Source organism: Astatotilapia calliptera, chromosome 8 (assembly GCF_900246225.1).
Source record: "Astatotilapia calliptera chromosome 8, fAstCal1.2, whole genome shotgun sequence".
Lineage (NCBI taxonomy): Eukaryota > Metazoa > Chordata > Actinopteri > Cichliformes > Cichlidae > Astatotilapia > Astatotilapia calliptera.
The window spans coordinates 15,918,186-16,062,364 of NC_039309.1; the positions used below are offsets into that span (position 1 = coordinate 15,918,186).

Genomic DNA, 144,179 nt, shown 5'->3' on the forward strand with positions numbered 1-144,179 from the left:
ACGTTACATAATGGAAAGTTACATTCAAATTTACATTCAAGCACATGTTGTAAGGTTTTAATTTTTTTTTTCACTCTTTGTCATCACAACACAGAAGCTGTGTGTATGTTTTCAAAATGATTCACCATTTCCTGTGATGGAAAAAGCCAGGAAGAGAGAACAGTGATGAGCAGCAGCACTGGTGACAGATATGCATCCCACTTTTGTTTTTCACCACGTAAGCTATAAAATGAAATCAGCAGCATGTCTTACACAGATTTATTTCAATCGCTGATGTGCTTCATCCATCAGTGCCACATGAAATATGGTCTTTGGGTTTTTCTGTTTTGTTTTTTTTTAGTATTATCCCTTTAAAAGAGCCAAACATGTGAGGATCAGATTGCTGTTGGCTCAGTGCTATTGCTTGGTTAAAGAGGTGGCATAACATTAGCCACCCTTTTAATCTTTCCTCCTACACAGCACGCAACACTCGCTCACATGTTAATGGCAACGTCGGTCTGAACCCTAATGTGTTTGTCATACTACAAGTGTGCTGCACTAGAGTGGATTTTCTTTACTTCAGAGCTTCAGAGTGAGTGTGTGTGTGTGTGTGTGTGGGGGGGGGGTCATTTTACGTCTTAGCACCAATACCTACGGCCTTATGTTACTACGGCTGTTGAAGCCAAGTATCCTAATCGTGATGAAGAAACTGCTGTCACTAAGGAGCGCTCTAATTGCCACTGGAAACCGCAAGCAGAGGTGATTGTGATCAGCCTGGGCAAAACAATACACACTTAGATGTGTGGCCCTGAACGCTGGATCACACCAAACGGTCAAAATGTCACAGCTGTAATCTCAGGGGGTCTTTTTCAGAATTGGTTCAGTAATCTCAAAGCTGTAAATGTAAACCAGACTACGAAAAGCATCCAACTATAAAAAAATAAAATGAACAAGCTGCCTCACAGTATGAACAGACTACTTAAAATAAAAAAAGTTGAATGGATGGAAACATTAACAAATCAAATGACAGGCTGAGAGGTTTTTTTAAGCGTTGGGCAACCTCTCCTGGCATATCTCCAAGGGCCGCTTGAACGCTCCCCTCCCGAAAACTTCGACGTTGCTCGCCAGCCAGGAGACGACATTCCCAGGGACGTACGAAGTGCAGTTGGCCATAGACTGGATCTCGACGGGCTTCAGAACGCGATCCCAAATGTTCACCTGACTCAGCTCGCCCACGAAAGCCTGTCCGGCATCAAAGCGCCCGCCCACCACGTCCTGGAAGAGCCATAAACAGCAGGATGTGAATTTAAACCGCATCGACAACAACAACATCAAACGTAATTACCTGTTCCAGTGCGGAGGAAGAGCCAGTCAGTGGGAATGAACTGCTCATTAAACTTTTGTACTGTCTTTTAAAGTACTCTTGGACACGAGGTCAAGTCCTTTATCTGTTTTCTAAGAAATGTGTCATTTTTTAAAGACTTTATGTTTCATAATTTAGTAACACTAAGCGATCACGTGAGAGCATCATGGGTATTCATGTTGATTTGAACTTTAGATTCACGGTTAATATATTTGGTTTTTGTTTGGCTTTTATTGTTCTTCTAGCATTTGTAATCTTGATTATGTGTTCACTGAATGGTTGAATTCCTGATTTGATTAATTTATTATTTTAACAGAGGTTGAGTTTTTTTTCTTGTGATATTATTGACTTTTTTCTTCTCTTTTAATTTTCAGTTTTACAGTTGTTTGTTTTTTGGTTCATGCCTTCATTTTTATTCTTTTAGTTCCCGCTGTGCCCTCTGTGTTTATATAGTCCTGTTTTTCTTTTGTCACTTTGGCAAAGCATCTATCATGCTTCCCTGTGTGCCACCTGCTGTGATCTCCTGTGGCTCGCCTTCAGTTATTTAAGCCTCTGCCTCACATTCAGATTCTCACTCAATCTCTCTCCCTTGACGGATAAACTGCTTGAGAAACAAAACTTAGGAAACGGATTTTAAAACTGTTGATTTCAAAATGAAAATATGAAAAATACTTAATATTTATTAGTCATATCTGGTAGAAAATTTGTGGTAGACAGATAAGAGTGCAAAGTCCTTAGACAAACAATTCTCCTGACCTTGGTCAAGCTGGTCCTTGTTACAGCTGAAGCACCTTTTCACACCATCTTCACACAATTTTGAGAAGCTTGACCTGAAGACCTGAAGCAATCATCTGACACAGTCATCTGTCTGCACTGCAGTTGCAATCCTTGTTAGGTGTAGTCTATAAAGTCCAGTGGTTTTATGTGTTTGCAATCAAGAGTATGATAAAACTACCAAGCTAAATTTCATGAATCCTATCGATCGATCCCCAGCTCTGTCTGTCTTGGTTGTTGTGTTCTTGGGCAAGACACTTCACCTACCGCCTACTGGTGATGGCCAGAGGGGCCGATGGTGCAATATGGCAGCCTTGCTTCTGTCAGTCTGCCCCAGGGCAGCTGTGGCTACAACTGTAGCTTGCCTCCACCAGTGTGTGAGAGTGAATGAATAGTGGAATTGTAAAGCGCGTTAAGGGTCTCGAAAAGCACTATATAAATGCAATCCATTATTATTATTAAGATAGAGAACTGACATCGGCTTTGGTGATGTATGTACTCTTCTAGTCTTGAATCTGTATGATGTCAAAGACAGTGGATATACTAAATATGGTCATTTCAGACACACAACTCTGGCTGTGAGAATAGCAGTCCCAACCGATCTACTGTACAGAGTGCAAGGGGCAGCCATTCAGAAGAAAGCTGGCTTAAAAGGAGTCTGGTTATAAAGGGAGAGGAGTAAAAAGGCTCGTCTCAGGTAGAGGAGGAACTGAGGAGTTATTTTGTACTGTGAATCATGCAAAGCTACTCTAACAGAAACCAAGAATATAAATATGGAAGTGGAAATTAGGTTCCCTTCAATCACATAAATATTCTGCATGCTGCTATGTAAACTTTGATTAGCAGTGATTTGGATACCAAATGTTCCCTGCAGAACTGAACAGTAATATGATTTTTTTTTTAAACGATAACAGCACTCAAAGACCACAAGCCTCAGCAAACGGCCATTCATGCCTTTTAAAGAGGGATCTGGATGCACACCAAATATTTAATGGCTTCTTCCCTCAACACGAAGTGTCACGAAAATAGACTGGGCAGGTTTTGTGTAAAGCCATTAAAAGGGACACAAACAAACGTCAATAAAAACATGCGTTATTACCTGCTTGGCAGAGGTAATAATACATTGATTCATTTAGCGACCTCAGCAGCTGTGGGCAGTGATAGATTCACTGTTGTTTCTGTTAATTGTTTTGTTCTGATAATCAGCCTGGATCTCATTTGTGCCGCTTTAAATCTGGGTAATTTTCTTCTTTCCATCTGCAATTTGCAGAGACACCTCATAAATAGTGCGTCTTATTAGTCGAAGCGCTTGGTACAGCATTTTCAAGTTATTTTCTTCTTGCAGTAATGTGAGCGTGTTGAGTTGAGTGCACATAGCTGCAACACATTCTTTTTTTGACGATGAATCTAAAAATAGACATTCATCAAAGATTTTACTGTATCATTTCACCTGCTCCTGCCCCAGGATGATCACTCCTCCAGGTTTGATGGGGTGCCAGGCTGCCAGGTTGTCACCAGCTCCCAGCTTCTCCCCGTCTTGGTAAGCCTCCCACTGACCATCTCGCGTGGTCCAAGAGATGCAGATGTGGTGCCACCTGCCGTCGCGAACCTCCAGGGGAAGCTGAGCAACCTAGGGTCAAAAAGACATTATAATTTTGAAACGTGTGTTTTGGTACAAATATGATTTTTACTAAATCACTATTTCAATCCGATTTAATTACTTGCCTTGTCATTAATGAGAAGCTCAATTGGGTTGTTGCCCCATTCAATCAGCACAATCTCATTTGCTTGCCCTGGTACACCGTAAGAAAAAGGCGTGCCTATGCCAGGGCTGGCGCTGGACTTGATCCACATGCAGAGAGTGAAAGCATACATCTCTGGCAAGCTCTTGGTGATACGGCCATACAGGTAATTGGTACGCTGGGGCAGGGACAGCTTAAACTGTTCTGGGGATATGAAGTCTCCTCCGCCTGTAATAAGATCGGCAGAAAAGACCCGTGGTGTAAGGAGGGAGAGGTGACCCATGAGGCTAATCTTCTCACCCGTTATTTCACCTTTGGTGATTCATAAGATCATCTTGACTATTCTGAGTGCAGAGGGCAGCAGCCTTTCTCCACTCTTGTAATTTTCCTTTCGTGTGGGACTATTCTGTGTAGTCATCCAATCTGTTAAATGGGCTGTATGTCATTGAAACCTATTTATATCTCAAAATAACATTTCCTCTTGATTTGTTCTCTACAGCTATTGTAATGTAAATATGTGAGTTTGTGCTTGGCTGTACCTTTCTCCAACTCATTGATCCTCTCTACCAATGCGTTTAGAGTGCTCTCTGTTTTCAGCCTGTAGGCAGCTGTGGCATTGGACAGCATGCTCTTTTCCGCCTCCAAGGTGCTGACTTTTTTCAGGAGCTGTTTCTCCAGTTCTCCAAGACGTTGCTGCAGCAGGTCACGGAGCTCACTGGGGAACGAGGCTCCAGATATGTTGGCCCTCATTTGCTGTTGCTAAGGAAGGATCAACATCACCAGTTATCATAAGCAGGATGTGCACTAAGCCCCCCTGAGAGCTGTGAGCTTCTGTGTGACTGATTGGCAGGTTTACAGATTGAGTTTAAATAAAAGTCTTTCAGTCAGTTTTCCTCTCCTGTCAGGAGAATCCACTCATTTATTTTAATGTGGGAGGCACATACTGGGCTTGAAACTGAGTATTTTCATACTGTGTGGTAGTCATGGTAAGACTAGGAACAAAAGACTATTCAATTTATTGAAAGCGCAAGCAAAGTGAAGGCAGGTCACACGAGAAATTAACCAGTTAGCTGTATAATCTCTTCCCACATACTGTTTTGATTCTCCACGATAAACTCAGTAACAATTCTTAGAAGTCACGCTCTGCTTTTGTGCGAATCGACAGTTTGTTTTAATCCCCTTAAATCCGTAATCCGTAAGCAAACCAGGTTTTTAGGTTCGGGCTTTGGCACAATGCTTTGCGCAATGACTCTTACCTCAAGGTTTTCCAGTCGGTCCTTGAGCCCCTGCATGGTTTTTCCAAGATTGTCGATAGTTTCATTTGGATCCCCGGGAACGTCCCCCATCGTGTTTTGTTTGTCTTTGCCCCATGTTCCCCCTTTGTCGTACTTTCTATCGGTGGTTGCTGACGCGCACAGAGACAGCTTGGTGGTAAGCTCGTTGATGGTGCCAATCTGTTTGGAAATCGTTTCTTTCTGTTGTAAAATCGTCTCCCTTAGCTGCATGACCGTGTTTCTGAGCTCTTCTTCCTGACCCCCGGCATTTAACTCGGGTAGCAAAGTCACAGGGCAACTGGCATCGCCCGTGAGGGGTATTGCCCGGCAAATGTAGCGCTTTCCATCGTCCGCCTGCCTGTTTGTTAGCTGACCACATCCCAGAGCACAAAAACATAACATCCCGGACAAGAGTGAAAACATACCGGCGGCTTGTGTCGCTCAGAGAGGTCAAGAAAGAGGTGAAAACCTCACAGTTAAATTCTCAGCACTCCAACGCGAGCCCGATGTTGAGTCCAGTGCGTAAAAGTGTACTCCAAACGGGTCTGCGCAAAAAGCATCATGTATAACTATCTTTACAAAGTAGCGACATGATGTCCGACCGGCAAAATCAGGAGTGGAAAATGCGATCAGGGGAGTGTAAGCCCATTAATGTGGCTTGTGATAACGGAACTATTCCTGGCACGAACGGAGCTCACAGTGTGGTGTTGATCAGACAGCTCCTCTCGATAAAGAGGATTACCAAAAAAAAGGAGTCTGTGAAAAGTCCTGTATGTGTTGTAGTAGGCTGACGTCACCGAGTCTAGGCTTAAATGGTGATTTGTTGAGCTGATTAAGACTCTAAGACTCGAAGTCGTTGTCGGAAATTGATAGGATTGAAAGGTGTGGTCGATTAGAAGGCGTGGTTATTTTCATACGGATGCCTTCCAACACGTTATCATGCTTTATTTTTTACCCGGTTCCCATCCCCAGACATATGTGTGAGCGTGCGCTGTATGTGGTAGAATTTGAGGTATATGGATAATAAACAATAGAATAACTTCAGAACACATTTATGGAAGTCCTGCAATAAAATCAATAAAAAAAAATTTAAAAAGAAGAAGAATCGATTTGAGTTTGGATGCATAAATTTTTCAAACATTGCACCAACACACGTGGCCTCAAGGCAATTTAGAGACTGAATTGCAGCTGCGAAAAAACATAACAAATGATTCCCAATGCAGGTGAGTCTCTTCAATAAAGCCAACGGTGGAGAAACAGGATGTGGTGGTAAACAATTAGCAACAGTTGCCTGCCTAGTTGCAAAAGGTCAATAAAGCCTGTTGTGCTGACTGGAAGGCCTACCACTGTGCTTTGAAGATGGCATCCAACCATGATCCAAACCACAAAGTCAATCAAAGCTGTTTTACACTAGGGGATGATAAAAATGGAAGCAGTGCTGAGCAAAAACTGTTCAATTCTGGGATTTAAAACAGCAGAAATGAAGCTCGTGGAGATTTTGATTTTCTCCAAAGATATGATCAAAGACTTAGATAATTACATGAAGAGTTGGTAAAAGACTAAACATTTTACAATTATTTTCATGTTAAATAAAATGAAGGCATCGCAAGCTGTCACGTCTGACTCATCACGCTCTCATTAGGAAGCACATGAATCAGAGAACTCATGGCTGTCTTCCAGCCAGATTTGTGAAAAATTCTCATTAAGAGCAACAATTATTGTCACTCTTGGAACTTTAGTTGGAACAATTTTTAATTGCCATGCAAGCTTTAGTATAGTTAGGGGTAACATTACAACATACAGTATATAAGTACGGTTAGATATAGTCAGGTTTCCAACCAAGAGGCAACTTAACGTTCAAAAAATCAACATGGAAGTGAAAACTGTGGAGAAAAAAATAAGTGTGGTACCCGGATTGTTCTGTTTTTTGTCTAGAACATTTTTTAAATCACTGGGCTTGATCCTCTTCTTTCTTTTCAATAAAACATCTAACACCTCGGACATTTGAACTGTGTCACGGAGGTTTCAACCAGTCCAGACACAGCTTCTTTTTATAAGGGTTCATAGGCCATAAAAGTTAGAACTCACTGGTTTAATATTATTAAAGCAATTAAAGTTTGATACTTGGCACCTTTCGTAGTTTTAGTTCATGTCAGTGCAAAGCTCAGCAGGACGATGGCCCCAAAACCTTCAGAGAATATTACTGCAAATCTGTTTGATGATTTAAGCAGTAATGGACAGCAGGGACTGACCATCAACGCTGTTAGTTTGCCCATGGGGTTCAGTTGCTTGTGCTCGTGCACACGTCTTGATTAAACACAAACGCTTTAACGCTGACTCTCACTATCTACTTTGTGTTTACTATAGGATAAAGACATAACTCACCTACCGGCAATGGCCAACAAACTTGGGACGTCAGTGCTGTTACAAAATTATGATTTTCATTAACAAGCATATTCACCGTGGAGGAGATTCTGCTGTGAGTGTTTGCCTGTGTCACAGAGAACATGTGTCTTATTCATACAGACCTCAGGAGTGATTTAAAAAAAAAAAAAAAGAGTGAATGTCCACGGGCGCTTCAGATGCATGAATAGATTTTTGGGTATTGTTGATGATTCAGAACCAGTCTCAAGGAAAGTGCACTTCTTTCTATGGAAGAAATAATGCAGGGGCGATGCGGCTTCATCATAAGGGCATCACCAGTCGCTGCAGAGCACTGAGAAAAACACATATCTAATGGACAGATGAGTGGTTTTGGAAACCAGTGTGTCATCCACTCTTCCCTCTCAGGATAAAGCCCCCATCAGGGAGAGAAAGAAAAAAAAAAACACTGATGAAACAAACAGGACAGCGCAATAAGCCAGAGACAAACATCTTTTAGCAGATCATTATTACTTAGGGAACATAGAGTGCAAAGGAGAATGAGAAAGTCATATTATATGTCAGATTAACTCTTACATCATATGTGGCATTCAGTGAGAGGGATATCTCATTCTGCAGTCTTTGTGCCAGTGGCTCCAGTCTATGGAAGGAGGAGGAGGAGGAGGGCTGTGAAGGAGGGAATTAAAACCCATTAGCAAAGCTTGTGGGTAGGACACATGCTTGATAGATTATGCAAGATAAATAATGATCATCTTTCAACCAGACTTCATTATTTCCAGAGCTATTAAAACAAGCATTATGAAAAAAAGAAAGAAATCTCAAGTCTTATCCCTACACTGTCATTTGTGAACCACAAAAGCGTGCATGACAGCAACTTAATGTGGTCAAAATGAAAGTCGGGGGCTGTTTTAAAAATGATCATGAAAAGGTTACATGCTCTGATCTCATAGAATAACTGTTTAGCTTGTGACTCGCTTCACAGAGTCAAGAGGATCAATGAACACTGTTAACATTCATTGCAAAATGTATAACTTTTTAAGGTGGCAAAGTATGGGGGCATCTTTAGTTTTTTAAATATATTTTGCTGGGAAGATGGGAAATAGGTGAAGGGAATACAGGCAAAAACAGAGTTTGTATTATTCAAATGAGCTTGACTGTCTTCCATTGAGAGCATTTCTATTGAGGCTTCAGTGAACAGGTGAGAGTTCAACTGAAGGGCCAGATTGATTTTTCATGTCAGTGTCAGGTCATTGCTGGATTCCCCCCCAGCAATGACCTGGATGGCATCACATTCACTTTACTTTGAGCACTGGTAATTTCAGAACATGGATAGACTCCAGAAACAGCTTCAGTAGGCTGCCATCTTGTGGTTAAAACAGCTCACGATAACTAACAAAAGCAACGCAAAGACATGGAACAAATTAGTCAATAAACTTAATTCAGATTAAATATCACTCCATCCCATGGCCAATTAAATACAATTCCGCATATACTAGTGATTAGTTATTAATATTATCTATTGATCTTTTGCTATGTAGAGCAATATCCCCCTGGACAATGTTTACTGTCCTCCAGCACTGCTACTGATGCAAAATCTGTTCAACTCCGTGTAAACACATCCCTTAAAACATTATTTTACTAACATTTGAAAGGCATCTACATGTGTGTTGGCTTTCCAAAATGCAAACTCACGACCTGTTATTAATTACAGTAGTTATTTATTGTATTGTATTGTCCCATCAGTATTGTGGAATAGCATGGCAAGCAGGTATCCATATAACTAAAAAAAAGCTTCAAATTGCCTATTTTTTAAAACGAAGTCATCAGTACAAACTTCTATTTTAAGTCCTCTATTAATGATTGCTTATATTTGAATATATATTGTTTGCACAAAGACCACTTATATTATATTTATTCAAGGTGAAACGTCTGCCCCACTGGGAAGCCTATTACCTCCAGGAACCATGTTACTTAGCCTACTACTTCCTCTACTGTAGAAGCCTAGGAGCCAGAAGACCATCGAAAATGATGGTCTTATAGCTACTGTTTTACACTGTATATTCTTCCGCGGGTACTAGGATAACAGCTTTTCATTTAAAAAATGTATTATTATAGAGCTTAATAACGAATTTGTCACTATTATGCACATATAAATGCTAAACAGATATCATAATACCATATTTCATTGTTAAAAAAGAAGCTATAATATGCATTGCGCGGAGAGATATCACACATCGTTGGGCGCAAACGGGAGCGCGAGCACGGCGCATACAGGCGAGGGACAGTTTCCTGTCTGTGGCGTTTGGTAAGTGAAAGATTCGCTCTCTCTTACAAACTTTGGATAAATATAAGCAGTTTTGGGGAGTCTTAGATACTGGTGTTTTGGGGTAGGTTTTAGTTGAAGCAAATGTGCTTTATTTTTTTGTGGCTCTTGTTTATAGTCTCCTTAAAGGAGTTTAATGTTCTGGGATGCGCGAGCGCTTTCTTTCTTTAACGAAACTAGCTTAGCATTGCCGTTCGACAGCTGGTTCTCTAAAATAAATGTGTATAAATTTGTGTTTCATTGAGTAAATCATTAAGATTGCAATGCGTCTTAACAAAACATTGGTTCCAGTTTTATGCCGAAACCCCAAGTTTGTTCATTTAAATTTTCAAACGCTATTAGAGTGCACAGAAATTGTGCTAGCTGATGCATAATGATGTCATCACTCTGCGCCCATTTATTGGCATGTTATTTATTATGGACGTTACCGGTTTGTTGGTGGGACGCAGCAGGTTTCCTGTTACAAACTAATTTTACCTGAATGCTCATCAGATACATCTTCTGTTGTTTTTTTTTTTTGCATGCAAAGATAAGTAATTTATCTCCTCTTGCAGGTAGTGTACATGAGCTCAAAGTGATCGCGTAGACCTGTGCAGACTGCATCCCAGTCTGTCCGTGCTGCCACCATGGCCTTTGTACCCGCGCCCAGTCCCACTGTGGTGGACCAGACCACACTTATGAAGAAGTACCTGCAATTTGTGGCAGCTCTAACAGATGCGAACACACGTAAGTTCATAAACCTTGCTGTGTATTTTTTGGTGTCAGATGTTTGAAAAATCTGGAAAAATTACTTAGTTTTAGAAAATATCTATTTGTTTTTGTGAGGATTACTGTTTCAAAATGCAGATTTATTGTTTGAATAGCTGCATGTATTTTTAAGCCTCTAAACACTTAAATGCCCTTATGGGTTTAAAAGGTTTTATCCAACAGTAATCCAGCAGTTACAGATAAATTGTTGGGATTTAGAGGCATTATCCAATTTAAGTATGGATACTTGGCATACATATTTAACGGTTATTAGGAGGAAGATGTGTGTGCATTAGTTTTTTTTTTTATAAAAGTGTTGTGGACATGTCAGTTGATTTTGGCCTTGTTCACTGATATTTGCCATTAATCAAAAAGGGAGTGACATTTGCCAATGACAATAGTTAATGGTAATCAATTTTGCACAAGCTAAATGTTCATAGGTAATGTGATGAGGAGCTGAGCAACTTTAAAAGATTCAGTTATCTTATACGGTGCAGATTTCCTTGATTCCTTGTTTATAAAGAGCGAGATAGATGACATTAACAACAAAACCCTGAAATATCAGTAGCAGTGGCTGTTGGCGAAATTGTTACTTTAAACTTCAGGGTCCACCCAGAATTTTGCAATTAGTATATGAAATAATAAATGTACATATTTTTTGATGGGCAAGGGAATGGTTAATGTGAGAAAGGCACATTTCTTATGCACATTAGTTATTAGATGCAGCTCGTTACTCCTGTTTGGTGTGTCCAAAATTGCTCAGATGAGGTCCCTGTGCTTAGCATGAGCGATGTGATGAGAGCGATATGCTTTAGTCCAGTCAAAGGTACGTATGTGTGGGAGAGTGCTTGTGAGTGTGTGCATGTGTGTCTGTGTGATTCTTGATGTACCTTTTGATTAGCCTGGACGCTGAAAGTAAAACTGATAAGATCTGAGAGCCCCTGCTGAGCACATGGAGATAACAATGACACCTGGAACTGTATCATTAGCAAGTTTGATTAATGGTGACACTCTTGTCCTTCAACTTCCAGCTGATGAAACTAAACTGAAGATGATGCAGGAGGTCAGCGAGAACTTTGAGGTGAGTTTGATGAATGTTTCCAATCTGTGATGGAGTAGATTCATTTTCTTTGTCTCTAAAGATAGATTATGGTGGATTTTTGGTAGTTTTTATGGATCTTACTAAAATGTAATTGTGTGAGATTTTGAGTGGTAACTGGAATCCTAACCTTAAAAATGTTGGTATTATAAATGTTGAGAATATTTGCAGAGATGAAAATGCTTTGATACAGGAAACTTTTGGATTTATACTTGTAATCTATTTGTGGCACCATTAGTAATGAGAAGTTATATCTGAGTTGGTTTTGGATGCATGTAGGTAAACAAACTTTGAAAAAGGAAATCTCCAAATAACTGTCTATAACACAGTTTTGTTATTTAAAATTGACTTGCCTTCATATTTGTACTGTAAACAAAGACCCACAGATGGAATATAAAGTAAAGTATTGGTATAGGTAATATTGTCTATTAGCTTGGTAATGCAGGCTACACCAGAAGCCCTATTGGTCATTACCATGGGATGTTAGGTTATCAGATGAGAACTTCTAATGTATTAATGTAAGCCTGCAGAAACACGAAAACGCTTGTAACAAAGTTGTTGTTTTTTTTTTGTACTTGACTATTTCAGAATGTGACCTCTTCACCTCAGTACTCCACCTTCTTAGAACATATCATCCCTCGCTTCCTTACATTTCTTCAGGATGGAGAGGTGCAGTTTCTTCAAGAAAAACCAACACAGGTAACTTTAAAAAGATGTGTTATCTATCTAGATTGGTGTGAGTCTTTAACATACCTGTTGTAAAGGTGTCTGGTTTCTCTTTGTTATAATAGAACTAATATCACATCTTTTTGCTACATAAAGCACCACTTGATTAAATCAACAGGACACGGTTACTGAAATGTTAATCAATGGATAACTGAACTAGACCCATCAATTGGATAGCGGTCTCTGAGCTGTACTGTTAGCTAGCTGCATCTTTTGGTTGTTCTATGTAAACATTAGAAAAAGTCGCTCCTTCAGTGACCCTGAAGATGATGACTTGTGCCTACTTTTCAGTAATTGAGTCATGAGGTTTTGCTTAGAGCACCACAAGGCAAGTGTTTTTCAAATGCAGACATCTCTACAACTGATAACACCAAAGCTAATCAATTCACACCAAAACAATCTACATGGATGAACAGCAAAATGCACAAATTGAGTGACTGAGTTACTTTAACTTATTTCCGTTATATTCAGTAGTGTGCAGAAAAATCTACAGCTAATATCAATAAAGCTTATCACCTGACAGCACAACAGTGTAGAAGGATGAACAGAACCAGAGAAAGCTGCATGAATTGATTGAGTTACCCAAACTTACTGTTTAGCATGGATTTCCCCCCCTTACAGAGAGCTGTTAAATGTTTGTGGTACATTAGTCAATGAAATTCATTATAACACATCTAATGAATTTAGTGACTGTTGGATTTAATCAAAGTTGTATTATTGTAGGATATTTACCTTACAATATAAAGCACCTTGAGGCAACTGTTGTGATTTGACGCTATATAAATAAAATTGAACTGAATTGAATTGAAATGATATGAGTGTAATGAAGTTTGAATTCTTAATTTAAACGTGATTACCTGTTATTTATTTCATTTTATTTTAATTTTTTAAGCAATTGCGAAAGCTAGTGCTGGAAATCATCCATCGCATTCCAACAAATGAGCACCTTCGTCCCCACACCAAGAACATCCTCTCTGTGATGTTCCGCTTCCTGGAGGTATGAACCCCTGTTTTCTTACAACATCGTGATTTTTTTTTTATGGTTTTATACCTGTCAGGTGCTTTAAAATTATATTGTCAATATTCTTACTGTAAATATTTTGCATCTTGATGTTTGATTTTTACCACTCACTGTGAATAGTAGGAATTAGTAATTTATCATATATGTAATTATGCATTGCACACATGAAGTCAGGTGGCTGCTTTTTATGTTTATATTTCCCCCTTTGTTTGTTTTTTTGTTTTTCTAGATTGAAAGTGAGGAAAATGTGCTGATATGCCTTCGCATCATTATTGAGCTACACAAACAGTTCCGGCCTCCAATCTCTCAGGAGGTGAGCATCTTTGTGTTCTGTGTTTAAAGTTTGTTGGGCATTGTAATGACAGTTGAGAAAGTGATGATGCTGATATTATGTGTGTCTTCAGTCTGAATTCTTAGTTAACTAATAATCAGTTAAAAAAAACCCTGATCATTGGTCATAATGATCGTGGCTCAAGAGTTGGCAGTTCGTCTTGTAATCGGAAGGTTGCCGGTTCGAGCCCCGGCTCCAACAGTCTCGGTCGTTGTGTCCTTGGGCAAGACACTTCACCCGGTGGTGGTCAGAGGTAGGGCTGCTCAATTAATCGAATTTTAATCTAAATTACGATCTGGGCTTTCAACGATCATTAAAAATGACTGAGCCGATTATTAGCACCTCCCTCGTGCTTTACTCTCATGCTGCTCCGTGTAACAAAGTTCACTAAACATAGATGTTTACATTTTTCATGTCTGTGAAGGTTCTCAGTCATCCAGGTCATCGTAGTCAAAGGAGCTTGCAAAGAAAAGCGTCTGGACTTCTTTAAGTTGCATTTTTCATTTATTTTTTATATTGCAAACATTTGCACTGTTATCAGTATTTGCACACTATTTTATATTATTTTTTGACAATCTTTAAAGCCATTATTCAATACATTGTTATTGTTAAATAAATATCGTCAAATAATCGAGATCTCAATTTCAGTGAAAATAATCGTGATTATCATTTTTGCCATAACCGAGCAGCCCTAGTCAGAGGGCCCGGTGGCGCCAGTGTCTGGCAGCCTTGCCTCTGTCAGTGCGCCCCAGGGCAGCTGTGGCTACAATAAAGCTTGCCATCACCTGTGTGTGAATGTGTGTATGAATGGGTGAATGACTGAATGTAGTGTAAAACGCTTTGGGGTCCTTAGGGACTAAGTAAAGCAGGCCATTTACCATAAATGCTGTCCTTAATGAAGAAATATTATGATCTCTTGAAGGACACTTTTTTTTATAAATGGCCATTAGATGTGATGAGTCATAATTAACAAATACAGTAAATACTTTATCTCTTAAAACACACAGTGATCAATAAAAATATGACTAGCAAACTAAACATGTTTAGAAGAACAAGACTTGAATGAGAGACAGCAGCGGCAGAAGTACTTGTGTAACTTTTCATGAAAAATAGAACATTTAAGTAGTTTGTGTGTATTAGATCAACATGTTTACTGTATTCTTCTCTTCCCAGATTCACCACTTTTTGGACTTTGTGAAGCAGATTTACAAAGACCTTCCTAAAGTTGTTGTAAGTAAAGGCTTTTCAGCAGGTGGTTTTGGGTATAGTGATAGTAAAGGTGTTGTTTCTGATGTGACTCTGTTTTTAGTGAAAGCACTTTTAAGTTGCCATTGTTTTCTCTCACTGCTCGCCTTCCTTGCCACCTGTATCTTTATCAAGTCGTAATTTCCTTCTATTTCTACTTTCTTCTAGGCGAGGTATTTTGAGAATCCACAGGTGATAGCAGAGAACACAGTTCCCTCACCAGAAATGGTGGGGATGATCACATCAGTGCTGGTTAAGACTGCACCTGAGAGGGAAGATAGTGAAACACGAACAGTGAGCTAACCGCCCCTTTCTAGCTGTTGTTTCTACTTAATACTGTCTACTTTTTACAGTACTGCCTGCAGCCAGTGGAGGGTAGTAGTGCACTGTTTTGATACAATAAGAGCAACTGCAACAATACCATGATATAAAATGTATTAAATAATACATTGTGCTCTTATTTTTAAAGCAGCGACCTGTTTTACATTTTCAGCATTATTAGAGTAATGAATTCTCTGCTCCGGGTAAACTGAACATTTATAAGCCATACAGTTTTGTCAGTTTAATCTGATGCTGCATATAATTTTTTCTCGCTAGGAAACTTTGTCCATTATTAAATGTAAATTTCATAAACTCTTTTCCTTAAAATGAGTTCTGGTCTTCATTGGACAAAAATGACAGTGGAAGCATAACTCCAAAAATCCAGAAAATGTGAACGCAAACAGTAGTTGTTATTACTCCACTGAGCTATTTACCTCCTCTTTATGCAGCAGTATTGCATTTCCTGGAAACAGTTTTTATGTCCAGCTTTTGTGTCACTCAGGACTCACATTTGTCCTTTTCTTTCTGCCTCCAGCACACCATCATCCCGCGGGGTTCTTTGTCTCTCAAGGTGCTAGCAGAGCTGCCTATCATAGTGGTGCTGATGTATCAAGTGAGTGTAATACTCTTGAACTTTTGTAATATACGCATCTGTTCACACAGGAAAATAAGGCAATGTTGTTCCAGAATGAGAAAAAAAGAATGAAGGTTGCTTCAAAATGGGACGTTTTCTTGCTTATAAAACATTTTATAATATATTATGTTTAAAACTTGTAATCTAAATGCAAAGGAAACACTAAATAACAGCAATGTATTTTTGGTATATACATTACAATGTGTATATCAAAATGTTGGAGGGTTTTTTTTGTGTAGTAACTCAGGTTGTATGTTTGCTCTGTCTCCTCAGCTGTACAAACTAAACATTCACAATGTGGTGTCAGAATTTGTGCCTCTCATCATGAACACCATCATGCTTCAAGTGTCTCCCCAGGCCAGGTAAAGTATATCCGGCTAAAAGCATCTATGTGAGCCGTGGGAGTGTATCTCAGATACGAGTTTGAGTAATAACTTTTATTTCCAATTTACAGCCTTTGAAATGGGTTTGAGGAACTGATTTCATTTTCCTCCTTTTTTTTTTTTTTCTTTCTTTTTTTTTTTTTTTTGCTAATGCCAAGTTAGCTGACAGTGTTGCTTGGCTCTTTGCTTGCTTGCTAAAACCTACTTGGGGAAGGTAAAATTGTTTTAAAAAAATTGTTGTTTTAGTAAGATACGAGACCTTTCTGGGTGGGGAGAGGGTTTTGTTAAGCATTCTGAACAGAAGGGAAATGGAGCAGAATTAATTTAACACAAAATACCTGAGCAGTCTCTAGCAGATACAGAGAAACAGTTTCTGCTATGACGCAAGCAAATAAGTCACCCTTGTAGAATTGACTCCCACGATTTTAACCTCTGTAATTACTGCAGGCATACATCATCATTAACACTGTCATCAGTGTTTTGATGGGACTAAATTACTTTTTTGTTTCTTTTTTTTTAGACAACACAAGCTTTATAACAAGGAGCTGTATGCAGACTTCATTGCTGCCCAGATCAAGACACTGTCATTCCTGGCCTACATCATTCGAATCTACCAGGTACTTCTTATTGATGGTTAATGACACTGCAAAACAGTGTCATTTGATCCTGCTGAGTGAAGTAACATAAATGTAATTTCAGATGCATCTTTGTATGTGTCATGATGTTGTGAATCATTTGCACGTGTTTGAATTTTGTTTCTGCACATAGCTGTTGTGATTGGCAGGAAAAGGTGTACTATTTTCTGTTTAGTAATTGGAAGACAATGGAAAAACGAAGCTAAAACTGAGTTACACTTGCTTTAGTTTCTTGAACCAAAATAATAATAATAATAAATAATAATAGCACAAATAGCTTCTCTGAATTTACCACCTGCTTTATTCACTGTGTGTAAACATTCTGAGACAACTTGTACTGATTTCAAAAACACTGACAGAAATTAGAACCCACTTACAGGAATTATGTGTGTGTGTGTGTGTGTGTGTGTGTGTGTGTGTGTGTGTGTGTGTGTGTGTGTGTGTGTGTGTGTGTGTGTGTGTGATTTTCTTTGTATTATTACTGCCTTCTTTTTTTGTTTTGTTTTTGTTTGTTTTTTGGTGTGTGACTGCCCTCAGAATAATCCATTTTAAAATAATCCTAATCATTAATCATACTGTATGTGTTTGTCTACCATATTAGGACTTGGTAGCAAAGTACTCTCAACAGATGGTAAAGGGTATGCTGCAGTTGCTGACCAATTGCCCCTCTGAGACCGCTCATCTCCGCAAAGAACTGCTGATTGCAGCCAAGCACATCCTCACAACTGACCTGCGTAGCCGTACGTATATGGACACAAACACATTCTGTGTAATCCATCCTAACAAAGAATGATTTGATGTCTCGAAAATATTTTTTACAGTCTTAAAGTCTTTTTTCTTTTTTTTTTCTTTTTTTTGGCACTAGACATGTTTTGCCTTTTTCTAAAACGTTAATGCTAAGTGTTACTTAATGTGTTTGTTCTAGTCAAAAACACCAGCAGCCTGGATCCTTTCCAAAGCATACTTGAGTTTACACATTTCACTCTTTCCAAAATAAAATTTTTATTAGCTGTCAAAATGTAGCTATAGAACCTCATTTTGAATTGGTGACTGAGAGGTTAAAAGTGAGACTGTAGATGAAATGGAATGAAAGCACAACCATCCATCAGTGAAGCCTTGACATAGCACGACACATTTTGGATGATTTTTCTGCATTTTACTGCAAGTTACTTCTTCTGCTGCAGGTCAAACCACTTTTACTGATTTTGGCTTATTTTCTGTGACAGATTTACCAACGCTGTTAGGTGTTTGCTGTTAACCTCCTGCTGACAAAGCAGTGTCAGGCACAGTGCTAAATTTATAATATTAAATAAACCAAATGGCATGTAGTTTTTTTTTCGTGTATTAATCACAAATAAAAGCATTTCCAGTAACACCCTCTTAATATATTCTTTTACTGCTTTTATTTAATTCTGTCACCCATCAGCTGCTGTTTCAGGTGCAACTATCAGCTCTGAATTCACAATATCTACTTCATTGTGTTTCAGAGTTTATCCCATGTATGGACAAACTTTTTGATGAGTCCATCCTCATCGGTTCTGGCTACACTGCTCGGGAGACGCTTAGGTAAGTTCTTTGTATGTGTAGTCACGATCATTCGAACTCCTCTGTGTCAGAACAGCCTCTTTCTCATGGATGATTTCTCAGCCAGGTGCATGTTAAGTGTCCTAGCATATTAATCAGGTAGTTCTCAGTACTGCAAAATTCTCAAGGAAGCTGACTGAAAACACTGCAGCACAGAAGGCACTGTCAAGTTGTCATGTACAACCTCGTCTCCAGAGTGCAGGCTGCTTGCACATCCTCCTTTAGTTGGATTGCAAAACCTCCTTGACCCGCCTCAGTTGCCAAACTAGCTCACCTCATCAACAAAATGCCTGTCATTTCACATTAGTAATACATAGGAAGCACGGCAGCTGGATGAGATCTGGCAGGATTATCATTGTCACTCATTAGCTTGTCTTCTCTCTCCCTTTCTCTCTTCATCCCAAAGCTACTTTCCATATCCTTTTGTTCTTTCAGCCTCTTTGATTGCTTTTCTCTGCCTTTTAGAAAATACGGCTTCCTCACTAAGCCAGTCTGTTCAGTTTGTACCACTATTTAGTAATGAAATATGATTATGATTCACCTCCAAATGTCACAGTTACATATCTGTCTTATTTTCTAGACCCTTGGCCTACAGCACACTAGCAGACCTGGTGCATCATGTGCGCCAGAACTTGACCCTGACAGATTTATCTCTAGCTGTGCAGCTCTTTGCTAAAAACATTGATGACGAGTCACTTCCCAGTAACATTCAGACCATGTCCTGCAAGCTGCTGCTCAACCTGGTGGATTGTATCCGCTCGAAATCAGAGCAGGAGAACGGAAATGGGCGAGACATCCTGATGAGGATGCTGGAGGTGGGTTGCACAAGGCTCAATTGAAAAGTCTTATTTATTTCAATAGACATATGGCTAGATAAATATTGAAAATTTTCCCTCTTTCCTTATCTTTATCAACAGGTGTTTGTACTTAAATTTCACACCATTGCACGGTACCAGCTTGTGTCCATCTTCAAGAAATGCAAACCTCAGTCAGAGATGGGTGTTGTTGATCCAGGGGCGATACCTGCGGTGCCAGCCACACCCACTCCATCCACCACCCCTGCCATTCCACCACCTGCTCCTCCAACTCCTGTTACTGTGACACCGCAACCACCTGCAACGCCCTTTGACCGAGGTGGTGAAAAGGAAGACAAGCAGACCTTTCAGGTGTCGGATTGCCGCAGTTTGGTCAAGACCTTAGTGTGTGGAGTGAAGACAATTACTTGGGGTATCACCTCTTGCAAGGCACCTGGAGGTGAGTGGGGACACACAAGTGGCACTTATTGCAAACCTATTGATATCTAATAAAATCCCACATGCTCGACTATTCTTGCCTGATTAAAAAGCATCTAGAAAAATGTATAAATGCACACGTAACAATAATTTCATAAGGAAATTCAAGATTTTATCATCTCAAAATGTGATTTCCCCCCCCCCCCTCCCTTAACAGAGGCTCAATTCATTCCTAACAAGCAGCTCCAGCCTAAGGAGACTCAGATCTACATTAAGCTGGTCAAATATGCCATGCAGGCTTTGGACATCTACCAGGTACAACCTAATAAAAACTGACTGTACTGCAGGGGTGATGGTGTCTCATAACAGACAATCATGGAGTAGTGGTATAATTCATGTGTATCATGACCAGGTGCAGGTGGCAAATAATCAGCAGACATACATCAGGGTGGCTAACTGCCAGACTGTACGCATGAAGGAGGAGAAGGAAGTTTTGGAGCACTTTGCTGGGGTCTTCACCATGATGAACCCTCTTACATTTAAAGAGATTTTTCAGACCACCGTTCCCTACATGGTGGAGAGGATCTCGAAGAACTACGCACTGCAGGTATGTCTTGTCTCCCCTATCAAGAGAAAATAACATGGGATAAGGTCTTTGGTCTTGATTAATCACTTGCTCAAATTCCAATTCTTGTTCTCTTTTGTTTTCTAGATCGTGGCAAATTCGTTCCTGGCCAACATCTCAACGTCTGCTCTGTTTGCCACGATCCTAGTAGAGTATCTTCTTGAAAGACTGCCAGAGATGGGCTCTAATGTTGAGCTGTCAAACCTCTACCTCAAGCTCTTTAAACTTGTTTTTGGCTCAGTATCACTGTTTGCTGCTGAGAATGAGCAGATGCTCAAGGTAAATGGATATTTCTTTTAGTTTTTTTGGGGGGCGTAGTGGCAGACTATTTCACTTATTTCACTGTACCATTGCCATGTTTTACTGATAAGACTTTACCTTTTCATCAGCCGCACCTCCACAAGATAGTAAACAGCTCCATGGAACTGGCTCAATCAGCTAAGGAGCCCTACAACTACTTCCTGCTTCTCCGTGCTCTCTTCCGTTCCATTGGTGGAGGCAGCCACGACCTTCTGTACCAAGAGTTTCTACCCCTTCTGCCTAACCTGCTACAAGGTAAAAACCGCACACAGCATTACTCTGAATTACAGACAACTCATGTATGAAATATTGTAAGCACCTATTTCCATTTCTATTAGGATTGAACATGCTTCAGAGTGGCCTTCACAAGCAGCACATGAAGGACCTGTTTGTGGAGCTCTGTCTGACAGTGCCAGTGCGTCTGAGCTCCTTGTTGCCATATTTACCCATGCTAATGGATCCACTGGTATCTGCACTCAACGGCTCTCAGACTTTGGTCAGCCAAGGCCTTCGTACCCTGGAGCTGTGTGTGGACAACCTACAACCTGACTTCCTTTACGATCACATCCAACCTGTCAGGGCTGAACTCATGCAGGTAGGGCGTTGTTTTTGTGATAATGATTACAGTTTTTTCTCTTCTCATAGAAGAGAATGAAAATGTTTTATTGATTATATACAAGGATAACTCAAAAGCTTCCATATAGCCACGTTCCCCCTCAATGTACCTGGTGTGTTTTTTCTTAAACTTATAGTTTATTCCCTTCCTACTCTTTGCTCTAGGCTTTGTGGCGTACTCTCCGTAATCCAGCAGAAAGCATCTCCCATGTAGCGTATCGGGTGTTGGGAAAGTTTGGAGGCAGCAACAGGAAGATGCTCAAGGAGTCTCAGAGACTACATTATGTAGTGACTGAGGTCCAGGGGCCCAGCATCAAGGCTGAATTCACTGACTGCAAAGCATCCATACAGCTACCCATGGAGAAGGTAAAATATGATCAGGTCTTTTTGTGCCCTTTTCTTTTCTTTGTAGATATTTCTAAAGAGCAGAAAACATTAACCCCAATAACTGTAATGTGAAGAAAATGCATAGATTTTGCGTTAAAATATGTCATATTTTTATGTGCGTAATTACCCCGGCACAGGTCGATTTTGAGCCAGGAAAAGGCCTTATGCTATCCTCAGTGTTGTTTAGCTTTTTGCCAGAGAGAAAAGATTTGGGAGTATTTCACTTTATAGCACTTTCTTATACCAGTTGGACTCTTTCTTCCCCTTTTTTCCTTTTTTGATTTACTTTTAGAAGGAAAGAATTAAACGTAAAAGAGTTTGATATTCCTCATTATTGTTCTCCACTGGGAGCAATATGTCTTTGTCACAGTTTTGTGTGTGTGAAAGAGAAAGTGAGTGAGGAGATGTGTGTGTCCTCCAGGTAATTAAATTCATCTCTTGTTTCTCCTCCTCATCCCCAGTCAGTAATCATCAATCTAGTGTGGGCCACCATGACGGCATTATTTACTCTCACTAATGGCTGCTCCTTCTTTTTGGCTATCAGTCTGCGTGTTTGCCATCATCATCATGGGCGCAGGCAGCCGACAGAAACCCACACAGACTGTCACATGCTGCACAGCCACATGTTATGGCTAAAGGCATAAATCTCTGGCAGGCTTGAGATGCAGCCATGCGGTTTGCTGCCACATTAGGGAAGGGCAACTGAAGGTGCTGTTATATGGACTGAGATAAAAAAAAAAAAATACAAGTATGCATAACTTGCTGTGGTACAACAGGTAGAAATGGCACATTGTAACTGAATTTAATATATTTGTATTTTCTAGCTTTTATTTGTCTTCTTTAGCTCTTGTCCAACTGTCTTTTACCATATCAGCTGAGAAATCTTCTCTAACACATCTTACTTTTAAATGTTATATCTAATTACTAAAGGATTTGTTAGAGGCCCAGTCCTGACTAACACATCTGGTTATAGTAATCCACTGACAGGTCGACAGTTCAGTTTTGCTTGTGCCTTCATTTCCTCTCATGCTCTCTCAGTTGTTGTATTCCTCCTCATGTTCTCTTCCCTGTTCTGAGTGGCATTAATTAGTTCATTTTCTCCCTTTAAGTGCCTGGCTGCCGTGGCTTGACAGCCCATAATGTAGAAATGATAATGACCTTTGCTCAACCAGATGGTGCTCTGTGTTACTTCTCCCAATTAATCACATATGTAGCATATGCAATTTAATTCCCATTTTAATAATTTTAAGGATATTGGAATTGTGAGTCGGAGAAATCTGCAGTTTCTGAATGAAAATGTTGAAGATTTTGAAGTAACATTTGCTGCATTTCCTCTAAGGCGATTGAGACAGCCCTAGATTGCCTGAAGAGTGCCAACACTGAGCCATACTACAGACGACAGGCCTGGGAGGTCATTAAGTGTTTCCTGGTGGCCATGACAAGTCTGGATGACAACAAGCACTCGCTCTACCAGCTTCTGTCTCATCCCAAGTGAGTAAACATTCTTGCTTTGATTTGACTGGAGCATACACTTTAATATTGTTGCCACATGGCACCTGGGTACCATTCCTGATGTAATAAATTATTTGCTCTATTATAGATGTGTTGGAGTTTATACCAAAGAAAAATCATTGACACTACCTAAGGAAGTGTTTACATTCACTTAGTTTTATCTAGAATAAATGAGTTGACAAACGGTGCTGTATCTGCTACACTGGTTTTCCACTTAAGTGATAAAATTACACTTTCGAGTACATACACAGCCAGACTCTGATTAATCACCTACCTTTTTCTACCTTCACTTGGCACAAGTTGACCTTGCCATCTACTTCACCTTTCCTGTCTGCCCTCTCCCACTCACACGAGGTTTTTATGTACATTACCTCCACCGCCTCCAACTGTCTTGCTACCTGCTGACATGTCCCACTTTCTCTTTCCTCCTTGATGTCTTCACCCCACACTGCTTCATCAATTCCCTCTCAAGGGCAGGCATTGCTAATTACACATTTGCAGACACACCCTCTGGCAGGCTCTGCTGCAAGGCGGAAACCCATATATGAACAGACAAACAGGAAAGAAGGTTGTTGTCAGGTGGGTTAGTCACATTACCATCATTGATCCCCGGGCAGGGGCTAATTGACTTTCCCCTGTCTGTTTATTCTACACCAGGCCCCTTACACTCTCCTGTCATTATGCACTAACACACATATGCCCACAAATACGTCTTTGTGCACATGGGGGTAATGAAGTGTGTCAGTTACGATCACGGGGGCTGTGCCATCGCCTCTTCAGTCGTCTCGATTTGCATTGTCTTTTCTCTCACTTGAAAGATTTTCTCTCTTTTTCTCCCCCTCCCTTCATCATCATTCAAACATCTCTCTTTGCCTCAGTGTTTGTTCAATCTAAGTATAGGGCTTTGGAGTTGACGTCACGCCGCAATGCATTGTGGGAGCGCAGCTCCATTTTCGGGGTCTACGAATCAAAACAAACACACTGTGTTGGAACAACGACGACAAGAAACATGCTTAAAAGCAGCTCAAAAGAAAACGGACGGTATAGAGACCGATTGCGTCCAGAGGTGAAGCAGCGGTACTTGGAAAAAAAATAGAGTGCATCGCAAATCTGGACCCATATGAAATACGGCAGTGGAGTAAAGACCCAGACGACTTACCGCCACTGTCCTACCCCGATATCTTCACGTATCTTGTTTGTGGAGTAAGCGCTTACACAGCGAACCAGTTTCGTAATTACAAGTCACTGGAGGCGCACATCCAATTTACAAATGGCTGGGCGCAAGATTTGGCTATTTTCAAGCCGCCAAACTCTGAGTACGTCGTCAAAGTAAGTCAGCTGGAGTGCATCGAGTGAAATAGCCATTTTCCACCCCCCACCATAATTAATGTTACACATTTATCATTGAACTGCTAAAATATCGTTATCATATTATATGCCCATAATTGTAAAGTACATGCAAATTAACACATTAATAATCGGGTAAATTATTAACGCCAATTTGTGTCCTTCCTGTCTCATTTCATTTATTGTCTTTACATCAACCAATCAAGTCACTCCATTCTATGTTTGATCGCAATTTCTATAACTTCCGAGACCACCAACGATGATATTATTCAGCTATAAAGTGTGATGTGAACATATTTAGAACTTACCGGAATGAAAATGTCTTGAGCACACCAGCTGATATATCTGGAGACGTAACAGAACTTGATATCAGCTCGTCTCACGGCTTCTATCCAGGCTAGACGCCTTCGTTTGGTAATATCCGATACATGAGCTCCTTCATGTTGCTTCCAGGTTGGGAAAGCATAAAAAGACAATCGAAACTTATTCCCGTGCCGGTCGTAAGATCGAACATTGCAGCCGACCACACAGCAAGTACGAACCATGGCTATGCTTTCGCTCCTTACTTAGACCCCCAAAATGGCGGATTGGGCCAAAATCCTTTCCACGCCCACCCCCGTGACATCACGCTCCAAAGCCCTATAGAAGAATGGGAGACCCCCCTCCCCCACTGCAATTCATGAAATGCCAAATTGGAAGAACGAAGCAGTGATACTGTGGCATGCCCCAGAATGAGTGAAGGGCAATTGATCTGACATTCTGTAGACCATGCCCGCTGCCATTTTCTCACCCCTCTTCCCTCCCACAGCATCATCCGCTCCTTCTCCCTCGTTCTCCAAAGAGCAGTTTTTTTTAAATGGCAATAATAAAATGAGACGATCCATCAGGTCTGCCCCTGGCATGTGGCATTATAAAACACAAGCTCAAGCATGGAGAAAGCAGCCGCTCAATCACATCATGGCTCAGTTGCCTTCAGCTGCATTAAATAACAAAAATACCAACAGGGACAAAAAGAATTCAGAAGGAACAGAAAGGAGACAGAAAATTTAAGAACAGGCAATAGATATTGATATATACATTTAAATGTTGTGTGAATGCATATTACATTGCTTTTGGGCTTTTTGAAAAAATTTGCATGCCACTGCCACAATATGTCATCCTTTTTAATCTGTAGACATCCCATTCATTGTTTGGTTTTCTCCTTCATTAGCTTTACTGAGAAGTGGATCCCCAGTGTCATCATTTCTCACCGCTATAAGGCACAAGACACACCTGCCCGCCGAACTTTTGAACAGGCCCTGACTGGAGCATTCATGTCTGCTGTGATAAAAGACCTGAGGCCCAGTGCGCTGCCCTTCGTAGCCAGCCTGATTCGCCATTATACTATGGTTGCTGTGGCTCAGCAGTGTGGTAAGGGACTGGTAATCTTTGTACTATAGATTTAATAGTAGATAATATAGATCTAATATTTAACAGTGTTGCCCTGTGATCAACATTTTATTCTCGGCTGTTCAAATAAATTAGTTCATTTCCGGTTTCCTGTGATACATATGCTTGTAATTGACGTTTAAAATCTACACATACTTTATCGTAAAGTTGTAGCATTCTTATGTTTGACATGAAACATGATCCTTTCCTCTTGTCCTACTCTTTCAACCCAGGCCCTTTCCTGCTGCCGTGCTACCAGCTGGGCAGCCAGCCAAGCACAGCTATGTTCCACAGCGAGGAGAATGGCTCACAGGGCATGGATCCACTTGTTCTGATTGACGCCATAGCTATCTGCATGGCCTACGAGGAGAAGGAGCTGTGTAAGATCGGGGAAGTCGCCCTGGCCGTAATCTTTGACGTGGCCAGCATCATCCTTGGGTCTAAGGAGAGGGTACGTTACTAAGAGGAGGGCATTATATGGTTCACTTATTTAGCAGTCTAACAAAAGCATGAATTGTTTTTCTGCAAATTTGTGGTAAACTAACCCAGCTAAGACTTCATTCTGTCATCCTCGTAAAAATGAATACTCTGCCAAATTGATTACTCTCATTTTCATATTGAAATTTGAACTCTATATCCAACTAGCCTCTGATCAAATTCAATTCATTTTTTAGCATCTTGCAATAATGACTCTGTGTTACGTGTATAGTTTTTAAATGGGAATCGCCCTTAATTACCCTGGCTTCTACATCCCCAGGCATGCCAGCTGCCCCTCTTCTCCTACATAGTGGAGCGTCTGTGTGCCTGCTGCTATGAACAAGCTTGGTATGCCAAGCTTGGTGGTGTTGTGTCAATCAAGTTCCTTATGGAGAGACTGCCTCTGATTTGGGTGCTACAAAACCAGCTCACCTTTCTCAAAGCACTGCTGTTTGTCATGATGGACCTTACAGGAGAGGTGAGAGCAATTGATTACAACTTGTTATGCATTTATTTTATTTATTAAATAACTGTGGTTGCAAAGATTTACCTGGTTGTGCTTTTTTGTAAGCCCTGTATACTGTATAACTTGTCATGTCTTTTTTCTTCCTGTTCAGGCATTTGTATTTATTAAGTTACTGATTTTTCTTTTTTCCCCTGTTTTTTTTTAAAAATATTTTTATTTTTTTATTTTTATTTTTTTATCCACAGGTGTCAAATGGAGCAGTAGCCATGGCGAAGACCACCCTGGAGCAGTTGCTGGTGCGCTGTGCCACTCCACTGAAAGATGAAGAAAAGACAGAGGAGTTGCTAGCTGCACAGGACAAGTCTTTTCACATGGTCACCCATGACTTGGTCCGAGAGGTCACCTCCCCCAACTCGACTGTTAGAAAGCAGGCAATGCACTCCCTGCAGGTGCTAGCCCAGGTCACTGGCAAGAGTGTTACTGTGATCATGGAACCACACAAAGAGGTAAAAGTCTTAACAGTTTTCTCTAAACCTTAAATTCGGATTAATACTTTGCTGCTGTTGCTTCTTAAATGCAATGCATTCATGAATAGAAGGACCTCCAATAAAAAGCTGCAGTATTACTTTCTGTCAGCAGCAGGTGTACACATGGCCAATTTTTTATCTCTATCTAAAGATGAGTGTTGAAATATAAATGTAATGACAACACAAGGGCCTTTTTCATGGGTTTGTCTTTTCTTTAGGTTTTGCAAGATATGGTTCCTCCCAAGAAACACCTGCTGCGTCACCAGCCTGCCAATGCCCAAATCGGCCTGATGGAGGGTAACACTTTCTGCACTACTCTGCAGCCCCGCCTCTTTACAATGGACCTTAATGTCATGGAACACAAGGTCTTCTACACAGAGGTGAGTCATTAGCATAGAGCATTTTGACTTTCTTAATTGTGAACTGCACAGTAATGCAACTGTTAGGACTTTAACCTTGAAAGAAACAATATTGTGGGTTCAAACTTGCTGCTTGGCTTTGGCTCATCTGTTTTAAGTATTTATCCTTTTACACGGTGCATATAAGCTTGATCTAATTTAATGGATCACTGACCTGTTCACCTCTGCTCTTTATGTCATATTTATGCTTTTTCCACTATCCAGCTGTTGAACCTATGTGAGGCAGAGGATGCTGCTTTGATGAAGCTGCCCTGTTACAAGAGCCTTCCCTCTTTGGTTCCCCTCCGTATAGCAGCCCTCAGTAAGTAGGCCCCATTCTGCATTGTTTGTTAGTGTACCAGGGATGGTTACTCTTCTTTTGTGTTCGTGTGCATGTGTGAGTGTGCGTGTCAGATTTAAACCTTCTTAAAATCCCTGTCTAAATCAGTACTGTAGACCACATCTTAAGACTATTATTATAGTCTATTCATGCAAGTGTAGAGTGTCATTAATATTCTTTATCCTCATTAGATGCCCTGGCAGCCTGTAACTACTTGCCACAGTCCAGAGAGAAGATCATTGCTGCCTTGTTCAAAGCCCTCAACTCCACCAACAATGAGCTACAGGAGGCGGGTGAGGGATGCATGAGGAAGGTCAGTGTTACATCATTTCATGTTAATTTTTTCACCTCAATTAAATTTCCTTTTTTGTAGTAGTTTTAGATATATAAAAAAATGCTTTTCTAAGAGATGAATAACTTTTTATGTTCTCAATATTGCTGTTAGAAATCATGATGCCAGGTTCATGTTGTTAATTTACAGTATCACAACGTGGTGCAAATTTTCAGCAAGGCTAAATGTCTCCTACTTTTAGTTGTGTTTTTCTGCTTGTGAGACCGTCTTTATTTAACTTCTTCTATTTAGAGCTCTTTATCCTGGCAACTGCTTTGTTTTTGAATTGTTTGGAATTAATTTCAAGACTTTATCGATTACTGAGAAAGCTTGTATCTGTGTTACAGCACCTAATTTAACTGCAGTTACCTTGGAGCCACAACAGAGCTTAGACTTGACGCCGTAACCTTTTAAAATATGCATTAATCTGTTTGGTTAAACTATGAGGTGATCTACCCACGAACTGATAATTAAATGTAGTCACAATCGTTTATTTGATTTCAGAGTCAGGTTTTCTGCACCTTTGAAATGGCCTTCTACCGTGTCACTTTTTCCTCTTTCACCTCTTTATTTTTCTGTTTGTATATTATCTTGTTTTCCATTCTTCTCATTTCTTGCTTTACACATAGTTTTTTATTTGTAAGGTCTTTGTTAATTCTCTCCTCATATCATTTCCGCACCCACTTCCATCTTTATGTGGACCTCCGTCAGCTTTATCACACTGTCCCTGAACCAGCTCTGGATACTTCATTAAAGTATCCATGCCATCTTAGCCTCTATCTATTTACTCCAAGCTCTTTGTCCCCTCTCCTATCAATTTATGTGTCCTTATTATTTTATTTATTTATTTTTTCTGCCACCATCACTCCTTTTCACTATCCTGTGATATTTTTTTTTCCTTGCCATTTTCTGTTCTCTCCCTTCTTTCATCTCTGCCCTGCTAGCACTAATGAGCGTTGCCATGGCCAGATCGATACAGGATGGAGTGTTTGTTCTCAACGCTGAGAGGAAAATGAATGTGGCTGCCATGCATCATTCCCTCCCGTGTGTGTGAGGGTGTGTGGGTGTGCGTCATCAGTGTTTGGTTGGCATGTGTGCTCGTTTACAGCTCAACATGCTGTCATTTGAGTGGCCTTATTACTTTAATGGAGACACAAGGGGTAGTGACCAGTTCACGGGGCTAGAAAACCTGAAAAGTCTCATGATTAGGGGGAAAAATATAGAGGTGAAATTAAAATCACTGTGTCCAAAACTTTAGTAAACATCACCACACAAATCTGAATAATATTTGAGTGTTGTATACGTGTTATATTATTAATCAAGGCAAACAAACCACTCGTCACTTTGTCTTGTTGCTGAACATTTCTACTTTGTCCATTCTCCTCTTGTAGTTTTTGGAAGGTGCCACGATTGAGGTTGATCAGATCCACACTCACATGCGCCCATTACTGATGATGCTGGGTGATTACCGCAGCCTGACTCTCAATGTGGTGAACCGCCTGACCTCTGTCACACGACTTTTCCCCAACTCCTTCAATGACAAATTCTGTGACCAGATGATGGTGAGAAACTTAAGTCGAATTCTGTGTTAAAACTGGCAGGTTAATACTAAGGCATCAGCTTTTATTTATTCAAAGACTAGTTTTTGATTTTATTTTAGTTAACTAAAAATTTTTGGCACTTAGTTTTTAGTTTAGTTTTAGTCAGCTATCAAAACCTTACTTAAACACAGGCATCTTATTTCTTTTTCTTTCTCAGCAACACCTGCGGAAGTGGATGGAGGTAGTTGTAATAACACACAAAGGAGGCCAGCGGAGCGATGGCAGCGTAAGTAAACTCATTTCAGATCTGCCCACGTGTAAAACTGCAAAAATACCACAGATGGGAATCTTTGTACAGTCTTGACATGTATTTGTCTTCTTTTCTTTTGTATGTCTTATTTTAAAATCCTGCTTCAGTGTAGTACAAAAGCATTCACGGCCACTAGGACCATGTTGATACGGTCGTCTGCTGGCGCCATATTTGTTCAGGTCATCTGTTATGTCCAAAGCAAATACCATTACCAATAGGGAATGAGAAATTGCCCCTTGTTTTCAGAAAGCCTTAGTCACATGCAGTGCCCCTTCTCTGTGTGGCCTCCTCCCAGATGAGTTGTGAGTGTCCATATTACAATCAATGATTAATTAGGCACCAGGCAGGCTGTGGTTGGCCTCGTACTCTGTCTCCTCATTATCTCCCCGCAGATAACCTTGTAAAAGGCAGCGAGAAGAGGTGACAGAAAGATTGGCCAAAACACCTGCCTTTTTTTCTTTGCTCCCTACTCTGTGTGACTTCATCCTAACCCATCTGAAAGTGTTCTGTTTTAATTAGATGCAAATTGGCCTTTTGTCTTTCATGCCCTCCAAATTTTGGTCTTTGTGCCCGTTGACAGCAGACCTGGAAGTGAAAGCAGAACCAGGGTCAGGGAGTCAATTATGATAAAGGAAAAAGAAAAGTGTGGGAGGAGGAATAGAGCAGGGACGAAGAGGATGGTGTGAAGATGTGTGGGTTTTGACGGGGTGTAGTAACGAGGAAGAGTTTTTGTGACAGATAAAAAACAAAACTTACCACAGTGCATGCATGAAATATGATTATTTCTTTTCGCCCTCACTCTCTAGACTTTGTTTCAGTTACTTAAGTATTTATTCCATTGATTCTGTGTTACCCAACTAAAATAAAAAAAAATAGATATATATACACAGTATATTAAAGTTATCTTGGAATTTAAAAATGATGGGCTTGTCCATGTGTATCAGGCAACATATATAAGTATGTCGTCGATAAGCCAAAAAAATCATTCGATCAGTATGTTAGCTGACCTCTATTTCCAATGTGGCCCTTGCCTTTTTATTCACCGGAGGCTAAGAAAAGTTTTTCCTGCGGTCACTTGTAAAGGTTGCGATAATCTGCCCCTCCATTATCATCCCATCTTATCAGCTCACCTTCCATATTGAACAAAGACAGACAACAGATAGCCTCACAAAAAAAGCACACATGCTGTTCTGCTGACTCTGATCATTGTCTCCCATTCTGGCACAGCCTGCGTTGGAAGGTGTTGAGGTGAGATGCGACCCGGTGTTGCGCCCTCTGTTGGTAACTCTTTGTCAGTGATTGAAATTTGGTCTGATCCAGTGTCGTGCTGGTGAATTGAGCCAATGTCATGGTAGTGGTGGAGTTGCCCTGTATTTATGTGTCCATGTGTCTGTTGTCATCTCGAGAATTGTTACCATCATCTCAGCTTCACTCTAACTCTAATTTTGAGTGTCTAGAAATGTTGAATTCTGCTCTTTTATTCCCTTCTGGCATCTTGGAAGCGCAAAAGTCATAGGATTTATAAAATAACCATGTTGCTCCTTTTATTTGTTTTTACTCTGTCTAATCCAAAAGCTGGTGTGTGTGGTACTCTGCACCTTTCCTGTGGGAAGTTAACACCCTATTAATTACGAATTGCACTTTCAGTCATTTGACTGAGGTTCATCCTCGTCTTTCCACAGTGGCTGTTGATCAAGACTGTCTGTCAGGAATGATGTTTGTGTGCAGCTCATCTGTCCAAGAATTTCATCCACTCCTTTGTTCCCTTTGTTGTATGTCTTTGAATCTTCCTGTAGGAGATGAAGATCTGTTCAGCCATCATTAACCTTTTCCACCTGATCCCAGCGGCACCGCAGACTCTAGTCAAACCTCTACTAGAGGTGGTCATGAAGACTGAGAGGGCCATGCTCATAGAGGTAGGAAACCAATTGCATTATGTAGATGGAGTTGTAGGTAATATCTAACAGTGGTGTAAAACTGCATCGGGCAGGCAGTGAAAGCAGTTGGATGATTAGCAAATAGATCGCTCCCAAACAGTTCAAAAAGAGGGCGGTTTTAGTTGTTTCTTCCATTAACAAAGTATCTATCATTAAGGATTTAGACATAATAATAATGGATTAGATTTATACAGCGCTTTTCAAGGCACCCAAAGCACTTTACAATGACACTATTCATTCACTCTCACATTCACACACTGGTGGAGGCAGCTACGGTTGTAGCCACAGCTGCCCTGGGGCAGACTGACAGAAGCGCGGCTGCCATATCACGCCATCGGCCCCTCTGGCCAACACCAGTAGGCGGTAGGGTAAAGTGTCTTGCCCAAGGACACAACGACCAGGACAGAGAGCCCAGGGATCGAAACGGCAACCTTCCGGTTACAGATGCGCTTCCCAACCCCCTGAGCCACATGTCAGAAATTAGACATGCTTTTCTGGTTATTCCGGTTATGTTTAAGAGGGTAAATGGGGCCAGAAAGTAAATGTTGGGTCTTATTTAATAAATACAATAAAAGAGGGAAAGAAATGCTTTATATGTGATTTAGAGGATGCAGGATTAAATGTTATAATCAAAATCTTCACAAGGAAGTGATGGAGTCCATATTTACTGTGAAGTAATTCTCATCCCTTCTTCTTCAGGCTGTTTCCTTTGCTTATGTTCCTTCAGTTTCCTCATTATTTTGTCTCGCACTAGGCTGGCAGCCCGTTCAGGGAGCCTTTGATCAAGTTCCTGACGCGTCACCCATCTCAGACAGTGGAGCTTTTCATGATGGAGGCTACACTCAACGACCCCCAGTGGAGCCGCATGTTCATGGTCAGACAATAGGAGCTCTAAGTAGCCGTCCCCTCAGTCTTTTCATTGACACATTTGCCATTAAAAATGTATTTTGCTTCTTTGTTGCATTTGCAATGGGCTGTATTCGGAAATGTATTGAGTGTTTCGAGCCTCAGTGGTCCTATTAACACAGAATTGAGATGGATTGCTCCAGTAAAATTTCCTAATTTTCTTCATCGTTCAGTATCACAAGTCTGTATATCTGCTATGCACTGTTGGTGATTGAATGGGGTGGACCTTGTAGTCTATTGTTATAGTATACATTTTCTTTTGTGTTATAGTTACAGTAGGTGTTTTTGTTCACATGCAGAGTTTTTTGAAACACAAGGATGCCAAGCCATTACGAGACGTGTTGGCCTCTAATCCCAACCGCTTCGTCCCCCTACTTGTTTCTGCTGGCACTGCAGCAACTGTTCGACCTGGATCTCCCTCTACTGCCACAGCCAGACTAGACCTGCAGTTTCAAGCTATTAAGGTATGCAGAATTCAGTCTGTTCTTTAAGGTGGACTCACATTCACACAGTTGTTATACTCAGGGATGTCTCGGCAGTTTTTGATCCAAATCTATATACAGCTTAACTCATATTTCTGTTATTTATCCTTAACTAATTTAACCTCGTTCATCTTCACATCTGTTCAGATTATTAGCATCATAGTGAAGAATGATGAGGGCTGGCTTGCAGGGCAGCACTCCCTGGTCAGCCAGCTGAGGCGAGTCTGGGTCAGCGAGGCCTTCCAGGAAAGACATCGCAAAGACAACATGGCAGCCACTAACTGGAAGGAGCCAAAGCTGCTGGCCTATTGCTTGCTAAGCTACTGCAAGTAAGTAGATTTGCTGAAATTGTAATGAAAATGAAATGTTGCAGTTTTCATAGATGTTGCACACTGAATTTGCCTGTTGATATGAAATGTTGTCAGTGGACTGATGTGAAACCCCAAAAACAGCAACCAGGCAGTGCTAATGAGCTTTGTTGAAGACTTAGTGACCATTAGAGTGTTAGTTGATAGTTTCAGTAGTGTGAGCACTACAGGTTAATAATGCACATTTTTAAAGTTACTGCATTTTCCAACTTTACTCAAGTGACATTCCAATCACAAATGACCTTCTGACCCTTTCCTTTCTGTGTGAGCACTGAGAAAGTGCTAGCACACTTGGTGCACTAGGCATTTAGCAGATGTTTATTTCAGACCTTGCAATTAACCCCCAAACACTTCAGCCAGTAATTTTAGCTTAGTGTAATGAGTTCAGTCAACCTTCCTTTGACAAACAAAGTTCTGCTTAGAAAAAAAAATATATAAAAGTGGCTAATTAACAGTGCGTTGGTTTCTAAGGTTATTTGAAAGTTGTGTTTTATAGTGTCCCCGTTGTTAACGTTAGCCACATCTCTTTGTGTCTGTGCACTGAACTTATCCACTCTCTCTCTTAATAGGCGTAACTACTCTGAGATTGAGCTGCTGTTCCAGCTGCTGAGGGCCTTTACGGGTCGCTTCCTGTGCAACATGACCTTCCTGAAGGAGTATATGGAGGAGGAAATTCCCAAGAATTACTCCATTCCTCAGAAACGTGCCCTGTTCTTCCGTTTCGTTGAGTTTAATGATCCCCACTTCAACGATGAGCTTAAAGCAAAGGTATGTATACATCCAATCAGACGAAAAACGTTAGTTTATAAGTACAGGCTGCAGATATTTACCCTCTTTTGAAATTGACATTGAAGTGATGCCTGGAGGTAGAATACAGTTTTGCGTATGACATGCTGAAAAAGCAGTGTAGCCTAAACTGATCCAATAGCGCGATCAGTAAATGTATAACATGACAACAAGCACTATACTGTTGGTATACTGTTTGTAGTTAAAGTATCTGACTGGTTGTCTACTCTTTTATGATGACACGAGCAGCATCCACAAGGCCAGATGTAGTAACTCACATTAGCGATGATGGTGCACTTAAATATGCTTTCAGGTCAGCACTTCTGTCTCTATAATCAGCACGACGCACAGTATCCCAACCTCTGCCTACGCTTCCTTACAACATATTGTGCGTCAGGGGGATAAATGCCTATAACCCATTTAACAAAAAAAAAAAAAAAAGGAAAAAGAAAAAGTGAAATATTTTGCAAATAAGTCCATTCCTCTATTTAACTGAAAATCATGCAAAGACAGCATATCTGATTTTAAAATTGGTACTATGTTATTATTAAATATAAGCTTATTTTGGAATTTTATGTATTCATCGTTACACACATGTAAGACAATAAATGATTAATCAACTGAAATTCATTGGATATTTGTTTGAATGGTGTAGTTTAATTCAATTAAGACTATTTAAAACAGTCATCCCTCCACCTCTGACCAGAGATCTCATACTATTTGCACATTTTAAATACATTTGTTGACCAAACATCATATTAATCCTGTGAAAGACTGACCCATCCAGATGTATCCACCCCATGCTGAAGTAAAACAGGCTGCAGCTCCCCTTTGGCCTGGTGTAGAATAGGCACTCGAATGATGGATGGAAGGTGCTTTGGCAGTGTGTGTTGAGGGATTATTATGATGGTAGATATGTAATACCATTCCTGTCAGATACTTTAACATCTGTGACCCATACTGACCACGGCTGAATAGCACACACTGATTATGTGTGGGCACGCATCCAGAATGAACGATATCGAGCCATAATGCAAATATTTTGCTGCATGTTATGTGTCATGTTTTGGTTTTATTGCTTCATGATGCAGTGTCTGCACAAGCAATCATGGACTTTATTTTGTTTTATGTAGTGGAGTTCTTCAGGTTTGCATGTCCACAAAAGCTGGATTTTGCAAAACAAGATGTTTCAATTTAAAACGGGACTCTAAGGACATCTTGTTGTCATTGATGCAGCAATTTTAATACTATAAAGCAGCCTTATTAAAAATAAAACAAAACACATTTGATAAATATGATCCTTTTAAAAAACTCATTGAAAATAACACTAAATTTATGTTCTGGGCTTTTTTTCATTGTAGAGAGAGAGATTTAATAATATCATATTCATCATAAGCTCCCCATCTCCACGGCTCGATTACTTTCCTTCTCAACTATTGGACATGCAGCATTTAGGGACCTGATCTGTGTGACTTTTATAGTTAGTGTTTTGTACCAGAAGTTCTTTGATAGAGTGGGGAAGGTCATTTTGTCTGGTTCTAGGACCTCAGAGGCTCACAGATGAATGCTTCTGTAGTCTCTACCTGACCTGCTGCTGCTGCTGCAAGCATTACAGTCATTCAGGCTGCATTTTAATTAAGCTCCCTCTCCCGCATGCAGGCATCGGCACAAACACACACCCACACCCACAAACACATATTTCGAACAGCTGTAATGGCACATAACCTGGCACAGAGAAGCAACAGCACTGCTGTTAAGTACAAACGGGTCAGTGGGGAAGGCCTGTCCTGGCACACAATAGCACATACCCAAATGGTTGTGTGGTAGGCACACAAAACTGTAGACTCACAGGCACACCATGCCATGTGCACACACACCACTAAAATCCAAGGACAAACAGTGTTTCTGGTGCTGCTCACTGCACCTGTCCCTTTTGCTTGTATTCAGTTTGCATTCCTTGAGCTGCATACGGGCTCTGAAAATGAGAGGCAGAATAAAGGCAGAGGAGAGAGAGTTCAGCCAGCTCATTTCTCTGTATTTTTCTTTTTGGGTGGAAATGCTGCATTAGAATTTTCAGCAAGGTTTACTCTCTTAGCTAGCAGAGTTGCAGCACCCCACCATGCTCAGCCCCCCCCCCCCCAGCAAAATTTTGCTCCTATTGTTGTTTTTCCGCCTTAATTGTCCTCCGCTGGTGTGCAGCAGATGCTGGCTGTGCAGATGAGGCAGAGACCCAGACTGACAGGCGTGATGTGTTTCTGTGCGAATATGTTTGTGTTGATTGGTGTACGAGTAGTGAGCATGAGAATGAGCGTGGGTGTTGCCTCCATTGACATTTAAATAATTGCCTGTAGCATTTATCATAGGAAAGTGTGTGAGTCTGTGCGCTTGCAGTTTCTTGGGAAATCTGGGAGTTAGAAATTCAGGTTCGTATAGAACATCAGAAAGGTCCAGGAGAGTATTTCAAACAGAGGAGTGTCTAGAGAGAGAGAAGGAGAGAGACAGCAGAATGGGACAGCAGCAATGAATCATCTACGGTAGTGCAGGCTGACCCCGAGCTGCTGGTACTGCTGCTGTGTTCCTTCTTTTTGTTTTATCCAAACACTTCTTATAGAAAACCATTTTTGTGCTGCTCTTCTATTCAAAGGCGTTTCATTATTTGCAGAATCCATCTCCAGTCGACGAGCAAACAAACAAATATATGAAATTTATGATGTGCCGTGCATCTGTTTTGCTTTCTGCTGCTTCTTTGTTCCAACATGAGAAAGAGTGTAGTAGAACATTTTTTTACAATATGTACGATTAATCCCTTCCCCGAGTAGAGACATTAAACAGTAAGCACGTGTGCAAGTTTTTAATACCTGTACCCTGTCTGGCACAATAATCTAAACAGCGATGAGGAAGATTAAGGATTCTTGACAGTTACATCATTTAGATGAAGGAAGACGATTGTTAAAAATTAATTTGATTTTTCACATTCAAAATATTGTTCTTGAGCAACTCTATTACTAACATACATTGTCTTTTAGTTAACATAATTATTATTCAAACAAATAATCAAACCATTTTAAGTGAATCACGTTATTGAAGCCGAGTTCTTAACTTCATCTACTCTCCTTGGTTTTGTGCACTCAAAGGGAGACTGCATCTCTTTATCTAGTCATGTGTAAAATGAATGTACTGTTTACATCTAGTAGTGATTGTCGTCATCACACATTCATTGTGGCTTCGAGCCATTCATTTTTTTCTGGTTTATATAAAGACATTAAAAGACCCCCCTTCAACCACCCACCACTCACCACCCCAGTTATCACAGCTCCCCTTAATTGAGCTCAGAGAGGAAATCTATGGGCACTGCAACTAGGGCTGCTCGATTATGGCAAAAATGATAATCACGATTATTTTCACTGAAATTGAGATCACGATTATTTGACGATATTTATTTAACCCTTTAAGACCTACTATAGAACCAAGTCCACCAGAGCTTATATTATTTTTTTTACATGCTGTAGTGCCATTTGTGGGAGCATTTCAAGTTGCTATACATCAATACAACTGTTATAGCCCATATTTTAATAATATGTATGCATTAAGTCCATAGTAATTACATAAATTGCAAAAAAGTGCAATAAACTACAAAAAAAATTGAAAATCGCTTTTGTTTTGTTTACATATATTTCTACTTGGAGAAATTTAAGAGGTTTATCCCTCAAAACTTTAAATACAATAAAGTTGCAAAAAATAGTTTACAACAACAGGAAATTTATTTTGAGTGTCTTCGTAGTTTTATTTTGGAGATACAGCAATTTTTATATACTGCAGGAAAAACAAAAAACAATCCTATGATGCAAATTTGCAAAGAAAACAGCAGGTGCATCATTTCACTGTGGGAAGTGTTACGAACAGCTGATAGGAATGGCGAAGCGTGTTTCTGGAATATTATGTTTTTGTTCCTGCAAGCGCTTTTTATGCAATTTTTGCAAAGCTATATGTGGAACGAAACCGTGACCGAGGACAAGCTGATGGCATCAGATGTAAGTACAACTCCTCCGGTTTCATATGCAAAACGATTAGTTATGTCTATAACTTCTGTTCCCTGAAGGAGAGGAACGAGGTACAACACATAAGTATGGGATATCACGCCCTCGCGTGTCCTGGCTGAAGAAACCTTTATTCACGCCTTTACGGCAGATGACGTGTGATGACACGCGCCAGGCCCCGCCCGCACATATAGCCGCTGCCATCACCGTCATCCCTCAGTTCGATAGCCGCTCTTCACCGAGCCAACTGCTCAGTGGGGCCACCCTGTGTTGTACCTCGTTCCTCTCCTTCAGGGAACAGAAGTTATAGACATAACTAATCGTTCCCTTTCAGTCGATTCACTCGGTACAACACATAAGTATGGGACCTATATACACGCCCCGCAGAGCAGCCACCGAACCGGAACGGGACCACCACATCCTTAGTGAGTGGTAGACCCAGCAGAAAGGACAGCATGAGCCACCGAAGGGGCTGTAACGTCCAACCGATAAAACCGCACAAAAGTGTGCGGCGACGCCCAATTAGCCGCTGCACAAATATCAGCCACAGGCACCCCTCTAAAAAGAGCCCATGAGGTCGCCATCCCCCTGGTGGAATGAGCTCCCACCCCGTGGGGCAACGCAAAACCTCCGGTGCTGTATGCCAGCGAGATAGCTTCCACAATCCAGTGGGACAGCCTCTGTCTGGACAGAGCTCTACCTCTATTCGGATTAGCGAAGCAGACAAACAACTGGTCACACAAACGCACATCCCGAGTGCGCTCAATGTAGGTGCGTAGCGCACGCACCGGACAAAGAGAATGCACCCTCCTCTGCTCCTCAGATTCAAAAGGAGGGGAGCAAAAGCTCAGCAACCCAAACTCCATTGAACTATAAGATGCAGGCATGACCTTGGGAAGATAGGCGGCATTCGGACGCAATACGACCTTGCGGCCATCAGGAGAAAACTGTGTGCAGGCAGGATGCACAGACAGCGCATGAAGGTCCCCCACTCGCTTCGCCGAGGCCAAAGCGAGAAGTAATGCGGTCTTATACGAAAGAAGTTTCATATCTACCGACTCAACGGGTTCAAACGGAGGGCCACAAAGGGCCTCCAGCACCAAAGACAAGTCCCAAGCCGGGACACTGGACTTAAGCACGGGCCTCAGCCGGCGAACCCCTTTCAGAAAACGCACGGCGAGGGGATGCGCACCTGGTGTCACCCCGTCAAAACCGATATGACAAGCAGATATAGCCGCTAAATAAACCTTGATCGTTGAAAACGAAAGGCCTTTATCCAACAGCTCCTGCAGGAATGTCAAAACATCCACAATAGAGCACTGAAATGGGAGAGTGTGGCGGTCCTGGCACCATCGCTCGAAGGCTCGCCATTTGTAAGCGTACAAGCCTCTAGTAGACGAGGCCCTGGCGCTCTGAATCGTCGCTACCACACTAGGTGGCAGACCCTTAGCAACCAAGTTTAACCTCTCAGCAGGTAAGCATGAAGGTGCCACAGATCCGGGCGCGGATGAAACACTTCCCCCCCCGCCTGAGAGAGGAGATCCCTGCGGAGAGGAAGCTGCCAAGGACTTGCTGCAAGCAGGCTGATTATTTCTGCATACCACGACTTCGCGGGCCACCAAGGGGCCACCAGGATCAGAGAGAGGGAATGCCGACGCACCCTCTCCAGAATTGGAGATATCATTTCCACTGGGGGAAATGCATACAGGAGCACGTCTGGCCATTGGTGCGCTAGCGCGTCCAAGCCCAAGGGTGCATCGTGGTCGATTATGGAGAAGTACAGGGGCAGTGAGCATTCACCCTGGAAGCAAAAAGATCTATTTGCGCCTCGCCAAATAGATCCCAAATCTGAGCCACTATTGAAGGGTGTAACCTCCATTCTCTCACCAGAGGACCCCCCCTGGAGAGAAGGTCCGGCCCCAGGTTCAGGTGGCCCGGGACATGGGTGGCTCTTAGAGTCAGAAAATGAACACTGCACCATAACAGCAGAGAGCGAGACAGCTGCAACAGGGGAAGAGAGCGTGTTCCTCCCTGCCTGTTTATATAAGACACCACTGTTGAATTGTCCGTCCTGACTAAGACATGCTGGCCCTGCAGGACTGGACGGAAACGCTTTAGAGCTAAGAACACTGCCAACAGCTCTAAGTGGTTGATGTGCAGCTGGCGCTGAGCCGCGGACCAGATCCCTCTCACTGACGCACCCTCGCACAGCGCTCCCCACCCACTTAGGGAAGCATCTGTGGACACCACCTTGCGAAACAACACCCTCCCAATCCGAGAGCCCTGGTGCAGTAGCCCGGGCTCCCTCCAAGGACGGAGAGCTAGCATGCAAGACGCAGTTACCGGCAGCCTCCTCCGGAGGTGACGCGAAGCACACAAACGGTGAGAGAGAGTCCAGCGTTGAAACGCTCTCATTTTCAACAGCCCAAGCGGCACTACGGCGATCATAGATGCCATCATGCCCAACAAGCGCAATATCGTCTGGAAACGCAGTCTGCGTCCCAGCTGAAATTGAGCGAGGCAGCGATGAAACGCGGCCACTCTGTGCTCTGACAACCGTGCGCGGCTGGAAAGAGAGCATATTTCCAGACCGAGAAAAGCGATCTGTTGACCTGGGATTAGCGAGCTCTTCTGGAAGTTCACAGAGAACCCCAGTGTCTGAATGTGTGACAGAACCCGCGACAGCTGCGTCTCCGCCTGTTCTCTGGAGCAAGCCACGATAGCCCAGTCGTCCAGGTAGGCCAAGATTCGGATGCCCCTCTTCCTGAGGGGCGCTAGCGCTGCCTCGGCACATTTCGTAAAGGTGCGGGGAGCGAGCGACAGCCCGAACGGCAGCACTAGGTATTCGTAGGCTACGCCCTCGAACGCAAACCTCAGAAACTGCCTGTGTTTCGGGTGTATAGCGACATGAAAATAAGCATCTGTTAGATCGATTGTCGCAAACCAATCTCCCGGGCCGACTGCACTCAGGAGCTGTCTGAGTGTTAGCATCCTGAACCTGTACGTTCGCAGGTACGTGTTCAAGACTCGCAGGTCGAGGATGGGACGAAGCCCTCCCCCTTTCTTCGGAATGACAAAATAACGGCTGTACCAACCTTTGTCCGTCTCCGAAGCGGGGACCACCCGTATTGCTCTCTTCTGTAATAGCGCCTGTATTTCCTCTCTGAGTACCAAGGCTGCCTCGGGGTTGACAATCGTGTTCACGACTCTTTGGAAACGAGGCGGCTTGACCCGGAACTGCAACCGGTAACCCATGGCAACGGTTTGCAGCACCCACGGAGAGGGGGCGCAAGCGCGCCACTGAGGGAAGTGAGCAGCCAGCCGGCTGGCCTGCAGCACTGACGGCGGGGCGCCGTCGCCCCCCAGTGTGTCTGCAGGGGACTGCATCCCCTGCCTGACCTGGCTCATTTCGCCTGCAGGTTGAGCATTTGAGATTGTTTGAGAGTAAACAACACTCTTTATTGATTGCAACATGGGAACATGTACATTTATACATTTCGTTGGGTGCACCTTTTCCGGGGCATAACAATGAAAAACAGCGGGAACACTCGATGTGGTCGCTTGAACATTCAACACATCTGAACCGTGCGCAGGGGTTATGTGCTTGGGAGACCGCGATAGGGAAGTGCAGCGCCTTCTGGGGCTGACAACCTGAACAGAACTTAAGCGGCACCTCTTGTGCGGCAACAGAGGGGTAAGAGCAGCGTCTCCCTGCGTCTCCCGGCCTTTGCCCCAGGCCGACTGGCGTGGAGCTCGGGCCGGAGTACGTGCTCTCGCCGGCGGCCCTCCCACTCCAGCAGTGGGCGCCGGTCTCTTGCCAGCTGTCAGAGGAGCGGCGGGCCTGTGAGAGCTAGCAGTGGGCTTGGGCTGGCGTCTGGGGATGATGTCGCGCAGAGCTTCCGTCTGCTTCTTCCTCAGATCGAATCTAGCCTGAATGGCTTCAAGTGAATGTCCGAATAACCCAGCCGCAGACGCTGGTGCGTCCAGATACACAGCTCTGTCTCTATCAGGGACGTCGGAGAGGGTCAGCCACAGGTGCCTCTGCGCCACCACTGTCGAAGCCATCCCTCTGCCCAGGGAGAGCGCTGCACAGCGAGACGCACGGAGGATGTAATCCGTGGTGACTCTAACCTCGTTAAGAAGAGGTGACAGCGGGCTGTCCTCCGGAACCAGCGATCCAAGCTCCGCCAGGCACATTGCTTGGTACGTCTGGAGCATGGTGACGGAGCTCATGGCTCGAGCGGTGCCGGCCTGAGCCCGATAAATCTTCTCCAGCTGCGAGGCCGAGAATCTGCAGTGCTTGGACGGCAGAGTTGCGGGGCCACCGACACCATGGTTATGGGACGGGGCCAGATAAGCAGCCAGAGACGGCTCCATAGGAGGTGGGTTAGCTAAACCAGCTCCCTCGGCGCCGTCCAATTCCATGTACTGTCCATAGCCGGGCACAGTGACGCGGGTAGACAGAGGTTTGTCCCATGACGCTGTTAGCTCGCAGAGAAAGTCTGGGAACATGGGGAGGCAGTTTTTGGCCGTTGCGGGCTCCGGTGGAAGGAAAAAACCCGCAAACCGCGACGGCTTCCGAGCTGGTGGAGGAGAGGGCCAGTCCACCTGCAGCTTCTCAGCGGCACGGCGAAACAGGGAGAAAAGAGAGGTGTCATCGTGCCGACCGGCGCAGCAGCGGCGGCATATTGGGTCGACAATGAGCTCTCCTGCTCATCCTCCGACAAACCATGGATGTCCAGGCCGATGTCCAGCACGTCATCGTCTTCCTGGGGAGCGCTGGCGGGCTTCAACCCAGGCTGAAGCCCGTCAGCGCTCCTGCATGGTTCCGGTCCGTCATCGGCTAACCCGTCAACGTATTCCATGTGGTCAGCCCAGCTAATCGCGGGGACATCGACCTGAAAATTTTCGTCTTCGGACTCGGACGAAGCCGGGGCTCCAGACTCGGAAAGAAGAGGGTCATGCCGTGCGACAGCCGAGCGTCCCAGCACTCTTTCCACAAACGTCACCCGTCTTTCCAGGGTCGAGCGTCGGAGCTGGCGACAAAACGCACAAGCTTCGGGCTCCGTCAACGCTCTCCTAGCGTGGACGATCCCCAGGCAGACAGGGCAGGCATCGTGCTGGTCGCTGTCGTGCAAAGAGAAACCACATCCCTGAGGACAGGGGCGAACAGAAGATTTCTGCTTTGCTCGCTTCGGTTTGGAGTCCATTCCCAAAACGCAAAGCGAAACGCTGCACAAGAAAAACTTGAAAATAGCGCTCCGCGGGCAGCCTACGCACCAGCTGGGCGGTGGAGGCTAACACCAACAGGGGCAGTTAAGCTAGGTTCAAGTTGGCAGACAACGGAGCTAACTAGCAGTAGCTAGCTAGCCCAACTCAGCAGAGGTGTTCTCAGCGAGGTGAAGAGCGTAAGAACTGAGGGATGACGGTGATGGCAGCGGCTATATGTGCGGGCGGGGCCTGGCGCGTGTCATCACACGTCATCTGCCGTAAAGGCGTGAATAAAGGTTTCTTCAGCCAGGACACGCGAGGGCGTGATATCCCATACTTATGTGTTGTACCGAGTGAATCGACTGAAAGGGAACAAATTATTGCGCTAGCTTACACGGTTCAGATTCTACAGGGATTTAAAAATAGTTAAGCAAAATGGAGCGTGCTGCTCTGACCGGCTTTAAAGGGTTAACAATGACTTTAAAAAATAATATAAAATAGTGTGCAACACCACTGAAGTTTTTTTTTTTTTTAAACTCTCTTTTCAACCAACGGCAGTCACTCTCCAAATAACTTCTGCTTAGCTTTCCGAGCTTCCCTCGGGTCCTCTTAATCAGCGGTCTCCAACCTTTTTTGCGCCACGGATGGTTTATGCCCGACAATATTTTCACGAACCGGCCTTTAAGGTGTCGCGGATAAATTAGGGAGGGGCTAATAATCGGCTCAGTCATTTTTAATGATCGTTGAAAGCCCAGATCGTAATCGTGATTAAAATTAGATTAATTGAGCAGCCCTAACTGCAACACACACACACGCGAACACACACACACACACTTGTTATATGTGAATTGAAAATGAAATTTAAGATAATTAAGACACCTGCAGAATGTGATCTAGGCCACTCGCCCAGAACTCCTGCAGGAGCACATCATCAGTGGCATTACAAAATGATGCTGTTATCGTACAATGATTGATATCAGAGAAGCTTAGAATTAATAGGAATAGATGACACTGAAAAACAGAGTAATGCTCAGTGTGTGTTCAGCGTGTGAGAAAGAGAGCGAATATTGTGCTAATGGAGGAGATGGAACATATGCTACCACAGCTCATTCTCCACTGAGCGATGCCCTGTCCTCCCAGTGATGGATTGAATAGGGGTGTTCATTAATAGATAGCAGCTTCTTTAATAAATGCAGTCGTTAGCTGTATAGTGGTTGGGTTAGTCGGATTTTACAAACTAATCAAGCCCTCATTCACATTCCCTGTTAAGATACTCTAAATCTTATTGACTTTTGTTTTTGCTTTAAATGCTTGTAGATTAATTAAGGAAATACATTGTTTCTTTAGTTTTGCCTCAGAGAGGAAATTGTTTTCTTTTTGCTCTTTAAATTATTTATTGCAATCATTTGGTGCCACATTTGACATTGCTGTGGTCAAATGTGTCTTTTTTCTCTCTCTCTCTGTACAATCCAGTTGTTTTTATTATTTATTTTTTGCTGTTATTATCAGTCCGGAAAGTATTCTCTTCTTGTTCCTACCCCTTTCTGTGTAATCACTTATGTATTTGCCACTGAGGGCTGATTGTGTGCAGGGTTTTCTTTAATGTAGGTTTGAAAAGGGTACACTAGGTGATTTCACTGATTAGTTTCTCCTTTCTTGAAAGTGTGCTATCGGTGGAATCATCCATTGTAATCTCTCTTGAAAGGGTCAAAGCTGTAAACTCCACTTTTCTTCTTTAATAGGTGCTGCAGCACATCTTGAATCCAGCCTTCCTGTATAGCTTTGAGAAGGGAGAAGGTGAGCAGCTGCTCGGACCGCCCAACCCTGAAGGAGACAACCCTGAAAGCATTACCAGTGTCTTCATCACCAAGGTACACATGCTATCTCTATCTGTCTAAATCCATAAAATACATGGATTTATTATCTTGTTATTCATATTTTTCCTCTTCTTACCGTTCTTACCATTTTCTTCTCACAGTCAGCAGACAACCCTTGCTGTCTGTTTATTCCATGACTCTTTGTGTTCCTGTTTCTGATTTCATTACCTGCTGCATTTCCTCTCATAATGTCCTATCAGCCCAACATCTCTCCTTTCTGAGTCATCATCAGCTACATCCTATTTAGTCATCTTCTTCTCTCATGGCCTTACACTTTAATTACTGTCATTTCATCTCTTTCTTCTTCCTTTTTTTCCCTACATGTCTTTGATTTTTCTTTCTTCCTCCCAGAAGCTCCTCTCTGTTTGTTATCACGTTTGATTCATCAGACTATAATTTCTGGTGTAAATGTCACATTGTGACCATGCTAAAGGTCGGCATGTTTGTTTGTACTGTGGCAGATCTCATCACTGACTAACACCAATCCTAATGGCTGCTAATAGCTCCTCTACAGTCTGGATAAAACTGATTTCCTACCTCACCTCCCTGTCTCCCTATGTACTGTGCTGTCTTCTGTACATTCTCTTTGGGGAATTGGTATTTGGGTGGTTTGAGTGATGCAAGGTTTTCAGTATATGTAAAATTAGATTGTGTTGTTGTAAAGTGTCATTCAGAATCAATGAACTGTGTTACACTCTAGAAATTTAAGTACAGATTATTCAATAGAGTGAGTTTCGGCTTATTGTTTATCTACATATGAGGAGACTTATTGATCTCCAACTGGAGTTGTTAAGAATTAGCATAACAGGGCTAAAGTATTTTTTGTGAGAAGTTTTAGTAGTTAATACAACATCCCACCAAGTCAAGCTCCTGAAAATGTTCTGTGCCAATTCTGCTATAGATTGCAAAAACGGTATAATTTTCCTGTATTGCCCAGCAATTTTTAATGGCACTTCTTTCCTATCCCTCTCCAAGGTTCTGGACCCGGAGAAGCAGGCTGACCTGCTGGACTCTCTGCGAATCTGCCTACTGCAGTTCTCCACCCTGCTAGTGGAGCACGCTCCCCACCATATTCATGACAACAACAAGTCACGCAACAGCAAGCTGCGTCGTCTTATGACTTTTGCCTGGCCGTGCCTTCTGCCTAAAGCCTGCGTTGATCCTGCCTGTAAATACAGTGGTCACTTACTGCTGGCCCACATCATCGCAAAGTTTGCCATTCACAAGAAGATTGTCCTGCAGGTGAGAGCTAATAAATGTTTCAATGCCGAAAAGGGACACAACAGAAAAATGACAAAAGATGGATTTGAAAATGGAACATAGCAGATGAATTCACAGTAGAAAACGGCGTACACTTAGAAAGGTACCTTTGCTTTCTGAGTCACACTTATGAAGAAAATGCTGTGTAGTTGTGAAGTCAGAGGAACTATTTTGGGTGCCCCTGGTTCACTAAAGCCCCTTTCAGCCATGCACTTCCATTAATCTGTCGGCCTCTGAATGTGTCAGCTTCATGGCCAAATGAGCACCTCAATGGTTTTTCTGTAAAAGTTTCAGACGACGGTCCTACTATGTCAGATTTAGTAATATTTACATATCACTTTCAGTGCTGCAGGAGCTTGAACTGCATGCAGTCACATTAAAGAGCAAGCCTGCAGAAGATTATGATGTACTGATGTAAGAAAGAACTAAGAAAGAAATCCGTTCATCGGCAGACTTCTGAGATCCTGTGCAGGCTTGTGGCTGACATGGACAGAGATTTTAATCAAAGGCTGTCTTCGTCTAGAGGTAGAGGGAATATAAAGGACTGGGTTAGCAAAGAGGCAAGGGAGTAAGAAGTGCAGGAACAGGCCATGCAGATGGCAGTCTTGAGTGCTGTGAGTGCCATCTGCATGGCCTGATCTTCTTTTGTTTTTCGAGTTAGATATCCAGCATTATGTTACTTAATGTATTGCCTGCTTTCATGCATCTAACAGATGAGCGTGAAAAGGCAATATTATTATTCATAAGTTGTGCGTCTTGTTTTATGTTGAGTTTTTGAAATATCACTTCTTAGTAGAGCTGGGCGATATGAGATTTTTTCATATCACGATATGTTTTTTTCATTTCAGGCGATAACGATATCTATCACGATATAAGCCAAATAACTATATTTGTAAGATTTAAATGTGCCGTTGCTCACAAGTAAAATGTGAAATAATCAGCAGCTTGTTTTTATTTAAATATTTTTTTCCCATAATAAGTTCAACAGGGTAGATGTACTTAAGGAACATGAGACTTTTTCAGATAAATAAAGGCAAATATTTCAAACTACACAAAAGGCAGCCGCTAAAGCGTTTAAGTTTCAAAATAGAACAAACGAAACAGACTAAATTGTCAATTCCACTTAGAAACAAAATATTAATTCTAAAAATAAATCTTAGTTTGTTTTACAGAAGAACAGACAAAACTGACTAACTTTTGTCAATATCAAATAAACTGAGAACTAAAAGGAAATTCTCAGTCTCTCCTTGTTGTATAGCTGAGCTTTTCAAACAGTTTTAACAGTTACTTTAGTCTGACAAAAGCCGAATGACGAATTAGCGCTTCCAGTCAGAGACTGAGGCTACGTCCACACGTACACGGGTATTTTTGAAAACGGAGATTTTCCGTTTTCGTTTTAAAAAAATAATCCCGTCCACACATAAAGGCAGAAATGAAGGAAAACGCTGCTATGAACATGCCAAAGCAGCAGGTGGCGCTAGATTCCTAACCGTGCAGAAATGTTGGCCAATCAGAAGTCTAGAAGCCTCGGTGGGAAAAAGTAAACAAAGCTGGGGCATAGAAGCAGAACAGAGTCGTATGTGTGGAGGGACAGTAACTGTGTGTATATGTAAGCATTTAAACACTGCAGAGAGTAGAATTAACAGTAACAGTATTGTAGAAATTCATTTCACCGAAACAATAACGTGGCGCACAGTGTGACGCATGCACCAGTTTATTGTATTTCCAGACTTGCTTTCGGCACAATTTACAGTGCACGCTACTCTGTTTTTTGTCAGACTTGAAATAGCCGAAATACCTTCACACTACGGAACTTCTATGGCTCTTCCGTTCAACAATCTCTCCGGCATTGGAACCATCATCTGTTTTCTCTTCGGTCACGCTCGGTTGATTTTTCTAGTCGGCACACTCATTTCCTCCATTACGCGCTGGCTGCTTCCCAAACAAACACACGTGCGGCTTGGCACTTGTGCTGTAGGTAACAAGTCACGCGACGTGACGCTGCGGCTGTGATTGGTTCGGCTCTGCGCTACTTAATTTGGATTGGCTGACCTTTTTTTTTTTTTTTTTTTTTTTAAGAGGACAAGAGCGGCGAGGTCTATCGCGATAGCTTAATTTCTCTATCGAGTAAAAGTTATATCGCGATACATATCGTTATCGTTCTATCGCCCAGCTCTACTTCTTAGATTACCCCACTTTTAAATTTTGTATCTTGTGTTGATGGGTTTAGCAGTTGTGGAGCCAGCTTAACAACTCAAGTGATGAAGCATTTGCATTTATGCCTGTCATCAGCTTCTTTCATTTTTTTCCCAACTCTGTAAGGAAGGTGTGTGTGTGCGCGTGTGTGCGCGTGTGTGTGCGTGTGTGTGCGTGTGTGTGCGTGCGTGTGTGTGCGTGTGTGTGTGTGCGTGTGTGTGTGGTTTGTGTGCTTTTTCTATCTTCTCTAAATGTGTAGGCAGGAAAACAGCACTTTTAAGGGACAGTAAATTTTAGCCAAGTATATGGTATGTTGGTAAATTAGACATGCGATCTCTGCTCTGTACAGGTCTTCCACAGCCTGTTGAAAGCCCACACAATGGAGGCCCGGGCCATAGTCCGCCAGGCTATGGCCATCTTGACTCCGGCAGTGCCTGCACGCATGGAGGACGGCCACCAGATGTTGACGCACTGGACTCGCAAAATCATTGTGGAGGAGGGGCATACTGTACCACAGCTGGTTCACATACTGCATCTCATTGTGCAACACTTCAGGGTGAGTAGATTTAAAAAAGAAAAAAAAAAGCACACACATTAATGCAACTTAGGCAGCAGCAGACTTCCATATGTCAGACCACTACTACCAAAAGTATTGAGTCCCCATGATATCCTCCTGGGATGGATGGAGCTCTTCCTTCTGTCATTTAAATTATTTATGACAGATTTGTTATACCACTTAATAATAGCAAAAGTAATATGCTTCTGAGGATGACAGTAAAATATCAGCGTTTTCTGTTTTACGATTTCTTGTGTTTCGAGGTGAGCTGCCACCACACATACTTAGATGTTAAGTGCCACTCAAGTGCACACATAGACATCCATTTAGTGTCTCTGCCGGCTCTCCTCTCAGCATGCTCACTGCAGGGAACCACGTGGGGGGAGACTGTTGAGACGCTAATTTTACTGATTATCTAAGTGCTCTGAATTACATGACACATCTTTCCTAATGGGAAAGGAGCATACTCATTAAAATGTAGATGATCTTATGCAGACCAATTAAAAATGTTTATGATTTTTTGTTAATTTCAGTTTTATATTGGTTGTAGCCAGATCATTTGTACTTTGCTCTGTTATCAAGTCAAAAGCTGGACTCTCATGTCTAATTATGTCAACCGCCTGGTGTCCACAGTTGACTTAATGCAGATACAGCATTAAACACACCCTTCACAGCAGTGATCAGTAGAGTCAAAGAGCAGCTCATGTGGACTCGTCATCAACAAAAGCAAATGATCATCGAGCTTGCTTTTCGCTTTCCTCCATAAACTTGAAAGACACTTGTGCCCTCTCGCTTCTTCAGCTGATGTTCACCGCCTCACCAGTCAAAGAGCGACAGTCTTTTAGCAGAAGACTGACATTTCCCTCAGCTTCCCTCTCTATCTCACTGACAGGCCGCTCTCACTGGGCCAGATGACTAATCTAATGTAATCACATCAGCATAATTACACTGGGGAGGAGATAATGACAGACAGATGAGAGACTTTGTGCATGTGCGTTTGATAAAGAAATGGAGAGATTGTGTGCGTGTTTGTCTGTGTGCACATGTGATGGACAGGGCTTAGCCACTCTGTCATTAAGGGGCTGTGAAGTCCTGCTCTATCGACTATAATTACCCTCAAAGTGAGAAGCTTTAATATTCTTTGACACTGACAAAAGCCCTCAGATAGACATCTCATCTCTAGCTCCTTTGTCTGCATGTGTGTTTGAGAGTCCCAGTTCAGTTTTCGGAAGCTAAGTGACTCTTGAGCGTGACACTTGAGTTGGGCTAAGTGTGTGTCATCATGTCCTTGAGACTAAGTAAGAATTTGATGTCAGAGTTTGCCTATTCTGACTAAAAGTTTCAAAGTGATTGAACACCCCATTTAACTTTGCATGTGTTATCACTCTAAAATCTAAACTGGTAGGTCTGGAGTACATAAAAACAAACTTTTCCTGTACATGTGTGGACTTGCCTTTATTTTTGTCCACCTCCCATATATTAGTGCATTGTGCATAGACTAGGGGTGTCAAACGTACGCTGTCCACATTCGGCAAAACAACAAAAAAAGAAAAAGAAAGGAAGGGAAAAAAACAAAAAACTAATCTGTACAGTCTGGGCAATGAGCTACCAGGAGCTCATTTTATTTCTGTCATTTTATTTCTTACAAATTAAGTTCAAAGAGTTGCGCTGACAGATTACTTTCTTTGCCGCAGCAGGTTTTCTTCATCATATAGAAAAACAGTTAAATATGTAACTTCTTTATACTAATAGAAAAGGAGGCTTCACTTGTACAGCCCGTTTTTAACATCAAAGTGGGCTGTATGTGACCCGCCATGTAAAAGGAGTTTGACACCCTGGTTTACACTAGATGTTTTGCAGCAGATGGAGCTAGCACAAGGATAAGCTTCCTGGGAGTCGTTCTGTGTGATTCTAGTAGAAGCGCAGGAACAAGATGCTGCAGCAAATGACATATGTAGGCCATTGTTTGGTTGCTTCTTCTGTTGCTAATGCAGTGGAAGAAGGCCTCGTACAATACTGTGCAGAAGTCTTGAGGCATTCGTCCTTGCTTCTATTTTTTTGCTTCCAAGGAGCCGGATTTTCCTGTTTCTTTTTTAAGTGGGCTTGAGCAGTAGTTCTCCAGGCTTTCTGAAGGTTTTTTCTTTCAACGTTGGCTGCCTTTCTGTTTGTTTGTTTTTTAAGTTAAAGCCTCTTAACACTGACCTGTGAATATTCAAGCATACAAAAGGCACCTAACTCAACTTTTTAATTAAATCTAAGCAAAGTATCAAACATAACACAATATGACAAGATATTCAGAATTTTTTGAGGAACGTTTTTTTGGACTCACATTTTTGGGCTGCAAGTACGACAGAGAACTGTTTTTGTATGAGTAATGGGGGTTTTTTTGGTCTCGCAGAGTTTAAGTGGTTCCACTTCATGCAAAACAAGCTTGTTTTTTTTTAAAACCCGTAATCTTGTCATCCACACTAGTTTTCCACTCTTCCAGACTTCATCTGGTTTTTACAGAGTAAAGGTTCAAGTTGTGAGAGATACAGATGAAAGGAACACACGCCCCAAGCCACAGTGCAATTTATACTGACGTTTAAATTCGTCTGGTTAGCCTTAGGGGCTATTGTAGTCACTTTTTGTGCCTCTTTTAAACTGTACCATTGGTGCTATCTGTCTGTGGTGCTTTGTGGAAGAAAAAATGCGCCAGTCCCTCCTGACAGCTTCTGTATATAATATTAAACATAAGCTTTTGTGACACTCTATCTTTTAATCATACAGTTAGGTCCATAGGTTATTCAACAGTAACACAAATTTAGCTCTTTAAAGAGTGTGGAGTGACTGTTTATAACATTGTCTGCAATTTCTAAACTGTTGAAGGGATTTAACAGATGCACTGCATTAAGTCACCACTTCAATCACATGGTAATTGCAGGATTTCAAATGTATTGTGGTGAAATAATGGCTTATGAGGCTTTTTGGACTTAAGGGCGACTTAAGTAATTGTTTTCTAACAGTTACAAAATAATTAGAATTTAAAAAAAAAACCCACATACACCAAAAAACCAAAACCAATACAAACCTGTGTTTTGCATAATCTGGAGTGCTCTGATGTCAAAGTGGATGATGTCAATTGAATATTAGCAGAACAAGGGATATGAAAATATTGCTTGTTTATAGTACTTCAGCATTATGATACTTTTTCAAAGTTATACCTGGTGCTCCCCCCCCAGGTGTATTACCCTGTCCGACACCACCTGGTGCAGCACATGATCAGTGCAATGCAGCGTTTGGGCTTCACTCCAAGTGTGACTATAGAGCAAAGGAAGCTGGCTGTGGACCTGGCTGAGGTGGTCATCAAGTGGGAGTTGCAGAGGATCAAAGACCAGCAGGTAAACCACATTATTTTTACTGACTTCTGTTGATGTCAGGAGTACCAGTTTGGGATGGTCGTCTAGGATGTTGACATACAGAGTCACCAAATTATGTTTCTCACTTCTCACAAAAATCTTTTTCCTTCAGACTGAAGACGCTCATTAAGTCACAAAATAAACCTTATTCATCATAGCAGTTAAAGCGTTTCTTGAGCCGTGTACCATAAATGCTCATTACTTATGTTGCTATATGAGCTAGTGACAAACTTCAGCTTTATTGCATTATACAGAAAGAGACATACTGTGGTTATATTGTGTTAACAATTGGATTTGTCTCCTCCTTTCTTGTGTGTACCTTTCTTTGGCACAACAGCCAGAATCTGAGGCTGAGGTAGGTCCTGGTGGTGAAGGGACCAGTGGGGCTGCTGTGAAAAGAGGCCTGTCTCTAGAATCCGCCGGGGCTGGACAGGACGTCAAGAGATTCCGTACAGCAACTGGAGCGGCCTCCACGGTGAGCTCAGTTAGTAATTAGTCAGATGCCAGACGAATGTGGCTGTGACTGATGGGCCCTCGTGCCCCAGACAGAATGTCTTACCTTGAGAGTTCTCACTTGATATCCCTGTGTTACTTGCTTCTCTAAGGGTGTTTGTTGTGCAGTTTGAAAGCTACTAATAAGACAGCCAGTTTTACTTTTTTGTCTCCACAGTCATTTATTGAATGAGTCTGAGGGGGAAAAATTGCTAACAGGATTGACAGCAGAGTTGTTGCTGTTATCCAGCTTGTCTTACAGCAGTATGGCAGCGTCACATATACTTCATCATATCCCTCTGTGGTCTTTTGTTTTGAGGTCTTTTGGGATACCTTTGTTGTAAAATCGCCTGTTCAAAATTTTAATCAAATTTGTTAATTTGCACTAATGCCAATCTTTCTAAAGGCAGTTTATACTTAGATTAAAGACTCTGAAATTGCCTCGTGATGTGCCTGACACATCTGGAGTTCTGCCACAATCAGCTTAATGTCTGCATGTCGTAGATTAGAGGGCATAATTGGGCAGTAACTACACGTTTTAAAGAAAGCTTGTTTTCTGTATTAAAGTGTTCATAATGAATTCCAAAATGTAAATGTCCTTTAAAGTATGTCGATTTACAGATCACAGATTTATTAGCCCTGCAACAGAGTGAAAACCTGTCTCTCGCTCAGTGACAGCTAGAATAGGCTCCAGCCCAGCTACAATCTTTAACTGGAAAAACCTTTAAGAGGATGGAAGGATGAATGACACTTACAAAAGTAAAACAAATACTTAAAGGTTATTGTAATAAATATTTGTGCTCTTGTTATAATTTCTGTTTTTTGTGCCTCTTCTTGTGATGTCAAGATAAAAATGCGTCTTTTTAACTTGTCAGAATTTGTTTCTGCTTAAGCTGAGGAAACATTAATTGCCCAGAAAGTTGTCAGAAAAGTTATCAGACTTATTGTGGCTGGAGCCTCCTCTTTGTAGACCGAAAAACCCTTTGTACAGCATTTCTGCCTTTTGACAACTTTCTGTAATCATTCTTTTGTCAAAAAAGAAAAAAGTTTATCTATATTTGACAGATTATAATGTTTGTGTTTGTAGGTATTTGGCCGCAGCCAGTCCATGCCAGGCACAGAGAGCATGCACAACAAACCTGTTGAGAAACAACATACAGACACTGTGGTCAACTTCCTCATCAGGATTGCTTGCCAGGTAAGACCTCAGCCACACACACACACACACACACGTGTTTTGCCATCCATTAGTCCTTCCAAGTAGGCACAATTATTCTAACCACTCGTTTGGGTGAGGATAACGCACACACAAACACACACACATGGAGTCACTCTAGAGTCATTGACGACCTTGGTTATTAGGCCTGAAATAGACTGCTGAGATTTCACTCACCTTGACTTTTCCTACTTTATTTTTTGGGCCAAGTTTCATTCTCACTGTTCAGCCAAGCATCTCTGTTGAATATAACCTTCCCTATAACCACTGGGGATCACTCGGTGCTCACAGAACACTCTATAGCAACATAATCTTTTCTTTGTATTCCTCTCGATAACAGTGTAGTGTGATACTGAATTGATCCCAGTAGAAAAATTATGTCCTCACTGGCCCGAGGGATTGTGATCAGCCAAAGGACATCACACCTAGCGCTGATAGGGATTCAATGTGTTTTTCAAGGATACCTCTCTAAAGTGCATGCTTATCACTATAAAGGTTTGCACAGGGAATGTTGATTGAAAGATGGTATCCATCCTGGATGGTATCCATCCAGCCTCTTTTGAACTCCAGCTGCATGAATTAAGTGCCTAGACAAATATGTTCCTTTCTTTTCTAGGTGAACGATAGCACCAATGTGGCTGGATCTCCAGGGGAATTGTTGTCTCGCCGTTGTGTCAGCCTGATGAAGACAGCCTTGAGGCCTGACATGTGGCCTCGTGCTGAGCTGAAGCTACAATGGTTTGACAAGCTGCTAATGACAGTGGTAAGATGGCATGTACTTTGAGAATGATTGTTACATTAGACTTCATGCATGGTTCATATTGCCAGATCCATACAAGGTGATAATTTAGGTGTGAAACCTGTCAGTACTGCTGTTATTCTGCACTGCCTTTCTGAGTAATCAGTTGTCATTGACTGTGTTCAGACCCGTCTAAGTAATAATTGGTCTAAAAGTTTCTACTATTTAACCATGGTGAATATTACTGTTTGGGGTATGTTTAAAAAAGAAACCTATATCTGTGTAGAGTATTCATGTAAGTTTGTTATTTGGACTTACTAGTAAAAGAATTTTTCAAAGTACTTCAGTCAAACTAGTCTGAATAAAATCAAAATATTCAATCTTTGTGTTGTTGTTCAAGCTCCAAGCAATAAGCAGCAAACAGCTGAGGATAACTAATAGCTTCCCAGAGAAGTTTTCCCTGTCCCCGCTTAAGCTCCGTCTTAGTGTTTGCTCTAACACCTCAGAGTCCTTTGTCTGTTATCAGTAATGCATGAAGTGAGGCGCCAACCACCATAATGACAAAATAATGACAGTGGTGAGATAACAGCACTCTATCCGGGTTGGCCTGTGCCTTCTCATTCAAACCCCCCAAAACCCCTCTACATCCTAAAGCCCTCATCCTTGCTTTCTGTATCGCCCCACTGTGACTCTGTTCATCTCTCCTCGCCTTTCCCTCTGTGTCTAACCACTTCCTCCTCTCATCTCTTTTCCATCCAGCCTCTTATCGCAGCTTTTATTCTCTTTCTTTCTTTTCATCCATGTCTCCTTTCCTCCTCATCTCTCTGGTCTGATTGGGCGTCACTGTTCAGACAAGGTTATCACCACGCGTTGCCAGTTGTCACGTACTGCCCTTGTTCTCTTTTGGGGATCACTTCATCGGCCGCACCCTTTTCTCTCCCTACACACACACATTCACACAAACTCAGTCGGCCCTTCCATATCCCTTTGGGGATTGTCTAACAAACAAGGCCTTCTGTAGGTTTTATGCAGATGTACGCAGGCCCACCCCCTTGGGACCTCGCTCTACCTGCCTAGCTGCCTTACTCAGACTAATGAACAATGCTGTAAATCGGATTACCTTTTATCATCTCATTGTCTCGGCGCAGCAGTGATTAAGAGTCTGGGGGGAGTGGCATGAGGAGGTTGTATTTGGAGTGTAACTTGAGAGACACACAAAACATATACAGTCTCACAGGCATGCCTGCATCTGCATGGTTCCTGCAGCGACAAGTTCCTTTTCTGTTAATGCACTGTCAAATCAATACTACCCTAATATCTAGCAGGAGCCTTATCACCAGAGTCACCTTGTTCATTAGGCAAGATCAGTGCCATGGATCTGTCCCAGATTACCCTCTTGGCCCTGCCATTGTAAACCTTGTTTGCAATTTAGACAAAATTAGGAACCGATGCTGCCCATTGATCTTTGGTTTAACAGCCATCACAATGCCTTGTTTTTGTGTGTGTTTGTGAGCAGTATTGATTTCTGAGTTGAGTGGAATAAAAAAAAAACTCGGTTGTTTCATCTGTCTGCAGATGAAATTGCACTATTATCTATATTGCTTTGTTTTAGCATTGGGCGCTTGGCTAAAAAGATACATATCAATAATTTTTTTTTTTTTTTTAGATATGAGGCTTTTATTGAAAAGTCTAAATGGATTTCTATCTGTTTTAAGAGCAATACCAAAAAAAATGACCTTCCACTTATAATGTCTACTCCTTTTTGACCTCTCAGGAGCAGCCAGCCCAAGCGAACATCTCCAACATCTGCACAGGACTGGAGATTCTCTGCTTCCTGTTGACAGTGCTGCAGCCCCCAGCCGTCCTGGCTCACTTCAAGCCGCTCCAGCGGGGCATCGCTGCGTGCATGACCTGCGGCAATACCAAAGTGCTACGTGCTGTCCACTCCCTTCTTTCTCGTCTCATGAGTATCTTCCCAACTGAGCCTAGTAAGCGGCAATGATTTATTTCTAAATTCTCACTGGAAGCCAGACCAGCTGCACACAGGAAAAAACACTATATATCTGATTCCTTTCTGAGAAATCGTCATGCCACACTGTGATAAAATTATAAATAGAAGTGAATTATACTGGCGATATAATTTACAAACTTGCTTCCCCAAAAGGATTAAGTGTTGAGACTCATTGGCATGGGATTTGGGGATTTTACAAACCTAATTATGATACAGCCAACAAAAATTGTTTGCATAATTACAAAAAAAATTATGACTTATAAAAGCTGCAAGTCCTGTATTTTTATTCATAAGACGTGCCATTTCTGTAAGTAATTGTTTAAATTAATGTTTTGTTGTAGTGTTGTAATTGGTTGTGTTTTTAACATATATGTGCAATTTAATGTGATTGATTGTGTGTCATTTTGAAATATGGAGAGATGCTTATGGGAGAATAACTGTCCCGCATCTTTCCATACAAAATGAATAGAGCATCATCTGTTTTAGGTCATTGTATGAATTGTTTTAAAGCACTTTCGACAAAGGCCTAAAGGGGCTTGAAACATAGTGTGATCAATACATTATGATGCTGATTCCTTGCAGCAATATAACTGCGTCACTTTGCACGGCAGTGATTTCGATTTTCAGCTGTTCTTTGTTTGAAACAAACATTGCTGTGTTTTTCTAGGCACATCAAATGTGGCATCTAAGTATGAGGAACTTGAGTGTCTATATGCTGCTGTGGGCAAGGTCATCTACGAGGGGCTTACCAACTATGAAAAAGCAACAACCAACACTAACCCCACGCAGCTCTTTGGTAAGACCAACTCTCACATTTATTTTTTTTCCTCCTTTCTTGCCCTCGGTTACTCTTGTGTTGGTATATACTTAGAAGTGAAAAAAAGTCAATCTCCTACTCTCACTACAGCACCAAGCGGCCCCTCGGTTACTTTTACCAGTTAAGCCATTGAGTGGGCCGTTAAAATGCAAGCCGATGGGCTCTGCTGCTCGGGCTAACATCTGGTCTATTTAAATGGGGGCCACAGTCCAGCGGTTTGGGAAAGATTGTCTTGGGAAGGATTGCTGCTTTCCGCCCCTCTTCCTGTACAAACATTACTGTTATCCACCCAGATGTCAGAGTATTTATAGAAAAAGCTTTCATTGAAGCTTATTTCAAAGAGACTTTGATTTTTTTTTTTCTTTTAGATGAAATATGTAGTAGGTTTCAAAATATAGGCCATTCAAGGTGATAAATGGCTATTTGAGAGCAGTCCAAAGGTAATGCTGCTTTATGCAGTTTCCTAAAATTACAGTGGTGGTCAATAAAATAAAAAAAAGCATTCTGTATCCTGCTGTTGCAGTAAAGTCGCAGCGATGTGATGCATCCGTCTGGCCAGGGGGTGACATTTTAACATTTGTCTCCTCTCTGGGGAACAGCAACAAAGAAGAACATTACTCATTCTTATTTCTGCCTCTGTTACACTCTTGAGGGGGGGGAAATATATATATATCAAGCTGCGTGAATGAACACAAGCTGACTGCAGGTGTCTGTGTCTGTTACCTCTCCCCAGAGAAGTGAAGCTTCTTGTCAAACTGTTCCATTTCCCATACTTCTTATCCCTCTGCCTTCATTTGTCTTACAGGGACACTGATGATCCTGAAGTCAGCCTGCAGTTACAATGCCAGCTACATTGACCGCCTCATCTCAGTGTTCATGCGCTCACTACAGAAGATGGTGCGGGAACACCTGAGCCCCCAGCAGGCTAACCCAGGGGTGACTGAAACCAGCACAGGTACATAAATACAGTGGAAAGATGTGAGGAAGCCAGTGGCAAATGTAATTTAAAAAGTAATCACATAGGAAAGATGTGCAGTATTTTGAGTTCACAACGTATTAGTCACCATTATTCTCCAAACTTGGCACCAGATAACCACTACTATTTCAGCTGAACTTATTCTACTTGGCTGCAGTTACACCTGGCTGACATTATTGGGGAAGTTTTTGCTCGTACTTTCCCCCAGCCCACGTCCAACAAGGAGCTGACTGTGTGTGAGGTGGACACAACACAGACATGAATGTACACTCGCATCACAGCCTTTCTCAGATTGTTAAAGCTCATATATCCCAGGTGTCTCACCAGTGCCTCTTTCCGTAGAAAGACAGTATCAAAACTTGTATATCAATAGCCCCAGCTGTGTTCTCAATAGCTCTTGTGGTCAGGAGAGATCCTTTGTGCAGATAGTATGCTTTCTCGGGAAATGTTTCTCAGCTCTGGTTCCCAGTCTGTATTGTCTTCTGCTCTTTTTGTATCAACAGATGGTCACCTTGTGCTCTTTTGCTGTGGGGTCTGAAAGGGTAGTCACAGTTTGACACAAAACCTCTTGACAACTTGCCCTTTATATTAATCCGTGAGGGGGGTGAAAGGGAAAAAACACGTGTTTAGGTTTCCTGTTCATTTACTTTTCTGAACTTCAGAAAGTCTGGCAGTGCATAATTCCTGTTGCTACTCTTCAGACAGGAGGTAATGACTGTAAGATACTATCAGTGCTTTAAATGGGTCCCTAATGACTGTATCGGGAAACACAGACATTAACTGTCCACCGTGAACAGTTAGTCACTAAGACCAAAGGCCTTCTGACCATTAGGCTTTTTCCTCTAAAGATTATTCACGTTTCAGTAATCTAATAAGCTTAACTGTAGTAGTTCCATCCTGATTGTATTGAAAATGTGAAGTTCTGACTGCTGCCACCATTTAAAAATAGATAAGTCATTTCAATTTATTGAAGGCCAGAAAATTTGCAATAGAAGGAAGATGGATAAATGCACAGATAAATGCATCTGTTCTGTAGTTTGTCTCAGCCCTTCCTTTGAATAATTCCATGTGTTTGCTCTGATAGTGACCAGCGAGCTGATAATGCTCAGTCTTGACCTGGTGAAGACACGATTGTCCGTCATGAGCATGGAAATGAGGAAGAACTTTATCCAGGTCATCCTCACTTCCCTAATTGAGAAGTCTCCCGACCCCAAAATCCTCCGTGCTGTTGTCAAGATCGTGGAAGAGTGGGTGAAAAACAATTCTCCAATGGCTGCCAACCAGGTAAGGAGGAGGGGACTGTTCAGGTGTGAGACAGTAAAACAGTATTAAGTGAGGAAAAAAACAAAAACAAATGTGGTATTCAAGAGATCCTGGCATAATTCCTCTCATGAAAACAGGTGTAAATTAAGAACTGAATCAGCAAAGTTGTGAAAGGTGTGAAACCTTTGGACAAACAACAAGCGAAGCACATTTTCTAAATCTAGTAAGGTTAGCATTAGCATAATACCTACAGAGGACTCTCTGGTCTTCATATTCTTTTAAGCTGAAGAAGAGCAAGCGGTACACAGCTGAGCTAGACAGGTGCAGCTGCGAAAAACAACTGAATAGAGAATAGATTATTTTTCTTTTCTCACACCTTTCTATTTGTCTATTGTTCATAATATTTTTTTTTCCTTTATCCTACTTTCTACCCGATTCTTCTTTCCCTTTCAGATGCCAAACCTGCGTGAGAAATCCATCTTGCTGGTGAAGATGATGACCTACATAGAGAAGCGTTTCCCTGATGAACTTGAGTTAAACGCCCAGTTCCTGGACCTCGTTAATTACGTCTACAGGTAATTACTGTCATTCATCACATGGCTAAATGGCCACGCCACTGACGCCACACCGCCCTTGCATCCATCTTAACGTGAGAAGTGAAGGTCGGGGGCGGTCGAGGCGGGGAAAAGACACAGAAGGTTGGGTCAGGGGGAAAAAGGAAAATAAAGATGAAGAGGAAGAGCTTGAAGTACCAGAAGTGTACCTTTCCTTTTTTATGACGAAAAGTTAATTATTAACGATGGTAATAATTATAATAAGATTGTTAAACTCAGGAACTGGATGAACTAATTTAGAATCATTGTAGCTGTAAAAAAACAACAAAAAAACAATTAAAAGCTGGAAAATTTAAGATGGCCACGAAAAGATTGACTGATGAAGATTGATAATAGGGTTACAGTACTATCAGTATTCAGCTAGCTGATGACAGGACACCCAGCAGGTGGTGGTCAAAGGCGAGAGACCACCTCTGCCGGCTATTCATCAAACTGTGGCCCTCCTCACCTTTCCATCTTCTACACATACACATTTAATCAGCCCAGTGTATCCGCATCCTGATGCCAAAAGATTTAAAATGAGCAGTAAAGCCATGATGGACAGCAAGTAATGATAATGGAAGGATAAAGCAGCTGTGCCAGCGCAAAGTGTGATTAGGAGGACGGTGTAAATACGAGCAACATGCAGCTGTGGCACCGTGTTATTCTTTTCATCCCACCTACTCTCTCACTGCTTCTGTTTTATGAATCATCGCTTCGGAGCACATTCAGTGCTGTAGAATGACGTGGAAACGATTGCATTTGTTGTTTCAATAGTTAGGTAGGTAATGTTACATCAGTCTTATTGTCAAAGATGCAGACTTTTGCCCAATATTCAGTTTTAACCACACCAAATGTAAGAAATAGTTCAAAAAGTTGTAAAAACAAGAGTATTTTCCAAGTTGCAAATTCCTGCATTGTTTCAGTGGCATATACATGTTTTGCCAACAGCTCTCAGGTGCACGGGGCACCAAGTTTTATCTGTGTGTGCAGTTCTCTGTATTACAAGTTAATGGTGACATTTTCTAACTCGGGCGCTAATCGCCCCACGCCCACACATCCCATTTTTTAAGAACATTTTTGGTAACGGGCATCTCAGATTCTTTCTCACAAAACTTTTGCCCCTTTAGGGATGAGAGCCTTTCAGGAAGCGACATCACATCAAAGTTGGAACCAGCCTTCCTTTCAGGGCTTCGCTGCAGTCAGCCAATGATCAGAGCCAAGTTTTTTGAGGTGTTTGATGCCTCTATGAAGCGGCGCGTCTATGAGAGGCTACTGTACATCTGCTGCTCTCAGAACTGGGAGGCCATGGGCAGCCATTTCTGGATCAAACAGTGCATAGAGGTAAGCAGTGGGTCTCGGGTCTTTCTGCAGGCTTCGTAAGGTTTTTATCCTGCGGGCATCTACGTGCTGGTTATCTGCCACCAACCGTCACCAATCTTCTTTTATGTATTTTGCACCTGTTTGTGTGTTTGATAGTTGTTACTGGCAGTTTGCGAAAGAAACACCATCATTGGCACCAGCTGCCAGGGATCCATGCTGCCATCTATCACAAACGTCATCAACCTGGCTGACAGCCACGACCGCGCCGCCTTTGCCATGGCAACGCACGTCAAGCAGGAGCCTCGCGAAAGGGAAAACACCGAGACCAAGGAGGAGGTGAGATACACAGACAGGCGCACAACGCCTCGCAACGTGTCTCACATAAATTGCCACATTATCCCATTAGGAGTTTTTACATACTGTGGGTCTAAGAAAAGAGTAATGCTGTGCCTCTTTGCTCGTCTTAAAAATTGTCTCTGTTGTCGTCATTCGTCCATTATCAAGAAGCTGTTGATAAAATGGTCTTTCAAAAACAGCCCAACACGAAGACTAAATGTCAAAGCTTGAACAACAATACATGTTTTTCCTCTCCTCATTTACCCCCTGGTAGGATGTAGAAATTGACATAGAATTAGCACCAGGTGACCAGACAGCCATTCCCAAGACTAAGGAGCAAGCAGAGAGAGACACAGGCAACCAACTGCACATGCTCACCAACCGCCATGACAAGTTTCTTGATTCATTACGGGAAGTCAAGGTAAGGCACGCCTTCAGTTTTGACCGGCTGATGAAATGAATTGAACTTTGATAGAGTGTAGGCAAAATTACAGAGATCATCCAAGGTTGACTACTTGCAGTTCAAAAACAATGTTTTATGTATTAAATTAATTATAGTTTCAAAACATTTTCATGTTCCAGTGGCATTATTCATTAACCCCCAAGAAGGATGAAAATGTCAGCAATATTCTTGAGCCCTAAAAGCATGAATTAAGAGTCAGTGCCTTGCAGAATCAGCAGCCAGAAGCTTTCATTTGTCTCTTTTCTGTGTTAGACGGGGGCACTTTTAAACGCCTTGGTTCAGCTCTGTCACATCTCCACACCGCTGGCTGAAAGGACCTGGGTCCAGCTTTTCCCTCGCCTCTGGAAGATCCTGTCTGACAGACAGCAGCATGTAAGTATAATTTATTAGCATCTTTCTTCTTCTTCTTCTTCTTCTTTTTTTTTTTTTTGGCTCCCAGAGCAAGAATGGACAAAAACAGTGTGTGACGTGCATGACCAAACCATCCAATATCCTGTGAATAGTCAAGAGAAAGACATGCATGCTGCATTGTGATTTACATGATGATTTCTTTTTAGCTTCAGCAATAGCAATATGTACATCCAAAGACATAAAGAAATATTATTTAAATGCTCCCTTAGGCTTGTTGTGTCCGCTATGAAATTCCTTTAAAGGGTTCACATTATTATTAAATGTCAGTAGATGTAAACTGCAGCTCGATTAGCAGGTAGAGACTTAAAACCAACAGATGTTATTTCTAATTAACGTGTACATTTTCTTTTTGTGGTCATCATATACAAACACATGCCTTTCTGTACTGTTTCAATAACTTGTGCAAACAGGCAGAGTCTTATTTCTGTCTCAAAATAATTAAAAGTGATTCAACTTTTAAACGAGATGCAGTCACTGGTCAGATTCTGAATAATTTATTCCTATGCCAGACCTCAAGCCACAAATACTTAAGTTATTTATTTTGATGCCTGTCTCTGCATTTTATGTAGCGATTATGCCAACTTATGGTAAAAATGGAAAGATTACTGCAATTGAGGCTTTCTATCCCTGGGTTGACTCTTACAAGGGAATGACAGAAAAGTATATTTTCCATCGGAAGGATTTTGATGACACGTTGGCGTTCACCACCAGTCTAATTAAAGTGACCATTAAGGCATAAATTACTCCATGCTGTCATCGGGCAGCGAAAATTGCATTCATTACCAATACATCAGAGTGTGTCAGTCATGATTTTCAGAGCACTAACCCCATGATCATACTCAAGGTCTATTCTGTCCAAATGTGTGAGTCTCTGATTGCAAAGAGTGGTAGCATGCAACTCAAGCTAGCATATCATGCATTTTCACTGATTTTCACATTGTATTGAATAAATATATACCTCCTTCAAAGTTGCATTACTTTAAAAAAGGACAGCTTATAAAAAGAGCTGGACAAAGTGGTTTAATTACTAATGCAGTAACCATGTTTTTGCAGTATTGCAGAAAATACCGTAGATAATGTATTTAAAAGTGCAACATGGTTCACTGATTGGTCTTGACTAACTTGTTGATCATGATGTGGTGTGATACAGAAAAGCAGCATACAGTTGTGTCATTTGTCCCTTGCCATTCCTCTTATGTGTTATCCTCTACCTCTTTTTTCCTGTTTCTGAACAGCACTCTCTTACTGGAAAATGGTATCATGTTGCATCCCGTACATGCAATTCAATGCTTTCGTCAATATGTTGTATCAGAGCCCTGCTGCTAAAGTAATACTGGGTAGTTGATGATCTCGCCTTTTCTCCTCTCCAGGCTTTGTCCGGAGAGATGAGTCCTTTCCTTTGTAGTGGCAGCCACCAGGCCCAGAGGGACTGCCAGCCGAGTGCCCTAAACTGCTTTGTGGAAGCCATGTCCCAGTGTGTACCTCCTATCCCCATCCGTCCCTGTGTCCTGAAGTACTTGGGCAAGACTCACAACCTCTGGCTACGTTCCACTCTCATGCTGGAGCAGCAGGCCTTTGAAAAAGGTCTTAGTTTGCACAGTAAACCCAAGCAGAGCACAGAGTTCTATGAACAGGAGAGCATCACGCCACCTCAGCAGGTAATGGGTTTTCATTTAGATTGTGTGTTGACTTTTTAAGGCTTTTTAAACAATCAGGACTCTGTAAGACAAAGAAAAGTCCAATAAAATCAGGAATTCTATTGAGTAAATAAACTCCGATATTGCGAAACACGATCAACGCAACCCTGAAGTCATTGCCATTTTCTCAGCTTTGCAGGCTCTACTACATGTGCTCAAGATATCTGCTCTGCTGGATAAATTGTGCTATAAAGTATATTTCTAACCCAAGCATCTTTTTTGCATTATGGTCTATAATTATGTAGGGTCACAGATATGCAGATATCTCTCTCATAGTCGGTGGACTGATATGAGTCAGGCGTTAAACAAAATAAAATGAACTTGGCTCTTTCATGCTTATTGCTGCTGTTCCTTTCATTAGTGGTTCTTTTCCACAGTGGAGGGTTTAAACATATATTTGTCACGTCACTGCAGCCTCATCTTTGAAGCTGGAAAATCTCCCTCTTATCCTGTCTGAACTAGACTCATTAGCAAATCTGCTCTCATTAAATTTACAGTTTGATCACTGCAGATGATCCAATTTGTTCTGCTTCTATCCACATTGTGTTCTTCTTCCGTATAGGAGATTTTGGACTCTCTGGCAGAGCTCTACTCTCTACTCCAAGAGGAGGACATGTGGGCAGGCCTGTGGCAAAAGAGGTGCAAGTTTCCTGAGACGGCAACAGCCATTGCCTATGAGCAGCATGGCTTCTTTGAACAGGTGAGAGGAAGCTTAAAGTAGACTCACTGAGGTAGTAATTTGTGGTGCTGTTATGCTGTAATGTCTATTTTGTTAACCCAAAACATATATATTCAGGCTCAGGAAAGCTACGAGAAGGCAATGGAGAAGGCTAGAAAAGAGCACGAGAGGAGCAATGTTTCCCCGGCAGTATTCCCAGAGTACCAGCTGTGGGAGGACCACTGGATACGGTAAGATTTATGTTTCTTAAGTCCATACAAGATAGAGTCATGACAAGAAATGACCCTCATGCTTCCCTGCAAATCCAGCTGTCTCTTGTGTTTTTATGTGTGCTTTTTAAAAAATGTGCTGTGAATTTACTTGGTGTTTGCTGCATTTTACAATGAAGATCATTCCTAAAATGAAAAGGACACAGAAATGTGTAACGCTTGGAAAGTATGTTTAGGGTTTTAAATGATACATTGTGACTTTTAAAAAGACTTGTAGAAAACAAAGCAGACATGTTGATTAAGTGAGAGACAGGAAGAAAAAGCGGAGCTGTCGAGGATGTGAGTTGCAAAGCAGCCTGTTGATGCTAAAAACATGGCCTTAAAAATGGCATAGCAATGTAGATTGAGCAAATAAAAAAACCTGAAGAAATGTTATCGTCAAGTATAGAAAATGTAATCTTTGCTAAACTTCTCATCTCCTTTGTCTTTAGCTGTTCTAAGGAACTGAACCAGTGGGAACCGCTGACTGAATACGGCCAGTCTAAAGGCCATTCAAACCCTTATCTGGTGCTCGAGTGTGCTTGGAGGGTTTCCAACTGGGCTGCTATGAAGGAGGCTCTGGTGCAGGTGAGGGGTGCACAGTTCCAATATATAAGTATTTATATATATGTGTGTGTAATTCTTTCTACACACATTCACGTAGATTTCTTCTCTCACTGTCCTCAAAAGGTACCAATAACAGTTTCACAGGAAATAGAAACAGTAACTGCAAGTTGTCACTAACAAAGTCACAGACACAGTGGAGCCTGTAGGCATGAACCCAATGAACCAGACAGACTCCACTAAACTTTTCTTTTTTTTCTTTTTTTCTTTTACTCCTGTTACTAGTGCAGTCCTGGATATTAAACCCAGGCCTCATGTTAGTGTGAGGTAGAGAAACTTGATATTGGTGCTGTCTGACCTCTCTGTAACCTCACACACCCTGGAAGAATAAGAGTGGCGGCCATAAAGCTGTGGAAATGCAGTTAAGCTGTTTAGTCCATGAATTTATTGGCCTCATGTTTTCCTAAAACAAAGTATAGATGGGTGGCGGGCGTGTGATAGTACTTGACATATAACAAATACTCCTACTTTGCTCTTTCAAGGAGACTTGGAACCAATCCATTGAGCAGCTCTGTCCGAAGGTGACATCTAATTAAATTGTCTGGATGCCAACACCAGCTTCACTATATCCCCTCCTTCTTGTTTCATTCTTTTGCCTCCTCTGTTTACTCATTCCTCTTTCTTTTGTCTCATGCCTCCCCAACCTCTCTTCTTTACTTGGTCTTCTTTCTACAATTACTGCCCACCCTACTTTTACTTTCACCCCCATCTCTTCATCCCTCGCTCCATAGCTCTGGCTGCAACAGCTAATATTTACGACAGCTGTGTGTGTGTGAATAATTACCCCAGCATCTGCTGCAGGGTGATTTGTTTTATGGTGGAGGAGAGGAGCAAGGCTTTCAGTTTCCTGCATGCCCACTCCTCACCAGCTCAGAGGCGAAGTCCAAATGTCCCTGCTTTCAATTAAAGCTGGCTCTTGATAAGGGCGGCCCTGTCTCCAGGATATTCATCAAGCGTCACCCCCGATAAGTGCGCTTTGACCGATCACTGTAATTTTCTCCAGCATCGGAAGAGCTTTCGCAAATGCACACACCTATACCTCCTCACTCTCTTGCTCTTTTCACTCTTTATCCTTTTGGCCTTCTGTCATTCTGTGTCTCTTGCTCACTTATAAACGCACAACAGCAGACCACAGGTGTGACGTAGGAGCCTCCCTGCGGGTGTTATTTGTTTGATGCTAATGCGGTGAGCTTATTAATCAATAGCAAGGCCCTTTCTGCTTCTTCGCCTCTGTGTCAGGCGTGTCAAATTTATTAGTCATTAGTACAAAAGTTCCGCCGAACCCATTCACAAAATAAATCGCAACCAATATTGTTGTATATTTGTCTAAGTACTAAATTGCACAAGGAAAATGTCACAGGCCCTTTCCCCTCAGATGTTTTCATGTAATTAAAACTGCTACAGCACTGTGAAGAGTGTGCGCTGTTCTACTTGACATTATGGCGACAAATACACACAGAAAAACAAACAGGCAATTCAATATGAAACTCCTCTGGGATTTACCTAAAAGCAGTACATGTGAGAATGTAGATGTTTGCTAAACCTCCCAACCTAACGCACAAAATTGTCAAAAGTTCATGTGTGAAATTCTTAATTCTTTCAAGCTATTTATATTGCATATGTATATTTATATTTGAAGCATAACGTTGTGCACTTGTTATTCACATAGCCTGTGTTTTACCCGTTGTAAGAAAATGACATTAAAATGAAATTGATACTCACTTTTCACAAGATTTTTTTTATCCTGTGTTTCTCCCTCTATTTTTTTTTTATTTATTTTTTTTGGAAAGAAAAGTAGATTTATTTTCAACATAAAAAAATGCAAGAGAAAGATGTTTCTCATTGTCATTTTCCAGAGATAGTAGATTATAGAATGACGATAAGATGGATTCAAAACACACATTTATGCTGATGAACAAAGGAAACGTATAGATTTTCAACAACCGCACTGTTCTTGTAAATTATCGTGGCAGGTATATGATAGTAAAAGTCCATTGCTGTACGAGACTGATCTCATCTTTTAACTGTTATTGAGCAAAAGTATGCTAATTTGAATCAAAATTGTGATTGTTCTACTAAGTTGCTACCATTAATTTTTGTTTAAATATTTCATTTTCTTACTGTATGAATTTCCAGGTGGAGCTAAGCTGCCCTAAGGAGATGGCTTGGAAGGTGAACATGCACCGTGGCTACCTGGCAATCTGCAACCCAGAGGAGCAGCAGCTCAACTTCATAGAACGGCTGGTGGAGATGGCCTCCAGCCTGGCCATTCGTGAGTGGAGGAGATTGCCTCACATTGTTTCCCATGTGCACACGCCATTGCTTCAGGTCAGTATACCCAACACATAAAGAGTTTGGATTTAGACCCTAAGACATTGTGCTGTTGAGAAATGCTGATAAGCCCCCTCCCCACCTTCTCACTCCATTCTTGTAAAATTGAGACAGATGATTAAAAAAAAAAAATCAAAAACCCTTTAAGCCTCTCTGATTCCACCACAAGAGATTACAATAGACAAGGCAAAGATGAAAAAGGAGAGTGGGAAAAAAAGGCGGCAGACTGAGGGACTGAAAATTGAAAAAGGTGGAGAGTGAACAGAATGGAGGAACACAGGGAGAAAGAGTGAAGAATAAAGAGTTAGTTTAGAACGGCTGTAATTACTTCCCTGCCATCAGATACTATTTGATTAAATACCTGCAGCAGAATTACATTTACATGATGAATGGGATAGTCTGAATGAAGGTTAGAAATGGGCCATCAGCTGATATTAACAGATAATTGTGAAAAATATTGTACGGCCTAATTTATTTTGTTTTGGGAGATTTCATTCCGGAATGGGGGGTTAAGTCTTCAGCTTGCTCTGATTTACTACATTTATCTTTTCAAAATGGGTATTTGAATTGTGCAACTATGTTCCTCGTTAGTGTGTGTGTGCATTTGTGTTCATGCTCGTGCATGTGCTCGGATATGTGGAGTCCAATTATTTAGCCTAGCCGAGGGAAAACAAGCTATTTATTCCTCTGCCCAGCCAAGCGGCCTGTTGTAAATCTCGATTCCAAACTCTATATCTCAAATTCACGACTCCATGAGCCTTACAGACCAAGAAGCCCAGACTCTGCAAATACAGTGAGGTTCAACTACTATTTGAATCAAGTTATCATCAAATCCCAGCTCTCAGCAGTGGCTGACGATCAATGGATTATCATCCACACTATTGATTACGAGGGCTGGCATTAATATTGATTGATGAGTAGTTATAATAGAATGATTGATTATATGTTCACAATGCTGCTTTGGGCCAATCAATGAGGCCTCTTTTCACAGAATGAGATAGAAGCCCTCGCTTATCATTTTCACATTTTCCCCATCTCCGTGTCTTTTTTTTTTTTTTTTTTTTTCCCCTTTTTTTTCTGGCCACATCCAAGCAGATTAGCTATTGAATAATGTAGGAAGGCATAATGATTTTGCCTGCAAAATAATTTTGTTGCCATGAAAAAAAACTACTGCTGCATTGTACTCAATGTGTTTTGTTCTTGTTCCTGTGACATTTTAACAATCTGCAGTATCACAAGGTTTCTTTGACCAATAACAATTGAGGCATATTGGCCTGAAAGCATTATGTACAAATAAATAGTGTAAAAGTTCATAATGTGATGATATTTGCTACATAAAGAGTGTCACTGTTTTGAGCAGGCATTGCTGTTTTTTTTTTCCCCAAACCTGTAGACCTCGTACTTGACTATGAGTTTCAAGAAAATGACTTGGATGTGGTTAGATTAAGTGATGTTGTTTTGTTTGTTTTTTTTACCTTATCTCTCAATAGACTAACAGTCCTTCATCCTGCTGCATTTTAAATCATCCTTTTTAATCTCCATGCTTTTACATTAGCGTCTCCTTTCCGTTAACACAGCAGTCACGCCATCTTTCTTGCCATCACCCTTCTTGTTCGAGCTATGGCTTCTACTCGTGTCTTTCTGTTAACGAAATTCTAAATGTCAATTTATCGGTGGGTTGATATTACCGACTTAATGATCCATCAGCATCACATTTATAACAGCTAATAAGTGAAATTTAAAAAAAATAGGAAAAGACGAGAAAAACTCCCCCGAAACATTCTCTTGACAAGATGGTTATTTATGACAGATGGACAATGTGTATATCTCGCAGAGCAAACTAAGCAAGGAAGTCTGGATGGATGTTTACATTTGTTTAGGTGTGTAGACAAAATATTAACAAGATTAAGATCAGCTGGTGTACGTTCTGGACCAAATCTCTAACGCTGACTGTAGGAGCAGACCTGGCAACACAAAATTTTGACTCGACATCAAAGAAAAAGTTATTGTAAGCAAGACAACCATTTGATATATTTCTGCTACTTCAAATGCTCAAATAAAATTCTACATGTTCAATTTAAAGTGGTAATGTACAGCTCCATCAGTCCTCCCTCACTCAAACCTCTTCTCATTCTATTTGAACCCTCTGCGGTAACCCTACCTCCCTATGGTATCAGAATATGGCGAGGGTTACTTACCCTGATGTCATTGTCCTTGCTAAATAAATAAGAATTGCTTTTCAACTACTTTTAACTTTACCTTCTCATGCAGTCAGCATTTATTTTATCATAAGATAGTAAAAGAAATTCTTATTGAAAGCTTCTTAGTTATAAAACTTTCAGCAGGAATAGTCAAATAATCAGGCAGGCATGTTTAAGTTTATCATGAATATTGAATCGTAAATACAAAAAAGGTTTAGTTATCATTTCTCTCCAGGCTGCACAGCAGATCATTGAGCTGCAAGAAGCGGCCCAAATTAATGCAGGGCTTCAGACGGCTAACCTCGGCCGCAACACCAGCCTCCACGACATGAAGACTGTGGTGAAAACATGGAGGAACCGACTGCCTATTGTTTCGGACGACCTGTCGCACTGGAGCAGCATATTCATGTGGCGCCAACATCACTACCAAGGTATGACACGTGCTCTAACACAACTGCATCTAAATGCAAGACCATGATATACTGAAACATAAATTTAGCCATTGTACACGTGTTACAGGATGCCACACTCATGCAGACAAACTTTCACATTGCTGCTTTGGTGTCCACTACTTCCATGAAGGGCTCTTCTTTAAAAGGCCATGACGTGCAGAACCCCCTCAGGGTCTCAGTACCTTGCCAAATGTCAGCCCACTAAAGCACTCTCTCTTTCACTGCAGGACACAACACACACACACTCAGACACACATGTTTACCTTGCTCAGTGCTCAGCTCTCTCCCGCAGTGACTTTGAAACCATTCAGAAAGGCAGCCACTGCAAAATGTGATGTCTCAAGCAACTTGAGCTTCAACTCTTACTGAGAGGCACTGAAATAATGATAGCGGTGGTTCTGCAGCACCATGCCAATAAAATCCACTTCATTTATACATGACAGCCTTCAAACTTAAAGTGAAATGGAATTTTCTTGATGAAATTCATCGCCATGGTTCATTTACTGTTCAATACGTTTAGTGTCCCCAGTGCCCTCCCCTGCGTTATGACAGCAGAGCCTTTAGAGTGCTTGAAGTTCCCCACCCTTCAGACTGCCCTAAGCGCCCCTCTTTTAGGTTTCTTTATCAACTTTATCAATTGTGCAGGGGAAAAAAATGCTTCTTTGTCTTTTTGTCTGTCCACAGCCATTGTGACAGCATATGAGACAAACACACAACACGATCCCAACAACAACAACGCCATGTTGGGAGTTCATGCCTCAGCTTCTGCTATCATTCAGTACGGCAAGATAGCTCGCAAACAGGTACTGGTTCAAGCCGACAAACTGACTTCTATTAAAATGAATAAATGCAATCTGTAAAGATCAATGTCACGTTTAGCATCCATCTTTTAAAGAAAAATAATTGTAACCTATCGCACTTTTTTCCCCCAGGGTTTGGTGAATGTGGCTCTGGACATTCTGAGTCGTATCCATACCATCCCCACAGTGCCCATTGTTGACTGTTTCCAGAAGATCAGGCAGCAGGTCAAGTGTTATCTGCAGTTGGCAGGTGTCATGGGCAAGAATGAGTGCATGCAGGTGAGATACAAAGCTCCATGTGTTCTGCTTTCTGCTTCTATATCAAATTGAAGCGACTGCTACCTTCTGCATATATCATTTTCACCTTTCATGGAAGCATTTGACGCGTTAGTAATTTAAGTATTTGGGCTGATATCTGCCAGCAGTAGCTCGAGGCATAGTTAGAGGTACTTTGAGTGGGAGCTATAGAAAGAGCAATAAGTGTTTGGGGTGGCTCTAGGTGACAAGTTATAGCAGTGAGACTTATAAGAGAGTGTGTAACTCAGGAGCTTGCTCTTAAGCCCATGGAGTGCTCTGATTAATAGAAGTAGTTCAACACACCACAAGTCATTAAAAGTGCCAGTAGACACTCTTCTCTCCCTCTCTCCCTTCTATCTCATCTGTGGTTCTCTCTGTCTATTTCTCCTGCTACACATCGTTTGTCACAGCAGTACATAGGGGACACCTAATCAGAGGCTCACCGTAATGGAAGTTTAGTTCCCTTAACACCTCTACTCTTACTTCTTAATGAACAGTGAGCAGTTTGTTTGTTCTTCACCTGTGATTATGGCTCTGTCTAAAACACAACGTTGCGGCACTTCTTGAGAAATCTTCTGCCTAACGTAGATGAAAATTTACCTGCTGCAGTTTTGTTTTAAGTTAAACTTTTGTTGTTCTGGCGTCTGTCTGTCAGGGTTTAGAAGTGATAGAGTCAACCAACCTGAAGTACTTCACCAAGGAGATGACGGCCGAGTTCTACGCTCTAAAGGGGATGTTCTTGGCTCAAATCAACAAGTACGTTAACCAGATGTTTAGTCTTTGATGGCCTTTCATGCATTGTGCTTTTTTTTTTTGCTTTTTTTTTTTTTTTGTCAACATCCAAGTTTATATTTCTGGCGCTGCCGTCCCTTTATTCATCATCACATTGCCTTGAAACTGTGTCAGTGGTCCCTTGACACTGTGTGGGTGTTTCATCCTGCCAGTACATAGCAGTTATGTTTACTTGGCAATTCTTGCCTCAGAGTAATCCACCTCTAAAGCTCTGTTAGCAGGTAACCCATGTGACATGGCTTAGATGAGATCTTTGCCATCAGGTGTCAGTAATTTGTTTCTCGCTGCAGGGTTTGCCTGTGGAGTGTACAACTGCTCTCTCCATGTATAGCTGGGCCTTGCACACCCACAGCCAGACTCCTTAACATTCCTTCCTCTTCAGCACCAGCTTTTTTTTTTCTTTCTTTCTTTCTTTTTTTTTTTTTTGCCTGTCATTTTGTCATGACATGGCGTCCTGAGGGGTGAAAGACAAATTGAGGAAGGCTTATTAAATGTATATGCAGCTCAATAATTAACTCTAGGCAATTTACAGGAATCTCTGGGATCAGCAAAACTTGCCTCCACCTCAGCAGGGTTTATTGCAATCATTAAGTTTCCCCTGCACCAGGGGAGAATTAACAGCTGAGTGGGGGTGAGGGGTTCAGAGATTCTTATGTGTGTGCGTGTGCATGTGCAACCACATGTGCTAAGGATTTTGGGATCAGTCAATTAAACGGGTGTCAAATATTTGACAGTCTGTTGGGTGACTGTGCTCCTGTTGAGCCGGCTAGCAGAAAGCGTTAATGTACTTTAACACTCACAAAGCGACTGAGGAAACCCCATTAAGTATTACTGGAGGGTCTTCGGCTCTGACTCCCATAGCAATCAAGCTCCCGTTTTTTTAATCACATGCCAAATGCCTTTTATAATAACACATTTTAATTGATTGGCTTGGGAGACATTTCACTGCAAGTAAGTGGCAGAGCTGTTTTGGAAGCACTCCTGAAATGGAGGTCCATTCACCAACTTCAGCTCAGTAAGACTTTTTCATTGATAGGCCTGTCTCCTTGTTTTGACTGCAGGGTAGTGCGTCTCGGGGTGCCGCTTGCATCTTATTTATTAATCAGAGACTGAAAGGTGTGTAAAAATTATTCAGACTGCGTGCCAACGGTTAGAAGCTTCTTGGCATGGTGAAAATAGCTGATGATTCAGAATATATTTCCCTGTCAGCATAAATGTTGCAGTCAAAACTCGGGTCGGTTGCCAGAGTCTACTTGTCTGTTTCATAGCCTGCTATTTAATAGTTTGTGTATTGAATCTTAAGTGTGTGATTGCTAGACCGCAATACCACAATAGAAGTTGTCAAGAATTTATTAAGATGGAGTGATGGATGGATAGATATGAAGTTATATCTGTACAGTTAGGTTTAAGATATATTACATAATACCATGAGACCAAATAGTTAATATAAGTGCAGACACAGATAAAATGTGGATTTTATTATACCCACACAAAAAAAGCCCCAAAGATGATATCAAGAGTCCGTCATCAAGAAAATAAGCTATTTTAAGAAATAAGTGGCCCCATAAGCAAAAGAGGTCACCTTAACAGAACTATACTGAAAAATAACAATTAACAAAACCATATCCAATAAACTGACCAAGTCAAATGACAAACAACTCCACCAAACTATCTTTTTTTTTTTTTTTTAAATGAAGAGACCAATTCTTTCTCATGTGAATACAGCAGATGGTTCTGTCCATTTGGCTGGCGTCTGCATTTAAACCTCTCTTAGCGCCCTATTTTGCTTAAGGAGCCACCGGGAAATTCAATTCAATATAAACCAAATTTGAATGCTTAATGATTTTGAATTCAGAGTAAACACCAAATAATACCAAATTAAATAAATCAAACTAATTGTTAGCTTCACAACTTCAGTGACAGCAAAAAGAACTTAAATGTAGCAGTGATGTGGGAGCGTAAAACCTTGGTTCAGTGTCTGGTTTATATGAAAGCGGAGTGTGGATGAATATTACGATTGTGTGCTTGTGGATACTGCAGCCACATAGTAAAACAAAACTGTTAATTCATACTGGGATGAATTTTTATTCTACAGTACCGTGAGGAGAAAAACGCTGAAGATTACAGCTGCTGAAAATCTGTGGTTTATTGATGTTTAGTTAATATTTCAAGATGTGATCAACATTTCTCGCACACTCCTTTTTCCTTTTCTCTTGTTCGATCGCCTCCCACCGTTTCTCCCCTTACATGCTGCTCTCTTCAGCATCTCTACCTATTTCCTTTTCTTTTTTCCCTTCTGATTCACCTTTCACTCAATTTTATTTCCTTTCCCCCAGCTACCTCCCTTTTCTCACTTGCCCTTGACACTCATTAACGGTAATATACCCTTCACCCTCTAACACTTTTCCTTTCCCTTCTTTCTTGTTCTAGGTCAGAGGAGGCAAATAAGGCTTTTTCAGCAGCAGTACAGATGCATGACGTTCTGGTGAAAGCCTGGGCCATGTGGGGCGACTACCTAGAGAACATTTTCGTTAAAGATCGTCAGCTCCACTTGGGAGTCTCTGCCATCACCTGTTACCTCCATGCTTGCCGTCACCAAAATGAGAGCAAGTCCCGCAAGTACCTCGCAAAGGTGATAAGAGAAGTGGGATGCTGGGGAGGGATTTGTATGATCATCTTGGTTGGTAAAACTCCTTGCAAAATGCTGATAATGGCAACATTTCTGTGGTTGCTTGTTTATCTCTTGATTTCAGTTGTCAATGTTTTGTTTGCTTGATAATGAAACCAGCAACCTTCCTGCCTAAAGCCATGTTTTGTTTTTTTACAACAGGGAGTCACTTTTCATTCTCTAGTTTCCTGACCTCATCTACCCCATACATTATTGCTGCCAATGAGAAGAAAGCCATTCTTTTTTCCACCTCTCAGGCTTAGCCATGGTTAAAAGTAGAGTAGTAATTTGATCGATTACACTCTAGCAGCAGGGTAGGCAGCAGGGATGGGTTCCCACAGTAGATCGATGGTGGAGTGAAGGCCATCCTCTGGCACTTGGGGTCAACAGACTAATGGCATCCCCTGACACTCCAATCTCATGACCCTCTACATGAATTGACCTTTCTCTAACAGTCTGACCGATTTCCCCCATACAGCAACTCTGCAGGCAGTGCCTAGGAGGTAAAGAGATGGAACCTCTTGCTAACAACCATCCTACCTTCTTAAATGGACACTAACTCATTCAGTGTAGCCTCTCGAAAAGTTGCCACAGCACAGAGCCACCTTGGTGTGTGTGTAGATCGGCTGTTACTATTGATTTCTGTTTAAATAATTTAATGCCAGCTTCACCTTCATATTAAATGGGGGGTTTTGTTTTGTTTTGTTTTTTTCTGATGACCCCACCCATAAGTATTGTACTGCCAAAGTGGGTTGGCAGCCCTTACTCCTGATGGATGAAGCGAGATGACCAGTCATTATCAGTAATTATGCACAATCTGTGTACTCAGAAACAGGAAGGGGGGTGGGGGGATAATGTCTTCATCATAATGCACACACACAAGCTTACCAGGGGAGGAGAGATCACCACCACATGGCTCAGCTTTGATCATACTGAGGATTGCCAAGATGCACTTGTATATTGCTCTGCACAGCAATCGCCTGGTTAGTGGTAGCAATGTTGCACCTTGCGATTTGGTGTTTTGCAGTAGGTAAATAATTGTGACTGTTATTATTGACCTTTATGTGACCTTTTTCACATTTGTTATTTCTTCTCTCTCTGCCTCTGTCCTTTCTCCCCAACTATCTTTGACTTTCATCCCACCTTCTAACACCTTTTTTTTTTCCACCCGTAGGTCTTGTGGCTCCTCAGCTTTGACGACAAGAACACTCTGGCCGATGCTGTTGACAAGTACTGTATTGGAGTCCCACCCATCCAGTGGTTGGCATGGATACCACAGCTTCTGACCTGCCTGGTTGGATCAGAAGGAAAGCCTTTGCTTAACCTAATAAGTCAGGTGAGGCTTTTGCAAAACTCTATTTGTGCTTCAGTCAAAAATCTTTGTGGTCAGCTCTCAGTGGGTCTGGATGTTTGCTGCACCATCAATCTTAGTATTGCTTGGCTCTCTGTATGCATTTGGGGCAGCACATCTGGCTTAGTGTGTAAGCGTCAGTCCTTATGCACGTCTTTCTAATCAAGATAAATTAACTGCATTCACGCCAAAGTAGTCTCTCTCTTGCTTTCTATTTACCAAATTAAGCATCCAGATTCTTTTAGTGTCCCCTTTTACAACAATTTATTGGCTTCCACTAGTCCCTGGTGAATTGGTTTTTAAATTATTTGTTCAAGAAATGATTATGAAGTTAATATTGAATGCATCCGCACTGCAGGAACAGAGCTAGTAATTAAACCAAGGACTAATTTGCTTTGCTTAATGGAGTATTATTTCTGCACAATTTGAAGAGGGTGATCTTCAAAGAGTAGTCTGCTATAACAAACAGCCATCCTCTCAACAGAGCTGGAATGTTGTATGGAGGATGTGAGGGAAACTGTGAAGGAGGATAAAAAGACGAGAGTGAAAAGGCGAGGTTTTAAAGTGACTTTGATAAAGTTAAAAAGTGTCACACATTGGATAGCTGAATAAAAAAAACATACTTAGAGGTTAGAAGGAAAATATAATACAAAATGTATATAAACCCAAATCCAAGCATTTTATTAGAATTTAAATTGGCCTACATTGACAGGCCCCCTCTAGCCTTTGGGCACGTGTGTAGTAGCATCATAATCGCCATGTGAGTGTGAAGAAATGAAGATTGCTTTACTTTAGCAGTCTTTCTTACTTTTTTAGTATGCAGATTAAAAGGAAACATGTCACTGATGGCTGGTTGTTAAGCCCATTAAGAAATAGCATTTATGAAAGTCAGCCGTTAACCCTGTAAGACCCAACCCATCAAAAAATAGCCAGAAAATTCAGATTTTGGGGGAACTGAGATGTTTATTAACCCTTATGACAAAATCCACAAAAATGTTTTTGCTATATCATGTTGTGTATAATATATTTTTTATTATATATTTATTCAAAATTTTTATCGCATGTGATACATTGGGTGTTTTTGGCAACTTCTTGTTAACAACAATGTTAATTTTAGACAAACAAAAAACGGTTTTGTCCATAACATTTTGAAATTATGGCAAGTATTGATCATGTTGATGAAATAGAGTTCTCAGAAACCCATGTATCAATTGTGATACATATTATACAGTTAAATATAGGCCCAACTGTAGAAACTTGCTCCATTATTTTCATTTGCTTTAGTGTCTGTGGAGGTTCTTTGTTTTTTTATTTTTAAAGATGATTCTCATCCAAGAGGCTTCTTCAGTTCTAGAACAACTGATGGAAATCCCAATTATTTAAACCCTCATTTTCCTGTTTTGGTTTTTGGAAATCTTTTTAAAATATATTAGACCATGACACATGACTGATAAAAAGCTTAGCTTTAATGTCTCAGTTAACCCGAATCGCTTCTGTACGTATATAAAATGGATGTCAGTCTGTGACTATACAAATTCTCCTTCCATAGAGACTCACTTCTTCCTTTTGGTCCGCCTTTTCATGCTATTATGACTGAAGTGTAAAAGGTTGACACCCGTTTCTTCTCTGCCTCTTTTGTGTAAAGAACAAACCACATTTTAATGCATGGCATTCTTTATCCCTCTCGCCTGACTGAATTATTTAGAGTTTCTCTGTGGCGGCGGGATGTTTAAAAAAACGTATGTTGAAATATTGATGAAGGTGAGGAGAAGAGCGCCTGGGGGCAGGTGGGAAGATGAATCAGAAGTTAGCAGAGAATCTCAGCACCCCTTCCCACACATGCTCCCTCCCTCGTTGCCTGCACCGTGTCTGCCGTGCTCCCTCTTCCCCTTAGTTCACCTCAGCCGTGCCAAATTATGACATTTCTTATCTTCCCATTAGTGCGGTGATCTCTGGTTCCTCCTCTTCCCCTTTGCCTTCCTTCCTCTTTCATCTTTAATACAGCTGTTAGCTGACACTTAGCACTCCCTCTTCCACTTGCTCTTGACATCTCACTTGTCAGCTCCATATTGTACTTTTCATTTCAAGTCATTTTCTCTGTTTTAGGGACACTGAAAAAGAAAAATGTGAAAACAGGATATTTACTCTTTGTACAACATATAAAATTAGTAAATATTAGTGGGAATACTAATGTTGCTAGATATGTATAGTGTATGTAGTTCCCATGTATGTGTTTGTTTAAGAGCAAGGGTCACATTAAGTTGAGGAAGTGGAGAGTTTTTCCTAATTAAATAATCATTTGTTTGCCTTTATGACTTTATGAGACGTCTGAGATGTCTAGGCTTCCACCCAAAGCGGCCACAGCCTTTCACTACCTTGTTATTCCTGTCTCTCTCTCTTCCCCACCTTCGGGCCAGTGTAGAGTTATATTCCTTTTGGGAGCCACGTCTCTTGAAGATTTTCAGACCAGCTGAGATCTGGAACGGTTCTTTTGGTAACCTAAGGAAGATGTACAAGTGTGTGTTACATAGCCACAGGCTAATCCGTTTTCAACTTGAACTCAGTTTTATGTAATCATGATTTGTACAATCTGAGAATCTTTCTAAAGACAGCTAGATGTCACAGGAATGTGGGTCAAGCTAAAGAAAGCGTAGTGGTTCCAAAATCCATTTATCCTCAGTCTTCTAGTCGTCTTCTGTCTCACTACTGTAGCCCTCTCTCTGTAACCACTGATCCTCGGCCCACCGTTAGCCACATTGAGCTTAGTTTTGTTGGATTTTTGGATCGATTCTTTTCTGCCCTGCAGGCAGCTACACTGCACTTTTAAAACAATTCTCCAATTTGGCTGTATTTGAAATGTTCAGCAAAACTGTGGCTAGGCTTGTTTTACTTTGGCATACAGTTTTTAATACTGTAAAAAAAATTTAGTGAGGTTTGTCACAACTCATGTTCTGCCTTGAAGCGCTCACTTTGTGCTGTGACAGGGAGTATGTGTCATATATCAGTGTCAAGTTTACGGTGCTCATCAAAAGAGAGATTCCTTTACATTGCAATTTGCACGGGTTGTCATTCATTCTGGTGTTATTTGGTGAAATGTGACTTGAATTCAGACTGTAGCCACGGGAAAATGTGTGGATGGATGTTTGGTCAGAGGTTTTACTGCATGTTCAAGACTTTTAGGGTTTAAACAGTGTGAATCGAAACAAACACTTTTCATATCACCATCTGAGCTTTCAGATGCTGTTTGCACATTCACACCGCAGTCCTGAACTTTTCCAGACATCACCCAGCTGAGGTGCATGTGACCGCGCAAGTGTCCAACCTGCCAGCTTGTTAGTAAAACGTCTGTGCGATGTCAGATGATTCCTGTGTACAGTTAAAGGTTCAGTGCATTAACTGCAAGTGAGTGGACAATGTATGTGTTACCTCCTCCCTGAGAAAGGGCAACTGTGACAAAATAAGATTCTTTAGTTGAAGACTCACCTGAATCTTCTGTCACAAGTTAATGCGAACTGTATTTGCAAACTACAGGCTGAAGGAAAGGCTGAACTCTTTACCCCTGCAGTAAGGGCACCTGGTGGCTTTGTTATTGTGTTTTGCTGGCATGGTTTGGGTCTTGTTGTCAAAGTAAATCAATACAGAGCTGTTCTGAGTGATCGCCTTTATCCTAAGATGAAATATTCCTATGCTGGTGGGAGTACGGTCACCCATCCATAGGGTATGAGGGGTCACTGAATGCTTTCTTACACCCTATTTAACACCTTTGGTGTGTTTTTTTTTCTTTTGTTTGTTTGTTTTTTTAAACTTCTTAGACAGTATTCCCTACCACTATTATTAAAACACCAAATGAGGGAAATGTCTTCTTAAGAAAATCAGTGTGACCAACTTTAAAAGCTAACTGAAGCTCAGTCACATTGGTACATCGTAAGCTTTCACAAACACTGACTTGTCCCCCCCCCCCCCCAATAATTTGTCATCTGTCATGCGTATTCTCTCTCCAATGTATCCTGATAACATGGTGGATGTTCATATTAAAGATGGGCAGTGTCAAATTATGATGCCAGCACCTAGAATATGGTCATCTCAGTTATGTTAGATGACCAAACGATAGTCCCACTGACCTGCTGTTAAAAGCTTCTGTTTACAGGGGGCAGCCACTTAAAATAAAGTTGTCTTAAAGGGGGAGGGGCAAGGGGACTAAAACAGCTTGTTTGGGACAGAAGATGAACTGCAGGACTGCCCCAAGGCCCAGTAGAAGATTATAATGGGTTATTTTGAATTATGAATAATGTAAAGCTACTTTAAACAGCCAATCATGTAGTTTCATTATAAATGGAAGAATATAAGAAAACTATAACATCAAGAAGAATTTATTCCACATATCAATAGTTTGAGTTCACTGATTGTTTGTTTTTTAAAAACACAATACTTTGATGGTAGAATGGATGACTTAGTGGCTTAGTACAGATACATAAAAGACGACCATTAAATTCACCTGGTGTATTACTTATCAAAGGATTTGCACCCCAGTAACTTAAAGGTAAATTTGCTGTGCGTTTAAAACTCATAGCCTCTTATGTCCCAACTTTGACCATTAACTCTTCTAGTGGTGTCAGTGACTTTTCTTGGAAGTCTTGAAGGCAGTTTCATCATCAGTCACATTGAGTTTTGTAGCTCAGCCATGACATGTTTTTAACTCCCCTAACTCCACTGACTCAAAGCTTCAAACACCCCCTCTGTAAGAGTACAGGTCTTTGGCAGTATCTGTATGATCTCTCTCTTTCACTCTCTCACCCTGACACATATAGGCATACAGTATCTCTCTGTCCCTCTCTCACTGTCTCTCTTTCTATCGCTTCCCTCTTTACCTCTATCCACACCCCTCTCTCTCCTTTGCAGTCCTTAGGGGGAGTCTTTGAAATGTAATCTGTGACCCTCTTTTATCTGCTAGGTGGGACGAGTGTACCCCCAGGCTGTCTACTTCCCCATCCGCACCCTTTACCTGACTCTCAAGATCGAGCAGAGGGAACGCTACAAAAGCGGTAAGTAAACAGTGCCTGTAGTGTGTTGCCTGATTTAGCACACTTTGAACAATAAAAGGTGGGTTTTGTTTGTTTGTTTGTCTGGTTTGTTGTTGTTGTTGTTGTTTTTTTGTTTTTTAACAAGTCCTTATCTATTAATAATTTATCAGGACAGTGTTGAATTGGCCTCATCTTGTGTTTTCCCCACTTTTTTTGATTTTCTGCATTCTTCTAATCCATCATTTCTCCGTTGCTTTCTCCTCTTTTCCACTCTTTTCTCCCAGATTCATCTGGACAGCAGCAGCCCAGTTCAATTGGGGCCCAGCCTCACTCAGGGGCCTCAGACCCAGGGCCAATCAGGGCCACTGCCCCGATGTGGCGCTGCAGCCGTATAATGCACATGCAGCGGGAGCTACACCCCACACTGCTTTCCTCCCTGGAGGGCATCGTAGACCAGATGGTGTGGTTCAGAGAGAACTGGCATGAAGAGGTGAGGGAAAAATAGTAATAAAAGGTGCAGAACAGATTTTGCTGCAGCAGAAGATCAGAAGGCGAGAAAATATTACAGCTGCCATTGAGAATTTTCATGTATGACAGTTTGAACATCTTCTGTATATAAGGGTCATGTGAAACTCTAAAGCTAAGCATGTATGCATCACATAATGAGGTGCGTCTGTCCAAACTGAACTTGATGCACTTTTAAATAGTTTTAGCCTTGCTAAGCAGCTTCCACACACAGCAGCTATTCTGTTCTGTAGGGGAAGTCTGGCAGACGGTGATGCAGTAAGAGGGGAGAAGACAAGTGATGGATGGGTGCTGTGAGCGTGTAGGATGGGGCGAGGGATTTAGGGTTGGAAGTTTGATGCTATGAGTGTGCATCTGTGTGATTACCTGTGATGATCAGGGGCACTGGGCAGCAGCTGCAGGCTCTATGCATCATTCCACTGGGCAAGCAGGGGAAACATAGTCATTGCCTTCCTTCTTTCCCTCAATTTGGTCACATTGCTGCATCTTTTTTTTCCTAAGGAAATGACTTATGTCTAAGTCTGTAAGAAGGACAGGATGTCTCTAATAATTCCCATATCATTACAGCATTTCTTTATTCTCTTTTCTTCCTTCTTCTCTCTACAGGTTTTAAGGCAGCTTCAGCAGGGCCTGGCAAAATGTTACTCAGTGGCCTTTGAAAAGAGTGGTGCAGTGTCTGATGCCAAGATCACACCCCACACACTCAACTTTGTCAAGAAGCTCGTTAGCACCTTTGGAGTCGGCTTGGAGAACGTTTCCAATGTTTCCAACATGTTCTCCAGCGCTGCCTCTGAGTCACTGGCCCGCCGGGCCCAAGCCACAGCCCAGGATCCTGTTTTCCAAAAGATGAAGGGACAGTTCACAACAGGTTGGTTGGCTTTTATAAATACTGTCAAATAGAGCTATACAAAAAGGCAAAACACTGAAGAAGTTTTTGTTTGAGGTTGTTTCTCCATGTTTACATTCAGTTTCAGTTTTCAAGCTTCGTCAGAGCCATTGAGTGAATATGAAAAGATGTAAAATGTGTGTGTGTGTGTGGGGGGGGGCTGTTTTGTGAGAGTATGACAAGGTGTGACAAGTGGCCACGTAGTGAAACCAACAACACCTCCTAGCTCTCCTCACTGAAGCCCCTCACCAGACACCAGCCGCCCTTCAGCAAACAAAAGCAGCACTTGTGCGACTGTACGTCTATACTCATTTAAATGATAAGTCAGGTGTATGGCTGGCTTTTGTAACAGTATATTGAACCGGTCACATTATATCTACACAGACACTCGTGCAGCTCATATCTGTGCTAGAGCAGGCTGCCGCTGTCGCTCGGAGCAGCTGGAGCACTGGCTCTCTACAATGTAATTAAAGTTTCCAACTAGATGATTGGATTTTAGGGAGGGATTGGGGCTGGTGACTGGTCAGAGAGGTGTTTGCATGTGTGTCTGTCTGTGCCTTTATTACACTGCATGTACACACGCCCACGTTGGGTTTGATTATACACAAGGCAGCAGCATTTCTATTCTAAGCTTATGCAGCATTGCGGTGATGATATCAACAACTCGTCAAAGTTTGATGACGTAAAGCAGAAGACTTGTTTTCCTCCTGCTCTTTTGGAAGCTGCAAAACATTTCAAGTTCTCTCTGGTTTCATTGGGGGTTTTCAAAACTCTGTAAAACCCTCTATCAACTTATTGAAATACCCTGTAATGAACAACTTTATTTCTTTCGAGGGTTTTATATGAGGGTGAAGCCGGTTTTCAGTTCAGGTTTTACAGACCACAAAAAGTTGAGTAAAATTTCTTTCCATAAAATTGTGTTGGTTAAACGAGGCATTTTACTGAAATGTAAATGTTTCATAAGTAGTCAGGTGCTTTGTTGTTGAAACTTGTACTGGCTGTGTTGTTGTTGAGCATTGTTTACCAGGTGTCTGCTGTGCCAAAACTAAATCTAGCTCATACAGTATTGGCACAAGTAGGTGAATTAAAAAGTCTGCTTTCTCTTCTGCTGCTGTAGCATAATGATGAAACATTTTTCCTGATATATAGTGGTTGGCATTTTTGTTCTTGTTATAGAAAACTTACAGAGGAATAGATTTGGTTGTGAATTACTAACATAAATAACTACTGTCAGTGTGGATTCACTAAAGTCCTCTGATACAGCAGCAATGAAAAGAATTTACTGAATTTGTCCAGTTGCATCTTTTTTTTTTGTTTTTATCTTTTGTTTTTTTTGTCTGTATTTTGTTTTACTTGATGGCAGACCTCCAGTTACAGGCACATTAATGTCAAATAGAATGCCATAATTGAGATGGCCCATTAACAGCTGAATTCTAGACAGCATGTAGTTTATTTCTTATAATTCCCTATTTTTTTTTTTTATATACTGGAGCCTTGGAAAATTTCTTTCTACTTTCCTGATGTTTTCTCTGAAGTGCTTAGACATGGACACTAATGGCTTGAATGAGACTCTGCAACAAGAGGAAGTCTCTGATCTTTTCCCAGTTATGGATTAACACATTTAAAAAGACGAATTCCTGTCATGCACTGTGTATGCTTATAAGGCAGTAAATGAAACCTGTGGTCAGTTTTTGGCCTGCGTGTTCAGATTCATGTGAAAGCTGTGGAATGCAGCGAGGCAGGTGCTGTTTTATTTTAGCCAAGACCCCCTCTGAGACATTACCTCAAAACAATCATTCTCCTGTTTTTTTGGAAGCCACGTGTCTGTTTTCCCGTGTTACATAAGGGAGTTGAACCACAGTTCAAACATGGACCATCTGCAAGACCCCTCCAGGTTTCAGTGTTCACATAAACCTTTGTGTTTTCTTCTGCTTTCTTTCTGAATTGCATCCACAGTAAACTCGCGCCTCCTTTTATTTGTTGCATTTCCAAACAACTCCTCCTGCCTGCTCTTTAGTCTCATCTGCTATTCCCGTTTAACTAGTACTGAGCCTGGCCAGTGCGGCTAATGTGTTTGGCCCTGAGACCGAGGACAAGGAGAGCGAGTGCATGAAAAGCAGCTGGGGGAAAATGTCTTCTTACTAAAACAGAATAAGAAGTAGTAATGCAGGCTAACCAGACCTGATGAACATAGAAAATGACCGAGATTAATACGCATGATGGAAGAAGAGAGAGGAGAAAACTAATGTGAAGTCGGTGAGAAACCATGAAGACAGGTGTGGTGGCTTTGGCGGGTAAAAGCTCGGGAGCTGTGTACAGACTGATTGAATGAACAACACAAACAAGACAGAGCTCAGACTCAGAATGAGCACTTTGATGATGAATCTTACCAGATGTTACGGCGCCAGCTGTGCTCACGCAGCTAGGCGTCACCAGGGCTTCTGCCTCGCAGGGTGCCTGCCGACCGTCACTAGACAGCTGTCCCCACGGCTACGCGGGAGCAGGGCCGACAGAGACCGAAACCACACAAGCCCTCCAGAGTGGAACAAACAGGGTTTACGGAACTGCAGAGCAGCCAAGCTCCCATTCCCTGCACCACGTTAGTGGCTCACTCGCTTTCACAGGGTTTGTGGGCCGGAAAATATGGGTTTATGTGTGCACATATAACATTTGGCAGCAGGGAGGCATTCAAATCCAATTACGAAGAATGCTATTTGCATGAGTTACTGTTTTAGCAGTGGATCTTTTCCAGAGACCTTTGTTAGAAAAGGTTTTTTGTTTTGTTTTTTAATATATTTAAAACAAAAACACACACATTTCCTGGATTTTGAATTTTTTTGCCTCTTGGTTAGACTTAAAGAGTTAAATCTAAGTGTTATGATTAAATTGAACAGTTTGGCTTAGCACCTGTGTAACTTTATATAGTCTTTAGTGAGAAGTCTTAAGTGTAAACATACTGCATGTTGGTGACCTCTGAAACCTTTAAAACTTTAGCTCACCAGTCTGCCATAAGAAAGCAGAATTTACTCGCTACAGAAAAGTCAACCAGGCACAAGCCAGGGCCAGGACAGTACATGAAGAAATGATGGTTCTGTATAGAAAGGTGGCCCACCTCCAGCTCCACAATCTATAACCTGGCTTCAGCAGTGTAGACCATCTGGCACAGCCAGGTAAGGCAGAATAGCAGCACTGACTTCTACACACAGGTCAGAGAACAGCCTGGCTACTTTCCACACTGCACTCTTTTTCTCAGCATCCTATTCCCCACCAAGCAGGGGTCAAATATAAGTTCAGGGGGACTGAAAATAATTCCCTTATCCACTCACTTTCAGTATTGCACCCGATACAGAGCAAACGTTATTTCTCAGCAACAGACTCTACTTACATTGTCGGCACACATCTGAGGAGCAGGATTTAAATACAAAAGGAGGGAATATGTCCACTCTTAAAATTGGCGTAATCACAGTTTGTACAACTTGTATCTTGTTTGCCTTTTAATGACGGCCTGCAAATGATACTAAATATTTCCGATTTGGATCTTAGTCAAAATGAGTAATGCGTCGATTTTTTATCGATAGTCTCTGTTCACACATTGAGTCCTAAACATAATGCAGATGACTACCACATTGAAGCAGTTAAATTTTGGCTCAAGAGTTGGGAGTTCGCCTAGTAATCGGAAGGTTGCCGGTTCGAGCCCCGGCTTGGACAGTCTTGGTCGTTGTGTCCTTGGGCAAGACACTTCACCCGTTGCCTACTGGTGGTGGTCAGAGGGCCCGGTGGCGCCAGTGTCCGGCAGCCTCGCCTCTGTCAGTGCGCCCCAGGGTGGCTGTGGCTACAATGTAGCTTGCCATCACCAGTGTGTGAATGTGTGTGTGAATGGGTGGATGACTGGATATGTAAAGCGCTTTGGGGTCCTTAGGGACTAGTAAAGCGCTATATAAATACAGGCCATTTACCATTTACCATTTATAATGAAAGGTGAGATGTTAATCTCTGATTCTATCAGGAAAAGTATTAGATGGCTCATGTATGATAACATGTTAAACGCTAAGCTTTTTCATTCATTTTTTTAAATGAATTGTGACGGTTCTCCAGTTTTAAACAGAGGGAATGTTTTATATTTGATGAAGATGGAGTGAAATTACTGTATTTCCTCATGGCTTTGAAACAGTGGCGCGTGCCTCACCTTTTCTATTTGTAAGCATTATACACTTTTATGGTGCTGAATTGTTGTCGGTCTGCAATTTTCACAGGACTGTTTCAATTTTACCTCTCAAGGCAGGTGAATTGCAGGCGGACAGATAGCGAAATAGGGCCACTCCGAAAAGAACATTGGCTGTTTTAAAGGGCTTATTTAAAGTATTAGGAGGTCTCACTCTGGGATAGATTGAACGGGTTTGAAATGGCAAGGCCTTGCAGTTTCATGGATTCATTATAACAGGCGGCACAACAGGGTGTACTGAAATAGGAGAGGTAGTCGAGTGCACATCTGTGTGTGTGTATGTGTGTGTTCGTGTTTCAGAATTGTCCTAGGGGCTTTACTCTAAAATGGAAAACCTGTTTGGCTCACTTCCCCTCCTTCCGTTGTTATTGCTGCAGCTCATCTCAATATGTTATGTGCAATATGAGTTGTGACTTGAAACAGGAATTTAATACTTCAAGACTCTCATTTTTATGGCACTAATTTAATCAGCTCCTGGCCTCCGACAGGGAGTTTTAAGTCAATAGAGCAAACAGTTCTCCTTGTGCTGCCATGAATAACTTATCTGTGACGTTCCCTTAAGCAAGGCACTGCTGGAGTGGAGTGGGCAACAGTACAACATAATATTTAAAAAGGCCGTTTCCCAGATGTAAATGTGTGTTACCGCTGCCTTGCCATAGGCCATAAGAGTAAAACAAGGTGTTTTTAGTTACTGGATTAGAACAACACCCAGATCTTACTGCAATTAATCTTAATATGTGGTTTCAAAGAGACCTTGCAAACACTGAAATGTCATTTGATGTATAAGCTTTGAAATATATTTTCTTTTTTTATTCTTAGTTATGTTTTACGTTGCTTTGAGTAGGAACGTCCTCAGAGCGCAGATTGGTCTCTAGTTTCTAGCTTTAGCGAACTTTTAAAAATGATTTTACATTTTTTGTATATAGGTGGTTAAAGGTCACACACACGGAAACTGCTCAGTTTTACAGTCTTGTCCTGCTGGTGATGTAAAGCGGGTCCACTGGAACACTTAAGGGATTAATGTCTTGCCGAAGGGGGAATTTGAGGGTAGTTCATTTAGGAGGAACAACTGTAACATACTCCTTTTTCCCCCATGCACACATGCAGATTATATCGGACCACTTTCAGAGGTTGCATGTGGTTTTATACAGTTATACAGTTAACATCAAATTGTCAAAGGACCTGTTGTTTAAAAGCTGCTTTCACTACAAGTCAAGGTTTTTTTCTGTTGTTTTGTTTGTTTTTGTTTTTTTATGAATGGGTATAGGAAATAACTATTCTCCATCCTTACAGACTTTGACTTCAGTGTGCCAGGCTCCATGAAGCTTCACAATCTCATCTCCAAGCTAAAGAAGTGGATCAAGATTTTGGAGGCGAAAACCAAACAGCTGCCCAAGTTCTTCCTCATTGAGGAGAAGTGTCGCTTCCTCAGCAATTTCTCTGCACAGACAGCTGAAGTTGAGATTCCGGGCGAATTCCTAATGCCCAAACCCACACACTACTACATCAAGATTGCAAGGTACATCATTATTCTACACGGGTGCAGCCGGGCTAATAAGCACATGTGGAATTTGCTGTAGTCATGGTTGGTACTTAGTAAATTATTTAAGTGGCTAACGATTGTCAGATTGACCTGTTTTTACTGGAGCTTCCCCCCCGGGGATTTTATCCTGATCTTAAAGCCTTTCATTTTAAATTCTGGCTTCCACATGTACTCCAGTGCCATTCTTGTATCGCAGTTGTTCCTACCCTTCCTCTCTCCCACACTGTTTAATGCTCTGATTCTGTTCCTCTGAAACGCTGTACAGATTCATGCCCAGAGTGGAAATTGTTCAGAAACACAATACCGCGGCACGCCGTCTCTACATCCGCGGCCACAATGGAAAGATCTACCCCTACCTGGTGATGAATGATGCCTGCTTGACTGAGTCACGTCGAGAGGAAAGAGTCCTGCAGCTTCTCCGGCTCCTAAACCCTTGTCTTGAGAAGAGAAAGGAGACCACCAAGAGGCACCTCTTCTTTACTGGTATGACTAAAATGAGGCATGGGCGCATTTTAGGAATAGAAAGGGGATGATTTTGTTTAGAGATTTGCTGATTGTGAAATTGTGGCTCGATACTGATGTTTAAAATAGTATTTTGGCTGGTAACTAATCCCAATAATTTTTCCTGTTAGTTGTTATTTTCCTCCTTAGTGCCAGGAAAACAAAGACATCTTCAATATTAAAATAAGTGGCCTTCATATAAATACTATGAAAACAGAGACATAAAAACATGTAATCTTATGTCTTGTCAGTATATCATTATCAGTCAACATGGCCAATATTGGAAAATACTGCTTTTTAACCAATTTCTTCGAGTATCTTTATGTGAGGAGATTACATAAGAGGTTTGCCTCTCTGCAGATGTTTGTTTTACACATTTATTTGCTCATTGGTGTCTTTAAGGGGAAATCTGCACACAACATTAAACAGCCCAAACCAACCCAGTTCCTTCAAACATGAATTGCTGGTATTGATTTGATTTGAGGTGTCACTGCATGTAAATGTTTGGACTGCTTCTACTGTGTGACCTGTGCACAGCCTTTTACCTTCTTTGACCCTGCTTGGTGTTGACTGAAGGCACGCCTTCAGTGTTGTTTTTCCCAAACTCCAGAGTATTTTAGCTGCAGGTTTATGGTTTCCAATGGTAACTCGGAGTTTATCTAGCAAGCGGAGACAAATATTTACAGTTTCTGCGTCACTCATGTGGCTGTGTTCCCATCACTGCCTCCCACTTATTTTTCTCTCTTGTGCTTCTTTCTATTTTACTTCCTTCCTCTGCTCTCCTTTGCCTGTTTTCCACCTTTTTTTCCTTCATCCTTCTTCCATCTCTTCAGTGCCCCGAGTGGTGGCAGTGTCGCCTCAGATGCGGCTAGTTGAGGACAATCCTTCATCTCTGTCACTGGTAGAAATCTACAAGCAGCGCTGTGCCAAGAAGGGCATCGAACATGACAACCCTATCTCCCGGTACTACGATCGCCTGGCCACTGTGCAGGCTAGAGGCACACAAGCTAGCCACCAGGTAACTGTGTTGTGGTACTGTTCTGCATTAACATGCATCCAGAGTGTCTGATTTGAAATTTCACATCACACTTGAGCTAAACTTAACTTTTAATCATCTAAGGGGAAAATTGTTTTCAGCTCTGTGGGTATTTTTAAATAATTGATATTAAATGATTAATGTAGCATAAGAAATGCACTAATTTCTCAGCCTGAAAAGAAACCCTCAAACCCCAAGTTAATTTGAAAATCTGCAATTGTTGAGATTTCAGTTTTCCCTGGATGGGGAGGATTTTCTCTAAAAAGTGATGAAATAAAGTGAAAAGAACAAATTGATTTTGCAAGCTGTTATGTCATCTAATTGCAAAAATATTAGATTGTTAGCTCTTGGGTTCAGCCTGACTCTCTCCTACACCTGCTGAGCTTAATGCACACTTAAAACGCAGGCAGATCTATAGGGGAGCATGCCTATAACGTTGAAGATAAAGGTGGGGTTAGGCTGCATGCTGACCCTTGTGTTATCTAGAGAGAACTGAATTCATGTCTGATGCACTGAGAGAGCATGGATCCCCCCTACACGCTTAGCTGAGGCTAAAGTAATCAATAGAGCTGTCTTCAAGGAAAGCAATTTTAATCAACCTATTATAGGGGTTCAAATGGGGAACTGAAGAGGGCAGCTAATATTACGTGAAGGTCTCACAATGGAGCCGGTTGTTTCTGTGAGTAATTTAAGGCATGCAGCATTCATGAAATGCCGTATCACAAAATGCTAGCCTATGGTCTTCCCTCAAAACCACTGTGACTTTATGAAATAGCTGCCAAATACACATTGAGAAGGCTTTACAGTTTTAAGCCAAGACCTGAAGCAATGATAAAGTAATCACCACAGACCGACTGCAACAGTATGGTTTGTGATCCTGATTGAGCTGTGCACAAGTTGAGCCACTCACTGGCCATCCCCTCTCAGCTAAGGGAGGAAAAATGATGACAGGTTAGCCGAGCAAGCTAGCCTCCGTTTGGGTTGTTAGCTGCAGCCATGATTAGTGAAGTGTTGCTTCTTCACTTTGGGAAATCTTTTGCTCTTCAGGATGCAAGCATTGCCACTTAACACTAGCACTAACAGTATTAGTACTGTGAGCTCGTGTAGAACTGAAATGTTGGAAACAAAGTGCTAGTGTCCCAGTGGTGCGCTCAAAACCTTTGAAAGTTGAGTTTAGTGCCCAATTGCCAACAGAGTTCTTGAGATTTGAGAAGTGGTTTTCGAATGACATCCCACACTATGTCACTCTGTTAAATGAGGGAGGGGGTTCCTAACATGGCCATCGCTGAGCTTCCTGATGGGGTCACATAGGAGACGTTCCCATAGTCAGATAACGCTATTAAAGAGAACCCACTAAAACCTCTGGTGCAATTCATAATGATGGCAAAAGACAATTGATGTATCAAATAAAGAAGACCCTGCCCAACTAACCTCCAATCCTTGTTCATGGTATACTTCCAGGTCCTGAGGGACATTCTCAAAGAGGTGCAGGGCAACATGGTTCCCCGCAGCATGCTGAAGGAGTGGGCTCTCCACACATTCCCCAACGCCACTGATTACTGGACGTTCCGAAAGATGTTCACCATCCAGCTGGCCCTCATTGGTCTGGCAGAGTTCATGCTCCACCTCAACAGACTCAACCCTGAGATGCTGCAGATAGCACAGGTGGGAAATGCACGCAAACACACACAAACAGCAATGTGTTGGACTTCCTATGAAGGAGAAAGGGAAATCAGTTTGACAGGGGCAAATTCAATAGATATACACACTCTTAGATGCATTAATAGATCTCCATTACCCTCTCCATATCAGACTGTATGAATTACCATTCTCCCCCATGACATTCACGCTAGGCCTATCAGTCAGCCAGCCGCTGTCAATGCAAAGGATGTTTTGACAGAGCGTTATATTCAGTCCCACTGCTCAGCTATCAAAGACGTTTCAATTTGAAGAGGCCATGTTTGTGTGCGCTTCCACACATCTGTCTGCTGCTCAGGGTCTGCAGGCGGCTTTCTCAAAGTCATTATTAAAGATGATTGTGTCAGTCGGCCACCCCTCCCCTCTGATCCTAATCGGCCTTTGCTGACAGGCGTTCCTCCGGGCAGCTAAGCACTAGTATTAAGCCCCCTTTCTGCCTGTTCCACTCCACAGATCCCATTAGACACAGGCGGATTTTAGTGCGAAGAGTGTATGCACATATAAACACACACACAAACTGAGAGTGTATGTGCAAGGACGGGACATCACAACCCGCGGCAGTGCCTCATCTTGACTAAATAAAGACCGTATTTTACTTAAGGTTGACTCATATAGAGCTCAATTAGGAATCAGCACCAAGCATACTGCTAAACAATGTTTATAGGTCCTTAATTCAGTTATAAGCCCAAATTTAACTACACATCAACAACAAGTACAAACACCACAGGCAGTGTGGCATCTTCACTGACACTGAATATAAATTGGAGGGCGTGGTGCTTAATAAATTCGCTATTTGTCAGTCAGATCACTTGTATCATCACCCTGGAACAGCTCCACCAGTCACAATGACACATGACATCAACAGCTCAATAAACGAACAGGGGCTTCTCAAGGAAATTATATTATTTTCTGGATGGTGCAGAGCAGCACAGTGGGCGTGTGCCATTATTGAGCTCATACAGTGACGATAGAAATGGACGTCAATGGCAGCATTTTTACGACAGAACAACGTAAAAATGAGCCAGTCTTAATGACATTTGAGCCATTATTTCATCATTATAGTTTGCAGGCAAAGGTTGTATCCAGATATCAACAATAACCCTCCTCCTTTTCTTAACATGCATCTTCATTTTGCACCAGAATATCACAAATCATCCAATATGATACTTTACACCATTGTGGGAAAAAAGGGTCAGTAAAAGCATCCCATCATGCCTTGAGAATTAGTTGAATTTCCTTATAGTGTTAAGTGTCTTCACTCTTTGGCATTTGTTGTGGAATTTGTCCACTGAGGTTTCTCACCGTCAAGCCCGCAGCCCCGAGTCACTTCACGTTGCACAGTAATGTTGCATCATTCCTTTCACACCGGCCTCTAAATGAAGCCATCGCTGACCACTAGTCTGGTGCTTTAGCATTCTGAGCGCTGCCTTCACAGCCAACAGTCTGCAGGCTTATCTGTGCCTTCTGGGAGTTGCTGGTGTCTCAGCCCACTGCCTCTAGGCCCTCTGCTGGGGCTTGGAGGAGCAAATGAAATGTAGGTGAGGGGGGGGGGGGGGGTTAAGGAGAAAGAGGGAGGGAGGGAAGAGGCCAGACAGAGGAGGAGGAGAGCAAGCACGAGCTGGAATGAAATGCTCTGCTATAAAGCTGTCAGAGCTACTCACTTTTTCATATAAGGGAGCTTATCTTTCCTGGAATGGTCGCTTGTGTAGCGGCCTTCTCGCACATAAATGCAGGCTTAAAAGATGAAACTCGGCCGTATATATTTAAGTCAGCAGAGAGCAAAGGGGGAGGGGAACAGGGGGCAGTGGAGGTGAGTTAAGGATTATAGATGCTGTGCTGCGGATAGTTTGACATGTTACTGTTTCTGGGACATGAAGATCAATAATTGCAGCCATTTTGTTGGCATGAGCTTGTTTTGTAGCTCTCCCAGCTTTACTGAAGACGAGGAGTTGTTTTCTTGGTGCTAATGTGGTTAAAGGAATGTGGACTACACTGCAGAAAATTATATTTCCTGATTATTTTCTGTTTTTTGCCATTGTATAAAAGTTATGTTTATTTCCTCCTCTGATTTCAGGACACAGGAAAGCTCAACGTTTCTTACTTCCGCTTCGACATCAATGACGCCACAGGTGACCTGGATGCTAATCGCCCCGTTCCATTCCGCTTGACGCCAAACATCTCTGAGTTCCTGACCACCATCGGCGTCTCTGGCCCACTCACCGCCTCGATGATCGCTGTGGCTCGGTGCTTTGCACAGCCAAACTTTAAGGTGCCACGTCTGCTTCCTTTTTTTCTTTTTAAATACATTACATAGTGTATCAGAACGGCTTTTTAAAGTAATGGGTAATAGACATAGAAGCTTGCAGTGAACTTGAAATTAAATGGCTGAATATGAAGTTTACAAAACTCTAGTGCTCATTGTTTCCCCCTCCAGGCGCACGGCATGCATCCATACGATAATCATACTTTTGCAAGCATGTCTGGAGTCACTGCAGCCGCTGCTGCTGTTACACTGCCTGCCAACGACATGAAGCTCATGAATCCGCTCTTTCTAACAGTCTGTGTTTTGATTGTTACAGGTGAACAGCCATAAAATCACAGCACTTTGAAATCCTGTACTTTAACAAGTAATACATGGATTGATTACAGCCTCTGATTGGAGGTTTAACTTTAGTGGACGAGTGGGAGGGACACTTTTGAATCTCTTTCACTTTTCATGATGCATATCCAAACCAGGTTGTTTTTTTTCCATGGAGCTGGAAGCGACCCTACTTGGACAAACAAATAAAATGCTAAATTATGAGCTGAAAACGGTTCAGTACAGTTGCTTTTTGGATGGTCTGTACCTCAGAGCTTGGAATAATATTTGTGAGATCCAGTTCAGTGATTCAGCACAGGTGAGGTCTATCACATTGCTTCTGGCTACAACCTCGGCCTGTTTATTAGTGCCGCCATGCCCCTAATTTTATGCCTTAAACAGTTCTTATGAGGGTGAAAAATGATCTCCAGAGGCTAACATGTTAACTTCATCCCTGAAGGTGTTTGTTTTAAAATGCAAGCCTGAGGAGATTTACTCACTTCTGCAGCAAACCTCAAGTGGTCATTTGAGGAACTGCACTTTTTGTCGCTTCAATGTTGGCCTTAGTTTGTTAATAAGACAACACAGAAGATGGCACAGAGGATTGGCTTCTACTGACCGTCGCACAAAAGATCACAGCTTAACTGTAAACCTCTCTCATTGTGTTAGTTTTAGGCTCGTGAAAATTAAGGAGCACATCACTGTTAAAACATTCAGTAACACGAGCTTGTCAAAAATGTTGAGTTTACGTTTAAATCTCAGATATATTTGAAGAATTACATTTGTTTAATTTATATAACTTATTCACATGAGTCTTGGAAGCTTTTAGAAGAAGTGGGGTCAGTCGGCTGCCATTGCTGTTGCTCGCGGTGACTCGAGCGTTGCGGTTTGTTGTCAAATTTAAGCTCCTGCGGCGCTCTCCGGATATTGCCTGGCACTTAAACTTGGTGAACTTCCTCTGGGTTTAGGTCTGAGGCTTAACTAAAAACAAAGCAGTGAAAAACAGTAGCAGCCGTTGGGTTGTGTAATATATGTAAAGCAGGGCAGTAATGACAGGCCTGCAGTGTCTGTGTATGGGTCAAGCTCATACTTAAAGTCTGACTGATGTTCCAGACACAGAAGCACTTAAGATGCAAATAAACAGAACACTTGACCATGTGAACTAGTTGGGACTGAATGCCAGAGACCAGTGCTGCTTGTGGCCAGAGCAGAGAGGTATTACCACAGAGCACAGGAAAACACAAACACTTAACAATCATCCACTCAGATATAGTGAAGCCTTAAACTATTTAAACAGTCTAGTGCCGTCTGAAACCGAATAAACACTTTAGGTGAGGGCAGGGAACGGCGCGTACGTAGTCAGGCGATGATTGCCAGGTCTTGGTTTTGATGGTTATGCGTTTCAGATCTGTGTCACCGTAATGAGCTGTTAACATCTCAGAGATTTCCCTGCAGATGACTGCCATGCCCTAAATTGGAGTTAACAGCTTTGTTTTATATGTATGTTTGAAATTAGCAGGGACTTTAAATAAACTGAGGTTTTTGTCACGTTTCACTGCTCTCATTTCCACGGCAGACTGTTTGAACACACTGCCCAGGAGACTGGCATATAATCATATATTTGAGAGCTTCATATAAACTCTATGACTGTAGTTTGCAGTATAAAAACTTCAGTTTTTACATCATTTGTTGCATTGCAGTATAAAAAGGGAAAGTCTGTTTGCATCCTGATGTGGTCAATCCTTAGTAATCAAATGTTTTATCATCAGGATGTTGATGTTTTAAATTCTAGACCTCGTATATTTCTTAAAAAATGAATCTGTTTCCTGAAAGTGACCTCCTGATTTCCTTTCTCTCATAGGTGGATGGAATCTTGAAGGCCGTCCTTCGTGATGAGATCATCGCGTGGCACAAAAAGACCCAGGAGGACACGTCCATTCCCCTGTCCCCAGCCGGGCAGCCAGAGAACATGGACTCCCAGCAGTTGGTCTCGCTGGTCCAGAAGGCCGTCACGGCAATCATGACTCGCCTCCATAACCTGGCTCAGTTCGAGGGAGGCGAGAGTAAGGTCAACACTCTGGTGGCTGCAGCAAACAGCCTCGACAATCTGTGTCGCATGGATCCAGCCTGGCACCCCTGGCTCTGAGAAATCGGAGGCGAGAGAGGAGAAAAGGCACAGCGGAGTTCACGGGATGAAGGGGAAACACTTTTTTTTTTTTTAGTTTGATTAAAACAGACAAGGGTCGTTACATCTATGTTGCTCTTTGGAAAGTGAATTCACATTGAGACAAAAGCCCTGGTTGTCAGAGCTTGCCTGTGTTCTCAACAGTTACTATTTTATTTTTATTTTAAAAGAAGAAAAAACACACAAGCCTCCTTCATTGTATATTTATTTTTGTATCAGAATGACAGGGATCCTGCGTAATGTCAGCGGCCCTTCTCTTTACTGTGACAAAGTGGTATTACAAGGATTTGTTTAGGTACCCACTCTTTTACTCTTGTGGAAGTTTCTAATTAAAACACTTTGTTTGTTGTTTGCGATGTGTTTTACACGCATCAAGATCTTGGAACGTTTCCACTTTGATTTGTTTTCTTCTCAGATGGTCATGTGTCCTCCCAAACCTGTAGCTTCTTTGCTATACCTTCTAAATGAGGAGTATTGTTGCCCTGTGAATAACAGATGTTGCTCTTTGACTTTTATTTCATCCACTGCTTGAACTGTATTAAGATGTCAGAGGATTCCTGTGTAAAAAGCTTCTGTTCTCCACTTTTTTTTTTGGGGGGGATTCAGCTGGCGTTGTAGTAAGCTATATGACCACTGTAATGCAAATATGTAATTCCCAAGCTGCCTGTGAATGCTATTCGCACCCCCGACCCCACCCCTTTATTTTTGTTTTTATTTTTTTAGAGGTACTGTACCGTTTCCAACAGAAGAATTCTCTCTTGCCTTGTAAATAAGCATTTTATTACAATAAAATGCTCATTTTTTTAATAGAGAAGCTGTGTTGGCTCCTTTTGCTTGTAATCTCCAGTTTTCTTTACACTGTAAAGAAACCAATGAATCTCAAAAATGAGTTTTAACTGTGTTCACAATTACCATAAAGCAGAACTAACAATTAGTCTTCTCCCCATTTTTTTAAACGAGTTGTAAAACAGCAATAAGAGCCAGTAATGTGCCTCTGTGCCTCACATCTATTGCATCACTGTCACAGCCATAATCACCCTGAAGGACGCACTCTTGGATATTATTGCTGTAATAACTCTTGCTGTGAAATGACTCCAGACGAACCGTTCTCTGATGTTTAAAGTCTATTGCCGTCATCCTCGCCGTTCACAGTTAGCAGACTTTTATGGGGAGGCATTTCTTCCCAGCAGTGTTGAATCAGAGCGTGCCTTCTGTCTCGTGGAGGTACAGTAACCTTGTGGTCATTCCCCTTCGCTTTGGTTAGAAAGTCCTGCAGAGGTGTGGCGAGGCATCCCACCGCCGGTGCTTGATTAATGCGTGCCAGCAGATCTCCGAGTGGGCTGGCCTCGCTTGACTTATACACACTGTCAGCCGGCCCGCCTGCACTCATAAACAAAGGTTATATCTCTGTTTGCCTCTATAGAAACAGTCTCTGCCTCTCAACGTGTTTACACACTCCCTCCAAAGGTTTCTGATCCACACAAGAAAAAGAAAAGAGCGTTTGGTCTGCGAGTCGCAGCAGCTGCTAGTTTCCAACATTCACCGTGAACATCCTTCTTTGTAGCTGTCATTTCAGTAAGCGTCTTGGATAAGAGGCTGCAGTGTTTTGGTAGGTGCTTGCTTTTGTACACACAGAAAGCATCTGTGATCGTTTATACAAATGTTGGATTTTTTTTCCCCTCCCCCTGTTGGATTTCTCTTGGCTTTAGCACATTCTTGGAAATGTTTTCAAGACGAGCTGAAATGAAGCTTGTCTTGTTTCCTCGCATTGTGAGTCAGATGTTTGAAGTCATGTAGCTCTGCAACTACCCAACCCTAACCATGCTTAAACCCCCAAACCCTCAAATGTGACTAAGTTTTTGTTAAGCTAACAACATGATAGAGGACGTGTTTAAAGAAGAATTCATTTCTCCTTTTCAAACAATAACTGTAACATGTTTGATGCTCCTGAATTTCCAGACATTACAAAACCCGGCTTTGCCATGCTGTAATTAGCATCCTTGCATAATTAGTTTTGCAGGGGAAAAATGCAAACTCGAGTAATTCCTTTGGATAAGATGAAGGGGGGCGTATCATCTGGTAAGTATGGATATATGTACCAAGTTTTATAAGCATTTTATTCAATAGTTGCTGAGCCAGTATCAGTATAGATCACATGGAACCATGAATGTCTAACTGAGCTGGTATGTCACAATCATCTAAGTACACAGGATTTGTCCTTTGGGTATCATGAATCTGAAATATTTTAGGTAATTCCATAGGACATCTTAGTCAGGCCCAAATAGTTGTTGTTAATGTTGTTAATCTTCATTTAACCACATCCCAAAGGTGCTCTATTGAGATCTGGTGACTACAAAGGCTATTTGCACAGCAGAGTAAACAAAAAAAACTGTAAGCTGATCTGAGCTGTGTGACATCGTGCATTATCTTGCTATATACAGCCATCAGAAGATGGCTACACTCTGATTATAAAAGGATGGACATGGTCAGCAACAATACTGTATGTAGGTCGTGGCTCAGTTGGTATTGTGGAGCCCAAATTGCTCCCTCTGCCAAAAAGATCCCCCAAGCAGGATGGATCCATACTTTCAATCAAAATCAAAACAATCAGAACGGGCAACATTTTCAAATCTTGTATTGTCCCATTTTGGTTGGCCTATAAAAAATGTAGCCTAACTTTCCTGTTGTTAGCTGACAGGAGGGGCACCCGGTGTGGTCTTCTTCTGCTGTCAGTGTTGTGCATTCAGAGATGTTCTTCATACCTTGATTGTAACAAGTGGTTATTTTAGTTTCTGTTTGCCTTTCTATCTGGTCATGCTCTGACCTTTTCACTCAGAAAACTGGCGATTACTGGATATTTTTCCTGACTCTGGAAACCCTAGAAATGGCTGTGTGGGAAAATCCTCACACCAGTTTGTTTGGCACAAACAACCACGGCACACTCAAATACTAATAAATCACCATTTTTACTCCCATTCTGATGCTTAATTTAAACTCTGTCAGGGCATCTTGACCATGTCTACATGCATAAGTGCATACTTGACCTCCAGCCATGTGATTGACTGATCAGATATTTGCATTAAAAAGAAGCTGAGCAGCTCTAATAATGACTGTTTGCTTTTGTGCATCTACAAACCACAGCTATCTTTACAACAGCATATATATTCATTACAGTTGTATTTAATATACAACTAGATATGTTTTATATCTAGATATAAGATTTTATATAAGAATATAAGCTATATATCTCTAGATATAAGAGCTCATAACATCAGCTGCATCATCTCACTAGCTGCTGCGTCACTTCCCAGCAGACTCACGTCAGTTTGGGCAGAATCCAGGCAGGACTCAGTGACCTGAAACTAATCACACTCTCCAAAAAACAAAATGATATTTATGTCAAGTCTCAGATGCTAAACATGATGAAAGGATTAACTTAGGTGGAGACAGGCTCACATTCAGTCGTTTTTTTTTGGGGGGGGGGGGGGGGGTTTGTCCGGGGGGGGGGGGGGGGGGTCCAATCTCTTTGAACAATTATGTGTGTGTGCAGTTGTGGGTGTCCTCTGTAGGGACAGGCATCTATTTCACGCCTCAGGTGTCTGTTCTGATTTTAAAGAGATTACGTGACATATGAAATCCACAACAGACATACAAAAACCCACAACCCTCCGTCCCCACCACCTCCCCTGCGATGTGTCATAAAATGCCTCCTGGGGCTCTTTTCCCGGCATCCTGCGAGTGCAGGCAGACATCACAGGAGCAGAGGTGACGGCTGCGGCACCCACACCTCCGTCTCCACCTTTATTCCCCTTTTTCCTGCGCATCATATGAGTGAAGTGGAGTCAAAGGCTTCACCACCGCCACCACACAAAATCTCCCTCGCCTCCCTCCCTTCCCCAGAACTGTGAGGAGTGGAGGTGATTGATGTGCTCCGTTGGGAGTGGAGGTGTAGAGCCTGGATCATCATCAGTGCTGGCACAGAACAGATCTCTCAAAGGACATGCCAAAGCAGGAATAGATCCTGGCAGGACCAGATGATGAAATCTTCCCCTCTCCAATGATCCTCAGCCCCGTGGAGGATGGCTGAAGGGAGGGTAGGGGAAGGGGAAAGAGCTTAACGGAGAAGTGGAAGAAGGGAAATTTTTCAGCAAAGTCGCAACTAAGCTGCTATAATATTTCACAAGAGACACATTTGGATACGGCGTAATGAAAACGTACAGTAGATGTTGAGTCTGGGGAGAAGCTGTACTGAGCGTAAAAAGAAAAGGAAAAAAAGACAGAGGTGAAAAAGTACTTCACCAAACAGCCTAATCCACTCCTTGCCTTGCTGCACAATTTATCGTTCAAGAACAGGATTCGCAGCCAGCATTCAATTATATATCACAATGTATCAGGCTTTGCAGCGCAGTGGGGGGAGACGATTCTTTGTGTCTTCATGTAAACAAACAGTATTAATCAAAAAACGATTGTGTGCTGATCTCCAGCCAGGGAAGCAGCTCAGCTCATATCTAACAGCTGAGGATTTGTTTTGTTGCTCGGAGAATGAGCCCCATTAGGACCTCTAATGGCATTTCCACTCAGAGGAGTTGAGCTCATTAGTTGTGTTTCGAAAATCTGCCATTATGATTTTAATTGCACAAGCTGTACACACAGCAGCATGGTACGCAATCAAAGTCACTCTCTCTGTCAGGGTGACAGTGATGCGGCAGGCCCGTCCACGACTCACTTCTGTGAATGAAACTTGCTCTGATATATTTTGCAGAGAGGGACAGCAGAGGGCTTTGGAGTGAACGGTGCTTTTTTTGGCAATAGAATTGCATAGAGACTGGGAGCCTGTAGGTAGTTAGCTTCATCAGCACAAACTTGGCTTCATCTCAGAGAGAAAAAAAACTTATATTAGCTTTAAAGCTCAAATCATCTTTGATTAAAAAGAAACAAACAAAATATCAACTAGGTTCTCTTAGGTGCACGTATGTGGAATTTCAAGCTTTTTAAAAGTAGGTTAAGGGCCAAAACCTTCTTTGATTCCTTGTTTTTTATTTAAGCTGTCTGTAATTTTTCATGTGCAGTGTTTCATGTTGCTCTATATTTACAGCGTGCTGTATTGTGAATCCTCGGTATCTCGGTAATTTCTTTTAAAATTCAGTCAAAAATAAAAAGGGAGTACAGACAAGCCTTCTGGCTGGTGTGTTAAAGTAGAAGATGATTAATTTTGGAGTATGCTCGGCCCTGAATAGCACACTTCAGTGTTGTTAGTACAAGTGTGCATGAAGGGAAGCTACACTTCAGACATGAAGCGCATAATCCTCCCGTCCTAGGAAAACCAGGACCATCACAGGTCACCCCTTGCACCCCTCCCACCACCTGTTTGACCTGCTGGACTCTGGTCGGCGCTGCAGGTAAATCAGGTCCCACACCTCCAGACTCACAAACAGCTTTTTCCCCTGTTACATTCAGACTGTTAACATACACCCCAACTCTGCCCACCCACCTCATCTGAGCCATAGCCTGAGTAACCCCCATCACTCGGACCACTCACATACAGACTCTATACTCCTTTGCACTACTTTCAAGCACTTTGTTCAATGTGTGCCTTTCTGCTGTTTTGTATATATTGTATATATTTCTATTCTATTCTGTTGTATTCTATTGTATTCAGAGTACCTGCCCACTTTGTTAGCTATACGTACCTAACATGCCTATCACATGGCAACAGCTCAATGCATTTATGCATGTAGACATAGTAAAGACAACCTGCTAAAACTTAAGCTGAGCATCAGAATGATTAAGAAAGGTGACCTAAGTGGCTCTGAATATGATGTGGAAGGCGACAGTAACTCCAATAACCACTAGTTACAACGGCAGTATGCAGAAGAGCATCTCTAAACATACTACACTTCCCTTAAAAGTAAGTACTGCCCAGAGAGAGAGCTGCCCTGGTGGAGGTTTGCGCTCCTTCGCGTTGTATCTGGTTTTATACTTGTTCTATTTCTTTTACCGTCTGAACTTGTAGTAGTGCTAAAGTGAGCCTCGCTGAGCCTTTTCCCTTTAAACATGCTTCTTCTAACTCAATCCTGTTTCACTCTCAGTTTGTCTTTTCTTGTGTCCCTTCAGTTTCATTTAATAGAAAAGCCCATTTTCTCCTTAAATCCAAGCCTGTTTTAATCACACAAGTGACTGCCTGACCGCCGTTTACATGATTCCTGGTGTCAAACACTATTTAGCACATCACACTGCTTCAGAAATCAATTTGTGCGCAGTAGCGATCGGTGTCCCGCTCCTGCTGGACACATTGATTAGGTACAAAGCTAGAAATGTGCTTGCCCTTGGCAGTGCGGCATGAAAGGCACTAGAAAGGCTCTCAAACCTGTAAGGCAAGTTGTGGTGATGGATTTGGTGACTGTGTGAACCCATGAGTGAGAGGTCTCTGAAATGCTCCAGTAGCAAAAAAGCTGAAGTACACTTTATGGCAACAGAAGACTTTTTTTTTTTTTAGTTATTAATATTATTTTTTTAAAATTCCACAGCGCTATGAATGAGCACATTTATACTCACAAACAAGTGCTGCAGATTCTGCAAACGGCTTTCTTGCTCCATACCACAGTTGTTATTTTAATTAATGGAAAAGTCTACGGCTTCCCATTATTTTTATAGCAATGAGATATGTTCCAATAAAATTTAAAGTCCTTCACACTTTCTCCAGTGTTACACTCCCTAAATCCATGGCTCAGAGGAACTTAACATATAAGATGTCACGACACTGCTGTGGTTCAACAAACCTTTAATAATGAAAACAAAACAAGAAGAAGAACCAACCACAGTGAGTCGTGGATTCTGTTTTTTGCCCTAAACTAGTGTTCGTTAACTCAACTAATAGGACCAAAACTGAAAGCAGCACTGCTGGAAATGAACAATAAACTCTTAACTAATAAACAAAAAATGCAAAAGCAGAAAGACAATGCCAGAGCTGATGGAGAAGTGAGAGGAAACGAGTCGGATCTAACTTTCATCACCTTGTCTGGCCTCATACACTCACCCGGTCACCCTCTCAATGATACATTTACTGAAGCCAATCAGCCAATTAGGGATCAATCAGAGGAGAGAGCAGGTTAATGAGGATGGCAGAAAGACAATAGAAGGATAGAAGACATAATAATCAGCTTTGAGATATGGTCCCACGATGAGATACATTTACTAGTATAGTGCACCACATTTACTTGAAGAAAATTTCACCCCCAAATACACCAGCTTACAATCGAGTCATCAGACGAGCTCTTCTGTGTCTTAGTATACTTTTTGGTGCGTCAGTTTTATCTGCTTCCAAGTTAAAATTAGACATTTGCCACTTTCCCATAAGCAACCCTGGTATGTGTCTTATAGGAGGCAGCAAACTCTGTATGATAGATGATAAGTTGTAAGGGCAAAGCAGCGTGTTTTCCAGTCAAGAGACAGCCTCGGACGTGGTGATGGCCTGTCTTCGCATTCTGTTGTTTTCCCAGAATCAGCCCTTTAATAAGAGATAGAAAACACCTGCTGTTCCTCTTCAAACTCACTCCCTGTTAGACACTTCAAATAAAAAAGCAGCACGACTGGAGTCAGGAAGCTCTGCACCGAATGCGACTCTGGTGGGGAATTCGACAACCCTGTTTCTTAATGGATTTCAGGATGAATTAAAAGGCTTTCATGGCAAAAGTTTAAAAGTGGCCTTTTAGCCATGGTAGGGACTTAAAATGACCCAAATGGAAACATCAGGTCATCTCCGTCGATGGTTTGCCTGGTTTTGCCTCCATTAGCTAAGCTAACATTGAACCTGGGGAAGATATTCATTATATCTCCTTCACTCATTGCTTTATTATTAGGTGGTGTTGCTAGAAATGCTTGCAAAACCTCATATAAAGGCTCACTTTGTAATTGAGCCAAAAGTACAAAGCAAATGTTTGCATGCCAGCACATAAACTAAGACGAGCCTGGTAAAGAATCAGGATGTTAGCAGTCGCTGTGCAAAACCCTTGGTGTCTCTTAGAAAGAGCTCATCTTTCTGGCAGCAGCTGTTGCAGGTAATTGTACAGATCTAATTTCTCTTTTTTTTTCGATAAAACATCCTAATTCCAAAATATGCATGGACTCTACTAATAATTTCATTTAAAAATTTTAATCCTAGTCAAATTCATGGTTCTTACAGCCATTGTTTAGTCGCTGTCTGAAGACACGAGTTTTTCTGAAAGTTATCTCCCTCCCCAAGTTCTTCCCCGCTCCGTTCTGCTCTTCTTGACAGGAAAGCAATGAGGACTCGTTTCCTTCGACCTGGAAGTTCAGCCAAGAGCAGCGCACGCTGACATTTTTTCATACTTTTTATAATCCCGACTTTTAGAGAACTTGTCATGATAGCTCTGGAGCGCAGCCGGTTCATGTCATAGGCCCAGAGTGCACTGCACACGCAATGTGAGTGCAACCTTTGTAGGTCGTGATGTAGTAAACATTTAAGATTTGATAGACTTGGTATTTAAAGCATATTATGGCCCTCAAGCTGAAATAGTTTGCTCTTTTTTTAACTGCTGACCATCATGGATTTGTTAAGGACAAGGCCAGCAGTACCTGAATGGTCTCCCTCCAGTGCTTCCCTCCATCCCAAGCCAATTAGTGATTCTCCTCATAGGATGTCCTGATCAGAGCAGGCAGAAAGCTGCTCAGCTCAGTTGACAACTGCTCCCCCTCCTCCCTCCCCTCCCCTCTTTCATCCCAGCATCCTCAGCACTCTCCCTCTCCTCTGCGCCCAACCGCGTGATTTAATTTGTTTGGTAATATCAGGATTGGCATGTTCAGCCCAGCTTCACTCTAAAGTGAAATTGGACAAGGGCATTGGAGCCTCACCATGTAAAACAGCCTCACCTTGACAGCTGCTTGAGTGGGCAGCGGATTGCAGGAGAGTGGAGGAGGAGGGAAGAGAAGTGTGTAGGTGGGAGAAGGATGTACCTGAGAGGAAGGCAGACACCAATTCACTTCTCTCTTTTCCACAGGGGAGATTTGTGTCAAGGAAGGGAGCCAGCTACAAAGACGGAAGCTGTTCAAAGTGAAGACAAAGCACCAGGTGCTACTGGGGACCAACTCTCTACACAACAGCATGCTGGAGCTTGTCCAGTATGTCCAGTCAGCTTCCAGTGAGACCCTGACAGATAGATAGATCTACCTCTATCTGTGACAGATTTCTCATATCTATTTGATCAGGTCCAAATCTTTGCATTTAGAGATCACAGAATATGTACAAGAGGGCTTATTTACAGATTTCCACAATGCTTCGCATTCTGTGGCAGCAGATATCGATTTTTTTTAATCCATGGTTGAGTCAGATTCATTATGAGGATTTTTAAATATCACTAAAGACTGATTATACAAAACACTGTTTGGAATCTCACGTTTTCTTTTTCCTCTACAAGGAAATTGATGATATTAATAACACTCATGCGTCTGTGTGCTTGAATAATATTACAAATATGGCTTAGCCCACCCACAGGAGGCTCTGTAGAGGTCAGGTGTAATGTGTGCCATGTTTTCAGCCAATGATGTCCCCTGGTGGCTTGATCCCATCTACCGAGACTAGCTACTGGGATATGGAACGTCACCTCTCTGGTGGGAAAGGAGCCTGAGCTAGGGCGTGAGGTTGAGAGGTACCAGCTAGATATAGTCAGGCTCACCTCAACACACAGCTTGGGCCCTGGAGCAAGTCTCCTGGAGAGGGGCTGGACTCTGTCTCAGTCTAGTGGGGCGGTGGGCTTGGGTGGGTATCTTAGTATACCCTCAGCTTTCTGTCTGTAGGGTTGGGTTTTTTTTCTGGAGGACAAGAGGGTTTGTTCCCTGCACCTTCAGGTTAGGGAATGCGTCTCGACTATCGTCTGTGCCTATACGCCAAATGGCAGTTCAGAGTACCCAGCCTTCTTGTAGTTCCTGGATGGGGTGTTTGAGGGTGCTCCATCTGGGAACTCTGTCGTCTTACTGGGAGACTTCAACGTTTATGTGGACAACAACAGTGCTACCTAGAGGGGCGTGATTGGGAATAAAATTCAATTAATACAGCACCAAATAACAACAGCACTTATCTCAAAGCCACATTATATTGTAAGGCATAAATGAGAGATAACCCAACAATCAGATGATCCCCTATGTGCAAGCACTTGGCAACAGTGAGAAGGAAAAACTCCCTTTTAACAGGAAGAAACCTCTGGCAGAACTAGGCTGAGGGTGGGGCCTGAAAGCTCCGCCTCCCATTGTAATTTGAGATACTTTAGGAACCACAAGTAAGCCAGCAGTCTGAGAGCAGAGAGCTCCAAGATAACCTGGCGCCTGATGAATAGAAGTATAAAGTTGCACAAATTGCAAAAACCCTAGTACTGATGCCTCCAGTTGGTACAACACTTGAGTAAATGTTACTGAACCACTAGTTTAATTTAATAAAGCAAAAACAATAGCAATTCTAATTACTGAAAAAGTGGTCCTGCAGTACAACAACAATACAGCTAGGAATCCAGAAAGGCAAGCTAACTAGCTTAATGTAAATGCACAAGTGCGCTTCTATCTACTACTCTATTCTCTGGCTAACCCTTTTTTTTTTTTTTTTTTGGCCACTTCTCTGCAGCTTCCTTCAGATCCAGGGCTCTCAGCTTTGACATCTGCATTATTGTGAGTGATACCTTCCAAGTTGACTTAACATTATTATCCCCACACAGCAGACCTCCTGCAAAAAGTTTAATAAAGGAGTGCAGAGGCTAAGAGGCAAAGCCTTGTATATGGAGTGACAGCTTAGCAACCCGGTAGAAAGACAAGTGAACCTTAATATATATATATATATATATATATATATATATATATATATATATGGAAAGTCCAGCTCCACGTCTCTTCTTCTCCTGCTGTAACTCAAACAGTAAAAGCTCCTGGACCAGAAACATGCTGAGGCAGCGAGGAGAGATGGTAATAAGATTAGTTTTTCTCAAAACTTTCATGCAAGGCAGATCATGACCATCATTTGCGACTATGTCACTCTGTCAAGGCCTCTGCTGCTTCTGATAAGTCACGGCGGCTTGAAGGACAGTGATGAAGAGCAGGAAAAATGTGAGTCCCTGAATGTTTAGCTGACACTGCTGCTTCAGAGCATCAGATCAGCCTGAGAAAGAATTGAAGGTAATTGGATTCAATAAAATTGTGCTGTAGTCGATCATTCTGTACTTTTAGAAAGTTGAAGCTTTGGCTCAGAGGTACACACACACACACACACACACACACACACACACACACACACACACACACACACACACACACACATATTCTCCGTTTGGATCCATCACGTCAAACAAAGTGAGATGGCCTAGATAGGTAGACGGGGAGACAAGCAGGGTGTTAGAGGGAGCAGAAAAGGAGTGGGGATCTGAGGCCAGATTCATTTCCACCTCCAGTGGAGGGAGACCACCTATTTAGCCTGTCTGTGAGAGGCCAGGCCACAGGGACGATAACAGATCACGGCCAATCAGCCACCGGAGCTCAGATCTAACTGATGGCCTTGAGAAGAGAACTCATGACTGCATTTCCCAAACTTACGACTTCAATTTCCATATCATTAAGCCTGTCTGCCGTGCTAGTTTCCATAAATCCACAGCAATACATAACAAATAATGGCTGTCACAAATGCGCCAGTGTCAGTGCTTGTGTTGTTCATCAGTTTATGTCCAAAATTGTGGCGTGCTCATTTTGTCTGTCACATCACCAGCATATAACCTTGTTAAGGGACATGGGGGAATATTTTGATGTGTTGCTGGAACACAGCGAAAAATCTTATTCTGTTGTTTAGCAAGTCAAAGAGTGGAAGGGTGGTTGGGGGGGGGGACTAGGGGGGTAGCCCCAATCTCCTGTCTTCCCACCTCATTACCCGCACCTGGATAGGACTGTGGGGGATCCTAATTTAAGTCACTCGTTAGCAAAGTCCTAATGCGTTCTGACAGCAACAAGAAAAAGGGATGGAGGGAAGGTGAGGAAGGATCAGGGGAGGAAGAGGGTGAGGAAGGCAGAGAATTGTCTTGACAGAGACAACCGCAAGACACAAAACTAGAAGGAGGGAGAACGTCTGTGCGTTACAAGAATTATTCTTATTTTTTGCTTTGATTTCCATAAAATGAGCATCATCTTAAATCATCCGAGCCCTCCGCTGTTGGTCTTGTATGCATAAACCATTAGATGCCTTTGCTAATGCACACAAAGTAATGAACACAATATCGTTCCCCTGCACTGTATGCCGCAGCACAACGGGAAATCAAATAAAACCCTGTTTACCAAATAAATTCTTCTGTGTCTGTTAGGTCTGCCTCCGGTTGATTGTATGTTTTGCAGCAGACACAGCTGCACGGTAGCTACAAACACTAACAACACATCAGCATGCTGGGTGATGGATCGGAAGAAATTATCAAGGGAGTAGGGGTAAATTTGACTTGTGAGAGTGAAGCGTGGTGAATTTACACCTCCAAATTGGTTTGGAACAAGGTCGGAAAGATTTTCTGTGAAAGCAAATCCCTTTGTCTGCCTGATATTCGGAAGGATATATCCTCCATTACCTTGCAAGTCCAATGTTCACATCTAGCACAAACCCTATTTTGCAATCCCCAGTGAAACGTTTTACAAGATTTCCATATTAGGCCAGTTATATCCTGCGTTCAGTAATTGAAAGTCAATGATGTCTCTTCCACAAGAGTGCTGGTAAAAGAGAAAAGTGTGATTCATTTGATGAGGAAACGGGGGTTTGTAGGTCTTTATTAAGTGGGGCAGAATAAAAAAATGTTAATATCAAAATGTTCAGAAGCAGGAACCCTGAAATTGATATTTATTTATCTATGATCAGGCAGCAGTCCTTTCCAAACCCCTAACCTTATTGTGACAATTGCTGCTGTTGCTTCTATTATTAAAAGGTCACGGCTCGATTCAGGATTCCTGGATGCCTCTTAGTTTTACACCTAAAATTTTATGTTATGTTATTATTAATGTTATTAAGAGTCTGACGTTTGGGTCTCAGTTTGAGTGAGCGCAAGGACAACAAGAAACCCCTTTTAAAACCTGAGACAACAACAGAATAAGAGAGGTTTGGAGAAGCAGGAGACCTGCAGGTTCATCTGGGTAGATATGAGAAAGTGCTCCAAACCCGCTCATTAGTCCTCACCTCCTGTGTAATTCTGGCTCAGCTGCCTGTCGAAGCAGCGCGGTGGGAGATGGAGACAGAGGCAGGGTAGGAGGAAAGGAGGGCAGGTGACAATATTCCTCACCGTGACATTTGCAGAGAAAATTTTTTTAACTTCGAAGGTGCTGAAGGATGAGCGTGAGAGGAAATATAGGAAATGATTAGAAAATGTCTGAATGAATGTGAAGCAGCTTTGTTTTAGTGTGTGATAGTGAGACTTGTTATAGCTGAGAGCATAAAACCTATGATGTGAAGTGTAAGATTATTCAAATATTTAAAATACTTTTTTTGTTGTTGTTGTGTTTTTGCATGGCACTGTGTTACCGTGGTTACACACGATCACAGCAAAAGGGTTCCTGGTTCAAACCCTCATCCCACCTTCCATCACTGTTCTCAACACTTAATCTTGTTAACAAATAGAACACAAGAGAAAATATTTCCCCTTCTTTCAACATTCTTGATGACAAAATTCAAAATTATGTACAATTTGTTATACAAATGAAAAAGTTTAGTGGCTTTTTAGGAGCCAAATAACGAGAACAGAAAATGAAATGAAAAAATTTAGCAACTAGCAAGAATGTGGTGGAGGTACTGGGAGACAGGTCGTTACACGAGGAGAGTAGGATGAGGCTGTAGAAGGGCAGCAGCCCAGCTGCAGGACCAGTCCTTTGTGCAAACAGGAACAGAACATCCACAGCCACTGCAAAATGACCTCTAGTGGGCTACTCATGTGTATATTTATGACCAGCCTGCCAGAAACAGACTCCCTGAGGATTCCATGAGGGTCTGATGTCCTTTAGCGGGACTTTTGCTCACAGCCCAGCACCATGTAGATCAATTGGCATTCCTCAGAGAATACAGGAACTGGCTGGTCTGCCACTGGCACCCCATTATCTTTACAGATGAGAGCAGGTTCACACATTTTTTGTTATCCAGTAAAGACTGATGGCCAGATGCTTTCTGGAAGTCTTCTTCTCCACTTTTGATCCTTTGCTGAATTTTATCTTGAAAAAGAATCTGTGATACAAAACACAAACACAATCAGTAATGAGTAGTTAAATGTGGACTGCTCTGTGACAGACATGTTCTATATTAACAATAAAAGCACTAAAATAGTAGATTTTGGCAAACAGCATGTTTGCGGTGTCTGTAAGTTACTAAGTATCAGAGTAGTGTGCATGTCTAAAGAGGTTATGTAGCTCTAAAGTAGCTTGAAATTATATTATATTTACTTAAGAGTGAGCTATGTAATAGCTGTACATTTTATTAGGTAAACAGCCTTTTGCACTTGCACATGCATTGATGGTCTTCTCGGCTATAAATGTGGACTGCTGGATAAATAAAACGTAATTACTTGAATGCCGATACCTCATTTGGAAAACTTAACCCGCGCATGAACTACCCCTGTTAAGACCAATACTATACAATAATCGCATAATAACAGTAAATATAAAGGGTCGCTACAAAGTCTCACAGTGAGACACAGTAGATGATAATGGTAAACATAACCCATGAAAGACAGCATGCAATACAACATGTACAGTGGTAATATGTACGTCTTTTTGTGTAACCCTGTCACCAATAAATCATTTAATGACTCTACAGAGAAGAAAAACAAACAAATAACCCCAACTCTATCTGACAGCTGAATAAATAAATCTGCCTACATCCAAAGAAGCACGTGTGCTGAACGCTAACTATTGTGCAAAAAGGTAACGGTGCCTTAATCATTAGCTTTGCTACCAAACTCATTCTCATCTATTATAAGAGGGAAGATTGGGGTAACAGTTTAGTAAGTAGCTGTCGCTTCTGTTAACTATATGCAATATGTCTGGTCATAAAGATTTAGTGCCAAGCTGGAGTAGAGTTAGTGTGGTGAATTATCAAGCTAATGCGATTAAGGTTGGTGTGTTTGGCAGTCTACGACTGTGCGTACTGCTCTGACTGTGAATGGCTCTTTGCACGTTCGTGAAATCATGTTAAATTTGTGACCGCATTTTAAAACTCTTTTTAAGTAGAAAGTTTTAAAATGTATATGTATATTTATACATACATGTGTTTTTTTCATTAATTCATAGTCTATTTTTTACATAACTACACATTTTATAGTTGATTATGCCCTCACTGTACCCACCCAGTAATGCAACCTCACCTATTCCAACTATAGCAGACAACCTTTGCTGAATAATTTTGTCCCTGATTGGATATAATATTGGGAAACCTGCAACACCAAGATATCAGTTTTAATTTGGTTGGCTGATGGATTTGGAGGGATAAACAAATACACAGGGGTGTGATCTTAGACACAGGCACTGATGGATTTCCTGGTTACTTCAGATTTGTTAATGTAGCATGCAGTAAAACCATCCCAATTACATTTTAAAGCTTAAAATATGGGAAATTTTATACTTTGATGGTTGAGGGAAGTTGATGGAAAGTAATGTAATTATTTATTTAATTTTGTATACTGACGTTAGCTGTAGGAGATGAAAAGGATCTATTAACCGGACTTCTTAGCTACACCTCTTCTCCAAACTATTGCCAAAATCAAAGTTTTCCATGGGTAATTAGGGAAGGCAGCCCCATCGATTTGTGAATTTCTTCCATGAACTTTCGCTGCATGTGTGTCGTAGTTCATGTCAGATTGTATTTACCCATTTTTAAGGCCTGGTGATTTTTTTTTTTTAAATTATGTGCTGATATGTGAAAGATTTAGAATAGACACATGGTGTAGTTTGCTTTTATTGTAGGGTCTTTACCTTACAATATAAAACATTTGATTTGGTGCTATATAAATAAAATTTGAATTATTTAGTAGAATGCAGAATTAAAATATGGATCTGAAAATGAACATAGTAGCTCCTCTTTTAAATAAAGATTTTATGAAATATTTATGTTACGCCTCTAATTTGCATTTGCCCGGTGTTCAGAAACATCTTTGAGGCCGATCCAAATGAAGTGACACGAGCAACATTCTGCTTTGTCCTTGTCCAGCTGAGCTGACTACGTTTCCCAACTAGTTGACCTCTGCCGCTGCGTCGGAGGCACTTTCTGGCTATTAGACTAATTTGTTCTGGGCTCCTGCAGTCCTGCAAAAAGAGCAGTGAAAAGGTTTCAGACTACAGTGCTCCTTCACAGGAGGGTTGTAATTAGCACAGATTGAAACGCTGCGCATACCCCTGTGCAGCATGACAGATGTCTTGAATGATAAACACCGTGTGCAACCATGCAAAATTGCATTCACGGACACATTTTAAAATCTGAATAAATATGAATTCGTTGGCATCGGCATTCAGATTCACACACGGATATTACAGTTAGACTAACATCACTTAACCTTCATTTAACCTCTTAATGTGTTTGGTTTTATTCCGTCCGGCCGAGGTGCAATTTAAAAGAGGTCACATGTTAACCTTCAGCTTGTGTAATAGTGTCTCTATCTCGGTAAGAGGACGCGTAATACTGCCTGGCAGATCAAATCAGTTTAAATGTGCGAGTGTGTGAGTGTGTGGCTTTGTGTTTGTAAATGTGGATGTGTGCAGGCATATGTGTGTGCCTTCCTGTAAGGCAGGTCAATGTCACTGGATCACCGAGAATAGCCTCCTTATCTATGTGCCGTTGCAATTCCACTTGACACAAGGGACGGTTGTCAAATGAATCATAGTATACGGGCCTCCGCCACAACAAATAACCCTATTACCTTTGTGGGGAGGATTGAGAGATGACTCCCGTGGACTCTTCCCTATTAATAATTAAAAACACTGATGCTGTTGTCACTTTTAATAAATCACATTTAACAGTCTGGTGAAGGAGGCTATGCGTGCAGGTGTCAGCATGCATTTTCATGTTTTTCGTGTGCATGCTGAGCGGGGTAAACTTACAGCATGACCTTAGCTGTTTGATGATGGATTGTTATATAGTTTGCGATAAGTTTCTGACAATTGACGGCGCCACTAGATGCTAAATAATGCCTCGATTTGCTCATTGAGAAACAAAAGCCAAACTCGTGTTACACTTAATAAACCTGCGAGGTTAAAAACAAATCAGTGGACAAAAGATATTTGTTTAATTGGTTTTTATGATAATGCAGAGACGTGAGAGCTTTGTTTACCTGCAGAATGAAACCTTAATAGAAGAAAAAAAGACGAATATTTATAGAAAAAATTTTCCTCCTGGTCTATAAACTGTTCCGTGAATGAATGGCTCCTGCTATGTGTGTGAGCATTTCAAAGAGCCATACAAAACCATGCTGAAGGCGCTCGGCGTTATCATGTAGGACAGAAGGTAATGTCCTGTCACGCTGACAACTGTGTGTCTTTGAGGCTCCATGCATGCGGGTGCATGTGTGCCTCTGCTGTGCCACGTTGCACGAGTGACCGTTAACGCGGGCGTGCGCGTGTGCAGCACCGTCCAGGCCTCTCCGTGCGGGGGCCCCATGGGGCCACTGTGATAAATTGTTGACAACCTGCAGTAATTACTGATCTGCGCTCCGATAGCTTTAGCCACCGAGTCTTAGGAGCGGATAGTTTTCAAGCTATCAGGTCGTCACATACAGTAAAAAGATCGTCTCATTTGATCTCACTTGGAAAAAAGAAAAAGTCTGAGGACACATATTAAAGTTAGACCCCGTTCATTCTGGAGAGCATATCGTGTTTGAGAGATGTTCCTCAACTCTGGCTTTTTACTTTGCTTTTCCACTTTCTCTTTCTCGTGTGAGTCACTTCCCTTTGACGGAGTTATAATGGCACATAGATGAAAATAGATGAAAATAATGAATTCACCGCGCGCATTATCGCGCAAAGACTCTGTGGCTACAGTGAGCCTGATGACATTTAGATAGTATTTGTGTTTCTCTGTGGGTGACCCATGTCAAAAAGCAAATCTTCCCTTTTCATCTCACTGAATCTCTAATTAGAGTGCAGTGAATCATGTTATTTCCTCCTATTGATACATTCTCACTGACTTATTCACAAAATCAGGCAGTTGCAGGAAATCAAGTAAATTGTGTCTAACTGATGTTTGGGATGTGATCGCTTTCATGTGGCATCTGTTTGTATTATCAGCCTGCATGCTTTTTTTCCCTTCACCGTGGCTATTTTGGCAGGGTGTCTTAGCTGCTATGCTAGCAAGATAGCATAATGGGAAATTATCCCCCTCAAAGGCAAAAAGAAGCACTTTGCATCAAACACTTTAACGAAGCTGTTGTACTGTGGTTTAGACATGAATGCGTTAATTGTGATAATTTCTTACTGTGCATTCACGCTGCTTCCCTAATGTGTTGCTGTAATGCACAGTAATGGGAGGTGTGAGAGGCTCTGATTGCATCCATGTGGTCCAGAGATTTTTTATTTTATATTTTTTAAACATGCTATTCATGACTGCTTTTCAAAAATTCCTTTCAGAACCTCTTTTATTTTTACCGTTTATCATCCAGAGGAGGTGATGTGTTCTCCGAGGATAATTTTGGCTCAACTTTTTTTTTTTTTAGCTGTGAGCTCGAATCTAAAGTGAAATGAGAAGCGGTGAATGGGCTGCAATTGCATTCTCATTCACTCCTGAGAAGAAAATTGTATTTGGAAGAACAAAGTGCAGAAAGAAGAGAGATTGCTGTCATTTGATTGGCTCTTTTTTTTGTGGATGATGTGTGACGGACCTAAAAATGCCCGGTGTGTTATTATGAAGTGAAAATGTTTACATTTTTATTCTATTATTGCGACCACATAAAGTCATCGTAAATGCATCAGTGACAGTTTCTAATAATAAATGTTGCCATAGCTGATTAAACTCCAGTTTAGATGAATTATTTCACCATTATTATAATTAATAATGTCCCTTAATTGTTTGTATTTGGTTTGTAAGGCATCTGTGAACATTATCTGGATGGTAGTAATAAATGACGTTTTGAAAGAACATGTAACTGCTACGACGTGCGGTCTTCTGCTGCCATATCATCGCCCGACGTGTTGTCCATCCAGTTCTGCTCTTCTGCAGTGGGTGGTTGTTTTAGTTGCTGTTGCCTTCCTGACAGCATGAAGCGCTCTGCCGTCAACAAGGCAGAGAACTACCCACAGAACCACCGCTCAATGGGCATTTACTTTTCTCAGACCAGTCTTTTTAAACTCTAGAGCTGGTTGTGAAAATCCCAGCAAATCACCAGTTTCTGAAGTACTAAGACCAGCATGTGGCATCAACAACCATGCCACGTTCAAAGCATCATCTTGACGATGTTTACGTGCCTAAATGCACTGAGTTCCTGCCATGTAACTGGCTGATTAGATACTTGTTAACGAGCAGCTAAAGATGTGTACCTAATGAAGGAGTTGGTTTAAGGAGATGGGTTTGGAGGCATCAGTCTCCGCTTTAGAAATTAAAAGACGTTCAACCAAAATACTGTGGTTTGTTGGTTTGTGTTCTGGTTTTTTTTTTTTTTTTTTGTATTGACTTGTTTACTTTCACATTCTGCTTGGTTATATTAGGCCGGGCTTCCCTATAAGATAAAAACGAGTGGGATCTGCCTCACTATTACTGCCACATGTGGTCCTTAATTTTGGTGATGCTCCATTTATGTGTTTTATTGCTCTCAATGTTTCCCTCTCCTCTTTTTGACTGTTCAGTAATGGCTTTTGTTTTCATCCTTGTCGTGTGCATTCCCAGCAAATAGTCATGACCCCATAATCGCACAATGTTAATACAGTTTTATTTCATCTCTCCTCTAATATTCTGTTAGCTATCAGTTTACAGCTCAGGTTAAGCAGTTTGGAGACAAAATTAGAGAGGCAAGGCTGAGGTGGTTTGGACATGTGTGGAGGAGGGATGGTGGATATACTGAACAAAGGATGCTGAATATGGAGCTGTCAGCCAGGAGGAGATCTCAGAGGAGCTTCATGGATGTAGTGAAGGTGGAAAAAAAGAAGGTTGGTGTGACAGAGGAGGATGCTAGGGATAGGGTGAGACGGAGGCAGATGGTCCGTTGTGTTAAACGCTAAAGAAGAAGAAAAATGTAAACTGTTATCAGTGCATTTGTTAAAAGTTTTAAAAGTTATTTTTAAGCCATCACCAGCTTCTCAAAAAATGTTTTGCTCCAGTATATTCACCACCTAATTGGTAACTGCCACACTGTGAGGGAAAACAACACTTCTGAGATCTGTGAGATGCTCAAAGGCACTAAAGCACCCCGTGGAGCTGAGTAAAAATGCTGAATATGAATTATTGCAGCTCAAGAACAGGAAACAGGGCCCACAGTTTACACAGGTTGACCAAAATTGGACAAAAGACGCTTGGAAAAATCTTCTGGTTGTCAGATGAGTCTCAATATCGGCCATTCTGCTGATGTCTGCTTCAAACCACATCACACCATGCCACAAAACTCAATCTCAATGTAAATCAGGGGGACTGGTACATGACAGTGAGGTAGCTGTAGTCCGGTGGCCTCTAAAATCATCAGATCTCAATCCAGAGCCCCTGTGGGATAGAACAGGAGATTTACATTGATGCTATCAATATGGACCAAAATGTCAGAGGACTGCTTCCAGCACCTTGTTGAATCTGTGCCATGAAGAATTAAGGCAGTGCTAAAAGATGCCGGGTTAGTACATTTGATGCCTGCTCTGTTTTGTTTGCTAACACTCTCCACACCTCTAGCTTCCCACTTATGCATATGTGTTCATATTCATATTAACAGGAGCTTTCTGTGTGATAGTATCTGATCATTGAGATGATCATAAGTACACCAGTAAAAACATTTAAAGCTTATGAACGGCGAAAAGATTTCAGATATGGATGTTTTCCAGATTAATTTGCTTCTGATCAAACATCGCATCTTCTTTTTCTAAATCACTTGTCTTTTAATCCACCATTCAGGCCTTTATCAAAACACTTCCCGCTTTAAGATCATATTTATCAGCTCAGTTTAAATTTCATCAGCTGTTTTTTTTTTTAGTTTTGTTTTTTCTTCTGCTATTTTTCACCAGTAAGTCTGTTCCCTCTAATGAGTTTCCATCTTCACATAAGAAATGCACGGACCTTGAGTCCCCGGTTAATCCTGCTGTTCACAGTGGAAACATATGGAGGATTGGCCAGATGTTGGCCAGTGTGTAAAAATAAGTCAGTTGTTTGGTGGTGGCTATGCTGGAGCTTCCACAGAGGCCAGCAGGTGGATGAGGGAAAGGGGAGGCAGGAGGAGGAGAGACCCGAGCAGCCGGTCCGAGTGTCAAGTGAACTGAACTTAAGAAGTTATGACCTGCAGTCTATCTGGGTCAGATATAAACCAAGTTTAGGTGGAGTTTATTTTTGTCGTGCTGACTTTTTACAGTCAGTTACAATAACTTGTACTGCGTGCTAGCTAGCATGACGGAGTTTCTATACAGCTGGGTGGGTGCTTTGATGTTACTGATACTGAACTTTATTTTATTCATAAGGTTAGTTAGTAGAGTTGTCAACCGCCCCTTAAAAAACTGAATTGTCTCGTATTCAGAGAAAATATTACGCGTTTCGTATTGAGCTGAGAAGGAACACAGTTTGTCCAGGACTTCAGCTACAATGGAAAAAAAGACAAAGCTGGAGTTATTCTGTGTCTTTGCTGCACAGCTGCCTCTTCTTCTCACATTCTCTCCCCCTCTCTCTCCTGTTGCTACTTCAATCATGAAACTGATCAATGATCAGCTGATTGGCTTTTCTCTCTTGTTTGTTTATCGCCCACTTTGCGCCAGAAACAGGAAACCAGCGGATGTCGCGCTAAACAACAGCAGCATGTTTAAGCTTGATCAGCTGTTGTTAGAATTTATTTAACATTAATTTCTACTATCAGCTGATGTTTGCTGGAGCCACAGCTGTAAAAGCTGCTGGTCATGATATCGGTTTGGATATGTGGTGAGAGGGAAACATGAAGATGAAACCAGGAGATGTCCTTACTGAATCATCAGAGCTGAACAGGTGATGGAGAAACAGGTTTACCTTTTAGGTGACATGAATGAGTTGAAGGAAAGTTATGAACTGTTTCTGAGAGACAAATAACCCCAGGATCCTTTTCTCTGTAGCTGACAGCTGGTAACTGTGCAGGGGCGGGTCTAGCAAAGTGTTGCCAGGGCACCACCCCTGTTAATGCCCCACCACGGGCATTAACACGGAAAGGGGGGCACAAAGAAATACTTTTCTTTCCTATTCTCATTTAAAATGTCTCGCTTTTATTAAATAATTATCTGAATCTTACAGCCAAAGTTTTTATCTGACGTAAAATGTATAGAAATCATACATATACCAAAAAGACAGCGTACATCACTGTCACCACGGCGTTTGTTTTCATTCAAAGGCTTTACAGCTTTAATACCTGGTCTCTAGTCAAAATGCCCGGGCCGATTTTTTTGTCCCAGTCCATCCCTGCCCATGGCCACCGACACCAAAGTAATTAAGTAACAGATAAACAATTAAATGACAGAAAGGTTCCTGTTTTTTATGATCTACTGAGTGCAGTTTTTTTTACAGTGGATACAGTTAAAAAAAACACAACAGAAATCTTCTCTTTTTCTGTAATTTTACACATTTATTTCTTACATTTTAAATCACTGACACATTTCTTTCATTTACTATGGGAGGATTTCTTTATCATGTAGAACACTAAGAAATACTGTTGAAATCGCCCTTCTTTATCTTTTTCTAAATGGTAAACTTTACGCTGGCAGAAAGGGGAGTTCACTGGTCTGGCTCATTTAGGATCGAGCTGTATGTGGCTCACTATGTAAAATGAATCTGACGTCTCTGGATTATAACATGTCTGAACAGTCAAAGATGTTTTGTATGTGCAGAACTTTTAGTTTCAGTCTGCTGTGAAGCTGTTCAGGTTGTGTGCTTCACTCGCTGCTTTTGACTTACTTTTGAATCAATTCTGCACTTGTATCAGATGTTGGTAGAGGCTGAGAAACTCTCACCAAATCAATGGATATAATGTAACAATTAACATCAGGTCATGTATTGATTAACTGGCTATCATGCTGCAGGGGCCTGGTAGAAAGCTGTACTCTAAACTAGAAATGTGAACAATTTTAGCTGTTTTTGGATTCCTGTTGGTTTCAGAAACGAGGCTTAAGGTGAACTAACAGTCAAAAACCCCCGAGGACTCCAAATGAAACAAAAAACAACCTTGGTCGTGTGCGTGCCAACAGCCTTTGAGTTATGTTTTGCAACCTTTTCACCTTGCAGAACTGTGTTTGCAAAGGCCACGAAAGGTCAGTGTTGTATCTCACCTCCACTTGACACTATGACTCCAGAACGATTACTCAGAAACCACCGCAAAACCTCTCACTGCTCAAGCGCAGTAGATGTGAACTAAAACAGAGCTTTCAAAATGTCTGATTAGGTGAGTATCACATGTGCAAAGTTAGGGGGAAAACTTCTGTGATGTTGTGGGGAAAACAAACTTCTAAAGAAGGTGAGATCAGAAAATGTCTTTACTGTTTTAAAGTAGAACATTAGTTTGGACAGGGCTGTCCGTTTCTCCTACAGATGAAACTGGTGCTGCACAAAACTCAGTTTTCTATTCTTCACTCATCACCTGCAGTTTTAATCCTAACAGGATCTTTTATCCTCTGCACATCTGCTATTGTTGGTTTTGCTTGTGGGCTGAAGATTGCCTCAAATAAATAATTAGGAACAAGCATTAAAATCCGGTTCAGCTGTCACCGGGCAAGAGGTGGTACAGTCTATCACAGGACTAGCAGTTAAAGGTTATGTAAATTGACCTTTAGCTTTTAAAGAAATGAATGTGTTTAGGAATCATAGGAAAAATGGCATCAATTGTAGTCATTTTGGAATACTAGAGTAACCTATACTAAACTTTAGTTTAACTGCAGAGTTCATGCACTGCTTAACACCTGTCTATTTAACTCAGCTTCCTTCTGATTGGCTGCCCCTCACATTAGAACATTTGACAGTGGGCGGGGCTTCTCTGCTCACAGCCAGAGCTGTGTGCCTGAGATGACCATAAAGTCAATATTTTGGCATGACCACATTTGTTCTTCAACACAGCCCAAACTCTCTTAGGAAGGTTTCTTGTAATTTCAAGCTTCTTGAAGGACATTCAAAGCTCTTCTTTGGATGTTTGCAGCTTTTTGTTGTGTCTGGCAAGATGATCTCACACTGCTTCAACAACGTTGAGGTCTGGGCTCTGATGAGGCCAGTCCATGACTGATAGTGTCGTATTGTGTGATTTTCTATCGATTGATGTCAAAAGCTATTTCAATCAAAAGCAAACAGGTCAAGTTACATATTAACATAGGACCCCTTATTTGATAGCAGTTTTACAATTCTTGCATCCATGGAACTTGTGGGTTTTGGAAAGTTTCTACTTAAATGTCTTTGCAGGATGTCAGAAGAGTCTCCCAGAGCTGCTGTTTGGATGTGAACTTCCTCCCACCCTCATATTTTTTTGCTTGAGGAAGCTCCAAAGGTTCTCAATAGGATTGAGGTTAGGGAAAAATGGGGGCCACACCATGAGTTTCTCTCCTTTTATGTCGATAGCAGCCAATGATGCAGAGGTATTCCTTGCAGCATGAGATGGTGCACTGTCTTGCATGAAGATGGTTTTGTTGCGGAAGGCACATTTCTTCTGTTTCTACCATGGAAGAAAGTGGTCAGTCAGAAACTCCACATACTTTGCAGAGGTCATTTTCACACCTTCAGGTAGGGGCCGACCAGCTCTCTCCTTGTGATTCCAACCCAAAACAAGACTCCACCACCTCCTTGCTGACGTTGCAGCCTTTTTTGGGACATGGTGGCCGTCCACCACTGCATTCATCTGGACCATCAAGGGTTGCACTGCACTCATCAGTGAACAGGACTTTTTGAAAATTAGTCTTCATGTAGTTCTGGGCCAACTGCAGCCGTTTCTGCTTGTGAGCATTGGTTAAGGGTGGCCAAATATAAGGTTTATGCACAACTGCACATCTCTGGAGGATCCTACACCTTGATGTTCGCAGGGCTCCAGAGGCACCAGCAGCTTCAAATATCTGTTTGCTGCTTTGTGATGGCCTTTTAGCAGCTGCGCTCTTAATCTGATATATTTGTCTGGCAGAAACCTTCCTCATTGTGCCTTTATCTGCACGAACCCATGTGTGCTCTGACTCAGCCACAAATCTCTTAACATTATGGTGATCACGCTTAAGTTTTTGTGAAATATCTAAGGTTTTCATTACGTGTCCAAGGCATTCAACTATTTCACGCTTTTCAGCAGCAGAGAGATCCTTTTTCCTTCCTATATTGCTTGAAAATCATGGTCTGCTTAATAATGTGGAACATCCTTCTTTAGTTGTTTTACCTTTAATTGGACACACCTGGCAAACTAATGATCATAGGTGTCCGAGATTGATTTCAGTGATCCAAAGAGCCCTGAGACATAATTCCATCCATGGGTTTAGTTGAAAAACAACTTATTTAATCTTTATGACACTTAAACACAATTTGCATAATAACTTGGAATGCGGTGTAAGGACACACTGCACACCATGCTGAGATTTGCTCTTTGTAAATTTCCTTGTTAATGCAAAAACAGTATTTTATGTTTGCTAAACTGTCTTGTCTGTGATATTTTTCATAGATTCAATGAAAAAATTGGGAACAAACAAATAGTTTTTGTTACAGGCTGCTAGTTACAAAATGCCATTCCTTGACTTAGATACATTTTTGAATAATTCATAGGTCAGTGATAACACATTCCTCTGAAAATGGTCTGGTTCAAGGACTAGACTGAAAATGACTGAATAAATAGCCAATGTCCAAAGAAGGACCTTCAGAAAGTTTGGAGAACGATTGCTCAGACCAAGACCGTGTGTTATTATCAGTATTGGAAAATACAAACCAATAGTTAATAATATTGAATGCAATGGCAGGATATGTTTTGTGTTCCTGAAAACCTTCAGTGTTTTCAGTATACAATAACAAGCTATCTGCCTAATCTTCCAGCTCAACACATTCTTCCTGCCACAGTTTTCATTAATCTATGCCGGCTGCATATAGGGATAATCGGTGTGAACAAATTAACGCAGCCCCACAGGTTAAAATGTTATTTAAATCAAATGTTTTATTTACTTCCTGCAGCAAGCTTCTCATTTCCCTAACTCTCTCTAATTAGTAGCACTGCTTGATTACATTTCTTTATTGATTAAAAAAAAATCATTTAGTGTTTACATAAAGTGGATTGACCTACAGCTATGAACTTCAGGGAATGAGTTGAATATTAATGTATTATCAAAATGTATCCTGCAGCATTGCTGCAGACAGATAGGGTTTAACTGAGATTTACAGTTGACTTTCAGCGTTGCAGTTTCCTACATTCCAGTTTCTTGGAAAATAAGAATTTGTAAAAAATAGTAAGTAAAGAAAATTTGTACCTACAACATAATGAGTATGCCTGATTGTTCATCCTCTTTGTAAGCATCAAACTTTTCATACATGAACCTACTGACTTCCTACAGATTGGTAATTGATTAATAACTGCTCATTTTAGGGAAAAATCAGCTTTAAATAGAAAAAACCGGAGGTCCAGACTTCTGGGAATCCCTGGATAGATTATTAGCACAGTCATACAACAAGGAGTAGAGTGTGTTGTCACTCACTTCTCTCGTGACTGTCAGGCTTCATGCCAACATGGCAGACAGAGCGCAGGGACTTTAACACTTCCAGTGTATCCTGTATCTTTCTGATGCTACAGCAGCTGTGAAGTGAGCCGTGATACAGCCGCTAATTAAACGTGATGTTTTAATCAGCCTAACAAGCTGCAGTCAGTCATTCCAACAGGTTCCTAATGAACCAACAAGTGTTTGCAGTGAAAGGAAATCTCATACTGTGTGAGAACAGCCTCTGAGTCCTTTGAGCGGCGGAAGGGAGCGACGTGACTTTCTGGAAAATTTGCTGAATTTTCTGAAAAATAAGATTGGCAAAGATTATGCTGTTAAAAAAAGGAAGAGGAGAACATTTTCTACCTTGTGGTCTTGCACTTTAGAGCCCTGTGCCTAAACCGTTCCTAAAATCTAGCCTTCGAGTTGATTCGCTACAGCAGCACATACAGTTAGACCTGTAACACCAAAACTATTATATTTGATACATGCATTTTTTAGTCGTCTACATCATCAGTGATTTAACCTCCTAGGATCTGGTGTCCACTTAAGGGAACATCATGTTTTGAGTTGTCGAGACTACAATACAAAATTTTGTTCTTTCAAATGAGCCATATTGCTCAAAGGAGGACAATTGTTGTTTCTCATTTTGTTTTTGTACTCAGGTAAAATGCTGCTGTGTTCAGACACCAAATAAAGAGTTTTGGTCATTACTCAGTTGTGACTTCATAATGTTCTATCGAACACTATAAGGCCAAATAGCAAAGTGAAATTAAAAATGCATGCCATGAAAGAGTTCGGGTCTTAGGAGGTTAAGAAAACTTTTTCTTTTACTATTTAAAAAAAAAAATTCTTTGTTTTTTGCCTTAAAACAACAACAAGCAGCTCTTTAGGCCAACTGAGATACAATACAATAAATCAAAAGGCTTTTTGAAAAAAAGGTTTTGCATTTAGGCTTAGAACGCACTACACCCTAAAAATATGTTACCCATAAAAACTATCACTATCATTTTGTTAGTCCCCAAAAGGTTGATTCTGTTTATCTTTCTCCAACCTTATAAACAGTACATTTGCACAATGACTGAAACTAGCCCACTGTAGGAACAATGGGCTGTGAGGTCAGTGTCTTGATCATTAATATTCAAATTTTCATGACCACTGATCGAATGTTTTGTGCAAATGTACTAAAAACGTGTGAATTCACAATGTCCTTGTAGTTTGACCTTCTAACTTCCAAATGTTAACGATTTCATCATTCCTAGTGCCAAAATTCCCTGAAGAAGTATCAAACACATGGTCAACATAATGCCGACCACAGTTGGCGGCGGCTCGGAGCCAAAGTAAACCACGAGAGTCTGACTGTTGGTCGGTAAGTGTCTCTAGGATTACACAGGCCAGCGGGACAATCACCAACATGATTCAACGTAATTACTGCAGATGTCACAGAGAATGTCCTTCGCTTTAGGAAAGACTATTTAAATAAATCCCATTATCAATATGCTGAGGCATTTTTTTAAACATCAAAGAGAAAAAAAAGATGAAGGTGGAAAAGAGAGTAAAGAAAACGAGTGAATGAAAATGAGGAGACAGATAGACGAGGCGAGGCAGTGAAGATGTAAAACAGCGACTAACAGAGATGAGAAACAAAGAAAGAAGGGTAGATGAGGGTGAGGAGATATGATAATAGATTCACTACAGAGCCAAGCCAATTTCCATTCTTAACCTCATCTGGACCAGCTGATGATTAAGAACACAGCTGGGGTCACCTTCCTGCAGCCCTCCTTTTCCTCCGTCCTAAATTAGAGACACTTATGGATTCATGACATGCACAGAGTGGATAGTGTCGTTCTAAATTTTATACCAATATGAAAAACAGGACACTGAGAGTTAATAAGTTCATCTTTCCAAGATAGGATATGTATGAGAGTGTTTTAAGGACGCTGAAATATCTATTTCTGATTAGAGATCAAAGACACAGTTAGGATCAGGAGATAGAAGTTATATTTAGGGAGTGTTGAAGTTCACTCGCATACATATTAGTGGGGGTCATTCCAGTCAATAATTTGACACTTTTAAAGAGGACTGGATCAAAAGGCTTTTAGAAACAAGTCTGGCTGTTCAGCAGCCACCCTCGCGACTCTGAGCAGAAACTTTAGGGGTTTTAAGACCAAGCTCCAGTCTAAACAAATGGGGACAGCAATGTAACTTTACCTTCAGTGGTCACTGGGACATTAAACTGGTCATGAAGAATCCTCACTGATCATCATCTGTTAAAGGTTAAAGGTTTTACAACCTGGGCTCAAACAGAAAATTTAAGCTGTTTTTTCCACCTCCACAGATTAACTTCAATTCAACTTTATTTATATAGCAACAAATCACAACAACAGTCTCCTCAATGCATTTTATATTATTAGGTGAACAGTAATAAAGCCAAAACCCAATTAGATGGCCCCATTATGAGTAAATGCATGGTACATGACCCTTCATTAAAACAATAGCCAGTAGTATAATACCAAATAATTGCCTCTTTGTGTTGAAATTTGTCCTGAATTCAGAGTTTCTGCAGGTGCTGCTGCCACTCTTTGTCTCAGTGATTACAAAAACCCACTTTTTCAAGTTCTCTCTGTCGTCGCTTCAAACAATCATATTTCTGCCGCTTTGAAACTTTTATGTGTGAGATTTCTGAAAATGTGTCGCTGAAGTTACGGCATCACTCACAGGATCGGTGTAACAGCAGGATTTTGTTTTCCAACATTCGAAGCTTAATCTGGCATTCAGTGAGATCTCTCACAAAGCACTGATCGCCTGCTACAACTAGCAGATCCGTCCCTTCTTTCATGCACATCTCCGCCGACATGCTTTCTTTTTCCCCCCCTTTGGGCTCATTTATCCTATTGGAGTGTAGCTTAGTGTAATTGACTCCAAGTGCAAAGTAGAGCTGAAATTGTTCACAGTAGAGCTACAGTTTCCAGTATTACTGCAGGCAGGCGAAAGCCCAGAAGTTAATTTCCTTTTTCTTTATTTTTCCTTTTTTTGGTCATTTCATCTCCTTTACAGTGTGTTTGGCTCCCTGCTGTGGGTGCTTCCTGGCTCTCTGCAGCTTTTGAGGAATGTTTTATAATGGTTGCTCTATAATGTTTCATCTTATAACAGCTTAAGCTATGGCCTAGTGCCAGTCTCAGTCTATCCTTCGCAGTAATAATAACTATCATTGTAAAGCTATTAGGGGGCATTGGTGTTATCTTCAATTTTGTACTTAGGAGCACTAAAATAATCTTTCAAACATGTAACTGAAAAGTAAAAACAAATTGAAAAAATTGAAAAAAATAGCAGCATAATCGAACTGGTTCCTGTTCTTACTCACCTTAATATCACACGTGCTTACACAGAGGTAAACTCTTGGGCTGTGTCCTGATCCATGCTGAAGATATTCCACATTACTTACGTGTTTATCATTTAACGTGAGGGCAAAAGTGGTGTTTGAATGAATGAGTGTAACCTATTAGATTCCTACTGCAAATATGGTGACTGTAGCGCAGATAATCGTGTATCACATGGACACAAACTGGCTCCTGTTGTTATTTTTCTACAGCTGAAGGGCAAATCTAATGGAAATCAAACAGGATTTCCTTTAGAAAACACCACATTACATCCTCTCCTTCAGCATCCAATTTCCTCACTGTGGCTGTGTGGGCTAACAGGTTAATAGGTTCAGTGGTAACCCTGTGGTAAATTGGTTGCTCTGCAGTGGTTAAGGGAGTAATCAAAGTGGCTGATTGTGGACCATTCACCTGTCCTGAACCCAGAGGTCGCATCATCAAACCGGCCGGTCTCACTGCTGCTGTTGCTGTCGGCCAGGCTACCAGATGGCTAATTGAATGGACCGAGGCTTTCAGAAGGCAGATAGCAGGGGTTGGAAAAAACAACACCCAAACAAACAAACCAAAAAAGAAAAAAAGAGAAGCGGAGGGACAAAGGATAGCCAAAGGGAGGAATGAAGGACTAATGAAGGAATAAAGAGTGCAGGTTTTTACAGGAAGTCAGCAGCAATATTAAGAAGGATCTCATAGCTAAGCAATTGAAGCTTAATAACAGGCTGTAAATAAAAGATGGACGTAGAATTCTGGTCAGTGAAAATTAAGCCAATGACAAAGAGCAATTTTGAACATATCGAGCCCTTTAGCATCCTGATGAGATGCCAGACTTGAGTCAATGCGTCAGCGTGCTTTTTCTAATGGCCAGCAGAGGGCGACTTCCCTGGATATAGTGAATAGCATGGGAAGAAATCCCACTTCAGAGCTATTTCCTTAGTCAAGTTAGATTAAACAGAAATAGAAGCAGATGTGAGGCCGCTGTGATGTGAGGGATTCAGATGTTTTGGCTGATGTCCAAACATGACTTGATGCTGTGATAGCAAATAAAGTTAAAGATTGCACCACACACTAGCTTAAACTAGCTTATTGCTACAGAAAGTTGTTACATTTGTAGCATTTGCACAGACTTTTACAGTATCTGCACCCAGCTGTTCCAGCTGTAACTGCTGCAGAGCTGACATAACTAGAAAAATGACAAAATGAATGTTAGTTTGCCTGTTCTGTTCACACTGGTGATTAAAACAGGGGCTGATCTAGAATCATAAATTCATAAATTCAGTTTTACAGTCCAAGTTTTTTCATAGATGTGTGGTGATGTTTTAGATACGTCTACCATTTTGAACCGATAGAAAACTTAAGCTTCCTTGTGAGATACATGACCCGTGTCAAAATGAGTTAAATCTGCACTTCTTCTAATGGCCAGCAGAGGGTGACTCCTCTGGATATATAGAAATCTATGGGAAATTACTCTACTTTACAGTTGCTATACGATAAAGGTAAATATTTTTTCTGAGGAGTTCATGTCCTACACCTCTAGTTTCAAGTCTTATTAAAACTGTCTTTATATTTGTTTGGTAAATTATGATCTCATGTGAAATAGATAGTGAACACAGTATGCTTTAGAGAAATGGACAAATTCTGTGAGTGCAGTGTCTTCATGCTCTTGTTCTTCACATCAAGTTTAAAAAACAAACAAACTGGATGTCCATGACCAAAATTCTCAGCTTGAGGCTTCAGAATAGGATTTCACGAACACACGGGTGACATCACAGTGGCTACATCCATGCTTTATATACAGTCCAGCAAAAAAAATGGCAACTAGCACCTCTGAAGCGTATTAATTAATAGATTAATGAAAGAAACAAACTGGAAAAGGGGACATCTCAGAGTATTAAGGTGACTAATTGTGCTAAACTCACATGCTTCTGGTTTGTCCAAGCATTCTCCCATAAGGCAAAGTGGAATTCAAGGAATAAGCACTGAGAGGTTATTAAATAGGGGAAAACTAAAAGAAAACGTGTAGCCAGTAAGATGAGCATAGAGATGAAGAGATAGAGGGTTTAGCCAAGTAAAGCGTGAGAGACAGCGAAACAGGAAAACTTTTAAATATTATGTACAGAAGAAATGAGGCAGGCCAGAGGGCCACTCAGTCAACATGACCTCTGTCAACCTTTTGCAACACGCTAGCAAAACCCTGTTTGAACAACCACTGCTTTCCTAGCACCAAACATGACCCCGGGACTGTGGCTCTGAATATTTATAGAGACGACACGCCGAGGAAGAAGCTCCGCTGCACATTATCCCAGTAAGAAATTCATCCTGCTATTGTCTCTCATTGCAAATGCTTTACAAAGCATTTTTGACCTAATAAAAAATAATACTGTACTATATGCATTTTTTTTTTTGCTCAGCAAGAGATCTATTTCAGCCCACACTGTGGCCAGTTACCCTTGCTCTGATTATCATAGTGGCACTGAGCTTTTAACCTTGAATGTCCAGTGGTATCTGCAGTAAAAGGTAATGTAAAAAGTTAATGACTTTGGCTTGAAGGACAAAAAGTTTGGAAGCGATTTGAACGGAGCGATATAGCATATGCGCTGTCAGATGCTTCGTAATATTTTATTTCTGACATTTGATGGGTGATTGCGGAATGTGTTAATCACTCGCAAAAATAAAACCATCAATAATGGCTGTTCCTTGCATCCCAATTTTCCTGTCACTTGATGTGATTGTGTTGTGATTGACTTTCTGGCTCACACAGGCAAACAGCTATTGAGAGTGGCAGGCGAGAGGCGAGGCAGGTGTTCGCAACCAAGCGACTAGTCAAATATTCAGGCATTTTTGGGAGTCAAGCAGTCAAGCTGTCAGACAGACAGGTCACAGACATCTGCCTTCAGGCAGAAATTCAATTTTTTGCACAGAGAGACGAACATTTAGGAAATTCCACATTGATGCAGTCAGACTAGACACAATCAGGTGCTCGGACAGGTGGTCAGCCAATTCACCAGTTAGGTGGGCAGTGCGGATATCTGTGCCAGTCAGAGAGACATACAGGCGCTCTAATCAGAGAGTACCACCCGCATTCAGTCAGCCCTGTTACATTCCTACAGACTCAGAAAGCACGGCAGAATAGACACTCTTCACTGACCGGAAACAGCAGACGCCCACAAAGAAAGAATGGATCATTTAACAACAGGTTCGTCTTCCTGTAGTGGACGGAGGTAGGCTCACTAATTTGACTGCTGTGAAAGATGGAGAAAAGAGCGTCTGCGAGGCTTGTCTCGGTTAGGGAAAAGAATCGGCTGTTGAAAATCTCGAGTGCACTTTGAGGTGCATTTTGCAGTTTGGGTGATCACAATGCAAAACGGAGGCAGGGCAGTTTGGTTAAATTGACTGGAATGATGCAGTTTCAGCCTCATTAGCCAATCGTTGCCCATTAATTCTTTTAGAATCTGTGTTGTGGTTTCTGGTGTGGACATTATCTGTGACCTTACTGTCAACAACATTAATGATCAGGCTTTCATAAAAAATATATTAGGCTTCCTCAGTGAAGCAAGATTAGAAGGAAACGGAAGCAGCAGATCTAAGGCTACTAGCACATAGGGGATTCAAACACCCCAAAACTAGTTCTTTAGTAAAAAGTTGTTACATTTGCAAAATTTGCACAGATGTTTTACAGTTTTTTCACCCAGCTGTGCCAGCTGTACTGCCAGCTGTGATTGCACCAGAGCTGAGTTAACTAGAAACATGACAAAATGAATGTTAGTTCGTCTGTCCTGTTTAGACTGGTGAGTAAAACTGCAATATTACAAAAATTACAACTTAAATTTTATTTTACAGGAAAGAAGAAATAAATATTGTAAGTAATGTTAAGTAATTCTCTAACTTTTAGATGATTTAGTGGAAACACAAGCAAACTTGCTCCCATTTTGTATAAAAATACGCTGTACTTTTAGGGGTGTAGTCGCTTATCTGTACCTCATCATTTCAGATCAAATGTGCAGAAATTTTATTTAATTCTAAAGGAATTCAACCCTAAATCATGTGGCATTTCAAATGCCAGCAGACAGAATGGCCCCAGTTCCGACAATGAAAAGAAAACATTTTTGTCAGTCTCAGAAAATGTGCTTTGCTGTTTCACTGCTCCTCTTCCAGCGATTGTGTATGAGGGAAAAATGCATTTCAGGCCAGTGTGCATCATGTGATAAATGCTGAAGCAAAGCTGTGTTTTTGATTGCATAATTTTGCTTTGAGACCTAATAAATACTGTAGACTCTGAACCACATGTGTGTCATGCTTGCATTTACAAAAAGGTGGCCAGTTAAATTCTCTCTTTTGCTAGCTTGCAAAGTTGCAGTGCTACCTATCTACCTAGTATAACTACTGATGGTGCAATCAGTTTTTCTAATTTATAGTTAATTAATTTGTGCAGAAATTCTCAGTAAATTAGCGCAACTCACTTATCATCCCTGGTATAGCTGTCCTCTAGATTCTGCTTCATTCTCTGCCATTTGGACCTACTTTTAAATAAATAAATAGAAACACTATCCTTTAAATTCTCCTCACATACCTCTTTCTGTCAGGTTGTTTGTTAAGGTATTTTGCCTGCTCAGAGCTGCTAAATGATTAAGAGAGATTTATTCCAACTCCTGCTCAGGTCAAAAGCCTTGTTTTGCTTCCGGGTGCAGCTTAATAATGCTCATAATGAGGGCTGGCGGAGAATTAATATAAATTAAAATAGACCACAGAGTGCATGCAAACTTGTCTTCATTAATAGGTAAGTGACAATATAATTTTTGTGGGGTACTATTGCCAAGAGGCTCATACAATGAGCTCTGTAGAGGCTGACATCCTATGAGTTATTTCATTGTTTTTGGCTTAATTAGCTTTTGATAAAGCTTTATGAGGGGGTGTGTAGACGAAGGCAGGGAAGAAGAAGGGTCATATAAAACTGCTTTATCAGGGTGTTAGCCTCCGGGCTCTGTTTTCTTATTGTGGGGTCTGGGCTCTTCACATTGTGTATCAGGTTATATTAATTTGGAGAGTGGTATCTCTTGGAAACAAGGGAGGCCTGTCTTTGATGTGCTCTCCTCTGCGGTTTCTCCAGAAGCATTTTTCATGTAGGCGCTCCACTCTGTATTGATCAGGCCTCATAAATAGTGAAAGAGTATAGGGGTGATGGAGAGGTCTGAAAGCTCCCCTAAATAGGTTAATGCTGGAGAGCGAGAACCAGCAGGGAGGAGAGAAGCAATGAGAGTCTCATCTCAGAGTGGCTCGGTTAAGGCACTGCTGAGACCATGAATAATCCCTTTATGAAATTAACTAAACGTGCAGGGAGCTCCTGATCTACCTTTGTCTCACCCCAGTGCAGACATGTACGATGTGAACACTGCTACTAAGTCAACTAAGAATTAAAGCCTCAATTTGACTCCTAATTGGATTTTTAATTTTTTTTCCCACCAGTGCAAAAAAGATAGTTGATATTAAAGTTTAATGTGCACGCAATCATAATCTGTATATGAAAGATGGCGGTAGCTTTTTAAATCTATTGATTTGTTGGCTTAGGTATTGAAACTCCAAATTTAGCAGCTATAATAGAGGCCTAAGTCATCAGCTAATGCAAGCTAGCTTGGTTAGCAGGCTGGGTCAAAAGGCTGTACTCGTGCATTGACAGTGATAGCTACTAATTACTGCTCCACTTGTTTTTAAACTATAATAATTTCACTCATCATCGTGAACAAGTGTTTGCCCACTTTCCATGAAGGCATCCAAACCTACCTGACTCTGTTTGTCCTCTAAACCTAATGACTGGTTTTGCAACCCTGGCAGCAAAACCTGCAATCAAGCTTTTGCAGCAACAGGCAATGAGTCTTTCACATCACTGTGGAGGAATTTTGGCCCACTTTTTGTTTTTTCTGTCTGTTTAAGGTCAGGTCAAAGCATCTCCAGACTTTAACTCTAAAATGTTTACTTTGTTTATTTTTTAAGCCATTCAGAGATAGACTTGCTGGTGTGTTTCAGATCATTGTACTGTCTAAAATGGCCTTAAGCTTCAGAAACCAATATATTGGATATTGGAAAGGAAGCGGCCATCTACCGCCATGTTTAACCAGCGGTAGATGTTCTTTGAATACAATGCTGTGTTAGTTTTACATCAAAGGTAACAAGCCTCTTTAAGAGTTCAGCTTTTGCTTCGTCAACACAGAATATTTTATAAGTCTTGGAGATCATCAAGATGTGTTTTGGAAAACTTGAGATGAGCCTCTGTGTTCCTTTTGGTCAGCAGTGGTTTTCGCCTTGGATCTTTCCCACGGATGCCGTTTCTGCCCAGTCTTTTTCTTAGAGAAGTGAGTCCTGCAGTTCTTTAGATGTTGTTCTGGGTTGTTTGTGACCTCCTGCATGAGTCCTCAATAAGGCTACGTTCACATTGCAGGTGAAGGCACATCAAATCCGATTTTTTTGACCCTATGCGACCCATATCCGATCATGCTACGACAGTGTGAACGGTACAAATCCGATATTTTCAAATCCGATCTGGGTCACATTCGTATGTGGTACTGAATCTGATACATGTCCGATGTTTTAGAAAGCGACTGCTGTTTGAACGGTCAAGTCGCATTAAATCCGTCTTTTACGTCACCGACACAAGACAGACGCCAATTATCAGCTCCGGAGAAGCGCCCGATAAGACATCGTGAACGCTTCCTGGCCATCCAGTGTAGATGTTAGTGAAACTGTTGGGAAGACAACGTTGGAGAAACGTGAACATTTTATTTGTACTGTATAATCTGCAGATTCTGACAGAAATCTGCAACTATCCTTTGAAGCACCGCTCCTCTCAAAACAGCAATAAGGATAATTATTAGGTTATATACATTATTATGTAAATAACAAAATAACTTAAAGCAAAAATTGGGAAATGTAAAGTCATCAGTCAAACAATACTGTTTGGTCTGGATCTAAACAGAGCGCGTTGTGTGTGACGTCTTCTTTTGCGCATGCGGGCCGCTTTGTGGGTTCACACTAGAGCACGTTTGCTGTCTCATTTTATTTGTAGTGTGAACAAGCAGACAAACAAAAATCGGATTTGATCAAAAAATTGGAATTGAGCATCAAGACCTGCAGTGTGAATGTAGCCTAAGTTCTTGGAGTTATTTTGGTAGGCCAGCCACTCCTGGGAACGTTCACCACTGTTCCAAGTTTTCTCCGTTTGTAGTTCACTGGAGTCCCAAAACTTCCAGTGATTTTGGGACTCCAAAACCACTTTTGGGACACCAAATGGTTTTGTAACCCTCAGTGATTTCATTTGTCAGGTGTTGAGTTTCTTCAGCAGCAATCAGGCATGGGTGTGGCTACAGAAATTTAGCTGAGTTTTGCAGAAAAAAAAGATTATTTTAGTCTAATATTAAAATTTGTTTGTTATTCCAAAACATTTAACTGTTACAAATAAGAACTACAAAAAATCAGGAATGAGGCAAATACTTTTTTCATGGCTCAGTTCATGAAAAATAAAGGGCAAAAGCTGAAATGTAATATAAGTCATATCAGAAATCAGATTTTACATATACAGTGTTATTGTCAGGATTTCTTTCAGGCTGAGCTGTCCTCATATTGCTCGGATCTATTTTCAGTTTATTTCACAGAGCAGCAAACTGAGAGGAAAATATCAGCTATTCAGTTCAATAAAAGCTTAAATTTGTGTTTTTACTCTCTCACTGCATAGCTCTTATCACCATTGTAATGTTTTTAATATGCTGTGATATGGAGTAGGTTACACCCTGGAATAGATACGTTCATTTCCGTAATTCAGATCAGTCAGATAGAGGCAGCAGTTTGGAACTGAGCCGTGAATGAAAACTCAAATCCACATACGCTAACACGCTCACTCATGCATACCTTCTGTTTTCCCCCCCTCTCTTGTTTATGCCATATCTGCTAAACTGAATATATGCTTACACTGGCGTCTTCTGATTTCACAGATACAGATGTATCTGTGCCAGTTCTTTTAGATTCAAAGTACCTCGCTCCATTTCCTGTTATCACACTAGACTGCGTGGCTGTCACTGCTACATTAGTGAGGAGAGGACAGAAAGATGAATGTCTGTATTACAGCATTTGTAACAGTGTACAGTATATTACGATGTGTGTTTGGTCTATGTGCATTTCCTCTTGGTTTGTAGTAAATCTTGTGTGTGTGTGTGTGTGTGTGTGTGTGTGTGTGTGTGTGTGTGTGTGTGTGTGTGTGTGTGTGTGTGTGCGCGTGTCCTCCACCTCATCATGTGCATGGATGTAGGGTAATGGTGTAGCAGGGAGCCACAGTCATCTGTCTTTGTTCAATACTGATGTCCTGTTATATATCAGAGGCAAAGATGAATGCAGTTAATAGACTGTGACGCAGCCATTAACTACAGCTGTAATAGAAGTGTAATGGAATCAAACAGCCATTGCTCCCCCTCAGCACAGGCAGGCACAGGTAAATGTTTAAAGGTGTTGAGGCAGCCATGTCTTCCTTTCTCACGTTCTTTGTAATGTGTCTCTTTTATCCCATCCACCCCTTGCTCTTTTTCTTCTCACACACCACCATATTTTAACCCCCCCCCCCCCCCAATGCTGTCCCACCCCTTCTCAGTCCCTCCCATCCCTCAGTGCAGCAGTTGTCCTTGAACGTCCATCAGCCTCTTCACCAACATCAAAGCCAGGAGATAAAAATGTCCAACTGTCCATTTTCCTGCTGATACTCGCTGCCAGACAGATGCACTGATGTCTGCTTTTATCCGATGCATCTTGGGAATAAATTGTGACATTGCTCCCTGCACACCCCCTCCTTTGCAACCCCATTTGTAACTCTTTGTATATTCCTGTATGGAATTACTGTATTGATTGGCGAAATTGTCGTTTATGGTGGTGCTCTTGAGTTTCAGGAGATAATGGGAGTTGTGTTATCCACCAACCTGGACAGAAAATCTTTGGGAAATGGAGAGCGATCATATCCGCACAATGATCCTATCCCTTTATGGACAGCTTAAAATTCTGCAGGACTGCGAGCGCCTCAGTATTACTCATGACTGGTGTTTGAATCCTACCTTTACGTGATTTTGACCATGGCATCTATTTCTGTATTTTTTCATGCTTAGCTCAATGCAAGTTTTGAACCTAAAATATTCCATGTAAAAAAAGCCATTTCCATCAAAGCCCAATGTAACATTTTTCTTTTCTTTTTTTGCAGCGATATATATATAATATGCAGCAATGCAGAGAATGCACCACTGCTGCCAGTAGCAGTGATATATTTAGAGTTGAAACACATGATGCAACCTATGAAATATGTTGTTACCCGTGGCACAGCCCCAAGTTATCTAGTCTTTCTAGTTTACTATGTCTTGACATACATTACAGTGGAATATGCTCTTCATGACAGCAGTAATGGGAGTTCAGGTGCTGTTACTTGTCACACCAGGCTGCTCATCATCCTCTATTCACCACAAGACCGTATGACACATGAAATTAAAGGGACAAAGAGGTGTACTATACTATCTGGACAATTTACTACTTGAGACACTACCTGGTTATGTTATTGTTGCTGTGTGCATGTATGTAATTTACAGCTCGATGCCAGAGACAAATCTTTAACAGAAACTGTTGCTGATGATGAAAAGAGGGCACTGACATGGTTCCAAATTTGGAGCGAGTGTAGCTCATTGCGCTCTTAGGCATCACATTGTAACATACACTGGGGATTCCTGTAGTGTCGTGTAGTAAAGTAGATGTGAATGCAGCCAACAGGCCTCTGTTCATCATTAAGGTGGGATGTATAACCACGGTAACCAGCTTGTTCCACTTGAGAAAAATAATTCTTTATTCTTTACTTTGGTGTTTGTTGCTTTAAATTGACCAACTAATGACAGAAAAGGAAGTCTTAAAATTAAAGTATATAAAAAAGGAAGCAAAAAAATCACAGAGATTTTATTTTTTTCTGAATTTATAAAATGTTTTGATGAAAGCGTACAATTTTTTTTAAAGGAATATGATGAAAAGAGTCTGGGTTGGTCAGAGAAAGGCTGATTTTAGATCAACATGTGCCTTCTACTAGTCTTTTAAGATTAGGCTTAAAACTTTCCTTTTTGCGAAAGCATATAGTTAGGGCTGGATCAGGCTACCCTGAATCCTTTCTTAGTTATGCTGCAATAGGTGTAGACTGCTGGGGGACTCCCATGATGCATTGAGTGTTTCTTTTTCACTCACCTTTCTCACTCACTATGTCTTAACACACCTCTCTGCATCGAATCATACTTGTTATTAATCTCTGGCTCTCGTCCACAGCATGTCTTTATCCTGTCTTCCTTCTCTCTCCCCAGCCGGTCGCAGCAGATGGCCCCGCCCCTCCCTGAGCCTGGTTCTGCTGGAGGCTTCTTCCTGTTAAAAGGGAGTTTTTCCTTCCCGCTGTTGCCAAAGTGCTTGCTCAGGGGGTCATATGATTGTTGGGGTTTTCTCTTTTTGTATTATTGTAGGGTCTAGCTTACAATATAAAGCGCCTTGAGGTGACTGTTACTGTGATTTGGTGCCATATAAATAAAATTGAATTGAATTCTGCTCAAACAGCTCCACTTTACATAAAACTTTTGTGGTAAAGTTTGGACACATAAAAAAAAAAAAAGCATTTTTTGATATATGAAGCAAAAATTTTGAAGCTCTGATAGTTATTCATACTTGTTAAGTTGCACTCTTCTTCGTTTTCCTTTGCTACTTTTCTTTGTGCATTACCGCTGCCAACATAAAACATCAGGTTGCACACATATATCCTCATATGCTTGCATAACATTAACAAAGCAGGGTACCCACTGTAAAGAAATTTATCCACTGCACAAGTAAAGGCCAAGAACTCCACATGGTACCTTTAAGGAAATAAATTGTACCTTGTTTTCTTATAGAGGTTCATAAGGGAGGACATATGTGCTTAGGTAGTTTATATAAGGAGACAGAGCATTGCAAAATTTGTCCATGGGGTGTTACTATGATGAAGTGCATCTAATTAAAAGCAGTATTTTATTGTCTGGATATTTTTCTGTTTGGCATGTGACATTCAGAAAATAAAGCACACCTCCTCCTCCTCAGCAGCACCTGCAGAATTTTTCTTCTTGTTTCCTATTAAAAGTAGTTGCCATCAGTCTGACTATAACCTTGCGTGCCTGTGTGCACATCTATCCACTGCAGCTGAAAATCAATCAGGAAGCATGTCCACTAGGCATATTGATGTTTGCTCTATATCAAGATACATATTTGTGCACTTCCTCGGCTCTATTAAGCGAACATACAGAGAATTATGTTACAATATTTTACACCTTTGATATGCCTTTGGAGACCTGCTCAGTATGCAAAAACCTCTCCCTGATAACGTACGTATGTCGTTGCTTATTCTTTTGGAAGAAATGTATTTAAAAGTTAGATTTGTGTGACTTTTGTGGTGCCACTGGCCTTGAAGGGTAGTATTGGATGTCAGTGGCTTGTGAAGCAGTTGATGAGATTTTTGCCTGGATGATGGGAAAATATTTAAAATGTCCTCAAGTGTCTACAGTGCAGCGTTTCAAACAAAGGAGAAAATCTCAACCACAACAAATCGTTGAACTCTAAAAGAGATGGAAGTGATTCAAGGTGAATAAACTCCATCCCGTCCAGCTGAGAACAGTCATGCGGGGATAGATGAATTGCGTCTGCTTGCTGATTAATCAGACTCACCTGTTTTTGGCCCCAACTGGGACTGGACAAACCAAGTAGAGAATGATTACCTGGTCTGATTAGAGCTGGTTGGTTGCAGATACCCACCATGGGACTGTGCACCTGTTTTCTTCTGCTCTATAAACCAGCGTTATGACTTTCTGCTGCTCCTTTATTTTTGCAAGTTAGCTGATATGTGCACCTCTGTTTCTCTTTAATCTGTTCTTCCTTCAAAAATCATTAAAATATTACCACTGCGTCCAAATTGTGCACTATATGAAAGCAAAGAAAGAAAAAAAACTTACCTAACTGCAAGCAAGATGAAAGCATACACTGTAAATGAATGCTAGCATCTCAGCAGGGAGAGCAACTCCACTGAGTAGTAAATCAACCTCAACTTGTCCTTCCACCTACTGCCCCCCCCATCAGTGTTACGAGTCATTGCTCTCAGGAGCACAATCTACCATTCTGGCTGCTTATGTGGCTGCCCGCTCAGGATTTAGTAGACTGGTAAATGTTGTCATCCACGGTACACAAGCACACACACTCAAGGCCTCTGTTGTTTGTCGCATCCAAAAGTCTTGTTAGTGAGAGTGATGGAGGATTACAGCGCTGGAGATTGCGAACACGCTTCCGAGCGGAGCCTGAACAAAAAAAGCACATCAGAAATTAGTCGTGCTAGAAATGCCCCTTAAAGACTGCTCTTTGCCAGTAAGCAGCAGAGCAAGTCGCCGTGGACGTTTTAACGATTGTCCACATGACTTTGTAGGTGGCGCAAAAATCTTCCATGAACTGTCGGGAATTGACGTAAAATTTGAATTGCCACTTGGCTCACGAGGAACATATGAAAATGTTGTGAGGTACAGAAATACAAATCAATACAATCACAACTAATTGATCCGTCCAGATGTTACACTTTTTCCTAAATGCCACTAACTGTCTAACTTCTATTCCTCCATCCTTTCACTGCAATAGTTTCGATTTCGAATTTTAGACTTTAGATTAGAAACAGTTAAAACATTAACATGTTAAAAAGTTCTTTTTCAGTGTTTTATTTCTGTTAATATTTTGAAAAAAAATCTGTCTCTCCAGTTAGGAATCCATTTCACTTGCTTGGGTATAAAAGACAGTAACAGCTGGTTACTGAAGAGGCAACATCAAACAAACCCTCAAAACTGGAATGTTTTTTCGGGTGGTGACTACAGACCATAACGCTCTTCTTATCCCTCCTTCTGATTTTTCTTCAATATAGCTTTTTGTTAATGACCTAGTCGCTGCTGAAAGCATGAGGCAGTATGTGAAGTTCATTCCGGTTCCACAGGTAGTCCTGCTTATCCCGGATGGCACATCCATTACGTGGCTTCTCAAGAAGGTTTGTTGTCTCTCCCCAGCACAGTATCAAGAGTGTAGGGGAAATACCAGGAGACCAGGTGTTACATAAGGAGAGCTGTGCAGGGCTGTAGAAGGGCATCAATCCAGATGATCAAGTGTTCCTTTTATGTTTTTGAGCAGTGTATTCATTGTTGTTTCCTTTTGTTTAAGAGTTACATTGTTGTCGTTGAAGCACTTGGGAAAAGTCCAGGTTAAAAGTTGTATTTTTTTTTGATTACTCATTGATCTGTTCCCACTGGGTGAAGAATGCAAGAATTCTTTGCACTGGTCGAGTCCTTTATTTCAGCGGTACCCCAACCCCCGGGCCTCGGACCGGTACCGGTCCGTGAGTCGTTGAGGTTCAGGTGTATATTGTGTAGTATAGTTGTATAGTTGTATAGTTTTCAGGGTTTTTATCGGTTTTCAGCGTTATTTTGTTATCGTTTTTATCGTTTAATCGGTTTTCCTGGGTCTTTTCACGTGTGTTATGAATATTTTTTCTTTTTTTCGGTACCGGTACTAGTTTTATTTTGTTGTATTTATCCGCGACACCTTAAAGGCCGGTCCATGAAAATATTGTCGGGCATAAACCGGTCCGTGGCGCAAAAAAGGTTGGGGACCGCTGCTTTATTTGACTGGAAAACTAAAAGAGTGCAGTCTGAAGCACTGGAAAATTTTGGGGCTACTGTAGCAGAAAAGAAAAGTGTCAACTCTACAGGAACTACTTGATGATATGTTTGAAATCCCACTGTAGAAACCCTCCTGATAAAATATAATGGTCCTGACACACACATACAAATAATAAAATAAATGTGACATTATAAAGAGAATAAAAAGCCAGCACGGACACACACACACACACACACACACACACACACAAAGGAGCAGTGAGGCTTGGAGGCTCACCTTGCTGTGTACTCTGAGATGTAAATGTGCTGCTCACCTTGCCACTGCAAACCCTGCTGTGATCAAAGCACTTTTAGAGACATGACTGCTCTGCTCACTGTGAAAATCTGCTCCGAAGAATATCACTGCAGGTGGAGACACGGGGCATTTTAATTACATTGTTTGCGGGTGCTTGCACACACTTGCATGCAAATGAATGTGTTTTTATAAAAAAATATAAAAACATTTAAAAAGCATTCAGTATGTGAGTGACTGTGCAGGTGCACATGGGTGTGTGTGCATAAGTTACAGGGTTGAAGTGTGAGTCCAGGCTGCCAATGGTATATCAAAGAGGCAGGTGAATCGCTTCAAAACATCTTCCCCCACCCCTGAGCAGCCACCATGTTCACAGCCTCTGCCACCTGCTGTTTACATTAAAAGCCTCCAGACCATTAAGCACATCATGCAGGTCTTTGTATCAGCATTTTTAACAGTGGTTCAGACTCCTCAAAATGAAACCTTTAATTTTTTCCCCAACCCCTGATACATTTTGTAGTTCAACTTGGCAAATTCTTTTTAGCACAAAAGGTTCTGTAGAGTCCCGGATATTAGTGCCTTCACACATGGTTTATGACAACGACACAACAACAAGAACAATAAATAAAGCCCATGACTCAGAGAGAGAGCGCGCGAGAAAGCTCGGCTGCAAAATTCTGCGGCCGTCTTGAAGATAGTCAAACAATTTTCAAGACCAGCAACTTTCAAGTCTATAAAAATTGATCTGTTTGTCATGAGACCAGACCCATTTGGGATTCCTCAAGCATGAAATCTTTGTGAAATGGGTGTATCAATCAGAAAACACACAGAGACATAGATTGAAAGACGATTGGAAGGAAAGATAGAAATGAGAAAGAAGAAGTGAGTGGAAGAGACAGAGAGAGAGAAAAATCATTTTAATTTAGTCATTGTCTAAGCTTCCCTAAATCTTTTCAAGATGAAAGGCACTCTTCCAGCTATCTCTCTTTCTCTCTCTCTCAGTCTCTCTTCTCTGAGCAAAGAGCAGAGTATCACTGCACTGTCACACCGGATATGAAAAGCCAACAGCTGTACCAGTATATGATATCTTGCATCTTCTTTATGTTCCTAACAATGCGGCATCGTCGTCGAGTGAATGCTGCATTAGCGTACGACATCTGTGAAAATAAATGTGCCGCATCTTAAGCACGGAGTAAGCTGATTCTTCTCTGCTGAGCCTCGCATTCAGTCAGGGTACAAAAGCAGCTCAACAAGCATCTTTCATGTTTCCAAAGCCGCCAGAAAATTATTCAAGAGCAGCAGCGCATTGTTGACTCTGGTTTTAAGAGCTTCTGAAGCAAAGGTATACAAAAGCTCCAATCACAGGCGTTTTCAGTGTTTTCTGTTTTCATTGAATGTTGTTCAAAAGACTGCAAGGTTCTCCTTTCTAGCGAGCAACGGTGGAATTTGTTGCATGAAATTAAAACTGTCACCGGCACACATTATCAGCTAACACCTAGGTGCTAATTCTATTATTTAATTTTAAACTTGCAGATTTGTTGCAAAATTTAAAGATGTTTCAAGCTGACATTTTGTAAAATGTAAATTTTGTATTAA

At 41.5% G+C, this 144,179-nt stretch overlaps 2 protein-coding genes across 4 annotated transcripts in view; one reads left to right on the forward strand and one right to left on the reverse strand.

The window, feature by feature from the left end:
* The window catches only part of nptx2b (neuronal pentraxin IIb), a 6,212-nt gene extending 186 nt beyond the window's left edge, over positions 1 to 6,026 (reverse strand). Inside the window, exons 1-5 of the mRNA XM_026179008.1 lie at positions 5,115 to 6,026; positions 4,398 to 4,617; positions 3,842 to 4,086; positions 3,567 to 3,746; positions 1 to 1,254 (exon numbers count right to left, since the gene is read on the reverse strand). The exon at positions 1 to 1,254 is cut by the window's left edge and continues 186 nt beyond it. Of these exons, the coding sequence (XP_026034793.1) occupies positions 1,024 to 1,254; positions 3,567 to 3,746; positions 3,842 to 4,086; positions 4,398 to 4,617; positions 5,115 to 5,555 (1,317 nt within the window). The 5' untranslated portion in view covers positions 5,556 to 6,026 and the 3' untranslated portion in view covers positions 1 to 1,023. The remainder of the gene's footprint in view (positions 1,255 to 3,566; positions 3,747 to 3,841; positions 4,087 to 4,397; positions 4,618 to 5,114) is intronic.
* A 3,734-nt stretch (positions 6,027 to 9,760) lies between these two features.
* On the forward strand, positions 9,761 to 99,202 carry trrap (transformation/transcription domain-associated protein). Of its 3 annotated transcripts, none has more exons than XM_026179009.1 (73): positions 9,761 to 9,819; positions 10,392 to 10,563; positions 11,616 to 11,665; positions 12,272 to 12,382; positions 13,302 to 13,406; positions 13,660 to 13,743; positions 14,935 to 14,991; positions 15,175 to 15,300; positions 15,863 to 15,940; positions 16,235 to 16,323; positions 16,865 to 16,961; positions 17,581 to 17,719; positions 18,467 to 18,545; positions 19,144 to 19,378; positions 19,481 to 19,817; positions 20,013 to 20,110; positions 20,208 to 20,402; positions 20,508 to 20,699; positions 20,810 to 20,975; positions 21,059 to 21,315; positions 21,501 to 21,701; positions 23,062 to 23,213; positions 25,792 to 25,991; positions 26,243 to 26,460; positions 26,767 to 26,964; positions 27,198 to 27,458; positions 27,698 to 27,859; positions 28,103 to 28,199; positions 28,409 to 28,530; positions 29,940 to 30,110; positions 30,307 to 30,375; positions 31,627 to 31,647; positions 32,196 to 32,315; positions 33,091 to 33,210; positions 33,542 to 33,706; positions 33,872 to 34,053; positions 34,662 to 34,860; positions 45,869 to 45,997; positions 46,979 to 47,245; positions 49,809 to 50,015; positions 53,237 to 53,395; positions 53,751 to 53,888; positions 54,993 to 55,103; positions 55,738 to 55,884; positions 57,635 to 57,848; positions 58,539 to 58,667; positions 59,494 to 59,643; positions 60,749 to 60,948; positions 61,381 to 61,502; positions 62,651 to 62,864; positions 63,000 to 63,179; positions 63,454 to 63,600; positions 63,895 to 64,014; positions 65,424 to 65,711; positions 66,313 to 66,450; positions 66,547 to 66,659; positions 67,130 to 67,265; positions 69,438 to 69,629; positions 72,069 to 72,264; positions 72,970 to 73,088; positions 73,218 to 73,364; positions 74,038 to 74,138; positions 76,605 to 76,806; positions 78,017 to 78,178; positions 83,145 to 83,235; positions 83,499 to 83,704; positions 84,346 to 84,607; positions 90,141 to 90,366; positions 90,656 to 90,873; positions 91,725 to 91,909; positions 93,389 to 93,592; positions 95,700 to 95,894; positions 98,065 to 99,202. In XM_026179009.1, the coding sequence occupies exons 2-73, from the start codon at positions 10,464 to 10,466 to the stop codon at positions 98,347 to 98,349; spliced, it is 11,553 nt and encodes a 3,850-aa protein (XP_026034794.1). In that variant the 5' UTR covers positions 9,761 to 9,819; positions 10,392 to 10,463; the 3' UTR covers positions 98,350 to 99,202. The 3 variants fall into 3 exon arrangements, with proteins under 3 accessions (XP_026034794.1, XP_026034796.1, XP_026034795.1); XM_026179010.1 differs by lacking the exon at positions 9,761 to 9,819 and adding an exon at positions 9,826 to 9,901; XM_026179011.1 differs by lacking the exon at positions 31,627 to 31,647.
* Positions 99,203 to 144,179: the final 44,977 nt, after the last annotated feature.

What these genes read in the sequence shown, in the direction of transcription:
- trrap (XM_026179009.1), top strand. Translation starts at nt 10,464, where the DNA reads ATGGCCTTTGTACCCGCGCCCAGTCCCACTGTGGTGGACCAGACCACA. An exon ending in GTGAGGGATGCATGAGGAAG is followed by an intron (nt 28,531 to 29,939) that starts GTCAGTGTTACA and finishes CTCCTCTTGTAG; the next exon opens with TTTTTGGAAGGTGCCACGAT. An exon ending in GGATCAAACAGTGCATAGAG is followed by an intron (nt 62,865 to 62,999) that starts GTAAGCAGTGGG and finishes TGTGTTTGATAG; the next exon opens with TTGTTACTGGCAGTTTGCGA.